This window comes from Aotus nancymaae, unplaced genomic scaffold, assembly GCF_030222135.1.
Source record: "Aotus nancymaae isolate 86718 unplaced genomic scaffold, 86718_ANA_hifiasm-v0.15.2.pri h1tg000014l, whole genome shotgun sequence".
In the NCBI taxonomy this organism is placed as follows: domain Eukaryota; kingdom Metazoa; phylum Chordata; class Mammalia; order Primates; family Aotidae; genus Aotus; species Aotus nancymaae.
The window spans coordinates 5179416-5304623 of NW_026988425.1; the positions used below are offsets into that span (position 1 = coordinate 5179416).

Sequence of the window (125208 nt, forward strand, 5' to 3'; positions counted from 1 at the left end):
GGAACCGACCCAAAAAATGCACCAGCAAAATGACCTCTGCAGAGGAAGGAGAGGGCTCTTGTAGGAGAGGGATGGGGTGGCTAGACTTTGGCAGGGAGCACAAGCATGGATTTGGGGATGATCAGGGTAAAGCTCAGGTCATGGGGTGCTGCCCATCCCCTCACAGAGGCAGGGAAAAGCCCCTGCAAGGCTTGTCTAGCCTGCATTCTCCCCACCCTTGCTAAGAAGCCCTGTTCCTTGGCCTGGCTTGTTCAAACACACTCAGAGTTCAAACTGGACAGGTCTAGGTGGGGTCCAATAACTTGCTTGTCTAACATCTTCCCTGGGTGATGCTAACACTGCCAGTCCAAGGACCCCACTTTGAGAACCACTGATGTCATCCCTTAGGCCTGCTGTGTGGTAATTCCAGGGACCTTGTAAGCTCTAGATGCTACAATGATGAAGTGAAATAATGGATGCAAAGGGAGTGGCTGGTGTGTCACGAGGAGCTCAAGGATTTTCAAATATATGTTGATCATATTATTGTTCACTCAAAAACGAGGATCATGGAAGTCTTTGGGTCTAAGACACTGGATTTTTAAGAAATTCTTCTTACATTTGGGGCTTTAGTTCTTAGCTGTGGTTTTCTTCCAATTGATGTCAGCTAATATTGAGCAGTACCACATCTTCCAAATCACTCTTTACAGCCCCCATGGTGTTTAAAGTATCTTTGTTCCCAACATCCTGGAGTACTTAGCTAACCCTTTTCCAGATCAAATAAAATCCCTGGTGTTCTTGTTTATTTACAGCTTTTGGAGGTGGCATGAGAGCTGAGGCTTATTGTTGGCACACGGTGGGTGTTTTTCACCCTGTGCTACCTAGAGGTTAATTGAAATGAACACCCTGGAATAGAGAAAGTAACCAAATACGAGGAAGGAAGAAAAATATGCAGCCTCAGGTCCAGCTCGTTGCTCCACTGATTAATACAAACGGCAAAATCCCAGAAACTGAGAGCATCCAGGCCCCAGAGCCACATAAGCCATCAGCCAGAACTCGGGACTTACTAGTCCTGTATTTCATCCTTTGGGGATATCTCGTGTCACACTTTTTATTATTGTTAACGTTTTATTTTGGAAATAATTTTAATCAACATTTAAGAAAAAGTTAGAAAAATGGAACAAGAACAACTGTACTCCCTTGACTCAGAACCAAGTGTTGTTGCCTGCTTGTCCACCGGCTTTTTCATTTATTCTCTGTCTCTGAGTGTGTGTGTGTGGTTTTTGTAATGTAGGTATGGTATGTATGTGTATATATATTATATTACAAAACCACACACACACATAAGTCGCTTTAAGGCATGCCACTCTCCTGCTCTTCACCAAAATCTACCTGTCCCCTGAATAGACCATGCATTCGAGGATGCTGAAGCATTTGTGTTTGCTAAGCATTCACGATGGTTCTCGTCCGAACCATTCTGTGTCGTGAAAGCTGCGGAATGAGGCGTTTTAAGTTCGGCGCACCCTCCTCATAGACCAGCCGTAGGTGGCACTTGACTGCAAGCAAGAGCTGCCCCTTCTCCCCTGTCTACTTGATGGACATTGACATTGACATTGACTCACTGACTCATTTGCAACAATCATTGTCATCCTTGATTTTTTTGGAATGCCATTTGTCCTGGGCTTGGCTAGTGGGAGCGCCTTCTGGTGCTCCGTGTCCTCGTGTGACGTGCTCCTGTCATTTTTTATTTTAAGCATTCTCAATAAGATGTTCCAAACTGACAAAGATTCGCTCCTTGACTAAACTCTACTCAGGCCCTTTTGAGAGCTTTTTCAACAAGACCTTGACTTTGGGATTCTGGGTTTGTCTCCGTGTTGTCCAATTTTAGCAGGAATCTTTTTAAGTCAGTTTAGCCCATGTGACCATTCTCTATCTCTGGTCATGCTACATATCTAATCAGGTTTCTCATTCCCCACCATCCCCCAGGAGGTGTCAGATCACCCTGGCCGCCCCCAGCAAGCATCTTGCCAGGTTGGTTTAGCTAGACTCTCCCCTGGCCTCCAATGTTTCCCTTCACTAATATTCAGTCCACGAATGCCCACCCTGCCCCTTGGCCATAAATTCTCACTTTTTCTTGTATTCAGAATTGAGGCCAGTTCTATACTGGAGTCTCTTTTACCCTATTGCCATAGTTTTTCTGAATAAATCTGTTTTTACCATTTTTAAAACTGCCATCTATGGTTTCTCTTTGACAAAACTCATCTACTTTCCCCATCCTCTCTCTGGGTTCTGTCTTTTTTTATGCCTAAAACAAGGCAACTGACATCTATCTATCTATCCATCTGGTTTACTTTAATGCTGTAAAGAGAGTGTTCTTTACTACATACCTGGGGTTCTGAATGGAAGTCTACTGGTCAAATAGGACTCCTTGGTAGCAAGAGGCAGAAAATCTGACTTGAATAAACCTGAGTAAAACGTCGATTAATTGGTCAAAAGAAGCCAAGGGAGAGTCGAACAATTAACCCTGGGAGGGGAAGGATGAATCTGGCCCCAGGGACTGCTGACAACCAGGATGCAGATGGTGCCAGGCAGTCTCAGTTTCAGAGCCTCATCTTTGCTTCTTCCTGTGGGCAGCTGCAGCCCTGAGCTGTGTCCCTCGATAGCAGGACATGGCATGACATGCCTGGCTTACTTTGCTCAGTTTTCACAATCAGGGAATTCCTATTCAAAACCACTGGGGAAGAAACAGAATTTTCTGGCTTGGATGAGGTTTCCAGCCCTGGATTAATCAAGAGGGCCATGGATGCAAGCTCATAAGAGAGGACGGATCTGGTCAAATGGAAGCAAGAGAGGAGGAGGGCCGGGGAGCAGGGAGCAGACAATCTCAAAATGGAGGGAAGAGAGGAGGAGGGCCGGGGAGCAGGGAGCAGACAATCTCGAAATGGAGGGAAGAGAGGAGGAGGGCCGGGGAGCAGGGAGCAGACAATCTCGAAATGGAAGGAAGAGAGGAGGAGGGCCGGGGAGCAGGGAGCAGACAATCTCGAAATGGAGGGAAGAGAGGAGGAGGGCCGGGGAGCAGGGAGCAGGCAATCTTGAAATGGAAGGAAGAGAGGAGGAGGGCTGGGGAGCACTGAGCAGACAATCTCGAAATGGAGGGAAGAGAGGAGGAGGGCTGGGGAGCAGGGAGCAGACAATCTCGAAATGGAGGGAAGAGAGGAGGAGGGCCGGGGAGCAGGGAGCAGACAATCTCGAAATGGAGGGAAGAGAGGAGGAGGGCCGGGGAGCAGGGAGCAGACAATCTTGTGCCTGTTTGTCACAAGCAGGAGGTGGTTGACTCCCGCTCACTATTCTCAGATGTTACAAGGGAGCTATTTTTCTTCTTCTAAGTGTTGCTAGAAGGTAATGTTTCCAATAACTACAAAACCGTACGATGTTCCTGACAAAGTTACATGGGTAATGGCAGTGAAGTAAAGAGAATGTCAACCAACCCCACCTCCTCGTCTCACATTTACTTGTCTGTGCTGTGGCATTATGTGTATTATGTAAATAGTGAAAAAGCCATCGGGAGAGAGAGGCCCTTGGAGATCAGTCCTAACTGTCTGTGACCTTGGGCACCTGGCCCAACCTCTTGGACATGTGTCAGCGGTGGTGAATCCCCACGGGTCAGCACCAACCTCAGTTCTTGCCTCCTCAGAAAAAAAGAATTCAGCTGAGAAGACATAAGGCAGAAGGAGAGACAGAGACCGAGGCACGTTTTAGAGCAGGAGTGGAAGATCATTAAAAAGCTTTAGAGCAGGAATAAAAGGAAGTAAAGTACACTTGGAAGAGAGCCGAGTGGGCGACACGGGAGATCAAGGGTACTGCTTGACATGTGACTTCGGGTTTATATGTTGGCATGCTTCCGGGTTCTTGCATCCCTTCTCCGTGATTCTTTGCTTGGGGGAGGCTGTCCGCATGCACAGTGGCCTGCCAGCACTTGGGAGGGCCACAGCTGCAGCGTGTTTACAAAGTGGAGTTGTGCACCTGCTCACTCTGAGGCATTCTTCCTTTACCAGCTGAATGTTCCTAGAAGGTCATCTAGCAGTTAAATTCCTCCACGTTGCCTCTTAATGCGCATGCTTCAGTCCACTCGCCCAACTCCTGAGATCTTTTCGGGAAACTGCTGCTCACCAGCTTCAGGTGTTTTCTGTCTATTGAGAGACTGTCTTTCCCTGGTGCCAGCTGCGACCAGTTATTATTTCAGAGAGACAATGTAACAACTGCCTGCCCATCACCTGATGGTGGCCTGACATTCCTGGGGGAAGGAAGGGGTCTCTCCTGCCCTGCTCATGTCCACCGGACTACTTACTGTAACACTTAGGCTAGCTTGAAATTCCCTTTCTGCTCTAACATCCCTTGATTGCGTGGTCTGTATTCAAGCAGACTCATTATTATGCCAGCTTTGGCCTTGCCTTTGCATACAACTCAGCGAACTCATGACTGTTGGTGACCACAGATGGACAGAGAACCCAGTCATGGGCCAGCCTCCTTCCCTCCCTATTACCTAATTCCCAACTCCCTTCTGGCAGCCTTTGACATTCTTTTGGTTTGGACCCCATCTGTGGGTCCTGTTTCACCCATCAAATTCCAAATTAGGTTCATCTATTACCATAACAACAAGTGGACAGCATGAGGCTGCTGGCCTCTTCTACCTCCAAGTGACAGCCCCTGAGCTCATCATCCAGGGACAGCCTCACTGCACAAAGCCACCCATGTTCGCAGACCTCATCGTCACCGCCACGGTGGTCAGAACAGCAGCCACTTCCACCACTAACTGGGAGGAGCTCCATGAGGCCAGGGCCTCCACCAGGATTACAGAAGAGACACTTGCAAGTGGGTGCTGAGTTATAGTCAGGGTTAGGTGACTTGTGTTTTGACTTTATTATGAATGTGTCATGTTTCTAGGAGTATGAACATGCTTGGAAAACGGAGTTGAGATTAAACTATTGGTTCCACCACGAGGGATGGGATTAGTGGTTCCTGGGCCCTGCCAGCAATGCAGCTGTATAGACAAGCCACAGTGACCTAATATGCCCGAGTATGAGCTGGCCCCTCCAGCTGTGACGGGGGAGTTCTAGCTGGAGGGTGTGAGACAGATTTGAGTGAAGTGGGAAATTCTGTGAGTGTCTGTGGATGCGAGAGCAGGAAGGGGATGCTGTATTAAAGAGAAAGAAATATACCCACGATTACAGAGGGAGACCGTGTGGGCAGGTGCTGAGTATTCCTGAGCTCAGGAAAGAGGAAAAAGGCAAAGGAGAAGACAGCGGCGTCAAACCAATGAAGAAGAAGGCAATGCCACGGCAGAAGCAAAGCCAGCAGGAAAGGGGACGGCCCAGTCTCGTCCAAAGGAAGTGAGTCATGTTCCATTTGCAGAAAAGTGGCTAATAAAAAACGTTGGTAAAATCAGTAAGTTTTAAAATATTTGGTGATTTTCAAAAAAGGATTAGGGAGATGTGGAGTCCTCATTTGGAGCAGTTTTTCCCTGGTGCTGAGTGTGGACAAGCTCACATCTTCCCCCACATGGTTCCTTGAGACTTAATGAGGAGTCATTCTAGTACATATTTCTTCGACTCACCGAGTTAATTTCCAGCACATTATTCCAGTGGTAGTTAAATCATTCATTGACAGTCTAATTTCGCTCTCTTCTCTCCCTCGTCTCCTTCCCTCCTGCCATTCTGTCTTTTGGATAGATTTATGAGTGCACAACAACTGGAAGTCAAGAACTTTCAACAACTCTTTGGTTTATTTTAACCCCCCTTTTTCTATCTATTTTTAGATAGTTAAAAAATCAATAAAGCATTATCAAAAGTATGTTTTTCCAGGCCGTTTGAGCTTAAAAACGAAAGACAATATCCCAAGGCAAGGATGCAACTAAATTTCTTAGACAATAAATTCAAACACTCATATTTCATGTTTTTCTTTATATCAAAACTAAACTGAATATTTAAACTAGAACAATAGAGCATGTAGATTCAATTACTTAGCTATCACACACTTTAAGAACACAAACATATAAGTGACTCAATCAAAAGTGGGTATTTTTAAAAAATAGAGAACAAATTATAATTTCTGAATGGCTCAAATTAACCATTTAGAAAGTCCAAAATTCATTCCAAAAGCTGGAAATCAACTCCTGTAAAATTAGCAGATTTTACACAAACGGACTAATCCAGCAGATAATATGCGATCTGTGTGTACTCCTGTGAGTTCAGCTTCCCTCAGTGTCTTTGTGTCAATATTGTATCCACAGCATTGTTGATCAACATACGTAAAGGTCCCGGTGATTTTGACTGGATGCGTGGCTGTCTGTCCCCTTTCCCTGCACATCCTGTGTGAGTCCCTCTCTATATAGAAAGAGGAAGTCTATACATATATGTGTGTGTGTGTGTGTGTGTGTGTGTGTGTGTGTGTGTAGAGAGAGAGAGAGAGAGAGAAAGAGAGAGAGATGGCAAGGGTAATTTGGAAGGGCACAGAGTCTATTGCCCCCGGGTCCTGAGAGCGTACTGGAGGGAAACGGGTGGATTTCAGCAAGCTTTCTTGCTGTGTTGGCTGCTCTTGGGGAAAGTCTGCAGGCCCAGCCAGAGCTGCAGCAAGAGGATGGCAGGGCATACATGCTGGGCAGCAGAGCTGCAGGACGTGGAGGGGTGTGTGTTCCAGGGGAGCTCCATGAGCCCCAGCACCAGCAATCTGAGCAGGCGTGTGAGCCAGCGTGCAGTCCTGCCCACAGGAAGTAGGGCAGTGTGTGGAAATACCAGACGTAGAACTGGTAGTGGAAGGGGTGACTGAAGCAGATGCCAATGGAGTTACAGGTGAAGAGGGTAGAAACGATCTGGCCGTGTGTGAGGGGCTGGGGTAGAACCTTCCTTTTGGAGGGATTCTTCAGCAGTGACAACATGCATTCCCCCATCCTGCACCACCAGTGGAGGGTAAACAGCAAGAGCAGGGTGAGGTGGGCGGCCAGCAGGGCCTGGTGGAAGGCAGGTGCAGGCAGAAAGCCTCCAGGAGAAAGCCCCAGTTCACTGTCCGGCAGAACAGAAACTGGCAGCCAAGGTCAAAGGAGCAGGACAGGTAGCCATGAGCTTCTTCAGCAGGAATGGCAGCCCCAGCGCCACCTGAAGGCCAACACATTTGCCCTGCTTAGGGAGGGCACCACGGAAGCCAAACTGTGTGAGGAGAAGAAACAGTAACCCAGGGGTGAATAGCAGCACTTTCATCTTCACAGAGACTGCCAGGTCCAAACAGCAGCAGCCCCAGCCCCAGTGCTGGGCCGGCAGAAGGCTGATACTGAGGCCACTGAGTCATAGAAGAGCCACAGCACAAAGGTACAGTGAACCCGGTAAGAGGCGTGGCACATGAAAAGTAAGATGAAGGGAGGTACCTTGCAGGTCTGGTGGTAGATCAAGAAGACAAGCAGCAAGGTGGCCAGGTAGAGCACAGCAAAGATGTTCCGGGCATGTGAATGTCAGTGCCTCGGCCAGGGGCATAGAACAGCCCCATAAAGACGGACACAAAACCAACTGGGTACACAAGTGGTCCACTGTCATCCCGCAGCTGGGTAGAGTCATAGGTACCACTGATGATGACTTCCACCTGGGCCATGCATGCCTTCTGGTTGATCTGTGTGTCTTTCACTAATTTTCAGACTTCTTAATAGGAGTCATTTAGGTACCTGTGGAGGAACTGACACAGGATGTACAGGGAAAGGAAAAAGACAGCTGCACATCCTGGTGAGCCAGGTATGAGAAAACATGGGCAGGACTGGGCACTGTGGCTCACGCCTATGATCCCAGCATTCTGGGGGGCTGAAACAGATGGATCACCACCTGGAGACCAGTCTGGGCAACATGGTGAAACTCTATCTCTACTAAAAGAATACAAAAATTAACCAGGTGTGGTGGTGGGCACCTGTAGTCTCAACTACTTGGGAGGCAGAGGAAGGATAATTGCTTGAACCTGGGAGGTGGAGGTTGTAGTGAGCCAAGATGTGCCCCTGCACTCAGTGAGCCAAGATAGCACCACTGCACTCCAGCCTGGGTGACAGCACGAGACTCTGTCTCAAACAAACAAACAAAAAAAGAAACATGGGCAGATGGGATCATACAGTACAGATTTGACTCAAAAGCAACTTGTTCCAGAGGGTCAAATTGATCTATGCACCCTTCTACAGCACTCGAATGGTAAGAATGTCACCAGACTAATCTCAGAGTAAAAATCAAAGCCCAAAAAGACTGCTCCAAAAGGAGACTCATCTTCCAGAACTTCCAGGTCAATTACACATCTTAAGATCACCAAAGGAGGAATATCACTAAGGGGAACATTTTCTTCAGGACATGCTAAACTATGACAGTACTCAGATCAGGAAAGTAAATTAACTTATTGGGACCGACTTTAAATTATTTCCGTTGCCTGAAGGAACACTGTATTCAGGTTCATCACTGTCTCACCCCAGGCTTCTGCTAAAGCCCTAGTGTCTCCATTAATTTACAAACAGACTTAAAAAGCAAGTTAATTCTCATTTCACACTGAAGTAAATCAGCTTTTACTTTGAGCTTCCGTAATAACAAAGTAAGTCTTTGATATGGTTTGGCCATGTCCCCACCCAAATCTCATCCTGAATTGTAGCTCCTGCAATCCCCACATGTCATGAGAGGGGCCCAGGAGGAGGTAATTGGGTTTTTCCCATGCTGTTCTCGTGATAATGAATAAGTCTCATGAGATCTGGTGGTTTTATAAAGGGCAGTTCCCCTGCACACACTCTCTTGTCTGTTGCCACGTAAGACGTGCCTTTGCTTCTTCTCAGCCTTTGACCATGAGTGTGACGCCGCCCCAGCCATGTGAAACTGTGAGTTCATTAAACCTCTTTTTCTTTATGACTTATGCTGTCTTGGGTATTTCTTCACGGCAGTATGAAAATGGACTAAGACAGCCTTAATGGAAATGTTACTTTGAGTATAAAAATTACAGAGCCAGAGCAAGTCTTTCAAAAGCAAGCAATCTTGGATTCTGTCTACAAGTTGCGATTAACCCAGCTGGGACAAGAAAGAATATGTGTTTTCAAATGGCCACCGGTCTGGTGCAATAAGTAGTATTTTCAAAAGTAACGGATATGGGAGTAGAGCAGTAGCATTTAGTCCACTTACTTTATTCACACACTTAGTGTGGACTCTAAATGTGCCCTGAATGCAGGTGCCTGAGGTGCCAGTCTTCTGAGATGCACTGCTCCTGAGAAAGGGGCCAGGGGTAGCGGGTGCTTAGGGCCAGCAGGGGCTTTCAGCCGTGACAGGGCTCAACAGTCATCCCTGTCTTCCTAATGCACAGTCTGTAGAGGCTGCTTCCCCTGTGGAGCTGTCCCAACCACCCTCCAGTACAGTCACAAGCACAGGCGGGAAGAAGCCCAACAGATTTGGGAGATGCAGGAGAAAGGTATGGAGGAAAATCATGGACTACTTCCACTTCAGCGAAACTTCTTTGAGCATCTGAGCATCTTTTGTCACTGCATTTTTGTTTCCTTTTAAATTTGGTGTGGGTACATAAATCTGCTTCCATGAAGACTGAGTTGAGCTTCTTCCAGAACTTGAATTTCACGCTAGGAATGCTGGGCTAAGGAACACCTGTGATGCTGTGGATGTCCTGGGCAGAAGGTCAGGCCGCACTCAAATGTAGAACCTTGTATCTCCTGGCCACCAGATGTGCCAACTTTGAAATGAAGTAAAAACCAATCATCTCTTCAGTCCATTTTAGGTGTAAAAGGAAAACAAAATCTTTGGACCCCAAACTCATTATGCCGAGGAGAAAGTTAAGCTTGGTTACTAAGTCATGCAAAAGAAGAAAAAAGAAAGAAGAAAACTTGCCTTCCTTTTTGTTCCCACACAGATGGCTGCAATGACAGAAGGCCACGTGTCTCCCCAGGTGGCCTCCCTCCCAAATCGCTCACATGGAAATTTTTTATGGACCTTCAAATATTTCAGAATACATATCCCCTCTATAACCCATAACCCTAAAGCAGAGTTTTATGGAAACTCACCCAACTGTGGAAAGTAGCAGCTTGTCTTCACAGGCACGGGACAAAGACCAGACTAGAATCCTCCCTCCCTCCGCCCACCCTGAAGCAAATGTGTATTTGACTTCTTCCTCTACTCTACGTTTGCCTCATCCTGTATAAAATGCAGGTTTACTGAGTGCAGATTTACAAATGCATAATTAGCTGTTTTGCTACCCCCTCTTTTCACATGTAAAACGTGGATTCAGTGAGTGCTGATCAAAGCCTCACCAGAATGTAACACTCACCTCACCGTCTACCTTTCTCCCCTTCTTTTCCTCCTTCCCTTGCTACTCACTCTGTGCCCTTTAAATATTGCTGTCCTCAAAACCTTCTTTGGAAAAAGCCCCTACCACGGATCCTATTGTGACTCCTGTCTCTTTCTCCTGGACACATCCTCAGCCTTGGCAAAACAAACCTCTAAATTGATTCAGATCTGACTCAGATAATTTTTGGTTTAAATAGTCCTCTCAGTAAAGGTAATAAATTGTTTTCCTGGTTAAATGTGCAAAAAACAGGACAATCCAAGGCTTTTCACTGGACACAAGTGGGGAAAATCCAGAGCGCCAGGCTGAGGTCGGTGTGATGTGGAGGTACTGGGAGTTGATCACAAACCACTGCTTTCTCCTGAGCAACCCGGAAGTTCAGAAGGAGTTTTTGCAAGATAGACACAGATTCTTACCTACATGTACTTGAGCTGTCTTCTCTAGTTTAGCTGCCTGATAACTTGCCTTATAGGTGAACTTTTACAAAGTAAAAAGGCAGGCTTAAGGAAACAAAAAGATAAAACCTCTTGTTCAGAGTGAGATCCAATCTGAAACCGAATTCTATTCCATTGCCATTACTAATTCAAAGAGCCACTGCAGTCTAAGGCTGAAACATCTCCAGTCCTCTGTTTCTATCCCTTACTCTCTCACACCAAGGTTCGGTGTCTTAAAAAGGAAGCCAAATTCAACAGGGACAGATATTTTAGAAGAAAAACTCATTTTATTTAAAACTTCATTTTATTAAACTCAAGGTATTTGTCTCTAGTTGATCTGATGACTCAAAGGTTTCATGTTGACCTCCTCTGAGGGCTTTGGAAAGCCTCACATGCCCACAGAGGATGCAGCTGATAAAACAGAGACGGCCAGAGACGGCCACTTATCCCAGCATCAATGGGTGCTTTCAGTTGATTCAGATGTAATTGAAATGCCCCATCTGCATTGAGTTCGCCAGTGCAGGAAAACACAGAAAAGACGTGTCGGCCTTGCCCCAGGTTATAAACAATGTCGGGTTTTTCATGAATTACATCTTATGACTGTTTCTAAATTTGAGAAAATAAATTGTCTAGCTACCAATGTGTACAGATATCATTTCATCTTCATTCAGTATCCACTCAGCAGACAGAAGTTAAAAACCGATGTTGCAAATGAACAGAAGAGATGAAATGAACAGATCACCAGACTCCACGCAGAAGAGAAGACGTTCCTGCCAGGACATAGCCCACGCTGTCCCCACCCCATCCCCTCACTGCAGCAAAAGTGTGCTTTAAAACAGCACATTTCCCTGGCGGCTGTGTATTTGTAATCACCAGAAGAAATACGTCCCCCACAATAAGCTCAAAACCATCAGGTACGTATAGAATGATTAGGTGCAGATGTTGACTCTTGTACAAATATTGTAATATGGACTCAATTATTAAACTTTTTGTCAGACTTAATCACATAAGTGCTTGAAGAACATATATGCCCCATAGTGTGATATCAGTGTAACCGGAGTCATTCTATTAAAATGTTTAATGTGAAATAAGGCAAAACTTTTAGACACACACACACAGACAGACAGACACATACACAATACACACACACACACCCCGTGCTAATATCCATATCTTTAATTATTACAATTAATTAGTAGAGTAGGTTTTACTCAGAAGAGCTTAGTTGCCAGATTTGTTTGTGGTAGAGCATTTCCCCTGCATGGAACTAGAAATATCATTGTAAATGTGGTGATTAACAGCATTTCTATCTGCAGCTCAGAAAGTGTTGACACAGATGTTTGGCTAATCATTCATAGCAAATAGCTATTCCCATAAAGGCTAAGATTAGTCTGAATTGGCATGTGCTTCTTTCTTCTGTGAGTCTCATTTGATTATGGATGATGTTTTGTTAGAGTGTATCCATGCAACCTCATAAATGATGTAAAACCCAAGAAAAACACAGACTCTGTGCCAAAAGCGAATTAAATACACATCAGAAAAATGTGAGCTTGATTCAGGTTCAGGTACCATGAAACTTGCCTTGGTCTATTGTTGTTGAAACCTTCAGGAAAACTATAAAAAGCAAGCCTGACATTAATATCAATTTAAAGTTGGCGTGGCTGCCAACAGTCATTCTGCATGAAGCTCAGCTGGTTGCATCGTCTCCAGCTCGACATATGGTGGCAGCAATTGCAGCCTCCAAAAGCTGTGAAAAATGGCCCATGAGGACTGGGCAAGGAAAAGCCGTCTTATCTGCATAGATGTGCTGCCACTGTCAGCGTTTTTCTAGCGATGAGCACAGACACGTCAGGGAGCTGGACATGGAGGTAGTTGTTCCTCCCAATTGCGCTCTGGGTGAGCAGTTTCAGAGTCTCTTATCGGTGCCACACTCCCCTCCTCCTCCCATCAACTGACCCCAAGAGGTCATTCAGCCTGCCACCTCTCTTCTCTGCTTTCCCACCCCCTCCTCACACAGATTCCGGGAATTCCAGGTAGAAGTACCCATATGGTTACTTCTGGAGCATCCCAAGGAATCTGGAAGTCCTCTATCTTATTTCTCTATGCTCCACAGTCCCAGGAATGGGACTTAGGAGAACAAAGGCAGTACCAAATCACAGTCGAGAGCACCGGGTCCTCCAAGCCATAAAGCACCTGTTCACTCGTGACTTGAAACACCCTGTATTCCTACGGTATGTGCCTGCTACCGGGAAGGGTTCTACCAGGTGCTGGGACAAAGACCAGGCTGTGAAATGGTTGCATAAACTTCACTTGCCTGCCTGCCTGCCCACTAGAGAACTGAAACATGGACACCTGAAAAGCAAAGTCGCAAAGGGAAAGCAGGTAGATGGTGTGGAGCGTTGAAGCTCTTGCGTATCAGGGGGGCTGATAACCATTTACCCTGGCAAGAAAATAACTGACCTCAGGGGAATGGGAGAGAATGCCGCGTTAGCTTCCCCCAGGGGAGGAGGCTAAGCCATGATCACCGTGAGTGCGCAGAGCACCCACGTTTGTGGATGAACCCCATTTTAAAGCTGAAACCACTACTTACTACAGGAGTGTCTCAGCTTTTACAGAAAGCTGAGACTCTGACTGCCCTCTTGAGAGCTTTTATTTGTGTGAAAATATAGCATCCCCTCCAAAATTCATATTGAAACTTAATCTCCATTGTGGTGGAAGTAGAAGGTGGGGCCTTTGGGGAAGTGATTAAGAGGGCTCCACCCTCATGAATGGATTAGTGCCTCATGAAAGGGCTGAAGGCAATGAGCTTAGGCCCTTTTTGCCTTTCTGTCCCCTCTATCAACTGAAGACAGAGCGTTTATCTCCTCCTGAGGATGCAGCAACAAAGCCCATCTTGGAAGCAGAGACTGGACCCTGACCAGACCCCAAACCTTGATCTTGCATTTCCCAGTCCCTGGAACAGTGACAAAATAAATTTCTGTTCTGTGTATTAACCACACAGACTAAGCACCTCACACAATCTTACTCCATCTCTGTCTCCCAAATGCAAGTTAAGCTGCTGCTATGCCACGTAACTTAGCCCGGTATTCCCCGCACTTTTCGTTTATGTGCTTCTATGTATGTCAATCTCACCAAGGAACAAAAGTGGCATGCTCTTTCATTTTAAACAAAATCTGTAGGGAAGAGAGAAGAATGCAAGCGAACACACAAGCACTCAGAGCTTTTCATCTCGTGCTGAAGGCTTTTTACATTTGTATTTATTTTCAGGACACTTAATAGGGTCAGCTTCTAATCTTCTACTTTCTTCATTACCTGATAACTCCTGGTCTTCCTTGAAGACTTGGCTTAGAAGTCAGCAACTGCAGGGCCCCTTTGGCCTCTGGACATCCTTAGCCCCCATTCATACATCTACTAGGGACTAATTAGATGGTGTTGACTCATCTTTCCTCTCCCAGTGGACTGAAGTTCTTAAGAGAGGATGACAATGCCTTTAGCAACATTTTATGACCGCTCTGTGCAGTGGAACTGGTGGCGATGATAAAAACGTTGTACATCTGTACTGCCCGGTAGGCAGCCACCGGCCACACGTGACTACGGAGCACTTGAAATGTGGACGATGTGACTAAGGAACTGAGTCTTTTTTCATTATATTTCATGTTAATTAATTCAAATGTCTACCTCAATCGCTGCACGTGGCTGATGGCCCCCGTATGGGACAGTGCAGCTCCTGAGGTTCCTGTGCTGCTTGGAATAGGGTACCCAATAAAATAAACCGAACTTAGGAGCTAAAACCAATCTTAGTTCTTAAGTGGTTAAACTTTCTGAAATATCAGGGACGTTACACGCCTCCTTCTTTATTCATTTGCCAAATATTTGACAAATTGCCCAGTGCCAACCTGGTGGGACTGCTGTGTCAATGGACTCCCGTTCCATGAAGCTAGGGCCTCTCTCCAGAAGTGCATGTGAACAGAGACCTGTGTCTTGTGTGGGAAGAGCTGGAGGGAGGGTGCGTACTCCAAGCAGAAGCCCAGTTCCTGAAAATGGACCTAAGCAGGACGTGCCTGGCATGCTTGGTAAGTAAAAAGGGGAAGGCAGCAGTGGGAACAGGCAGTCTCCAGACAATGCAGGACCCTACAGGTGTTAGAACATCTGCATTTTGTTTGTTTGTTTGTTTGTTTTTTCATTTTTATTTATTTATTTTTTTCATTGCATTTTAGGTTTTGGGACATCTGCATTCTATTTTAAGCATAGTGGGAAGCCACTGGAGGGCTTCGAGGAGGAGCACAACGTGATGCTCCTGAGGTTTCAAACCCTCTCCTCTGGCACCTGGGAGAACAGTAGACGTGGGTGGTGGGCAGGAAGGAAAGCAGGAAGGCAGGAGAGGGCCCATCCCAGTGGTCTGGGGGCAGAATTGGCCTGGCCAGAAGGAGGCAGGCGGAGGGACAGAGCGATGGCTGTGGCCCTTTGAATCGCCCCAGAGCTCTATTTCCCATGGACTGAACCCTTAGATATAGTTGTTGAGAAGAACTGGGATGGCCCCCAGATTTTCTTAAATTTTATTTCTCTCAATGGATTCTCAACAATGAGATAAATTTAGATTCCCTGTTAAGCAAGCCGCCATGGTAACTGTGCAAGTGTGATGTTTTAAATTACTCTTTTATTATCTTGCTTTTCCCTGCCAACTTCTAATTCTTTCTCACCACTCTCTGGTTGTTTCTGATCTGTATCCCTTCCTCCTCACAGGACAGTCATTAAACGGCTCCAATCTCCATTAAATGGTGGAAAGAATGAATGGGTTTGGCCTTAAACACTCCTGAATAGACAGTTGGGAAGTGTTCGAAAATTAAAAGCAGGCAGCTTAATGATATTAATATGGTCTGTTTGACAAAATGAGCCTCAGTCTCTTGTTTCTGGGCTCAACTTTGTTCATGACCTCAGAGCTCAGAGGGAACAGCTGGGAAGGGGAGGCGGTTGGCGACTGGGCCCCCCAGCAGAGGAATCCATGCAGTGGGGCTCTTCTCCAGCCCCCGGAGTAGCTTTGCTCACCTCACATGGAAATAGGAAATCCAGCTTCCTCCATTCAGGACAGCCGAGGGTTCCCGCAGAGAGGAGGCTGGTGGAGGCTGAGCAGATGGTTCCCTCAGCATCTCTCCAGCACCTCTTTCCCAGTGCTTCTGGAATATGGAGCGCTGCAGCCATCCCACCTTAGGCAGCCTGTTAGCGCCGCCAATGTTTTTACTTGCTGGGATCTCATTGAAAACTTTACACACAGAAGAACTTTTACAATTTTGCCATCAAGAATTCAGAAAATGGGGTCAGCTATAGCCTGGGGAATACAATGGCTTGGTGCAAGGATGTGATATTCATCCCCAAATGTCTCAGTGTGAAGATTTGGGGTTGGTAATTTCTTTTGATTTATTATTGAGAGCAAACAAAAGGTGAGTTATATTAACATCCTCTCAAGAACAGCAGTGCCATGATTGCGCGTCATGTAATTGCCCCAAATATATGGAGCACCATGTAAACCATAGACAACAGGGAAGCCAAAGGGACTCTTTTAAAACCATGCATAAAATGGCAACTGTCTGACAACCATGCCGACTCTTTTGATCTCTAGAACAGGAGGCAGGCAGAAGGGAATGCATTTTGTCAGACCTGCTTTTCCAGGCTGTCCTCATCGGCAACTTCAGGTGGATTCTACTCACACTAAAACAAATCTGTTCAGACTCATGATTTCCCCAATCGCACATGGATCACCCTAGTAGCACAGGAAAGACCTAAAGCAAGTGCATCCTGATGCCCCTAATGAAAACGAAGTGAGGGAGGGAAGCAAAGCTCTAAGATAACCCTGAAATCCCCCCCGGCCCCATATACGCAAATAGTCACCCAGTTATTAAATTAGTAACTAATCTCAGTTCTGCTGTGAAGAGATCTTGCAAATCAAATTGAAGTCTTGAAGATGAATCCAATAAGTTGACTTCAAGGTACAGAGATTATTCTGGGTGCACCTGACCTCATCAGGTGATGTGGCTCTTCCTGAAGAAAGATATTTGAGGGAGACAGGGATTCAACATGAGGGAGATTCTCTACTGCTGGTTTGAAGACGGAGGGGCGCATGCAGTAAGGAATGTGGGCAGTGTCTAAGAGCTGGAGTTCTCAGCCCTACAGCTAGGAGGAACTGAATTCCTCCACCAACCTGCATAAGGCAAAAACAGACTCTTCCCAGAGCATCCAGAAATGAAAAATGCCCAGCCAGCACCCAAATTCACTACACAAAACCCTTAGCAGAAGATCCAGCCTCGCTTCACCCTGCCTTCTGACCTATAAGATCTATGAGCTAATAAACGGCTATTGGTTTCAGTAATTAAGTTTGTGGCAAGTTTTACATAGCAAAGGAAAACTACAAAATATGTTTGGGAACCAACAGAAAGATTACTAAGCAAATGCCAAGGCCACACAGCATCCAGCGTCTCAGCCTCGGGTTCCTCAGCATGCTGGAGTGGCAATGCCTGTCTGCCATGCCTCATTAGGAAGGGGTGAGGACTGCGGAGAAAATGCTTAGAACGCTCTCATAAAAATAGCAGTTGTCACCAAAGAATAAATCCTATTCTTCTTGTCAAAGAGTGTAAATAATTACAGTTGTTCTCATTTTCACTGTGGGAGACATTTCATTTTTTTCACAATGTTGTTTGAAAAAATAATTGTATGAGGAAAATAGCCTTTCCCAGGCAGCAGTGCTTGGAAGGCAAGCATTCATTGAGATGTTGGTAGTTGTCTCTTGAAGAAGGGTACCAAGGTCTAATAATCATCACATTCTGGGAGAGTCACAGGATGTCAGAGATTGAAGGCCCTGAGAGGTCCTGCAGCAGAGGAACTTGCTAGGTGTTATCTAACTTGGCACTTTTTCCCTCACTGACCAGAAAGCACTCTCCTCCAGCCGCTCGGCTGAATCTCGTGGGACTAGAGTGGTCCGTAAAACCCAATTCGGGGAGCTGGTTGAGAAACTAATAAAAACATGCGAAGGAACTAAGATCTGCTGACTCCGTAGCAAGCGATCTTGTCCTTCCATCGCGTGGGGCTGTGAGAGACCCTGCACCTCATCTAGTGCCCAGGGCTCTCTGCCAGCTTTCAGACACCCCCCACCACCCGCTTTGTCCTTGGGCCTCAAGATTCCAAGCACTCTGGGAAAAGGAAAATGAGCTCTAGTAACAATACTTAAGGTGAGTGGCGCTGACCTTCAATACACAGGGAAATGCATACCCGCGACATGTTCACTAAGAAGTTAAAGGCATTTTTAATGGGAAAGTATTTGGCTAGATAAGAGAATGAAAAAATCACTGTCCTCAAAAGAAAAACACACCTTTTAACTTATCCAAATCCTATAAAAATAAACACTCTATCTACTTGCAAATAAAAGATGTGACATTTAAAACAAGACCCGCTCTGCCAGGTAAAGAAGTATAATATAAATCATCAGGAATTTATATTGTGTGGCCTTGGGCCAAGACAACAGGCAGATCAAGGGAACAGAATAGATGGTCCAGAAACAGCCTCTCACACACGGGGATTCTCACATGAGCACGTGACCAACAGGCAGATCAAGGGAACAGAATAGATGGTCCAGAAACAGCCTCTCACACACGGGGAGTCTCACATGAGCACGTGACCAACAGGCAGATCAAGGGAACAGAATGGACAGTCCAGAAACAGCCTCTCACACACGGGGATTCTCACATGAGCACGTGACCTAGAAAGGTGGATTACTCAGTAACAAAGTTAAGAAAACTTGCTAATTCTTTGGTTAAAAAAAAAAGTTAATAACAAACTCTCATCTTATTTTAAAATAAATTTCAAATGGAAAACAAATTTAAGTAAAATGTCTACATATACTTTAAAAAAAAAAGCATTCATAAAGATTTAATCCCAGGGTTAAGAAGGAACTTTTCTACATAATTCCAGAAGTGAAAGCACACAAAAAAATTGATGGATTTGACTACATATCAATTCCTATATTAAAGAAAAACGTAAATGAAAAGGCAAAGAGAAATGGAGAACAATATTTGCAACATTTATGAAAGACAAATGGCCAGTGTTACACAGATCTAAATGAATGAGAGAAAGTTGAATTCCCTGAAAGGAAAGTGGATGGAGTACATAAACAGGCAAAGTAAATTAAAACACAAATGGCCAATAAATATGTGAAAATATGTTTGACCTCACTGGTAATGAAATAAATGGAAACAAAATAATGAGTTATCTGTCCAGTAGGGTATAAAAAAATGAGTAATAATCCTTCCTGTTGGATTGGTTATGGGAAGGAACTGAGTCAGTTGAAGGGAGGGTAAATTTTAAAATTTCAGGAAGGCAATGTAAGAAAACAAAATCAAAACTTGGAAATGGGCACAAGGATGGCTCTGTCTTCCCACGTTCTCATTGGGGGTGACTGCTTTTGCTTTGACGCTATTTTCAGCTGATTAGAATCTACCGCAGCCATGAGAGGTCCCTGGATTCTCACACACACAACACTGAGAGCAGCGCGCATGGATCTTGTCTGGTGTTGATGCGAAGGAACGCCGCCTCCTAGACTTGGAAAGGACTGCAGCGCAAGCATCAGGGTGTCCTCGTATGACCGAATGACCTTCTCCAGGGCTTTTGCGACCTCTTTCTGCACTCTGCCCCCACCCTGCTGCAGCCTCACTGCCCTGCCACCTGTCCCACTACATTAGAGAAATACATCTTTGACATTTGTTCTGTATATGTTTGTCTGAGAGTCATGTTTTTAACTTTTTAGAAATGATACGTCAACAGAAATTTGGCAAATATTTATCAAAGTTCTCAAATGAATACCTCTTCTCTGTTACAGTAATGTCGCTTCTAGGAATTTTCCCTCTGAATAGAATTGGATAGAAGTGGAGAGACAGGAGAGACATCAGCAAGGAAGTTCAGGTGGCTTTGTCTTACGATGATAGTTCAAAAAAAAATGTCACTGGTTCTCAATCTAGGGTGATTTTGTCTTCCAGAGGACATTTGGCAATGTCTAGTGACAGTGTTGATTGTCACAGCTGAGGGGAAGGGATGTTTCTGGCATCCAGTGGGCAGAGACCAGGATGTGAAGCCACATCCTATAGTGGCCAGGACAGGGTCCCCCAAAAAGCATGGCTGACCCCGACTGCCTGCCCATAGTACTGAGGCTGGGAAACTCTCACTTAATGTACCACCAGAGGGATTAGGAGGAATAAATTAAAGTGGAATGTTTCTCAACCATTTTATGATATCTTTTTAAAAACTTTGATATTGTTAGTGTATATTTATGTTTAGGACTTATTGATAAGTAAAAACAATTATAAAATTACATTTGTGGTGTTCATATAATCATAAAAAATTAATACATTAAAATTTCATATGTAAAGAATATTATATCTTTCATGTTTTCTATAGAATGAACATATTTTTGTATGTATGTATATATAGAGAAGGAGAAAGCGAAAGTAGCATATAAAAAAACATACATCTTATTACATATTACAGTATTTATTTTTCTACACACTTCTCCATTCTTGTATATACAGGCACTTTCTTACATCCTGCACGGGTGCCTGAGGTTCCACCACAAGAGTCTTGCCTTTAAGTGAAGAGGTCGTTAAAGCTGTTTCTGTAAAGCCTTTATCTTGGAGACAGGGCGTTAACTCTTTATGCATTGGTTATGAAATGGCCGATTGGATTGACTGGCATGCCTGTCACTCAGCACCGCCCTGGGACCAGACAGCTTTGGTGACCAAGCTGGAGAGGGGCTCCTGAGCTGGACTGACCCTGAGAAGACTCCACCTCCGAGCAGCACAGGGAGGAGATGAGGCCCGGCTGCTTTCCCTGGGGCCAGGCCTCATGTCAAATTGCAGAAACAGCCAGAGTACAGAGCCATGGAGAGGCGGGGAGAGGGCAGGCTTGCCCATTCCGGCTTCCACCTCGGCCTCTGACCCTCATCTGTGGAATCCGAGCGGTGAACCAGAAGCCTCTGGAGTTTCTCAGTGCTATGATCCAGTGAATTCCTCCTCTGTCCCCGCGATTTCGCAATGAATGGATGCTTCCCATTCTCACCAAGTGCCTGCTGAAGCTGTTTCCTCAGCCCAATAACTTTCTTCTGTTACTTTCAAATGATCACAGGCTCCCAGGAGAAAGTTTAAGTAAACCTCTCTTCAAGTGCTGTGTCCCAAAAGTCCCAAAGAACTCTCTACCTATAAAGGGCTCTCAGGACCTGGGATGTGTGACCTCGAAAATCCAGGGATCAGCCAGTGCTGCGCCCTGGGGAGAAGGAGGCCTGGGTTGCTGGCTCTGAGCTGCATCCCCTCATCTAGGTCTGTGCTGTTCCTTCACTTGATAACACAGTTTTCCCTTATTCCCTAAGGCTCAACAGATCTTCTGTCACTCTCCATCACTGTATCCTGGGAGTCGGACGTTTGCCTGGTTTGTTAGTGCACGTGAATGCCTACCCAAAATTGCTATGTGATTTTCAAAATGCTGAATTCTGTAGATTCTTTGAAACTGGTGACTTTCACTCTTTCAATTTCCATTTCCATTGGGTTGAACTCTGAAGCATGATTGGGAGAGAAAAGAACACCTTTGTAAATAACAAAAAACAAAACAACAGAAACCTTCACAATGTCTTTAGCTTCACACACTTGTGTAAGGTTGGGGCCAATGTTCTCCACCCTGGCACTATTGGCGTTTTAGGCCGGACAGTTCTTTGTGGTCAGAGACCGTCATTCTTGTTGTAGGATATTTAGCAATGTCCCTAGGCTATACCTACAGGATGCCTGTAGCACTGCCCTTAACCCCCACTACAGTGTGAAAAGTCAAACATTAAAAAAAGTCGTATCTAGAGCAACACAGGGATCCATGTGCCCAGCTGAGCAGTGGCCTTCACTCTGAAGATGCAGGAGCTGCCCAGAAGCTCATCTCTCTTCTGTGGACACGGATGCCTCCTCTTGGTGGCCTGCTACGTGTGATTGGTCCCAAACTATACTTCTGAAGAGTCATCAGTCCCACTGGGCAGTAGACCATGGGTGAAGGAAGCTGGGATGGTCTGTAAAACCCTGGTCCAGTACATACATGCAAGCGTTACAAGTGATCATCTTTGTGGTAGAAGTCATGACAATTAGGAGTGATACTATGTTCTTCTTTGTATTCATTCATGTAACCTACATTGTCTATGTTTATTCCTTTAGTACTTTTTTAAAAGCTCAAGAAATGTAAGAAATGAGAGAGATGTTTCACATACTCTTGGGTGATGTAGCAAACACACCCTAAGCTCACCCCTCCCCAGTGATCTATGTTTTGGATGATCCACTGCCCTGAACACAAAGGGGCTGTGGCATAATTCTAGACAACAGAACGCAGCAAATGTGATGGTTACATCTGATGCGAGATTCCGCCTTAGCAAGTGGAGCAAGAGAGACTCCCTCTTGCTGACTTGTGTAAGAAGGCTGCCGTCCTGTAAGAAGGACGTGATAGGCCACGTGGCAGGAACTGTGGCAGACCCTGGATGCTGAGAGTGGTTCCCAGCTGATACAGTTTCACCAAATCTCCACCCAAATCTCATCTTGAATTGTAGCTCCCATATTTCCCACGTGTTGTGGGAGATAATTGAATCATGGGGTCAGTTTCCCCACACTGTTCTCACAGTAGTGAATAAGTCTCATGAGATCTGATGGTTTTATAATTTCCCTTTTACTTGGCTCTCATTCTCTCTTGCTTGCTGCCATGTAAGAAGTGTCTTTTGCCTTCCACCACGATGGCGAGGACTCCCCAGCCATGGGGAACTGTCAGTCCATTAAACCTCTTTTTTAAAAAAATAAATTACCCAGTCTCAGATATGTCTTTATCAGTAATGTGAAAATGAACTAATACACCAGCTGACCATCCCCCCGAAAAAAAGAAACTTCAGTTCTACAACTGCCAACAATCTGAGAGAGCCTCTGCCAGGACCACAGCCCTGACTGACCCCTGAATGTAGCCTGGTGAGACCCAGAGCCGAGGCCACAGTTGAGCTGCGCCTGAACTTCTGACTTACTGAGAGTGGAGGTAACTGATGTGTGATGTTTCAAGTCACTAGGTTGTGGTCATTTATGATGCAGCCGAAGATAACAAACACAGACAGCTTCCCTCTCCTTTGAGAACACATCAGCCAAATGCCTTTCCTAAGTATTGCAGCCACCTTTGTGCTAAGAGAGTGTGAACCCTTGACTATCCAGTCAAAAGCTGCTGCTTTTTCACCAACCATAGCACCAGCCTCACTCCATTTCTCTGACCTTCCAGGACAGTTGTTAAGACAGTCAATCGCACAATTACCCCCATTTCCAGATAGCACTCTGAGCATGGCCTGTGCATTTTTCAGGGTTCTCTAAGGAGACAGATCTAATAGGATAGATGTATATATGAAGGGGAGATTATTAGGAGAATCAGCTCACATGATCGCAAGGTGAAGTCTCACAATAGGCCATCTGCAAACTGAGGAGCCAGGAAGCCAGTCTGAGTCCCAAAACTTCAAAAGTAGGAAGGCAGGCTGGGCGCAGTGGCTCAAGCCTGTAATCCCAGAACTTTGGGAGGCCGAGGCGGGTGGATCACAAGGTCAAGAGATCGAGACCATCCTGGTCAACATGGTGAAACCCCATCTCTACTAAAAATTAGCTGGGCGTGGTGGCGCGTGCCTGTAATCCCAGCTACTCAGGAGGCTGAGGCAGGAGAATTGCCTGAACCCAGGAGGCGGAGGTTGCAGTGAGCCGAGATCGCGCCATTGCACTCCAGCCTGGGTAACAAGAGCGAAACTCCGTCTCAAAAAAAAAAAAAAAAGTAGGAAGGCAGACAGTGCTGCCTTCAGTCTGTGGCCAAAGGCCTGGGAGCCCCTGGCAAACCACTGGTGTAAGTCCAAGAATCCAAAAGCTGAAGACTTTGGAGTCTGATGTTCAAGGGCCGGAAGCATCCAGCACAGGAGAGAGATGATGGCTGGAAGACTCAGCTAGTCAGCTCATTCCAACTTCTTCTGCCTGCTTTATTCTAGCTGCTTTGGCAGCTGATTAGATGGTGCCCACCAATATTGAGGGTGGGCCTGCCTTTCCCAATCCACTGTTTGAAATGTTAATCTCCTTTGGCAACACTCTCACGTACACACCCAGGAACAATCCTTTGCTTCCTTCAATCCAATCAAGTTGACAGTCAATATTAACCATCACAACATGTTTCCTTGACCCTCCCCAAGATCACCTTGTATAAGCCAAATCCTCCAAGTCTTTCCCAAGGCCCTCTCACTGCTGCTGAGCTGCTGCTGGGCCCCAATGGTGCAAAGCCTTCCTTCTTGTGATGAGCCAGCCAACGGCCTCAACTTTGCTGGGTTACAGGCATGTTCCTGGTGGCCTCTGGATGACATCATTAACAAGATTACAAACAAGATCATGTTGATGCATTCCAGTTTCTGCATAAAATTTGAAAAATCATTTATTTAAAAATTACCCACACCAAAGATTTCACAAAATAAAATCAAAATCCAGGGCTTATTAGTAGGTAGCTCATACGTGTACCTGCTTCATGCCCGCTGTTGTCATTGATGTCTGGAATGAAGTAATGAATTAGAAAGTCTTCAAACACAGAAGAATGGTTTGATAAACTATATTTACACAGTGTATATGCCACATATAACATAATTACTGTGTACTAAAAGATAAGAAATTATAATTGTGCATTTTAGAAAGATTTGGTCAAAAGAGGAGGAGGGATAAGGACTTTATCATGATTGTCAATTTCCCAAGCATTTCTGTAAATTAGGAGCTTACTGTACTAACTAGAAATGGTGGATGGGTTTTTAACTTCAATTCCACACATCATGTCCCATCTAAATGCTCTGAGGTGGTAACAGCAAACTGTGTCTCAGATCTTCTGCAAGCCGAAGTGCTTTGGGGTGATTGCATATTCCAATAACGCCCCCTGGAGGCCAGCCTGGCCAGGGCCAGTGGACACTCGTCCCCATGGCAGCAAGTCTGTGCCTCATCTCAGCTGTCAGAGTTTGGTTTTCCACCGTGATCCAGCTGCTAATCTGTCCCTACCATGTGCCCCTCACCCGCTACCAGTCAGTGACTCCTAGCTCATGCAGTTTCCGGTGTTCACCTCTTGCTGTCCCCTGCCTGGCCCTATATATAAGTTTGTGTCCATGCTGCATTCAGTGCATGAAATGCTGAGAGCTGTCCCCAGCTGACAGCCACCAAAGATTCACTGATAGAAGACAAAGGGGATGCAGGGAAGAAATCTGTTACACCCGCGAGACAGAACTGCCCTTTTACATCAGTGCATGGTGGGGAAGCGGGGAAGGCAGGGACATCCCAGCTGTACTGCGGAAAGACCACATTTTGAAAGGTGGTTTCAAACCACGTGTTCAGTCAGATGTAGAAAATGCCAGCTGTTCCTACAGGGATTACGGTCATGGGAATCTTCTCTTACTCTGCAAAGGAGAAATGGATCTCCTTACAACAGAATTATAAAAACCTGCCTTGGGGACTATCTTTCCTTAGTTAAATATCATAAGAAATATGGGCAAAGCACTCTAGCCTGGCATAATTTGGCTCTTCAGAAAATCTATCAGAATTTTCCAAAAATTGAGAAAAAAGATATAGGATCAAAATGAGATTTTTATGAAATGCCTCACTAAAAAAGAGCTGGTAGAGAATTTTCCTGAAATAAAGTAGAAAATATCAACAGAAAAAAAAAATATTGCAAAAAAAGCCCATATCTGTGTGCATCCTCAGACATTATTTGTAACTATTAAGACATTTGAGACACAAGTGAGGAACCAGGTATTACATAGAAGAGAACAGTAAGAACAGAAAATTCCAGCTACATCACTGGAACTGACCCAGCGTCATCTAACAAATAGCCACTGTCCACATGCTGATGGCTGATCGAGACTCAGATCCCACCCCCCGGAGTCTCACTGATGTGTGGGGCAAAGGTGCGTACCGTCCTTAAGGCTGGCTTAGAACAGCCACGCTACATTCACCATGTGGACATCCTTAGGCATGTTCTAAAACTCTGAAAATATAAATTAGGCAGCATTTAAGATGAACTTGCTGGCTGTCTATAAGATATGTGAGGGAACCTTCATGTGAATTGTTTTGAAAATTCAATATGGCCAGTCACGGTTGCTCATGCCTGCAATCCCAGCACTTTGGGAGGCCAAGGCAGGAGGATGGCTTGAGGCCAGGAGTTCAAGACCAGCCTGGGCAACATGACAAGACCTTGTCTCTACAAAAAAACACAAAAATTAGCTGGTGCGGTGGTTTGCACCTGTGGTCTCTGCTAATCAGGAGGCTGAGGGGGGAGGATCTCTTGAGCCCAGGAGGTCAAGGGTGGAGTGAGCCATGATTGCTCATTTGCACTTCAGCCTGGGTGACAGAGCAAGACCTTGTCTAAAAATAATAATAATAAATAAAAAAGAAAAGAAATGAAAATTCGATCTGGCTTCCCCAAGGTCATGTCTTCCATTTTTTTTCTAGTGGGTTTTCATGGGGTCATCAGAAGAATGATGAAGATAAAAACACGTGAGCTCCCTCTTAGGCGTTTTGGAGCCTACAATGGTTAACTTCATATGTCAACTTGGCTGGGCTATGGTGCCCAGTTGTTTGATCAAACACGAGTCTAAATGCTGCTGTGAAGCTATTTTTAAAATTGGATTCATAAATTAATGTGGGTAGGCCATCCAATTAGCTGAAGGCCTCAAAAGCCAAAACTGACATGTTCCAAAGAGGAAAAAATTCTTTCTTGAGACTGTACCACAGAAACTTGCCAAGGTGCCACCCTGCTGCCCTGTGGAATTCGGGCTCAAGGCTGCAAGATCAACTCTTACCTGAATTTCCAGATTTCCTGCCTTCCCTGCAGGGAATTTAGGGCTCACTAGCTCCTCCAGTCACTTGAACCAATTCCAATCAATACATAAGTAAACAAACAAACAAATCCATCTCTCTCTTTATCAATCTATCTGTCTCCAATTGGCTCTGTTTTTCTGGAGAACCCTGAATAACACAGGGGCTGCAGGTCGTTTCCTGTCTAAGGGTAGAATATCTGAGTGCCTGCGCTGCTCCACTGTCTCTGCTAAGTGGCCATTGTTAACTTTCCCTTCCTCACTTCCTTTGACCCCTTCCACTCAGTACAAACCCAGGCTATTTATTCCATCTTTGGGTCGCTTATCAAGGGAAGATGAATTGTGTAAGACTAGGACAAAATGAAGAAGATAATTCTACTGCTGTTAATGCTACATAGTTTATTTCAAAGACAAACAGAAGCAACTTTTGGACTCTGTATTGTTTAGAATCGCCTCTTCAATTGCTTTCTTTCACTAACAAGGCATTTTAAGGGATGATTCTTTGGCATGGTAGAGAAAGCTGTGCACCACTCATTGACCTGACAGTCAGAGAATAGTCATGGAGGCCCTGTGGGGTACTAGGCACTGTGCCAACCACTGTCTCTCAGAGTTGAGACAGACACCCTGCCTATATGCAGCCTCATAGACATAATATAATACTTAGTATTAGAGATGTGAGACCTATAACAACAATTGTCAGTATTTATTGTCTGCTTATGATATCTTGGATACTGATAGAAGTGCTTTATGTAAGTTAACTCATTTAGCCTTTGTAAAAACCCCAGGTGATAGGTCCTGTGTCTATAATGCACTTTAAAGTTGTAAAAAAAAAAAAAAAAAGAGTTCACTTGTTTCCAATTGCTGCTGTAACAAATTGCCACAAACCTGATGGCTTGAAACAACACAAATGTTTTGGGTGTGACTTACAGTTCTGAAGGTCAGAAGTCTGAAGTCAGCCCATTCCAGTGTCTGAAGTCAAGGTGTGGGCTGGCTCCTTCCGGAGGCTAGAGAGGAAAACACATTTCTTTGCCTCTTCAGCGTCTGTTGGCCACCTGCATTCCTTGGCTTTTGGCCCCTTCCTTGACCTTCAAAGTGCATCACTCCAGGCTCTGCTTCTATCTGCACATTGCCTTTCCTCTCTATCAAACCTCCCTCTGCTTTCTCTTATAAGAATGCTTGTGATTACATTTAGGGCTCCTCTGGGTAATCAGGAACAATTTCTCCACCCCAGGATCTCTAAGCCCAATTATATCTGCAAAGTCCCTTTTGCCAAATGAGGTAGAAGGGGTTGGCGGTAGGTAACTCTGGAGCCATTATTCAGACCACCACCTGCAGACACAGCAACAGGGCTTACCCCAGATGATGGTGCTGGTCAGTGTTGGCATCTAGAGCCACGGCGGACACTTTTAACCACCTTGCATGGTCCTCAAAGAGAGCTGCACTCAACAGTGAGCGCAGGACACCAAGGCAACTACAATGACCTGGCCACGATGGCACTTCTGCTACAAAATGCTGCTCCCCGAAAGTCCTCCCAGAGCAGGCTGGTGAGAAAGCAAAAATGAGCTTGTCACTTACCACAGTCAGGGGAGCACCACCTGGATTACCTTAGGTTCGTCTCGGAAAGTGTGGGACAAAGGAGGGACATTTATGAGGTTTTCAGTGTGTAGCTTAAGGCAGGTTTTCCAAAGGGGAGGGTGGTTAGGATTGGTTAGAGTTCATGGTATACTCATTTAGGAGGGATGTGTGCCTCTCCTAAGGTATAACAGAGAACATCTAATGTTCTTTACTATAAACTGAGTAGCCGAATGTCAATTTTAATTGATTTTGGAGAAGTCATTGAAATTAACAGAAATGTTGTTTGTTAGTTTAATCTTCCTGGGCAAGAGTTAGCTGCAGTAGCAATGTCAGGTTGGTTAAGACAGTGGAAGAATAAATGGACATTAGTGTAGACAGTAAACTAATGTGGGTGTAGACGTTTAGATTCTCAACACTCAGCCCATCAAAAATCCCCAGGTGAGTTGAGTCAGAGGAAAGAAGCTCATGTCACAGTGTGAGACTTTTGCCTCTGGGAGGCCCCCACTTCATAGAAAACCCAGAAGTCACCCCAAGAAATTGAGAGAACAGTGGTGAGGTGGGAGAGGAGACCCTGGGTGACCTACAGAGCAGGCAGCCGTCAGACAGGACATCTTCTTCATGCGACTTCCAAAAGCCACACCCAGAGTGACTTCCAAGGGTGCGTTCAAAAGGAAATGAAGAAGAGAGAAGAATTCCCTAAGGGACAGCGGCATGTGCCGCAAGGGGGCAGCTGCCGAGTTCTGATCTGCACACCCACTGGCCATGTGGGAGGGTGCTGTTACACCGCAAGAAAGAGCATGCCAGCTACTGCCCGCTGCAGTGAATCTGCAAAGCGGGCACAATGTGAACCTTTAAAAAAAATTGGAAAAAAACAAGAAGGCCATTTTGTTAACCACATAGACCTACTTCCAGTGAAAGTTCAGTCTGCAGCAAAGCGGGGGAACAGAAATTAATGGTACTAAGATGTTGACTGTGTCTTGTGTCTTCATATTTTAATTTCTTTCACTTACTGGGCACCAGTTTTTCAGCCAGATACATTATATATGCAATTACTTCAACACAAGGGAAAGTCTTGTTGTTCTCATTTTACAATGAGTGAATAAAGACCCCCTTCAAAGGTTATTTGGCCACAGCTACACAGTAAGAGGCTGTGTCCTCAGAGTCTCCGTCTTTGCATCACGCCACCCCCAGTATTTCTAGAAGACAAGCCCCTTAGCTTCTGCTCCACTTCCTGTTACACCGTGCTGCGTCTGCACAATATGTATATATAAATCTACACACTGGCATAAATCATCCTCTGCAGTCTGTGTCCATCCCTAGAAAGCTCTCTTCCTTGGAAGTCCAAATTGTTATATGAATCCTTTCCCTGCCCTTCCCTGACTTCCCACAAAACTCAATATATTCTTGCTGCCCAAATTCCTTCCCTGCAACTTCAAGACCCCGAAACCCACTTTTACATAATCTTTCCTTATTATTCCCTAGACAACCTTCCCTGCAGCCATATGCTAATACATAGCTCCCTTCATTAAGCCAATATTTTTATGCCAGGTGCCTTTGCCAAAATTGTTCCCTCTTCCCTGGGAATGCACTAACTCTAATGGCTCTGTTCTTGGCAAAATCCTGTCTTAGCCTCCAGCTCAGAATTCAAGGCCCACCTCCTCTGTGAAGTATGCCTGGATGTCTGGTGAAAAGTCCTGCCCTACCCTGCTAACCCTGGTTGTGCCTCTGTCACTGTGCGCAGTGAAGAGTACCTTGCACAGGGCTCACCTGGCCAGTACGTGAACACTGTGAAGACAGGGAGTACATCTTCACCATCTCTAGCTCCCCAGAGCAGTGCCTGGCCTGGAGCAGATGTTTAGCTTGTTTAATAAATTAGAATCGAGTAGGAATGTGTTGATTTCTAACATGAACTCTTAGTTTTCTGGGAAGATGTTTAGATGAGGAAATCATGTACTTTATTCCTAGAACATATGGGAGTTTCATCAAACCTAGTGGGATATAGGAGTTCCCCCTAAAAAAAAATAGCAAAGATTTTGGATAAGTGAATTGAAAACATAAACTCTGGCAGAAACAAGGATTTCTTTTTCTTCTTTTCTAAATTAGTACCACTTGGTTCAAGAACAAGAGGTCACCTTTGTCAAGTTTAAAATTTATTAGATTTCCTTTGCTTCTCTCGAATTTTAAATCTGTGACTTAAACATACTTCATGAGGAAAGTTACACTGTTCTCTTCATGTTGCTGTTTATCAGAGAAAAGAGATGCTTTACAAACAACGCTGCACTTCACAGGATTCCTCATCAATGAGTCAATAGACTTACTCCCATTTAGGGAGCAGGAAATCTCAGATACAAGTGAAAAAAACATTTTATGCACAGAAGACACGCATAACTGAGCTGATGTTAGAACACACGGTATTTACCATCACCCTCCAGGGCTGATTGCATGAGCTGTTTCCCCATCCATGATTCCCAAATGTCCATTTCAGTTGAATAATCATGAATTAAACCCTGCTTTATGAATCAATTTATAATATGCATTGTGGATGACACAGTGATAATCTGTGGTTCTCAGGATTTATGACCTACACATTAAAGTATGCAGAACAGCTGAAGAGATAACAAACCAAAAAAAACATAAAAACAAACAAAAACTTCCAAGAGATCGCACAAAGCAGCGTGAGACTGAGTGCATGACCCAGTGCTTTCCTAAATCCTGTAGGAGTTCACAGGACAGAGTGATTATTCTGAGCTAGATAACTTAGGGACAAATTATGGGAAATGTGGGCTTTGAGGAGGAAGTCAAATGTGGCAGGATTTGACCAGATGAAGGTAGCCAGTCAGCACTCTCCATGAGAGAGATGTTTAAAATGAGGACACTGCATGACCAGGGGGCTGAGAGTTGGTGTAACGTAGCAATCAGTAATGAAACTTCAAAGACGTGCGGGAAGCAGAGAGGGAGGATATCAACCCATACTATGGTGTTGGGGGCTTTGTCTTGTAGGTTACCTTAGTGACTGGCTTTTCAAAATAAGAAAATGACATGCTTATTTTTGTTTTGTTGTTTTGCTTTTCTTGAGACAGGGTCTTACTCTGTTGCCCAAGCAGGAATACAGTGGCACGATCATAGCTCACTGCAGCTTCAAACTCCTGGGCTCAAGCGATCCTCCTGCCTCAGCTTCCCAAGTAGCTGGGACTAGAGGTGTGTGCTACCATGCCCAGCTGATTTTTTTTGTAGAGATTAGGTCTCACTATATTGTCCAGGCTGGTCTCAAACTTCTGGGATCAAACAATCTTCCTGCCTTAGCTTCTCAAAGCACTGGGATTACAGACGTGAGTGTCTGTGTCCAGTTCTTTTTTTCTTTTTTTAAAAGAAAACGAATGTGTCAAAGCTCTAAAAGATGGTGGAATGAGATGAGTGAAGCCACACCATAGATCAGTAGGTGATACTGGGTATACCCGTGTGGTAATGGAGCCTGCCTGCGCTAGGAGTGAGGCAGTGTGGATGAGAAGAAAGAGGAATTTAGAGAAGGCATGGAGGAAACAGGGAGCAGAGAGTTGACAGAGAGAATGAGCCATCATTGATAGAAAGGAGGAAGATAAGCTAAGAAACCAGCTTGGGAAAAATCAAGAGTTCATATGTGGTTTTGTGTCTTCTTCCAAAGCAGTGGAAGAAAGTATCCAAGCCGTACTCAGGCTAACAAGCAAGGAGCAGGAATCACCAGCGATCACAAACATACAGGGACTTAATGCCGAGAATCAAATGCTTCCAGTAGGGTAAAAAAGCTGGAGAAGGGATCTGTGCCCCTGGCTCCAGGCATAACTCTGGAAGGCCTTTCTGAAAAGCTGTGCTTAAGGAAGAAGTTAGAATGAGTGCCACCCACCTAAAGTGCCACAGAAACCTATTTAGGCAACTCAGCATCTCCACACCATTCTATGCTGAAACTGCTGCCATACTGAATGACAACAAATGATCCTGCCCAACACGATGGATTTATTCCCCAGACAAATGAAAAGCAGCCCATCTTCTCTGCAGAAGAAGAGCTATCCAGGGTCTTGTCTATCAGCACCTTCATCACTGGAGATGTTCTTGTCAGTCACAATCATAACCTCTGCAAACAAAAGACTATATTAAGGCATCAATCACTGCCCACACCTCTATCAAACTAAAAGAGAAAAGGGAAAAAGAAAAAAGGAACTTGGCTAATACAACTTTCCTGGAACGAGAAAGAAATTTTAGTTACTATAGTCTTCCTTTCTACCAGTGATCAAAAAACTTATTTCTATAAGGGATCATAATTATAATTATTTACAATAAACTTCTTTTTGTCTATTCAAAAAAACACTTTGGCTATTTTCTTGGTAAATAAAATCTTCATTCTTCACGGGTTTGATCCCTCTGGGTCCTGTTTATATTGGATCGTTATAGTCTTGCATTAACTTTTGCCACTGGTTTGGCAGTACTGATGTCGCTGATGATAACCTGGGGTTTCGCATTCCTGATCTGGGAACTGATGCCTTTAATCAAGGAAAGTATAAAGTTAGAGGAACAGGAACTCAACATTTGTGAGTGGCTCATTAAGGGTAATAACAAAGGGAGGTGGGGCACGGTGGCTCACGCCTGCAATCCCAGCACTTTGGGAGGCTGAGGCAGGCAGATCACCTGAGGTTGCGAGTTCAAGACCAGCCTGACCAACATGGAGAAACTCTGTCTCTACTAAAAATACAAAATTAGCTGGGTGCGGTGGCGCATGCTTGTAATCCCACCTACTTGGGAGGCTGGGGCAGGAGAACTGCTTGAACTAGGGAGGCAGAGGTTGCAGCGAGTCCAGATCATGCAATTGAACTCCAGTCTAGACAACAAAAGTGAAACTCTGTCTGAAAAAACAAGGAGTTGTGTATTCTCACTTCCAGGAGTCAGGGGCTCATATATTTTGGCCATTGGGAAAATAGCCTCACACCTTGGTCATCCTTTTAAAGTGCATACTGCATTCTATAGGACATCACCCAGTCTCAAGTGATGCCACTGACAGATGTTATCTGTGTATGCAAGAGGTCACTCTCCCACTGTTTAAGGCCAGCTGCACATGTGTGTTAGATAGGAAGACTGCAGAATGCCATAGGAATAAGGTCATTGCTTCACTTCTCTTGCTATAAAATGAGTTATTAGGTCAGAAACAAAGTTTATGTGATACCATAATCGTATTAATGCATTATTTTTGATGGTAGTATTGGCAGAAGCATTTCATACCCAAAATGTCTATTCCAGAGAGGACAAATAACTACTGTTTTTTTTTTTTTCCACAATAAAATGGGTCTTATGTAATGAACCTTCCCCTGCATGTCTATCTGCCCCCAACAGAATGACTTCATATATGACAGTCAACATCATCCACTCTTAACAGGAGGCACATACAGCAGGGATGGGCCAAGGCAGCCTTAATGAGGGAAAGCCCATGTTGTTGAACTCATCTTTAATCTTCATCCCTGACACCAGGGCCGTCTTATTCCTGAGCTCATTGGGAAAACACAGATGGCATAAGAAAAGGCTGGCTGACATTCCCAGGCTGGTCATCTCCACCCCTTGGTTCCTGAAACACTTATCTGAAATTGATGCCCTTTGGTGAAGATTCATAAAGAACACAAACATCTTAGACTCTGTGCTCATACCTCTTCTGCAGACCTCTTTGTCACCAATTCTCCAGGTTTATTTCTTTCAGGTCCTCAAGTATCCAACCTGCCATCGACTTCCTGTGAATCAGTTATAAGCTGTACCTCCGGACATGTTTCCTTCCAAGAAAAAATGAGACATGACACATTCTGCTTGATTTCTTCCCTTGGGAGAAATTCCCTTTACTACTCTTCTGTTGGAGCAAACCTGTGAAGAGCTGCAGAAATCTCTCATGAGCTGTTACCAGCACACCATGCAGAACCTTCTGTAAGTTAGCATCCACATTTGTTTCCCTCAGACAATCAAGGGAGGCCACAGTTGAGGGCTGGCTACAAGAGAGACACCTGTGTGCGGCCTTGGTGGGGATGCTGAGAGATGAGTCTCTGGATCACGCTTACGCTCGGCCTCACATATGCCACTTTCATTCCACCCAGTGCTGTTATAAAAGTCAAACTGTGTGACTCATGATTCAGATCTTAGGATTATTTGATGTCCCATAGTTAGGCATCTGGTCTCCACCAGGACCTAGGAAAAACAAAGAGCCATTTCAGAAAAATAAAAAATGTTGTAGTTATTTTCCAAAAAAGCGTTACTAGGTGATACGGTTTGGATTTGTGTCCCCCGGCCAAATCTCATGTCAAATGGTAATCTGCAGTGCTGGAGGAGGGGCCTGGTGGCAGGTGACTGGATCACCGGGGCAGATTACCCCCTTGCTGTTCTCCTGAGAGTGAGTTCTCACAAGATCTGGTTGTTTAAGAGTGTGCAGCGCCTCCTCCTTCTCTAGCCACGTAAGGTGTGCCTGCTTCCCCTCTGCCTTCTGCCATGATTTTAAGTCTCCTGAGGCCTCCCTAGCCATGCTTCCTGTACGGCCTGTGGAACCATGAGTCAATTATAAATTATCCAGGCTCAGGTTGTTCTTTATAGCAGTGCAAGAATGGACTAAGAAAGGATTGCAAGTGGCTTGCAATAGTTTCCATGAAGCATCTGGTCCTTCCTAATTCATCAGCTAGGATACCAGATAGCAGGTCTCTGCCCTCTCTTGCTTCAAGCTCTCCTTAAAGCTGTATTTTCAAGGTACTCAATAAGAGGATCAGAGCACCGTACCCTCCAAAATCAAATTTAAAAAAAAAAGCCTGACCAAATAAAAAAGGAGCACTGAGCTTCATTTCAATATCAAATGGAATGAAAGTTTAATGCTTACTTTTTAGTTATAGGGCGTCAAATAACAATTGTCTTTCGCTCCCCACCGCTGGGTTACATCTGGACGAGCAGAAGCTTCACAGGCGTGGGGGCCCTTACACGTTTTCACTGGACTTATCTCCTCTGCTCCATATTACATGTGATTGACAGGACATTTCTGGCTTGCCAAGTTCAGTAAGTGTGATGCCATCAAGAACTTGAACCAATATAGTGCCCTGTAGAATGGCGAGATAATCAAGTTCCCTAGGGCTAAACTGTGACAGAGAGTAGGAATGCTGGGATCTAGCAAAAGTGAAAGAGTCCTGAGTATCTGATACATTTTGCCCAAACTAATGTTCCTTTTACCCTGGCTTAATATCTTTGTAATATATTCCAAGACATATTACCAGCTTCTTCAGTAATTCAATATGAATAAATGAAAATTATGTAATTAAACATAAACAAATTGTAACATTATAATAGCTTTGATGAGTAATTCTTCTCTTCCTGAGTCAGATTCTATACTGTGCCTCTAACGTATGCAAGGATTCGATTGTAACTATATAGGTGCAGAGGTAATGGGAGAGGTAGAAATTGGCATGAAAAGAACTGTCCTTTCTTTAAAGCTGTATCAGGTGATGACAGGATTGGCCTCATCAAAGGAGGGGCCTCTGTTAGCAAGAGGAGCTCTGAAGCCCTCTTTCCTTGCCTCTTATTCTCACTCTTAACCAATTTCCTGTATTTGCTAAAGAAGACCTGGTGAAGTTCTGAATCAACTTACACTGTAATTCAGTCATTTGTATGATTGGCCTCCATTTGGGACTTTTGGCTACATCAGGCCTGCAGCTACAAGAGATGAGCATTTGTTTAGGACTTAGAGATTTGTCATTGGACATACCTTGAACTGAGTATGTAAACTCTCAAGCCGACATTTTCTTTCTTTGAACTGTTCAGTTTGGTCACAAGCAGCCGGCTCCCCACCCTCCTCAGAGTCCTCATTCTCACTATGATGTTGCTGCAGTCACTGGGTCCTCCGTCTGCCTTCAACAGGCTTTGTATTCCCAGGGTCTGCGGGAGATAATTTAAGCAGCTGTTTCCTAGTGTGTCAAAAGTCCAATTTCTCATTTACTAGTGGTAATTAGGTCCTTATTGCCCTCAAATCCAACCAAGGCTGATAAGCAGTTCTAGGGTGTTGCTCCTAGGGACTGTTGCATACAACTACTTTTGCTACTAAATTCCATATTAGCAAGCATTAAATTGCAAGAAATAAAAACAGGCACAAAAAGACAACTACTGTATGATCTCACTTATATGTGGAATCTTAAGAAGTTGATCTCATAGAAACAAAGTAGAGAGGCAGTCACCAGAGTGGGGGCTGGAGAGATGGGGGAATGGTACATGTTGGGAGCTAAACGACGTGTACATATGGGCATAGAGAGTGGAACGGTAGACATGGAGACTGGGAAGGGTGGGAAGGTGGGAGGGGTGAGGGATAAGAAATTACTTAATGAGTATAATGTACATTACTCCAGTAACGCTTACAGTAAAAGCCCAGCCTGGGTCACCACTACACAATATATCCATGTAACAAATTTGCTCGTATACCCCTAAATTTATACAAATGTTTTAAACAAGACACAAAGTTTCAATTTAACTGGAGGAGTAAGTTTTGGTGATCTATTGCACTGCATGTTGACCACAGTTAATCATAATGTATTGCATATTTCAAAACTGCTAAGAGGATAGATTTGTAACATTCTCTCTCTACCCACACAAAATGTAAGTTAGTGAGGTGATGGATATATTAATTTGCTTGGTTTAATTTTTCTACAATGTATCAATTTTTAAGCCCACCCTAACCATTTTAAGTAGAGAGGACTTTAAAATGGAGTGTCCACAATGTTGCTGTACACTGGATTGGAAAACTAGTTCCAGACTTGGCCTTCAGAAGGGACTCTGGAACACTGCAGGCCCATGCAGGCCAAAGGCTGCTACCTCTGCTGAGTGAGGAAGGCATGGAGTCAGGATCAGAGCGTGCACCCGGTGCCTGGAAGTCCTCCTTTCCCACGGAAACAAGAAAGCACCAGCCATCACTGCTGCGAAGGGTCTTGATGCCTGCAAGACAAACAATATGGGGGTGGCAAGGCAAGTTCTCCTATACAGCCAGAGCAGCAGGGGTGGGTCTTGCCCTTGCTTCTCCCTTCCACAGCTTTTGTGAGTACATCTAATTGTCAGGCTCTAACTCACATCCAAAACTCTAGCTATGAACATGCAGGGTTAGCTGTCTAGACCCTCCGATCCACAAAAGACCCACGAGAAGGAAGATTAAGGATGCTGTTGCCAACCGCCTCTGTCTTCCACATTAAGACATGTTTAAGATCAGAGATAATAACCTTAGTCTAATGCAATCAGTTTCCTTGACTGTGATTCATCACGTGTCATTTGTTTGCAACTTGTGTAACACTGGAGAAGTTTGCTCTTTTCTTTTCTAATTATTTTTCTCCAATTTGATTTCATTTCCATTACTTAAGTTTTAGTGTCCTGTGATAGCTACTTAATCTGAACAACTAATCTTCAGCTGGGGAATTAACTAAATGAGTGCTGAGCAAGCATTTTTGCTCACTTCTTTAAAATAGCTACTCTCGTAGGGTCAAGCGTTTTGCTTTTTATATGATATTCACAGACAGCTCTTTAAATAAATATCCAGATATAAACTATATATGTATATATATACATATATACACGAGACAGCATCTTGCTCTGTTTCTCAGGCTGCAGTTCAGTGGTGCAATCACAGCTTCCTGCAGCCTCAACTTCCTGGGCTCTAGTGATCCTCTTGCCTCAGCCTCCTGAGTAGTTGGGACTGCAGACACACACCACCACAGCCAGCTAAATAGAGACGAGGTAATGCTGTGTTAGCCCGGACTTAAAGCAGCAATTTTTCCAGTGATATTTTATCACTAGGTTTGTTAAGGCTTCTGCAGTTTTCTTTTATGGCTTCAACTGAGCAGGCACACTTTGCTCCTAACTCTCAGTTACTAGACTCAGAAGTGCCTGAACCTTTGTGGCTTAGCTGGGTTATACTTTCATCCAGATATCAGCTGTTTAACACATTCATTCATTCACTCAGCTCACTGATTCAGTAATCATTTCTTGTTAACAGATGTGTAGGAAACATGGTCTGGGCATTGGGGACATGGCAGTGAGTGGGTTCTGCCCCCTGGGACAGATGTCAGGGCACAAGGACTGGAGAGATGATGTACACAATGAGAGGTGCTGGCAGTTGCACACACGCTGACTACGGCTGGTTGATCCCCTGACAGGCTGGGAGGGGTGTGGGAGTGGAGAGGAGTGGGGCAGCCTCCTCGGTTTTCAGCCCTAGCAAGTGGGGGAACGGGGCACATGCAGGGAGCGTGCTGCAGGGAGATGCTCCTCACAGGACCCGGGAGAGAACCGACTGCCTGGGATGGCCATGGCCATGATGATGGTGGCAGGACAGGCAGACAGCCATCTTACCAACAAGACTCATACTGCTTAGATGTGGGGAGGAGACAAAGGAAAAAAAAAAAGGAAGGACCAAGAATGATACCAAAATAAAACAAAAAAGTTTAATATTCAAAACACTATCAAGGACATTTCCCAGAGAAACTGGAATAGAATGGACCTTGAAGAACTGGCTGGATTTACTGTCTGGGATGGCAAGGGGGTGTCACCTGCACACCAAGCCCAATCTTACAAAGGGGCTGCCTGGAGCCATGCACTGTGAAGAATAAGAGCTGGGCACACACAACAACCGAGGAATTGACTGGGAGGCGGGTGAGAAGGAGGGGGAGGGGAGAGGGAGGGGAGGGGGAGGGGAGAGGGAGGGGAGGGGGAGGGTGGGTGTGGATGCACATGCCTCAGGAGGGGAGCACTGAGCAGAAAGTGATCATAAAGTCACTTCCTCTACTTCTTGTTTTTTTTTTTTTTTTTTTTTTTTCTGAGACGGAGTTTCGCTCTTGTTACCCAGGCTGGAGTGCAATGGCGCGATCTCGGCTCACTGCAACCTCCGCCTCCTGGGTTCAGGCAATTCTGCCTCAGCCTCCTGAGTAGCTGGGATTACAGGCATGCACCACCATGCTCAGCTAATTTTTTGTATTTTTAGTAGAGACAGGGTTTCACCATGTTGACCAGGATGGTCTCGATCTTTTGACCTCGTGATCCACCCGCCTCGGCCTCCCAAAGTGCTGGGATTACAGGCGTGAGCCACCGCGCCTGGCCCCATTTCTTGGTTTTTAAATCATTGTTGTCTGTGGGCTTTGTCCTCTGTGCTCTCTCTTACCCCAGATGAAGTCTTGGGCATGCCCCCAACCTTCTCAGTCACTCTGAGACAACACAAAGTGCAGTGCGATGTGCTGTCACCTATTTCCCGACTGCAACTAGCTTCTCCCACAGACGCGAGCAAGACGAGTGTGGGTGGGTAGGAGTGCGGCATGACAGGCTTTTTCTTTGCTCCAACATTTTCCTTATTCACCAGCTAGTGAATAAGGTCTCCACCTCCAAGCTTGGGGTGGGAGAAGAAGGCATCAAAAGAAAAAGATGCAGTCTTTCACGGCTCATTCAGTTGTAACCTGGGTTCACCAAGCGCTCGAGTCCAAAGTCAAAGAACAGGCTGGTGGGGTGAGCTTCTCTCCGGCAGGGAGCTCCTCGGGACGGTCCAGCATCTTCCACACATGACTGGGGCAGGGTTCAGCTCCAAGACCCACATTACACCCAAATTATTTTAAGAGAGAAAAGGTAAAAACAAAACACTAAAATATCACAGAAGGAGCCACTGCGACAAGCAGCTGACACCCTTGGGCTGGAGAGAACAAAGGAAAGGAGAGGGAGGAAGCAAAACTCAGAACCCTGGAGGAGCTGCCGCCCACAGCTCACACACAGACATCTGAGGAGGGACATTCTGGGCTGATGCTGGGGTCACTGCTCTTGGAGCCGGGGCCCTGTGGAGCCGGGAACCCAACTTTGCTGGTATCTCTGAGGGGCTCTGCGTGTGTCAGAGAAACTGCAGACCAGATTCGTATGCTGCTCTGCTTGTAAACTGCCACTGCCAGGGTGCAAAACCAGGGACAGCAGGATGCTGGCAGGACCAGGAGTCAGATAGGAAAGAGTGGGAGGCACAGCCCCTCTCCCACTTCTCATCTTCTGCTCGTCTTGGGTGCATCTGTTGGCACAGCTGAATAGGACTCCGACAGCAGAGACGACGTGTGACTCCCAGTCCCCACATCACAAGGCAGAGGATAAAAGGGAATGTGTGGGGTTGAGAGACAGTAGCTTAACCACCAGCTCAGCATCTTGGGATTCATCCCTCTTCCAGTCAACAGGAAGTGACAAAGAGCATGGGAAGGCCCTAGGGGCGATGCCCCTTCTGCTGACGTTTGGCTGGTAGAACGTAATCACATGTCAGATTACGGGAGGCTGGGAAACCCTTGGACGCCTAGACAAAATGGAACCAAGTACTGGTGAGCGGCTGCCACTGTCTGCCACTGGTGCTGTGTGGATACAACTCAAAGTGAGGACTTTCCAACTGCGGACATCCAGCTACAGTCCTTTCGATGGGGGATGGAAGAGCACAGTGTTATTCCTGGCTGCTCACTTCCACTCTGCTTCAGACCTGCTTTCCTCCCAGCTCCCACTGAGATGCCCAGCATATCCAGTGTGCAGAGACCCTGCTTCATCCCAGTGCTAGTGAGCATGAGGCTCAGTCACCTCCAACCCATCTCCTGGAGCTGTCCCGTGGTTCCCCTGGAACCACTCTAGTGCACGTAGTGTCTGACCCTGAGTACTTCACTTCATGGTGCACTGCTTTCAACAAAAGCTCTGGAAAATAGCATGATTGAGAGGTAACTTGATTTATTAACATATACGTCCACTGAAATGGCTAATAGATGTAGTCTAGAAACCAAGGAGACCCCTCACCGACCTCAGGTGAAAGAGAAGTCTGTCCCTCCCTTTCCTATCGCTCCTCAGAGGTAGGTGGGGCATGCCCTTGCTGCCTGTCTAAGAGAATCCCCTCCTCAACAGGTGTCACCTCTGCGCACCTGCCTTCTTCCTCCTCCAGTCTTGGAAGCAACAGGAAGTTTCTCACGTGACCAACTGTTACAGCTGCCAGGTGTTCACAAATCTGAACTGTTACAGCTGCCAGGCATTCACAAACTCACAAGGCAGAGTGGGCTCGTCCTCCTTTACAGAGGGCAACTGCAGCGTGGAAGTCATGCAAGTCCTTTCAAATGCTGCTTTATCTATTTTTTCTTTTCTCAATCAGCTTCCTCAGGTTGAAGAAAATTTTGCTTTAACAATCATATTAGTTTTGCATTCTATTTCAAACTGATGTCTTAAAACTAATTTTTTTTGTCTGGTTTCTAAGTAAAATCAGTGTTTCAGGAAGAAGCAACATGTTTACCCTCTGGCTCCAAATCACTTTGAGGGTAAGCGCTGAGGCTGTGAGCAAATTGCTGATATCTGGAGACAAGTTGAAAGCCCACCACCGCAACCTGAGAAAAACAAGCAAAGACAGCTTAGGACTAAGCATGGCGGAACGTGCCTGGGCGGACAGCTAGGTGGTTCCCACAAGATGCCTTCCATCCCAGGATACCTCAGAGGATGGCCTTTCCCCTCCGCAAGAGGGTTCGGTTATGTCCTGATACCGTTGGAAATTCTATTTGTGTGGAAAACACACAGGGAAAGACAGACATCTTGTGGGCATATCATAGCATTACATCACAGGTCTGGAAATTAATACCTAATAATCAGGTAATATCACTGAATAACATGTTAGTCACAAAGAATTCCATCAAACATCTCTCCAGCTTTTAAAAGAGAAAATGAACATATAGTTCATTTTTCTTATGGTTAAATGCATCAAATAACACATAGCCTTGAACTTCCAAAGAGCAGAGAGCTTTCCGTTTTGAGTTCTCCTTGGTTTCTAGACCACATCTATTAGCCATTTCAGTGGATGTATATGCTAATAAACCAAATCTACAGTTATTGCTCAATCATGCTAATTCCAGAGCTTTCATTTTAAGCAGTTACCAAGTATCTGAGAGGTAATGAGCGCGTGGGGCGAGAATTGAGACTTTTTTAGTTGGATCCTCTGAACAGCTGGCTGGATTCGACAGGCACAGGGAATCCCAAGACCAGAGTGGAATGCAGACATTCCTCTGGGTCTTAGGGTTTCTCTGGCAGAAAAACAGAAACTTTATCTTGGAAATTTGACAAGAAAAATGCTTGTATAGAAAAAGCAAACCGTCTTTTTCCTATGAGTAAGCTGAAGATATATTTATCTATTTTCCAAAATGGATATCACCATCAATAAATTATTAAAAACGACTTTCTGTCTAGTGAATCCTATTGAGTGGGTCCAATCCTTGTCACTTTTTACTTAAATTACAGTTGGTCCTCTGTTAAGCAAACACCAGCACACATATGTCATTTGCTTAAGAATTTAAAGACAGATGTGAGATTCCAAAGCCACACCATTTGCTGCAGGACAGATGTTTGCTTGTTTCCATCGTGAGGAAAGAACAGGTGTGGACCATCACGTGGGAAAGAGAAAAAATGTAATTTTGACCATTCCTCAATTAGTGGCCTACATAAATTCTCATTATGACCAATAGTCACTCCTGTTTTTGTACAGCCTGCACGCTAAGAATGACAAGTGGCACAGACATGTGTGACCTACAACGCCTAAAATATTTACCACGTGGCTCCTCAGAGTTTACCTATCCCTGCATTTCATAAACAAGACTTGTTTTCATGAAATGTTTTGAGAATTGGCTTTGAGAAAGGTAGGAGAAAATGGAATTTTATTAATATTTTTGAAGGGAAATATTTGTTGTTTCTTACCTTCAATTATTTGCAGCAAATCTGACTCCTTTTGACCTTCATTTAACATCTACTGTGCAGTATTTAACGGGAAGACTCATCTCTAAGATCTAAAAGTCACTATCGTCCAATTCAAAATGTGGTGTTATTAAAAAATTACTCAGTGCTAAGGGGCAAAAAAGGTGGGAGAGCCTTGGGGTTGCGGAGGTAAGCCACGGAACCCGGAAGAGCAGGTAGGATTTCCACACCTAGAGCTGGAAGGAAGTGAGTTTCAGGCGAGGGGAAAACAGTCGCAAGGGTGCACAGGCAGGGAGGCAGCAATGAGAATTCCAAGTTCCCCTAATGATAAAAGTGCATCCTACCTGTGGGTACGATGGTGTAGTGTCTCTCTCCAGTAATGTGCTTTGGAAAAACACTCATCTAAGTAATTTTAAATAAAAGGAAAGTTATTGTGAAGATGAATTTGTCTGGAGTCAGAGGCTAGCGCCGGAATGATCATGATCCCTACGCATCTCTCTCTCTAATACCTGCTGCCCCTTTCCCTAATGGGTCATAAGGTCCGTCTTCCACTGTGTAGCTGCATCCCTCTGTGGATCTGCTCACTTCCCTTTTCTCTTTTAACCTTACTGTTTTCTGCCTACCTGAGGCAGAAAGCTTTCCTTTTTCTGAGGAAAGCTGGGACTTCGATCAAGGGCACGTCCTCAGTTATGTACACGCCTGTCTTGCTTGGGTGTCAACGACAGGACACCTAGCTATTGCTGCATGGCGCTTCCTCCACTCCACAGCAGGTGGTGTCCCGAGTGTGTAAGAGAGGCAGGGGTGCGAAATTTGGAGAAGAAAACCCAGAGAAAAATGTAGACTGATTTTTTTTGGAAAGGGTGTTTTCAGTTGCAATTTCCATACGGAGGAGCTAGGAAATGGCTGGTAAGGTCTAGACATTAACACAAGCACTCTTTCTCTTGAATTTGGACTTTTTAACCAGACGATGGAGGCTGTGAGAGCCTTCTGAACAGGGTATTAATGGGGACAAGCTATGATTACTAAAAAGACGATTCTGGTGGTGGTAGATATGGTGACTGGAGATAAATACCTCGGTTCAAACGAGATCTGAATTTACTCACTAACTACGGCTACAACTAGTTTTTTTTCCTTTTTCTTTCCATTTTCTCCCTCTTCCAAGAGATACCAAAAACAGGATTTGGAGGTGGCAGGATAATAGCCAAATGGGTGGGCAGGGTGGCCAAGGATTCCACCAGGCTTTGGGCTTGGTGCCCACAGCTGGGCGTGGGAACCCGTCGCTCGGGAATCAGGGGCTGCCGCGGCGACCGGCGTGGACAGACGACCGAGGAGCGAGAGGTCGGAAGACAAGGGGACCGTCACAGGAGCAGGGGAGCCGCCACCCGAGACTAAGGCCGTGCAACCAGCGTCGAAGCGCACTGGGCGCGGCCTGAGAAAGCGCACGATCTCCGCCTGCCCCGCGGCGCGTCGGGAAACGTAGTCCTCCCTCTGCTGCTCCCTGGCCCGGGACGGGCTCCGGGACAGCGCCTGTGCCTCTAGTTGTAAATCACGCACTTTCCAGTCCTGGACTCTGGGTCCTTCCACTCCGGCGGGCGTCTAGAGCTTACGTCACGGGCGGGTCACCTCCCACATAGCAGTTGGCTTTAGGTGTTTATGGGAAGCCTGTCGTACAGCAAGCTGGAGATAAAGGATTGACCGCAAAAAGTGGAAGGAATGCACCTCCGATGCCTCTACTCCTCTTGGGTGCTCCTCTGCGGGCGGTTTCCCCGTCGCATAGCGCAGCTGCACTCCAGGTGTTGCTCAGGCATCTCTTTAGGCAGCCTGGCGCCTCGGGAAGGGGCGGGGCCAGCCAGGGCGGGGCGGGGCCCTGAGTAGACTGCGTCGCGTCCGGGGGCCGCGCCGGGTAGCGTTTCTCTTTAGTGCCTGAGGCAGCTCTGGCTCGGAGAGCCTTTCGCTAGCCCTACGGGGACCTCTGTGCACGGATGGACCCGCCCGGACCCGGCGGGAATCGGCCGGGCAGGCGGCGGCCCCGGCGGCATCAGCAGAGACAGGACAGGGCAGAGGCCGCGGGCCCCTGAGGCGTGCGTGCCCACCGGGCCCGGCAGCGGCACCATGATGCCGGGCGAGACCCACTCGGCGGCGCCCGGGACGGCGGCGGACCTGGCGCGATGTCAGGGCTGCGCCTCTCTGCAGCAGGTGCGGCACCTCCCGGGGCCGCGGGCGCGGGGGGCGACTCTTGCTTGGCCGTCAGGGATCGCGGGAATGTGGGGTCCGGCCGCGCGGGCTGCGCCTCAGTGCGCTGCTCTCCCTTCCCTACCGAAGCTTCTGGTTGCTCGTCTCCCCAGCTCCCTTTTTCCTACACTAGTTTTGGGGACGACTTCCTTTGCTTTATTTAGGCTTGAAACCCAGAGTTCATTGACCGGAATGCCCTGGTGTAATGGTGGGGGTGGAGTGAGCGAGTTCTGGAGGGCCCGCACCTTCCCTACCCGGCCTCGGAGCTCCCTAGGGCTGACCCTTAGGTCAGTGAGTGACAGGTCAAATGCTGAGGGCAGTTATCTCTCTGAGGGCAGGGCTTTGGTCTTCTAGCTCATCCTGAGTATTTGTTTGGAGGCAGAATCTTACGTGACATGTGTGTTGTCTGAGTCATTAGACTCCAAGGCTCTAGGGAGGCATTTCAGTTTGTGTCAGATGTGCCATTCAGAGGCTGATTTTTTCAAAAGCAAGCCAAGTAATTGGTCACGTCAATAGCATGTCAGTTGTTTGATAAAAGTACTTTATTTAAGGCATGTAGAGACTGGAAGTATCTAACAGCGGCCTAGGCTCTTCTCTATAGTGACAGAAGGGAGAATTGCTAGAGTATGGCTCCAGATCTTATGGAGTGGTACTTGGGAAATAGTCCCCCTCATTTCCTACGACTCTCCTAACTGCCTGGTGTTGGGGGTCTCTTTTAACTTCCTACTATCACGGTTTCAGTGATAAAACAACTCACCACCACTTCATCACCTACTCTGCTTAGCGTTCTAGGAACTACAGACATTGTGGTGAACAAAATAGGATCTGCTCTTAAAAGTAGGATGCAAGTGTGTGAATAAGGCTTTAGAAGATTTTAGGTGTTAGAAAATAAATGAGGATGTTGGAATATTGGTCTTATCTCTTAGCTAGGGTAGTCAGGTAGGGTACTTTTGAGTCAGTGAGTTTCAGATATTTGCATGAGAAGGATTGGGCTGTCAGAAGAGACATGGGAAGAGCTTTCTGGATAGAGGGATTAATAGGTGGAAAGGTTCCTGTGGTGAGAAGGAGCAGGGTGTCTCTGAGGAGCAGAACATAGTATGGTTGGCATGAGCATAGTGCAGAGGGAAGATGGTTGATGAGACCAGAAGGGAGCGCAGTCTAGGTAGGCCATGCAGGGAAACTTGATTTGCGTTTTAAGTGCAGTATCTGTGAACTGATTGCAAACATTTTAAGTGTTGAAGGGAGGGGAGGAAGGAAATGTGCTGCTTTTGTGAGTAGAAAGGGAACTAGTAATTCGTACGATCATTGGCTTCATTGAGCTGCGTTGTGTAGATGTAACGCGCCCCTCCCTCCACCCCAAGAACCTGAGTAGAGTTCTCCCGACTCTTTAATACATTGTATTTATTATTCGAGCCAGTTCATTCACTTAACAAATGCTTATTGATCATCTGCTGTGTTTTAGACACTGCACTTATGGCAGTGGGGAGCTAAAGACAAAAGTTCTTGACCTCTTGGAGCTTCTGTTCCAGGAGGGTGGCAGGATAAATGAAACATTTTGTGTTAGAGGGTAATAAAAACATTGTTGATGAATTGAACAGAGATGGGGAGGGAATGAATGGATGAGGACTAGGCCAGTGGCTGCTGGAATTTAAGTAGGGAATCCTGGAACGTTTATATTGGAGCAAAGGTGAGACAGTGAGCTCTGTTGAGACCTTGGAAGAAAAGCGTCCCATACAGTGAAAACATCAGATGTGAAGAACTGTAGCAGGAGCTGGCTTGGTGTGCTTGGGAAGAGCAAGAAGGCCAGTGAAGCTGGAGTGGAGTGAATCCTGGGAGTCAATGAAGTCAGGAAGGTAGGAGGAGGGCCTGATTGTGTGGGCTCCTATAGACCATTGTTCGGGTTTGGGCTTCTCTGATGGAAACGGTTAGTCTTTGGAGGCTTTTGCGCAGGAGAACTACTGATGTGAATTTTGCTTTTCAGTCATGGATCTGCTCTGGTTAAAATTAGCAACTGTATCTTCTGGTTGCTTAGGCCAGAAACTAGATGGCATCCTCTGTGCAGCTCTTTTTTCTCACAACCTGTATACAGTTGATCAGATTCTGCCACTCTCCCATCATTATTCACCCACTTTTCAACATTTCTACTGCTTCCACCATGGGGTGAACGACTCTAATCTATGGCCTAGAAATTGAATCTCCTTCCTTCCACCCTTGCCGCATTCCTGCTGTGGGTTTTCAAAACATCAGTAAGAGTAACCCTAGATCCAGGGGTCTGCAGACTTTTTCTGTAAGAGCAGAGTCACAAGTATTTAGGCTTTGGGGACTTGTTCATAGCTACTCAGCTCTGCCATTTTCATGTGAAAGCAGCCATAGACAATTCATTAAAGGAATGGGTATGCCTGTGTTCCATTAAAACATTATAGAAACTGGAGTAGGGCCTTAGTTTCCAGAGCTCTTCTTTAAGTCAGGACACTATTGCATTTGGATTTTCTGTGGCCTGGAATTGGATTACCTTTTTAGGTGAAAGTTATGAGTAGAGTGTGGAGGAATTCTGTAGTTGTGCAAAGTGAGGCTAGAAAAATAGGTTCCTGGCAGTTTATAGAGAACGTTGAATGGTAACCATCATAAATTCTTGTACTTATTTCTGACAGTGTTATGGGATGGTGAAGGTTTTTGCATAGATGCATTAGGATAGTGCTTGTAGTAGAAGTAACAGTTGGTGGTATACAGCATGGATTGGAGGGAGTGCGACTAGATATGGTAAATTTTACTAATACATAATCGTGATAATAAAAGCCTAAAGTAATTGAAGTTTCCTGGGAATGAGAATAAAGAAGAAAAAGGTTCTGAGTATGAGAGAGTGCAAAGAATGGGCGGGTCTCATCTCAGAAAATGGAAGGTCCAGAGGTTTAAAACTCGAATGACCATGAGAACTGTGGTAGATACAAGAGGAAGAAGAAATCAAGACCAAAGTTAGAATGACATCAGAACTAGGAGTTTTCAGCCATTTTCAAATTTAATGTTTGTGGAACACAGTGCTTCCAAGGTGCCCTAGTATTCCTCAAGGAAATAGCAGGCCATGTTAGATGTGCACTGTGTTCAATGTAAGAATTTTATTTGGGCTGGGTGTGGTGGCTAACACTTGTAATCCCAGCACTTTGAGGCCGAGGCAGTAGATAGTGAGGTCAGAAGTTCAAGGTCAGTTTGGCCAAGATGGTGAAACCTTGTCTCTATTAAAAATATGAATATTAGCCAGGCGTGGTGGCATCTGCCTGTAATCCCAGATAGTCAGAAGGCTGAGGCAGGAGAATTGCTTGAACCTGGGAGGTGGAGGTTTCAATGAGCCTAGATTGAGGTACTGCTGCACTCCAGCCTGGGCCACAGAGCAAGACTCCGTCTCAAAAAAAAAAAAAGTAATTTTATTTGGTGGAGGAGAGGTGTGGGGATAGGAAAATAAGGCATTGTGTTCTGTCACCTAAAGGAATCTTTGAAACTGTGGTGCCAATTCATGGACTACGTGCTGTCTTAGAGTCAGTGACGGAAAACCCACTAGCTGATTGATGTGTGCTGGTTGGTTTTCCAGTTGATGAAGGGGAACATGGAATGGTGAGGAAAGGAGAAACAGATAAAATGTGTTAGAGGGTTAAACAGGGAATGTGTTCCAGAGGAAATCAAGAGTTCCAGAGGGAATCAAGATCAGAAAGAATGAGAATTAAGGAAAAGCAATTCCTTTGGTCGATTGGTAGACAACCGCTTTTTGGAAGTAATTTTCTGCATGTATTATAACTACATCAGGTTCTGTATTTCAGTTAAACTTTTGTGTGAGATAGAAACTAAAGAGGTTAGATACTGAGAGAAGATATTCTGCACTATAGTTTTAACCCCTTGATCATGCAGAAAATTTACAAGCATAATATAGGAGTCAGTCTTTCAAATAATAGGCAACCATATTGGTGTTGTGACTTCATTCTGAGCTGTAATTTGAATGTTAGGCTGACTTGCCTCTATCTTGAATAGCGGTTTATTCGCACTGAAAATCTGCCTTTCATTTCTTAATCTTCCATGTCCTTTTTTCTTCAGTTGTTGAAGAGATACAGTACCTTTGCTGAGATCATTATTTGGTTCAGAAGTGTACAGATTGACTGCATTTTATGCATCTTTTGTTCGTAGTCTCACAAATTACTTTATATCTGTTTTGTCACTCTCATTGTTGACAGTAGTTTATCGCTGATCCATAGCCCAGTGCCCATGTGGGTTACAGAACTTTGGCAGTCAATGTGGGTCCTCACTCTAATCATACTATGTACGATTAAGCAAAGTCTTAAGTTGTGTGTTTTTAAGTTAAACTAGTCAAACTGACATAGTCACTTTATTCTGGTGAAGGAGAGACCCATATTTGCTGACTTCACTGCAGTACAAAACAATTGAATTCTCTTGGGGATCCAGAATGAGAGTTTGAAACACATGATTTTATCGTTCGTCTTATGTAACTAGATTAGATTCAGTGAGTTTGGTGTATGGTTGTCCTTGGGGCAGATTTGAGCCTGTCCATAAACTTGTGCTAGACTCCCAATGATAATTGTTGGTGGTTTGAGTTTCATCGTTTGGAACTTGAAACATTTTCTTCCACACATACTGATTTAGAAATGGTTCTATTACAAGGAATGCGCACAAAATTGTAATTCATTCATTTACCAAACACGTTTATTGAACACCAATATATATATGATGCCATGCTGTGTTTCAGAATACAATCATGAACAGAAGAGGTGTGGAGCTCATTCTAGTTGAGATTACAGTTAAGTAGAAAAGCAAGCATGGTATATGTATAATATAATAAATATTATGGTAAGGGACATATGACGTACTCTGTGAGCATATAGGAGGGACAGCTATATAGGGCTTGTGCCACCTCTGGGAAGGCTTCATAAAAGTGAATCTAAATTGAGGTCTGAAAGATGATTTGCAGTTAACTAAGAGAGAAAGGATGGAGGGAGAGTGTTGTAGACAGAGAACAAGTTGTGCCAAGGCTTGAAGGGGAGAAAGTAGTTGACGATAGATGAAGCACAGAGTAAAGGTGGGGATGACAGAGGTGGGGCTGGAGAGACTGGGGTTTGCTTTCCCAGCACCCAGAAGCCACCCTCTTGGTTTTGGTGGGTGGGTGTGGCTGGGGCACAGTTAGAGAGAGGTGGACATTCCCGCTTTGTCACCCTGTTCTGGTCTATGCTGTACCAGAGAACAGCTGAGAAGGCACACTTATCTCTGCTAGAGATCTGTGTAGGCTTTAATTTTAAATAAGAGCAGTTAATAAACAGCAAGCACACCAGGAATAGGAAATATGGTTTATCGGAGAGGAGTCATGCTGAAAAATTAGGCCAATTTCTCCCAGCAATCAATAAATGTGAGTAGAGTGATTTTTAAAAATAATTTATTTTGAAATAATTTCACACTTACAAGAAGGTTGCCAGAATAATGCAAATAACCCTGATGTTCTCAAATTCACAGATTGTTAATACATTACTGCATTTGCTTCATCATTGTGTGCTCACGTACACTTTGTCTGCCTTACATGCTCCAAGGTATATTTCCTCCAAATGTGAATATTTTCCAACATGATTAACCTATACCCCTCCAAATCAGGGTAGTAACATTGGTGCAACTGTAGACCTAGTCAGATTTTGCTTACTAGCCCGGGAGTGGCTTTTTCCTTTCTTAGTCAAAGTCATGTCGGGAATATGTGTTGTATTTTATTATCATGTCTCTTCAGCCTCCTTCATTTAGTCTTTGTCTTTCTTGTTTGTGAAAGTTTAAACAGCAGATCCTTGCATTCCTCAGCAAACGTTTTACAACTTCTGAAGACATTTTTGGTTGTCAGTGTAGGAAGTCCTCTTAAGAGCACACTCAGGTTTCAGTACTCTTAGCATATAGTTATACTCATGGGTGTGGTTTCTTACAGGGAAAGGATGCAGAGTGAAATCAGTAAAGGGAAAAGGCAGATGGGCAAACTCTGGGAAAATCAGGTTTCTGAGAGTGTTTCCCAGTGGAGTCACACAGGACATGCCTAATTGCTCCAGAATCAAGTTGTAACAGCACTTGTGAAGTGTTGTCTACTGGGGAATCTCATTAGGGACCTTGTACCCGAGTTTTTTATTGGGGACTAGTCATGTAGTTACCTCTGCCTAGCAAGCACCAAGATTCCAGACTCCCACAAGGAAAGCAGGTATTGAGCATAAACCACACATAGTGAGCCACTGTCATCGGTTTACGGAATGATGGGAAGGAACCCTCCAGAAATCTGAGTCCAAGGGCCCGCCTTGGAAACAGGTCTTGCTAAGGATCTTGTTCTCAGGCCTGCTGTGTTAATTGTTTGCTGCTCACACACCTTGGAGCTTGGGGAGTGCCACAGCAGCTGGTGGAGGCCAGGGATTCTGCTGAACATCCTATCTTCCTTCTAGCCCAAAACGTTAATAGTGCTGAAGTTAAGAAACTATCCTCTCTTATATATTTACTGATTTGTTCTAGCACACTACGTATCCCATTATCATCTGTATTTATTTGTTTGCTATATTATCTGTATACTTACTGCCTTAGCATAACCACTTTGCCGGCTACATTGGCCGAGTTTTCTGTCACATCCTCTCAGCCAATTAGTCTGCTAGCGTTCTTCTTGTCCTGTATACTCAGCCAGGCATGATTCTACTTCCCCAAGAAAGGAAGGCAGCAACATTCACAGTGGCAATTCAGGAGGGTATTGTGTAAAGTTAAAATTGTCTGCCATAGGGGAGAAGTAAATGGTGAACAAAATCTTGAGTAAGAGAGTGGACTGCTCTGGGAATTGTGTTTGTGAGTAAGTATAGCTTGAGAAAATCACCCAGAAGGCAAAGAAAAACAAAAGATGGTAGTTATCACAGAAAAGAAGAGAGAATTGAAAATAAACCTGAGCTTTCCAATAGACTGTATAATAGAAGTTCTAGAAGAAGAGAGGAGGAGTGCTAGGAGAAAGCGTTAATCAGGGAAACAACCCTTAGTGTCTCCTGGAGAGGAAGAACACCTTGAACCTCAATTCTTCCTTAGCAGTTGGACCTGTGCAGGAATGAATGTGGGTCAGAAGAGCCTACGTGTCCTTCACCCAGGCACACGCTGCTTATTTTCACAATTGTGAGGTTCATTATTTAGAGACCTTGGTTTCAACCAACGTAAATGACATTGGAACCTAATTGGAGGAAAGCAAAATGTTTTATTAGAATATTATAATATCTAACCACAGATAATACAGTATCTGACCAAATTTGAGCTGATATGCAGCAGGGCCTTAGGAAATAATGTTAGACGGAGACTAGAATCCTATTGGATAACTGAGAAATCTTTTGTTTTCTCATTATAATGCTGTTTTATGATCCTAAGTTTTTTAACCCAGTTTAATCTGAAAAGGCAGCTAGATAGGTGTATAAGATAGTCAGCAGCCCCCAGCCTCACTCATCCCTGCTTTCCAAGAGAGAACCATTTTTAATTGCTTGCACTAGGTGTTTTATAATGAACTTCCCTTTTGTTAAGTAGTAGACTCTCATTGCTGACTTTGGGAGGTGAGGATTCAGCTGTCTTACTGCCTCATACTCCACCATACCTAAGCATATCTCTTCTCTCTCTATCCATTCAGTATAGTTATAATTTCAGTTAGATCAGTATTTGAAGTTGACATTATTATGACTGTGTTATTTGAAGCAAGCAGTGGTGTTTTCTTTTCTGCATGGTTTCTTGTTTTCCTTGATAATGATTATATCTTTAATTCAACTTTTCATCCTGAAGATGTTAGTGAGTGCTTCCTCTATGCCAGGGACTGGATTGAACACTTTATATGGTGCATCCTATTTAATCCTGGTAGTATGCCAGTTATTTAAACTCTTTGTGCTTCAGTTTCTTCATCTGTAAACCTGGAAATAGTACCGAGGCAGTGGGGAGGTTAAATAAATGTGCCCAAGGTCACTCAGCAGAAAGTGGTGGTAGAATAGGAATGTGAATCGGGCTCTGTGAGTCTGGAGCCTAAGGTTTCTTTGGGGTCTCTGGCAAAATGCTTGACAGCTCATAATGACATCTTGAAGCATCATGGGAAAGATGAGCAAGGGTACCTAAGAACTTAAAAGAGAATGGGAGAAAAAAGAGGAAGAGTCACTTTGACTTTAGAAAAAAATAATAGTTTAAGTACATGACAAAACATAACTGCATTCACTTGCATGTCTCTTCCAGTTTGGTATAAATACTCAAATGCTTTCAGTCTTTCATTTTCTTCTCCCTTTGAGCTTTGGGGCCTACTCTCATCAGGTACACAGTGTCATTCTGCGGACTCTGTTCAACTTAATCTCCATTCTGAAGGAACATGTTTACATCTTTCAGTACCTCCCTGAGAAAGGATGTCTGGGAAGTAAGTCTGTGGAGACTTTGAAAATTTGAAAATATTTATCGTATTGAATTTTACCGTGGAATTACTTCCCTTCACGATTTCAAAGGCTTTCTAGGTCTCTTTGAAGTCTGAACCCATTCTGGCTCCAGATTCTTTGTGTATCAACTGATTCATTTTATTTTGCTCTTGGGATTCTTGTAGGATCTTTACTTTGTCTCCAGTGATCTGAAATTTTGTGTTCTTGTTTCATGGTTTGAATCATGTTGGAGTCTATATTCCAGGCCCTTTCAATGGGAAATTTCTAGGTTTGCTTCCAGGAACTTTTGAATGTCAGTATTTCTTTGGTAAGTCTCCATCTTTGCTTTATTCTTTATGTGGAACTCTTATTGTTGGGTATGTGGATCTCTTGAATTGATACCCTAATTGTTTGTTCATTTATCTATTTTTTCTTTCTCATGTCTGTGTTTTTATTTTCTGGGTCCTTTTTTTTTTTTCAACTTTATGGTCAGATACTTTGAGTCTTTCATTTCTGCTTTACTGTTTTTAATTTAGCGATTACAGCGTTACTGAAATATAATTTACATGTAAAATGCAGCCTTTTGTTGTATACAGTTCTGTGGTTTTAAGTATGTTCACAGAATTGTACAGCCATCACCAGTATATAGTCCTAAAACATTTTCATCCCCCACCTTCCCCAAAGAAAACCCTATACTAATTACCAGTTATTTTCTGTCTTTCCACTCTTCCTCCAGTCTCTGGCAACCACTACTTTTGGCTCTATTGTGGAAAATTCATATGAATGAACTCTAGAATTTTACGTGGACTTTTGTAACTCGCTTTTTAATGTTTCAGGGTTGGTCCATGTTGTAGTATGTATCATTCGTTCGTTTTCATCGTCAAATAATTCCTATTGTATGGATATATGACACTTTGTGAATCCATTCATCCTGTGATGGACATTTACTTTATATTCACTTTTTGTCTAGTGTGAATGGTGCTGCTATAAATATTAGTGTATATGTTTGCCATGGGCTGTGTTTTCTGTTCTCTTGGGTATATACCTAGGAATGGGACTGTTGGATCATTTGGTAACTCTATTAAACATTTTGAGGAACAGCCAAACTGTCTTCCATAGCAGCTGCACCATTTTATGTTTCCACCAGCAATGTGTGAGAAAAGCATCCAGTTTCTCCACATCATTACTAACACTTGTTATTATCTGTCTTTTAATTTTTAGCTATCCTAGTGTGCTCATTTTTAATTTTTATTTCACTTTTAATAGCTCTGAATATTCCTTGTAAAAATAACTTGTTTCACAAATCAAACATTATTTATCTCATATTAATAAACATTTTTAAAGATTTCTTTTCAGTGTTTGTTTACTTCAGGTTGCTTTTGCTTGGTTGAGTCTCTTTCATATAGCAGGTCTGTCTCATGTTTGGAAATCCTTGCAAAGAGTGAGTGGTGGATACACTGAGAATGTGGGGCTTTTGGACCCTGAGTGTCATCGCAGGATAGTCTGGTTGGGCCATTTATTGATTGAAGAATATCTAATGTCGTTACCTTTAGATCTTATCTCTAAGAAGGTATTTCCATTCTTCTTCTTGGAAGACAGAAGGACTACACTGTTTGGAAGCTTAATGGAGAAAAACAGGCAGCCAGTCCTAGACCACTGCGCTTAGGTTTATTTAATCCCTGTGCTTTTGACATAGTAAATACACCTGCCCCAATGGTCCATGGTATTGCAGAGACCTTCAAAAACCAAACCTCCTTCTGCTGGATGGGAGAGGAGTGATTTCTTTGAGGCATGGTAGAGGGCTGGGGATTGAGATTAAATGATTATGAGAGGGCCAGGTGCAGTGGCTCATAATGCCTGTAATCCCATCCCAGCACTTTGGGAGGCCGAGGCAGGTGGATCACAAGGTCAGGAGTTTGAGACCAACCTGATAAACATGGTGAAACCCCGTCTCTACTAAAAATACAAAAATTAGCCGGGTGTGGTGACATGTGCCTGTATTCCCAGCTACTCGGGAAGCTGAGGCTGGAGAATTGCTTGAACCCTGGAGGCGGAAGTTGCAGTGAGCTGAGATAGCGCCACTGCACCCCCGCCTGAGTGATAGAGTGAGACTCTGTCTCAAAAGAAAAAAAAATGCCTACGAGAAAGTTTACAACTAGTGCTTGTTTAAGTTTCAGCCACCTTTACCTTCTCAAAAGAGCCCATGTTACTGATTCTCAAGCTTGTTGAAGTTTTGCAGTATAAATGGAGTTGGTTCTTTTCCCCACTGCTGGCTTTCTTGGGTACTAAATCAGCACCCTTGAGTCTGCTTTCCAGTTGCCATTGGTCTTTTATCCTCTTGTCATCCTTGTTGGTTTTGCCTTTTGAAAAAAAAAATTTTTTTTTTGACTGTAATTTTAGCTGGTTTTAGGGAGGGAATAAAACAGATGCGTGAATACATCCTCTCTGCCCAGAAATCTGGATTATGGCCCGCTCTAGTCTGGTATGACCTCATCTTAACCTCTTCATATCTGTAAAGACCCTATTTCTAAATAAGGTCATTCTGAAATACTGTGAGTTAGGACTTCAGCGTGTCTTTTGTGGGGCACGTCATCATTTAACATTTAACAGATGGTGACCCAACAATTCTGTACCTAGCAAAGTATTACTCATGCATGAGAGGTGTTCCTGGTTTACTGCCTCCTTATGCTTTTTAGCAAGGGAAAGGCATCCTACTAATTTTAGTGCAAAAACGGTATAGGCATATCACTTATAAACATAGATTAAAAAAAAAAAGCCTAAGTAGGATATTGGGGAATTGAATGCATAGTGTGTTTAAATAGTGTTTACATAGTATTTGGTTACTTTTATCCCCAGGAATGTAAGCCTGCTTTATCATTAGAAAATCTATAAATAAACGGAGAAAAATACATATTCAAAAATAGATGCAGAGTTTTATTTGATTAAGTTTGGTACCTGTACATGAAAATCTTTTAGCGAACTTTGTAGGCATGGTTAAAAGATATCAACCAATAACCTGGAGCAGAGCAAATTTAATTAATTAATTCCAACTTAAGACAAAGATACTTGTTATTACTCCTACTATTCAGTACTGTGCTGAAGCCTTAGTCATTTCAGGAAAGAAGGCAAATGAAGTGTAAGCATGAGTAAAGGAAAGATAAAATTATCAGCAAATGTTAAAACTATTCACATAGCACATCTAAGAGAATCTGCAGATAAATTATTCACTGCTGGATTAACTTTGCAAATATTTAGATCTTTTGTGTGTATGTTTATAAGTGACATTGTTGTAAAATGAGCAAGTCTTGCTGTAGTCAACAAACAAAAATTAGTAATATTTCTGCATATCCATAATAACCAATTAGGAAATGTAGTATAGCAAAAACAACAATGTAGGGATAGTGCTCATGCTAGTGATAAAAACAAATTAACCTTGGGTGTAAAAGCTAACCAGGATGTAGAAAACATCCTTCAGGAATGCATAGAGGGAAAACAAGAAATTATCACTGTATTTTGATTTTATATATGCTGCCAAAATGCTCTTCATATACTACCCATGAATTTATTTTCCTTACATCCTTAATATGTTTATTTCAGTCTAGCCTAGTGGATGAAAAGTAAATTTTTGTTATTTTAGTTTGCATTTTCCTGATATGAAAAAGGTAGAATACCTTTTTTTAAAAGCCTGTTGTCTATTCTGGATTCTTAATCTGTGAATTGACAGTTTATATCCTTTACCTTTTTCAGTGTAAACCTCTTAATACATAAGTCTGGTCCAGCAGTACCAGTATTTAGACTTTATTCTCAGGAAAAATAGAATTGTCTGACAAAGGAATAGGCAGGGAAATTCATGGCATGCTGTCTGTAAGGACTGGAAAAGGACCTAAATGTCCCTCAACAGCAATTTGATAGATTGAGTACATCAAAAAATATATTTGTATATGTGGTGGCCGTTCTGAAAGTTGAAAGTTAACAACATATTAAGAGTGATTTTTGACAGATGGTGAGACTACAAGAGAACTTACACATTTGACTTTATATATTTTAATATGTAGATGTTTTAACATATATAACATAACTGAGAAGAAAGGCAGATATCATAAAGGGAAATATTACTGTAACTATCAAAATAATTTGGATTAACTAGCAAAAGACATTTTTGGGATAATCAGTGAGAATTGAACATAGTTTGGATAATATCAAATTATTACATGTGTTGGGTATGAAAGACTATTATGGTTATGTTTAAAAGTAAGCCCTTATTTCTGAAGTATTTAGTGATGGAAAAAGGAGACGTTAAAGGAAAGAAGTCAGTTAATGAAAAGAAAAATTAGCTCATTTAAAAATACTAGGAACATTATAACAGTATAACTAGGGATGTTTTTCCTTTCAGGTTGATAGCAATAATTTAGAGCCAAATTTGTGGTTGGTCCCTAAAGTGTAATATAGATCTGTGTATATACACACATACACACACACGCACACACACACACAGAGGTGTGTGTATATATATTTTGTTTTATTTTATTTTATTTTTTGAGACTGAGTCTCATTCTGTTACCTAGGCTGGAGTGCAGTGGTGAGATCTCAGCTCACTGCTATCTCCGCCTCTTGGGTTCAGGTGATTCTCCTGCCTCAGCCTCCTGAGTAGCTAGGATTTCAGGCACCCACCACCACACCTGGCTAATTTTTGTATTTTCAGTAGAAACAAGGGTTCACCAAGTTGGCCAGGCTGGTCTCGAACTCCTGACCTCAGGTGATCCACCTGCCTCGGCCTCCTAAAGTGCTGCGATTACAGGCATGAGCCACTACGCCCAGCCTAGATTCTTATATATGTTTCCATTTAATCTTAGTCTATTTTAATATTTCTATTCACCTCCTCCATGGTTTTGTTGTTGTTGTTGTTGTTGTTTTTTTATAATTTATGTGTCTTTTTGGGTAGTCTTTAGTCCTCTGAGAAACAATGCAGGGTAAAGATTGATTAATAGTCAATTTTTACTGTGATTGACAGCGAACTAAAAATAGTTAAATATGCATTGAACTCCGTGACTAATTGCACACAGTAAAAGCATATTTACAACTAACCACTTTGCTGTTAAAGGAGTACTGTCATTCAGATAAAGAAACAGGTTTAGAGAGAGGCTGTGTGGGCTCAGATTGTGCTCATACAAAATATAAATAATACATTTACGTATTTCTATATTTATGTAATTATTAAAATGCTTAGATTTGATAAATTAATGCTACAGAAATGAATTACACTTAAAATAATTGCATGTGATCAAAGCAAACAGCTGACTGGCTTTTTTTCTTTCAGAATTTGAATGAATATGTTGAGGCATTAATTACCTTGAAACAAAAGATTATCAATACAGAGTAAGTATATTTTCAAGTTTGGCAGAACTTAGTAAAACCTGACAAACTGGCTGAAGCAGGCTTAGGCCCCAGGGCTGGAATGAACATTAGAGTTTCTCCTTTGGAGGCTTACATGGTGCTGATAACAAAACTCCCCAGGAGCTTTGGGACTTGAACGTTTGTTAGAGGTTCACAAGCCTTTAAAACAAAGCTCATGGGTTAGTAGGAAGTTATTTTTACTGAACTGGACTTTTTAGAAAAGCTATTTTCTATCTTCAAAACTTTAGCTTTACTGCTGGACCTCAAACCTCCCAACAGTATTTTATAGTCATGGTGTGAGGTTTACTGTTTTTTTTTTTTTTTTTTTTTTTTAGCTTTGTAATAGTCTCATGAATGTATGAGCCAAGATATTACTCAGATCAGAAGGACTCTAAATAAAAGGCTTGTATGTCAATGTGATACTTTTGGGAAATTTAAGGTGATACAGTCATTAATTTAGCATACATTTTTTTCAGGAAATATAGGAAGTCTAGAGGGTACCTTGCATGGTTTGAAACATAATTTTAACATAGTGTATTTTGTAAATTAAAAAGTAACCTAATTTTTCTTTTCTTTGTTGCAGTAATTTGTTAACAGAGTATCAGAAGAAATGTGATGATATCCTTTTACTGGCATTTCTGGTGAATTTTGGAATTGTGTATAATTCCTGAAAGAGTTGGGGGAATTGTTTATCATAGTTGCCTTTTGGAAGATAGTACTTACAGGCTTAAGTAGGGAGTGTGTCTCACAAGCACAGTGCACGTGTTTAATGATGGGTTTTAAAATGGGGAGATTATTTTTCTTGTTGATTCTGATTATCTTAAGGTCTCATAAGCTTTTTAGGGATGCGTTTCTCTAATTTGTACTGATGATGTAACTTTTTTTAGGTTTAAGAATAGTGTGAAACTGAATGTGATACTGTCTGAATGTTATTTTTTGAATCTACAAGAATTACAGTATGGGAAATTTAAAATGCTGGGCAACTGACTTTTATTATTTTTGTGATTTATAGGGAAATGTCTCTGTGTGTGTGTGTGTGTGTGTGTGTGTGTGTGTGTGTGTATAAAACTCCAAAATCATTTAGAAATAGTGTAACTGTGTATTCATGAACGCTCTTGAGCTGTCACTAGACAGTTCTTGGCCTTACACTCACCATTTGTTTGATAGCCATTTAATGAACTCAGTTGTGGAGTTACTGTCTGGTCAGGTATTTTTTTAGCAGTGGGAAAAAGATGTGTGTAATTTTTCCTTTCATGCCTTGCAGTGATAACACCTTGATTTAAATCTCCCCTGTAAAAACATAATTTCTCTCATAAAAATAAACATATGCATACCTTTAGGGAGTCCCTGAAATTTAGCTTCATGTTCGATGTCAGGACAGATTCAGCTGTTCAGCTTTGGCAATAACTTGAGGCCTACTTGAATATTATTTCTGGCATACCTGAACTTACATGTCATCACCAGTTATTTATTTGTGTTGGTACCATTTGTACTAGTTCATTCTCATGCTGCTATATAGGACTGCCCTAGACTGGGTAATTTATGAAGGAAAGAGGTTTAATTGACTGAGTTCCGCATGGCCGGGGAGACCCCAGGAAACTTATAGTCATGGTGGAAGGGGAAGCAAACATGTCCTTCTTCACTTGGTGACAGGAGAGAGAAGTGCAGAGTGAATTGGGGAAAAACCCCTGATAAAACCATCACTACCAGGAGGTTCTACCCCAGCACGTGGGGATTACAACTCGGATTACAATTCAAGATGAGATTTTGGGTAGGGACACAACCAGACCATATCACCATCATTTCTAATTTGTGTGAAAAGAGTAGTAAAGTTAAGAGATGTCCTTTAGATTTATTTTTAGCATCTGAATTTTTACATTCAAAAATAAAGGTCATTGGAAATCTTCTCACGTGCTTTATTTGTTAAAACCATCAGTCTGTTTAGCTATGTATGCACATTGTTGCAGGAATGATTACCTTCAGTTGTTAGCAAAAGGTGTATTGTCTTTAATTAGTTAAAGGTGTATGGAAACAATTATTACAACTTTTAGACAGACAAATAGGGAAATAGGTGGGCAGTTCCAGTATTAGAGTATGTGTTCATTATATCATTCTTGGAGAAAATATGCAAACTTTTTGAGGTAACTTATACATGTAACCTAGCAGAGAAATAACTTTTACTTTTCTAAAGTTTGGCCAGAAACATTTTTCAACAAAAATTACCAGAATTCTTTTTTAATGGATAAAACTTTTGATTATTCCTGGATTTCAGAAGTTCCATTCTCTGATATGATATTTGGCTTTATTGTCAACTACAGATAAATACATGACTTTAAAATAATAAGTTTCACATTTGTTCCAAATATGCATTTGTTGTACGTCAAATATGCAGTAGTTTTTCCTGCAACTTGAAGTGCCAGTGTCACAGATTTAACATGGCTTTTAAAAATATAATTTGGTTCCTTTTGCTACTAAAGTAGCAATGCATTTTCCCATTTTTCAAGATGGGAAAGTTATTTCTTCAACAACTACACTATGATAATTCAGTATTTCACCTCTTTTTTCTGTAATCCTGACCACTTTATTATCACTTCTTTGGCAAGGAGTATATTTTATTTCATCAGGTATTTTTTGAACTTTTCTTTTTTGCAAAGACTACTGTAAGATGAATAAAATATAGTTCTTGGTCTTCGGAAGCCTTCAGAAGCTTACATTCTAACAGAGGAGGATGCAGATGTGTTTTTATGAACATACATGTGCTATATTGTGATATAAATACAGGAATTCCTAGGAGATGAAACATAAAGGAATTGTTTTTTGCTATCTTAGAATATTTTACTGGCAGTATGAAATGGTAAAATAAGTTTATCAAATTATATAAATTGTAAAAAATGAGAGCTTATGTAGATTTTATGATCTATTTTCTAATTACAAAGGATGATTATATATGGTTTTCGTAAGTACATAACTCTTGTTTGCTGGAATTATTCTCTGCACTATTTGAAAAATGAAGGACAGGTTGTTTGAGGATTCTGCCATATAGAGAAATCAACGTATTTTCTATTAGTTGCATATTGCTTTGTCTTTATTCTTTTAATTCTAATCATACATTTATTCACCGAACTCTTTTAGAGGAACAGATGTTTTGACTTTAGGTAAATGTTGTTAGGATCAATGGAAATAACTCAGTAAAAAGACTCACTGCTGTGTTAGAGATTGCATATTGAATATCGTTTTCAAACATTTGTGATCTTGCCTGTATATATATTGAATATAAATTATTAAAGATAATTATAAAGTGAGTTTTATCTCCAGACAAGTTTCAGAAGATAAAATTCTCAGAGTTTTCTTTAATAAGTTTTACAGCTGCAGTTTGCAAGAAGGTGAGCCAACCTGTTCCCATAGTTGATGATACCACTTATTTGAGTAGTTGATCTGAGATAGACATTTATTAGAGCAGACTTTTAAGCAGCTTGGAGCAAAATGTACATAGGATTGACCCATAATATAGAATGCTGCTTTGATGCACAGAGTAAAAGAGGAATTACTGTTAAATTCTTCAAATGAATTTGTTACTAAGGTCTTAAATTCAACCTGGGTTGCACTTTTCAGTAGCTTTTACTGACTGCATTGTCATCGAAATGAACAAATTAACTGTTGTTTACATGGTTCACACTATTTAACTTGGTTGTTTATCTTCTGTTACTTTAAACAATTTAAAATAGGCCTACATAAAATTTTGGCAATGTTTCATTTTCTGATTGGCTTCATCACCCAGAAGAAGGTGAAACATGGTTATAAACTAAGCCATAGAATTGCCTATCACTTAAGTTGAATAAATGTGTATGAACTTAGGGCTGAAGATTGAAACAGCCAGATTATCAGCCAGGCTGTTTGAGTGATTTTACTGTAAAGTATTCTTCAGCAAATTAAGAATCTACTGTACTTGTTTCTCACAGGGCTTTTTGGTAGACTTTTTTTTTTTTTTTTTTTGAGAAGGAGTTTCGCTCTTGTTACCCAGGCTGGAGTGCAATGGCGCGATCTCGGCTCACCGCAACCTCCGCCTCCTGGGTTCAGGCAATTCTCCTGCCTCAGCCTCCTGAGTAGCTGGGATTACAGGCACGTGCCACCATGCCTAGCTAATTTTTTGTATTTTTAGTAGAGACGGAGTTTCACCATGTTGACCAGGATGGTCTCGGTCTCTTGACCTCGTGATCCACCCGCCTTGGCCTCCCAAAGTGCTGGGATTACAGGCGTGAGCCACCGCGCCCGGCCCTTTGGTAGACTTTTATCAGAAATAGATTACTAGGCTGGGCACAGTAGCTCTTGCCCGTAATCCCACCACTTTGGGAGGCCAAATAATAATCATAGTAGTAATAGTACTATTTAATAGTAAAATTTTTATACTGTTAAAAAAATTTTTTTAATTAGCTAGGTGTGGTGGCACACAAATAGTAAATAGTGCTACTTAATAGTAAATTTTTTTTACCATTAAAACTTTTTTTTTTTATTAGCCAGGTGTGGTGACACACACCTGTAGTCCCAGCTACTTGGGAGGCTGAGGCAGAAAGATTACTTGAGCCTGGGAGATTGAGGCTGCAGTGAGCTATGGTGGTGCCAGTATCCTCCAGCTGCTATATTCCAGCCCAGGCGACAGACTGAGGCCCTGATTAACAAAATATAAAAAAGAAAAGAAAAAAAAAAGCACTATGCCTAGGAAATAAAGGCAATGTGGAGACCATGTTAGTGTGGAGAACAATGCATTTAAAAAGATTTTTTTCATTCTTTTTTTGTTCCAAGTTAGAAATGAAATCTGAAATTATGAGTACATATATTTAATAATTCATTATATATACTTTTCTATAATAATGTTAATTCATTGTCTTTAGAGAGAACAGTAATCTGCATCACCAAGTAGAAGAGATGCTTCAAAAAATTTCTCCTCTGCAGAAGTGTCAGGAAGAACTGGGATCTTTAAAAGCAGAGCTAGAAGAGAAAAAGGTACCAACAATAATTTTCCATAAAGGTTTATGGTCAGTAAATTAGGATCAGCTTATTCAGTATAATTGGCACAAGGGGGCTTTTGATGTGTTTGAAAAAGAAATAAAGGGGAGTCAAGACTCTCAGTATATTCCTATCTTTAGAGAACATCAAACTAACTGCTTGGTAACTTAGTCATTTCAGTGATTATTAGCTCTGCAATACTGTGTTAGTTGCTTATGTTTTTTGAGAGGGTCAGCAGAGGAAACTTCTAGCTGTGAATTAGTGTGGTTTTATGTGTTCTGCATTAATTGATTACTTTTTTTTTTTTTTTGCTTAAATGTAAAATAACATGCAAAAATATAAACTTTTAAGGTAAAGGAATCGCGCATAAGAGAGAGGGAGCAGGAGAGAATTTTATTTCTTCAGTGGTTCTAGTCTAGCCCTGGAGAGCCCAGTGGTGAAGGCTGTGTGCAGGGCTCCTGCTCTGGTATACGTTAAGAAGTCCTTTAAAGAACCTGCTCTCATCATTCATAAACTAGTCGGTATTTTAAGCAATGTTCATATACTTTACCTCTGTAACCCTAACAGCTTTGTTTGGTCCCTTTTTTTCTCTTTTTGGCAATCATGTCTAGTCTCTTGTGGTTTCTCATTGTCTGTGAGAGCTACACAAAAAATGAGTCTTTCAATAATGCTTTTATAAGTAAGTGTTTAGGTTGGGGTTATTTATTTTACTCAAGGGGGTGTGTTTGATCTTTCTGGGTGATACTATTAAGCTGAGATGAAGCATTGGAAGAAGATGCCCACTTCAGGTATGAAAATCTGATACATATGTCCTTTCATGGAAGCTCTTCTTTTCAAAGTCAAGTTGCAGTAAAACAGTTTGTTTAAAAATGCTGTAAACTTGCTTTCCTATATAAATTGTTTACTCCCTACGTAAATCTTAGAATTCATAGCTTTTACAGATAAAAACATTTAAAGTCCATAGATTTAAGTGGTTTGCACAAGACAAATAGCAGCCACCCTGGAATGATTCTCACTTCTTAACCTCTTCTCTTTAGGCTCTTCTCACAGTAGTGTTTGTGCCTCTCAGTCTTCCTCAAATTGTGCTATTTTAGTAGTGACATGTAGCTGTCTGAGGGCTTATGTGCTTTAGTAATACATATTCAGTTTCCTCTTTATATAGAGATTCTTGCTATATGTGTAACTATGCTGTCAAACTGATAACAATCACAGGGTTCAATGATCTCTATGCTGGTTATATAATCTTTTCAGCCATATTTGAGAAGAAGCATGAAGAAGAGTCAGACCTTAATGATAACCCCAATCAGTCATTCAGTCACTGTCTTTGGAAGAATAAGTCAGCCTGTCAAACCCTCAGATTCCTCATTTTTAAAAAAGAATAATGAAACTGTTGAGATTAAAGAAATCTCTCAGAGATGTTGAGATTAAAGAAATGTACACATATTATACCCTGCTAGAACCCTCAGTAACAGTGTATTTCCCATTGTATAGTAGCTGTCAGGGTGTATATATCAGTATATATCAGTGTCTACACATTTTCCCTAGTTATTAAGTATAATGATTTGTTTTATATTTTTCCCTAGCAATACCAATAGCTAATATTTATTATGCTCTAATATTTCTTCAGGATATACTGAATTTCAATTAGTTGAGACAAAAATATTAGCTGTTTGATATTTAAACCAATTATGAAGATATAGAATTGCAATAAAATTAGTACATTGTTTTTAAGTTTTATAGCTTTTGTTTGATTGTAAGCCATATTTCATCTACTAAGAATCTGGTTACCGCTATTAAAATATTCAGTGAATTGTACTTTGGTTTTCTGCGTAATATCTGCTCATTTGGTTAATAGTTTATCAAGGTTCAAAGCAAGTTATGACCAATGGTCAATGACTTTCATTTTGACAATATTTGTTTTTTTTTTTTCTTATAAGAGTTCTTTAAAGTTGTATCAGGATACTCATCAGGAATATGCTCGTGTAAAGGAAGAATGCTTGAAGAGTGATGCTCAGTAAGTAGTTACTAAATTACTATAGAAATAGAGTTTTCATTTTTGAAAATGCATAATTCTTAAGTAAATAGTGTTTCCTTTTTACAGTCTTTGGATTTCTTGGTCATAATTAGCTGCATGGTCTTGAACTAGTCAGTCACTCAACCTTGGTTTCCACATCTGTAAACTGGAAATTATATCTACTTTGAAGGGTCATAAGGAACATTAAATAAATTGTCACATGTTAAAGGGCTGCACAAAGAAAGAACTCCATAAAGGTGTTTGTCTGTGTATATATATGTGTGCACATGTGTCTGTGTGTGTTGGAACATGGTTTCTGATCCCTTGCTTTGTAGCAGTGCTTTAACTGATAGCATGTGGAATGGGTGTCTTTGTTACTATTCATTAAAAGCGTTGTTCAGAAGCATCCCATTGATTGTTCGAGTTTCATACCATAGTCACGTTATTCACAAAATAAACATGAGCTATACATACAACAGTTGAATGTAGATGTAATGAAGCAGTGACTCCGTTACCTACCTTCTCAGACTCTCAGAAATCCGTCTTAAAACAAGTGCAGCTCTCCAGCCACCGCTTCCCGTACAGGCGTGCTGTGACACCATGCATGCCCCTGAAAAGTGACCTTAACTCATTAGACTCTGGACTGACCTTTAGAGACCATCTAGATACTTCAGCTAGATGATACCACTGCAGTTCAGGAAAGGTTCCATGTGTACTCATGGCAGAGATTCGATAGGCCCATGGCATGTGTTTCAAGTGGAAAGGACAGAATTTTTTAATCCACTGTAAAGATATTTCACACTAATTAGTATATTATTCTCCCTTAGGATACAGTTCAGACTGAAAATTTCTTTGTTATACAAATATTAGTAATTTAAAAAATATGTGCCACAAAATATAAGAGCGTATTTTTTTCCTATTCCACCCTCTCTTGCCATTTAACTTATACAATTTCATTCTTAGGAAGAAGAAACTGGAAGCTAAGGTGAAGAAGCTTCAAGGTAAGCGGCACTATCGTGACCTGAAGTTTTTGGTCATTATAGAAATCACTGGTAACTGTATGAGGAGGTACTTCTTGGTCAAATAGTTGAATCTTTGTGGTTTTTGATGGTACATCCATGGGTGACTGCATCAAGGGGTTTGTTAGAAGTGTGAATACTACACTCCTTTCAGTTACCAAATGATAACATAAAGATGGAATGTGACAAATCTCTGAAATGTTACTGCATTCAAAATATAGCAGCCCATACTTTTGCTATTAAAAAGCAGTAATTAATAAAAGAATTTAATTTGGAAAGTTAAATCTCATAGGGCTTTCTCATTTTTTCTTAACGAAATAAGTGGCTGGCAGAAAGCGTTGCTACTTTTAATACCAAGAAACTAATGTATTTAGATAGTTATAACATACTTAAAGAGAGATCTCTATGAAATTTTTTACATTAGGGATTGTCCAGTTTGTACCTGATCCTCCCCCATGCCCTATCCTCTTGGTAGGGGCTTCTAGACTACAGTAAGTAGGTACAAGTGCAGAGGGACCGATGTGAGAATCTTAGTCCTCTCATTTTAGCTAATAACCCTTCAGGAATTGGTTGAACTCAAGATCTTTTTATTTGCTTTTTCCTCCCTTCATTGTGTGCTTGGGACACAGACCTAATACCAAGTAGAGACAAAGGGGCTCTGTCCCATCCATCCTGCACAGATCCATCCAGTCTTTCTGTCATTCCAGCCTGGATTGCAGCGGGCATCTTAACCTGCTGTGGGTTTCTGACCGATTGTCTTGCTGGAGTTCTACTTCAGAAATGGTTTATATTCATTTAGAGTGTGAAGTAAGAATTTGAATTTAGTTGCATCAGGGGGGCACATAGAATAATAGTTGCTGAAAATATTTCTAGTCACTGATTTATCAAGATTGAGCCACATTTTTTGGACTTTTAAACTTTATAAATATTTTGGTAACAGTTGTTCCTCTGATTTGATTATTGCACGAACATTGACGGTATGGCAGTAAAAATGATATTACTGTGTTCTTTCTAAGTATTGGTGTCTCTTGTTGGAACGTGGAGATGAGTGTCTACTGTATTTAAACAAATGTTTTTTAAAAACAAATTTAAACTTTTTATTTATTTTATTTTATTTTATTTTTTGAGACAGGGTCTCACTCTGTCACCCAGGCTGGACAGGTGGTGCCATCACCCAAGTGGTATGATCTCGGCTCACTGCAACACCTACCTTCTTGGTTTAAGAGGTTCTCCCACCTCAGCCTCCTGAGCAGCTGGGACGGCAGGCACGTGCCACCAAGCCTGGCTAATCTTTTTGCATTTTTTGGTACAGATGGGCTTTTACCATGTTGGTCAGGCTGGTCTCGAACTCCTGACCTCAAGTGATCTGCCCTCCTCAGCTTCCCAAAGCACTGGCATTGCAGGTATGAGCCACTGCACCTAGCCACATTTTTTATTTAAAAAAAAAAATTCTTTTTTTTTGAGACGAAGTCTCACTATATCACCCAGACTGGAATGCAGTGGCGTGATCTCTGCTCACTGCAGCCTCTGCCTCCTGGGTTCAAGTGATTCTCCTGCCTCAGCTTCCAGAGTAGCTGGGACTACTTGGCGTGTGCCACCATGCCCAGCTAATTTTTTTATATTTTTAGTAGAGATGGGGTTTCACCATGTTGGCCAGGTTGTTCTTGAACTGCTAACCTCAAGTGATCCACCTGCCTCAGCCTCCCAAAGTGCTGGGATTACAGGCATGAGTCACTGTGCCTGGCCCACTTCTTTTAATTTTTAAAGACAGGGTTTCACTGTGTTGTCTAGGCTAGAGTGCAGTGGTAAAGTCATAGCTCACTGTAACTCTGCCTTCAGGCGATCCTCCAACCTCAGCCTGTGGAGTACATGGGACTATACGTGTGTGCTACCACACCTGGCTAATTTTTAAATTTTTCTGTAGAGATAAGGTTGTGCAGGCTGGTCTTGAACTCCTTGGCTTGAGTGATTCTCCTGCCTTGGCCTCCCAAAGTGCTGATACTACAGATGTGAGCCGGTGTGCCCAGCCAAGGAATTTTTTTTTTTTTTTTTTTTTTTGAGACAGGGTCTCACTCTGTCACCCAGAGGCTAGAGTGGAATGGTGCAGTCATGGCATACTGCAGCCTCAACCTCCCAGACATAGGTGATTCTCCCACCTCCCGAGTAGCTGGGAACTACAGGTTTGTGCACTACGCCATGCTAATTTTTTGTAGAGACAGAGTTTCACCATGTTGCCCAGTCTGGGCTTGTACTCCTGTGCTCAGGCGATCTGCTCAGCTTCCCAAAGTGCTGGGCTCACAGTCATAAGCCACTGCAAGGAAATGTTTTTAAAGAAATCTGAAGTGCCAGTGAGACTATATATGTAGCTTTTAGAACAGAGTTTCTGTGAAGCAAAAATGTCGCCTTTATTTTTCATGTATCAAAAGTATTTTTTCCCGTAAAAAAAATTTATCAGTGTGTCTTAATAAAGATTACTGAGTAAAGAAATACCCAGGCTTGTTAGAGGAGTCAGGAGAGGATTGTTACTGAGGTGTTTCATGGGATTTGACTTAGTAATTGTATATGAGCATATTTATATAAAGTCAATACTGGTCAGATTCTTAATACTATGTCTGAACCATTTGAGGATTCAGAACCAAAAATCAGAATGAAGGATTTGCTGAAGGTCTAGAGAACTGTGAAAATACCTAAAACTAGATCTCTAATAAAGGTCCTAGGGATTATGTTTAGCTAACTTGTTGAAGAGAATTCCAGGGAGGAATAACCATATCAGTAATAAGCATTGAGAAGATTGCCTCTCCCTTCCGCATAAAGGCACTATATTCTGAGATAAAATCGCGTTTCTAAAATTTCTAAGACTTTAAAGCTTGTGATTGAAATGGGGAGGCAACTCCCTTTTATGCCTTGGATTCTTCCCTAACTAGGGATTGGGAGTGCTGTGCCTAGTTTGGAAAGGATTCTTAAGGCCTGTGCTAATTCTTTGGTTTAATAAATGACAGTTGAAGAAAAAAGTGTATTGCAGTCAGCCCTGACGATAAAATATGGAAGGAACAATGGCTTTTTACAAAATTTATTTCAGAGTTTTAAGAAATGAGAAAAACTTGTAATAGATAAGATTTGAGCATTTCATTAACCACAGTAGTAAAGTTAGTAAATCATTTTTCTCTCTCTATTGCTTCTTTGGACTTAAATAAAGAGGCTGCTGTCAAGCAAACTCAGGACTTCAAGCAACTGAGAAATGAAAAGAAAATACTTGAAAAGGAATTTAAGAAGACACAGGTACTAGATGGAAGCAGCACACACACACCTTAACTATGTGGCCCCAGTGCTCCTGGCCTGTCTCTGTGTTGTAACTCATGAAGGAGTCAGGCATGAGGCCACCTGGCAGATACAGGTGCCTGTTAAGTTGCACCTGTTTTACATTTGGTCTAGAATGGCTGCACTTCTTATCCAGCATAAACACTATTAGTGTTTTGTTTTCACAGGAAAGGCTTGATGAATTTTCTAAACAGAAAAATGAAAAGGGTGAGTAGTCAGTTAATGCTTACATAAATTTCTTTTTGATATGTAGTATTTTATTGACAATTTTTTTCCCATGCTTTTAGAGCTGAGACATATTGGAACACAAATTTCAAGTGATTCATATGGAAGCATAGATAAAAGTGAGTATATTGCAACTTTTGTTTTAATGTTGTGTATTACTCTTAGTGATTTGGGAGGCTGTGTTTCGCTCTTACATACAATTGTGAAAGTTCCAGGGCTTAATAGATGTTTCGTTTTAGTAGAAGTCATATATCGTTGTGTCTTCCTTAGGTCCATATATAATCAGCTTATTGTCTTATAAAGTAATACAGTGAATAAAAGAGTCAAAAAACAATATTGTTTGGGATAGGAAAACTAGTTGGAAATATAATATCTGCTCTTTTCCATTAATGAATATAGATTTTCTCTCTGGATTATAATTTATCAAATTAATTTATTAAATTTCCTAGGTATCAAGTATATTAAAAAATTTTAAAGTCAGTCAGGAAAACTGTAAAGTTAAAGCCCTATAGTATATTTTCAGAAGACAGAAAAATTTAGGGAAGGCCCACAATTGAAAACAAAAGTGGTGACCATGGAACAAGGGAATGTAATACAGATGTGGACACACGCTGCCTTACTGGGCGCCACATCCCATAGGTGAGAAACACAACTCTAGAAGGTGAGAAATGAGAATTTTCACTTTAATCCTTCCATTTGTTGTGGCTCTTTGTTATTTACTTCCCTTTTTTGTGTTTTTATTCTTCCTTTTTAAAATGGAAATGTGAATTTGATTTTCTGCTCTCACAAGTTTTTTATGGGGATGCATTTAAAATGTTTAGTAAATAATTGTATTTCATCTTACTAATATGTTATTTTTTTCTCCAAGTGAAAATGATTAAAAACATTTACATTGTATGCAAGTATATGGTGTCTCTTTGAGAACTCACCTTTACCTTTTTTTTTTTAATTTTTTTTTAAATTCAGAGCACAAGTTCATGTTTTCCTTGGTGTAAGGATTTAACAGTTCCTGCGTTTCACTGCTGGGGCATTGATTGTTCACTTCCCACTATCACTAACATAGGATTCCATATTCTTTTGACTATATTCTTCCTTCTCTTGTGTATGGAAAGTGACACTTTAAGTAATAGTATTGCTGAGAAAAATAGAAGACTTGACAACATTTTGCTTTCCCATTCATTAGTCAGCTATTGAATGGAATTATCTTCGTTTTTGGACTGACAGATTTGTTTTACTATTCAGCTATTCCCAAGTCTTACTATTCAAAGCAGGACACTTCTGTCCTCTTTCTATAGTTGCTCTCTATACCAACATTCTGTTGTATTTTTTTCAAATAACTTATTACTCTCTCAAGTAAAATTGTCTTATGTTTTGTTTCTATCTGCCCTCTTATTCAGGGCAGGGATATTGTCTGTCGTACATTTTACTTTTTCCAAATACATAAATAAAGTTTTTAGGAATCTGCTAATTATTTAGCTATGGACCTTGATGGGTTTATCCTTAATTCTTAAGTGTATTGTTAACACTAATACTTATGGAGGAGATTTGCAAAGTAGGCACCAGAGTATTAGGTTGACTTCAGTTTATAAAAAAAGGCTGTCTGAGTGCCACTTTGCCTTTTCTTTCAAATTCCAACAAAAATGACCAGAAACAAACAAATAAAAAAAAACAACAACAACTCCTGGCTAGTTACAAAGATTACCGTCAGTAGAAGAAATGAGAAAGATGCACAGCAGATAGTATCAATTGGTGATGAAACCCACAATTGCAGAGAAAATAGCAGCTCTCACAAAGTAAGTTTTCATTGCAAAAGTTGCGAGTTTCCCCATGTCAGAGATGGCAGGGAGTGGGAGAAAGAACAGGACATTAGCATTTTGCCAGGTAATTGATTAAAGGTTGAAAGGAATGCCAACCTTCTGGTTTCAAAAACTGTTTCTGGCCTTTGCTCATAAACTGTGGCCCAGTTTAGTTTTGTAAAGTTTTAGCTGTGACATGCGAGTGCCTCATACTGGGTGTTGGTATCAGAAAATTGGGTAATTATGGCCACTTTAAGGGCTAGCCCCTCCTGTTCCCAGAAAATAAGATGTTTATATACTCCATCTAAACCTTGACAACTACATCCACTTTCCACTGCTTCCCTTGCAAGGCAGGACCCCACAGATTTATGAAATGAGAATCCACATTTATTGCTAAAGGAATAACACTAAAAATGTAGGCTGAAGAAATATACTTTGTCTACCAAAGATGTTCTGCCTAAACTCTCATCTAAAACTTAGAGAAAAAGAAGTGACAAAAAAAAAAAGAAAAGAAAAACAATAGATGCAAGAAGACTGAGAGAAGCAGTCTTTAATCATGAATGAGAAGGAAATGCTGAAAACTGATTTCATTGCCTTTAGAGAAGGTCTATGAACATGTCCATAGGCTGCCGCTATGAAATTGAACCTGCTGGAGATCTTGAAAATCAAAAATCCAATTGCATAAATTAAATAAACCCAGTAGAAAAGCGGAAATACTGGATGGACAAATAAAAGATCAATTAAGTTGATTCTAGAGATTGAATCCTAGGTGGCTGAGAACATGGTACAAATGGACAAACAAAGGTATTAGAGAAAATAACAAGATTTGAAGGATAGAACCAGGTGTCTCAATATTGCATCTCTTAGGACTTCTTAGAGGGCAGAACAGAATCATAAGCAGAGAAGGTGTTCGAGACATGACAGAAGGAGCTTTCCTGAACAGAAAACAAATGTAGTATTCATGCTCATAGGGGCCACCAGGTGTTGAGCATGATTTTTGTATACAATCTCCATCTCTGACACTTTGATAGGAAATATATCTAAAATCAAATGAAACAGAAAGACTGAATATTATAGGGATGGATAAAAATATTCCAAGCTATACTGACATTAAAGCAGTCATGTAAATCAAAAAATAATAAATGCTTAGAAATGAGTTTACATGATTAAAACGTTGATTAAAAGTATAGTTCACTAAAAAGATACTGCTAGTATCTAAGAGTGTGAAAGGATGTCAAGCAATACTCTTGGAAATCTGGGGGGACTGGCCACATTTTCATCACGAGAGACTTCAATATGTTTTTCAGAAAGTAAAAGCAGACAAAGGATGGAATTGGAATCACAGTTCCAAGATGGATAATTTATATACAACTCTTTGTAAACCATACATCTGAATTATGTTAAAATACTTTTCAAACATGTATAAAAGTTGACAAGTAGACACTTAGGAAACTACAATTTAATATGAGCTATTAATAAAAATTTCCCTCCCCCTGCAAAAACAAAACTTGCAAAACGTACCTGGTAACTAAACCCACATAAACACAAAAAATCCTCTCTTGGGTAACAGAGAAAATAAGAAACTGTTTTGGAAGTAAACAGCAGGGCAATATTTATTGCCCTTGAGATGTAGCCAATTCCTTGACTACTCAGAGGAATATGTTATGGCCTTAAGTGATATGTTGTCACTTTAGAAAATAAGAAACACAGAAAATGAAGTGTTTAACTGAAGGAAAAAATTGATGAAGATGCAAACTTAATGAAATAGGAAACACAGCAATTGATTTAGGACAATTAAATCTGATAGATGGTTGTTTGCAATGCTGCTGAAACCAAAAAAAACTCCTTGGTAAACTCTTTGGTTAAACAAACAAACAAAAAAAAAGGAAAATACCCAATAGCACCAGGATTGACAAAACTATAAAACTGCAGTAGAGAAATTTTTTGATTCACAAGTTCATATTCAGATGTGAAAATGTAGATGGAACGGTCCATTTTCTAGGAAAACACGCTCAAATTGACTCAGAACAGTTGCAGCAAACCTGAATAGAAAATAACCAGGAAGAAATTTTTAAGAACAGTTAAAGGTCTAACACCGTAATAAATCCAAATAGTTTATAGATGGTGAGCTTTGTAAAACCTTCAGTGAAAAATGAGTGTCTCTATTATTAGTTATTTTGTTTCAGAACTTACTAAGGAATGTTTCTATTTTATTCTCTTAGCCTAGCAAAATGCTGTACCAAAGCCAAATAGCATGTGCACATATTCTCCAGACTCAGGACTCTTGTGTTATGAATATAGCTGCAAAAATACTGAACAAAATTTTAAGAAATTAAATCCATGAATAATTTAAAATACAAACAAATTATGCTTGAAGATTTATGTCAGGAATACTACAGCTGGGTCAGTGAATATTGTGATCATCTCAATTCAGCACCTATTTCCAATTTTAAAAAATTGATGAGGTGATAGAAAAAAAAAATTGTAAATTGAGAAAGGTGAAACATTTAAACTATAGTTATTACTGTCAAAGACAAGGGAAGCATACTTTTTTTTTTTTTTTTTTTTTTTTGTACTGGAGGCCTGAATCAGTGCAACGGAATAAGCACAGAAGAGTAGGAGCTGTAAATACTAATAAGGAAAAGTTGAAATTGTCATTATTTCAGATGATGTTACTAATGTAGAGAATCCAAAAGACTCAGCTAGAGATGGAATTAGGCGTAATAAGAGCTTGGTAAAGTGCTGGCATATATAATGAACATATACATTGTACCGTTATTAACCTGTTAGAAAATAAATAGAATAAGAACAACTCATTCTTAAATGACACCTGAACCAGCAGATGTCTAAGAAAAGACCTGAAAGCAGTATACAGTATTTCTGAGGAAAACTAAAACATTCCTTAAAAGCATCAAGGAAGACCTGAGTACATGAACAACTCATTCTTAAATGACACCTGAACCAGCAGATGTCTAAGAAAAGACCTGAAAGCAGTATACAGTATTTCTGAGGAAAACTAAAACATTCCTTAAAAGCATCAAGGAAGACCTGAGTACATAAACATTATGTTCCTGGATGAGAAGATTCAAAGTATAAAGGTGTAAAATTTCCCCAAATGTATTTGTAAATGTACAGTAACACTCAAAATCCCATAGAGGTTTTCTATGGAAGAGGACAAGCAGATGGTTTATAGGGAAGAATATATGTTCGGAACAATACAATTTTTAAAAAGGAAAAAACTGAGCAAGGATTATGTCTAACAGATATTCAGTAGCCTATCCTGATTAAAGAAGTGTGGTATTGGTACAGAAACTGACAAAGCAATGAAGTAGAAAAGAAATTTCATAAACAGATAAGTCCTTAAATATTCATACTTGCCTTGGATTTGATAAAGGAAGAGTTTTAAAGGATTAGGGAAAGGTATGCAATTCACTTTAAGGAGGTGTTATCTTCACAATTAAGTATGAAGTTAAGGCTGAAGATTTTTTTTCTGCTTTGTTAGGCGTAGAGAGCTCTTATTTATTTTTTGGTGTCAGATTAGTAGTAATGAGTGCTCAATTAGAAAAGACATAGCTCTGGATGATAGCCTCCATAAAAATGGAAAAGTAACTTTTTTTCTTTTTTTTTAAGGTTCCTTGTTTGCTGCTTTGGGTATACGTAATAAGCAGGGATCCTGGTCAGGTCATTTAAGCAAAGGGGATTACAGTGTTTGGAAGCAGGCTTTTGGGTAGGTTATATCGCAACATAGATAAGCTACACGATCACAGAATTTTTGAACTGAAAAATGGACATGGCTCACACACAGTGGCAATCAGAAGGTCGCTTGGCTCAGGAGAGTTGGCAGTGCCCAGCCTTTCACACTTGTCTGTGAATTGGCCTCCACAGTTGGCCTGTACCCTTTCTGTGGACTTCATCTTTTGGAGTGATCCAGTCTGCCAGCTTAAGTAAAGCTAATCTCTTATAAAATCTGTGATTCCCTGAGGCATTTTGGTTTTTAAAAGTTGGTCTTTTAAGCTTCTCTTGAACTGGATTAAAGGTTTCACTAATTTTAGTAAATGCTTAAGGTTAATTAAAAAACTTAAGTTCAAGGAAACTCTAATAGAACTTTTGAGGTGGCCTGAAAGTTACATAATACTTAAGCTATTTTTAGTTGAATTTTAATTAGTATGGGTTGTCTTTTTATGCACATTTCACCACAAGCTATTCCTAGTTATATTTTCATAAATATTTTTTTTCTTTAGAAGGTTTTGAAATTTGTATTAATGTAAAAAAGCTTTAAAACCATAGTATAATATTCTTAATGTTACATTTATTTCATTAGGGCTGCCTTAGTTGCAGCATCCCTTGGCCTTTCAATTTGAATTAGTGGTTCTTAATTATTTTAGAAATTTACGTCTCTTTGAAAATGTATAAAAATTCCAAAGGTTTTACTTTCCTTATAAAAGTATGTGCTTCTCTGTCTGCTGGTGTGTGTGATGATCGGTTCCTATTCATATGTTCATACACACACATTTTGCTTCCCATCCAGTCTCCCCTCAAGTCCATTGATGGATTATGTGTAATCCTTGAACTCCCCAGGTTAATTACAGCATGGTCAAGTCTAATGACTTCTCTGGTAACCTCTTATAACTGAGGGATGCTTCTTTACTCCTTGTAGAATACATAGAGCCCAGATCTCTTATCGGTTATTAACTGTGTTTCCTTCCCCATCTCCAAGCACTCACTGGTGAAAACGTGTGGGCCAAAGATTCATTTGTCCCATGCATACATAAAGGGATAAAAAAACCTTTAACAACAAGTACACATGGTCTTTTGAATCCCCTCTCTCTGCCACTAAATTTTTATTTTAAAAGCAAACAAATGTATCTTCAGCCTTCAATTTTTAGCTAATGTATTGCAGACCTTTTTATCAATAACTGACCCTATTGTGCACAGTGGTTGAGTTTGGCGAAGATGTTTGTTACGTAATTTCCTTAGTCCTTAATAAACCCTGATTTCACAGAAGTATTTTTTGGCCTTGTGTAGGGTGAACCAAATGACTTGACTTTAATGCTTTACTCTGTTTCACAGGAAAAGTAAAACTGCTTCTGAAGGAACTCTGGCTCTGTGTAAACACAACACACAGACTACCTGGTGAAGGCAGCAGATGTGTCCCAGGTGAGAGAGAAGCTTACAGAAACAGATTGCATACGTGAAAGTAGAGAGGTTTACCGTAGTCATTGCAGCTGTGAAAGAATGAAATAAACTAGAATCAGTACTTTATACAAAACTCATTTCCCTTCAGTGTGACTTCTAATCCCAGTAAATTCAGCTTTCGTCAGAGAACCTTAAGAAAAACTAAAAGGTCAAGTAGCAGAGGCACACCAGGCAGGTGGAGAGGGGAGACTTGAAGGATGCACGGTTTTTTCAGAATCATTTCATGAATTTGATCAATCCATCAGCACTTTAGCTTCGTTTATTTTTAATGTAATTTGTCAGTTTCTTTGGTTGAACATCTTGATTCAAAGATGAATATCATGGAGGCATTCTAGCACATTCACAGTGATAGTCGATTTAGCTACCCCAAGTGGAGAGGGAGAAGACAGCTGTCTTGTATAAGATTAAAGTGCTTCTTATTTAGCTTTTTGTCCTTTTACTAATTTCTTATGATTAACTGCTGTAAATTCACAGGTCATTGAGGTTCTAAATCTATAGAGTCCTGCACCTTATTTTCCTCTCATGCTTCTGAAGGCAAAGTTCCCTTGAAAAAACATTAAGGGACAAGTTACTGATTCTTACTTAATGGTGGACCCAGAACTTGTTGAGTATACAGATGCATATTTGATGGAGTTCCTTTAAGTCAATGTCTCCCTCAGTTTACCTACCAGGTCCCCATTGGTAGAAACCACATGGTGCCCACAACTCCTAAATTAGTCCCCCTCAGTTTTTATCAATTCATCTGTTTAGTAGAAGCAACCTGGGGATGCTTTTTGGCATTCTGTATCCATCAGCATTCTATTTTAAGCATTTGATTTTGTATTGTCAAGCTGTTATTAAAAGATCTATTCTTCATTTCATAAACTGATGTTTTTATTTAAAAACATACTTTTGAGGGGTAAATATATTACGTTAACTTTTCCAAAGTAGAAGGAAGAACATGGCATCTTTGGAATCTTATTATACCAGAAGACATATTCTTTTGTTTTAATTTTTATCTTCATATGAGGACGGTTACAAAAATAGTTCTGAGAATCCCCATGGATCCCTTAGCCGGTTGCATGATTTTTAACATTTCCAGTTACCAGTGATCAAAACCGGAACATTGGGTTCAACCCTATTAACTACACTGAATTTCACAGTTTTCCCTGGGTATCCTCCTTTCCCTCCGGGATGCAGGCCCAGAACCCATGATGCTTTTAGTAGTCATCTTGCTTTCTCCTCCTCCAGTCCAAAAGTTCGTTTTTTAGTCTCTCATGTCTTTTACACTTTGGGAGAGTATTATTTTGTAGAATAATTTTGTAAAAAGTACATTGTTTTGGCTTGTCTGACGTTTTCTCACGTTAGATTGAGGTTGTATATGTCAAGAACGCCACAGGGGTGATGTTTCTCTTTGCTCAGGGAATTGTTCTGGGGATAGGTGATGTGGATATGTATTATCACTGGCTCTAACCTTGATCACTTGGTTAAGGTGGTATCTGCAGGTTTCTCTATTGTAAAGTTACTCTTTTTTCCTAATGAATCAACTCGAGAAAGAGTCCTTAACATTATGCAAATGTTCTGTTTTTTTTCACATTGTCACCTGCTGATTTTAGCATCCAGCAGTGGATCTTGCCTGCTTGCTATAATTACTGCTTTTGTGTTTGCCCAAGAGTAATTTTTTATTTGTCTCATTCCATCTGCATTTTTTAATTGGAATTCTTATGTAAGGAAGAGCTGTTCCTTCTCCACCATTTATTAACTTACTTGTTTACATCAGTATAGTCTCATAGATATTTATTTTATTTCGTAAATCATAAATTGGTGCTATCCTTTTAGCTTTGGTGGGAGCTTCTTCAGATTGGCTCCTGTGCCCTTCATAAATACTCCATCCTTTTTTGAGTTGTTTACTTCTGGTACCACAAGATATTTCAGTCTCAACTTGGATTTTCCCTCCCCAGCCCTATAATCAACTGCTTATCCAAGGAGCCCTGGATCCACTGTAAAACTTATTTTTAAAGCTTGCAAATATAATAAAAGGTTATGGAATCAAATGTTTTTGTTAATAGTTAGTACCACTGAAGTTCACTAAAATCAAGACCCTAAAAGGATTAGCTTTTTACAGAAACTTTTCTGTTGCATTATCATACTGAGTATTCATAGACCTCATCAGATCGCTCAGAGAGCATTGTATAGATATGGCTTTATCTGTACAATGGGTAGGCTTGATATTAGTTGATTTCAAATCACTCTATAGACAGAAAGTAGTGTTCTATATCAACCTGTAGACACAAAGTTGATTCTCTGACAGTTGTGCTGGTTGTATGGAAAGATTCATTCAGAGACCAAGCAAGCTAGCAAGGTTCGTTTTCATGGCCGTGGATGCCTTTCTAGCTGTGTCATCCATCCACCCACTGGTCCATCTCACCTGTCTGTCTCACTTTTCTTACTGCAAGGCTAGCATACTTGTATAACATCTATTGATCTTCTAGGGTAATGTTTAGAAAGTGATGGGTTGCCTTTTAAAAAGCATTTCTGCTTACTTGGACTTAATATTTCAAGCATTTTGAACTGCTATAATAAGGATTTTTTTTTTTTTAAGTTTTCTTGATATTGTAAATACCTGATACTTACTTTTGTTCCCCAACACAGAAAAACCTGCCAAAGCAATCACCAGCTCCAGAGTGCCTGGGGAAGATGGCACGCTACCTCCAGCACAAGGCAGCCCTCTCAGGACCTCAAATGTGCAGACATGCCTCACGAAACTGTCCATGGAGATAAAGGAGGACTTTTCATGTCAAAATGTGGAAAAAGAGAGCTCTAGTGGAACAAATTGTAGTTCTGATCATATTTTTAATGAGAATGGAAATCTTGAGGTTTTAGTACAAAGTCATCATGACGGTGGCAGCACTGACTTTGTTGAACATGATCTTTTTTTTGATGAAGATCTTCAAGCTGCAATTGACTTCTTCAAACTTCCTCCTCCTCTTCTGTCTCCAGTGCCCTCACCCCCTCTGATGTCTTCACACCTGGATTCCATACCTTCATTTGCACCTGTGAGTTTTGCTCTCTGAATTTGAATTACTAAGTGGGTATGTTGTCTATCCTAATATATCATTTATGCTCAAAGGATATTAGTAATACTCATGCAAAGATTATTCATTTTAGCCAATTTTTTTAGGGGGTAACATGAGGATTTTAAACAACATGGCACTACCCTTTGGATCAACATATATAGTTTGAATTTTTTCACTTTGTATTGTGGTTGCATTTTAGTTAGTCTTTATTCACAACCAAATTACAAGTTTCCTGTAGGAAGACTGTGTCTTAATTGTTTTTAATCTCTTGTATGGAATGACTGAATAAAACACATATTTGCACATATTTGTATGCATGGAGTTATATAGTGATAGGAAAAAGTCTGTGTGTATAGTACACACGCCCCTTAACCTAACTTAGCCGAGTTCTCTACCTTTATTTGATGAATTCATCTTTTCGTGTGTTTGCTAAATGGTTTATAGTAGTTTCTTAGGATGTTAGTCTTTATGAAGCAGATGTATATCCTTTTTGTCTTAAGGAGCAGATATATGTTTTGCTCTCAGAATCAATTTCTTCCTTTACGAAAACACCACGTGTGCCTCTTATGTTCCAGGCACCAGGCTAGACACTGGGAGTGTAGAGGTGACAAAAGGTGCCATTGCTTCTCAGTGGGGTTCATTGTGTGGAGTTCGGAGCAGTAAGGGAGCAAACAGTAGCATTGCTGTGTAGAGCCCTGCAGTGGTGGAAAACACACTGCTCGAGAGGATAAAGAAAAGCAGCTTAGTCCTGAATGGAGGCCAGGCTGGGGTGGGAGGCAGGCAGGTAGGCAGGCAGGCAGGATTCTTCTGAAAATTCAGCCCCCACACTGAGTTTTAAGGAGTGAGTGGGGGTGCTTCAGGTTGAGAAGCTGTTCACATGGCAGTGTAGAAGCAAGGGTGAACTCTGTGTGGGGCAGATTCATGCAGATGATACTGTGAAAGGCCATGTACATGCTCCCAAGGAGTTCCCACTTTATCCTGAAGGGGGAAATCTTTGATGAATCCAAAGACATGGACTGAAAGATAGGTTTTTATTTGAAAGTTTCATTTCAGTATGAGTGAGTAGGGAGTGGAAAGCTAGTCAGAAAATAGACAAGACCATAGACATGGTAGCAGCTTAATAAGCAGCTCACTTAATTCTTGATACCTGAACCTAAGTTGTGGCATTGGGGTTAACGAGGTAGGGACTGGTTTGAAAAGCGTTATGAGGTCAAATGATCAGTATTCGGTGACATTTTGAATATGGTAGTTAGGGGAGATGGAGGAGTCATATTGAAACATAGTAAATGTAAGAAGAGACCCTGTTTGGGAGAATAATGTATAGAATGTTAGATATGAGCCATGCATATACACAGGCAAGGTGCTGGAGGGAGGCTGTGGTGGGCACAGGCGTTCTGGACATGCCAGCATTTGAGTGCATCAGAAGTCATGCAGTTCTGATGTTATCCAGTAAGAGTGTATAGGAGGAGAAAAAAGATAGGGTTCCAGTCAAGACCCTGGGGAACTGTCCCTACGTAAGTGGAGAGTAGAAAAAGTGAGGAGGCCAGGCGCCGTGTCTCACGCCTGTAATCCCAGCACTTTGGGAGGCCGAGGCGGGCGGATCACAAGGTCAGGAGTTCGAGACCAGCCTGACCAACATGGTAAAACCCTGTCTCTACTAAAAATACAAAAATTAGCTGGGCATGGTGGCATGCGCATGTAATCCCAGCTACTCAAGAGGCTGAGGTTGAAGAATCGCTTGAACCCAGGAGGCTGAAGTTGCAGTAAGCTGAGGTCCCGCCATTGTACTCCAGCCTGGGCAACACAGCGAGACTCCGTCTCAAAAAAAAAAAAAAAGAAAAAGAGTGAGTAAAGGAGACTGAAAACAAGGGCAGAATAGCAGAGGAAAGCCAGGAGATGATGGTACTCTGGAGTTCAAAAGAGGAAAGAATTCTTTCAGTAGGAGCAAGTTAATGTTAGCAGCTGTTAATCTTCACCAGTCCACCGTTCTCTAACAGAATAGAGACAAGATGTTGATACTGTCAGCACATGCCAAGTGGGCCACATGCTCTAGGCACTTAACTCAGGAGGGGACAAGTTGGGGGTCAGGAAAAATTTCTGGAGCAGAGGTGGCTGGAGAATGGGCTGGTAGAAAGAGAGCTTTGTAAGGGTAGCACAGGTGTGTGTTGATGACATCAGTCAGGCTGCAGCACTCTGTGAGGACATGTTGGGGAGGAGACAGGTGGCGGGAGAGACCCACAAGACAACAACCCTCCTCCTCTGCACAAGGCTGTACCAGGCACAAGTCAGACACCAGAGGGAGAGGAAATAGAGAGCTGTGAAGCCAGAAGCTAGCAACCTGTGTCAGACGGTTTGTTATGAGATGATGGGGAAGTAACAGTTTGCAAGTAGGAATATTTGAAAGTTAAGAGAACAAACCTAACCCTGTGTAGAGTGGGGTGTGACACTTGGAAGCATGTCTGTTATTGGAGGAGGTGTCTCTGTGGGGTGCTGGGCACCCATAGGGAGAGAGCAGAACAGTGTTGGACCAGAGCTGGAGAACTCCCTACCCACCACAGAGATTCCAGGCCCTAGCATGCCCTTGCTCAAATGTGATTTTAAAGGTTCTTCGGGAAGCAGCATGTGCTTTAAAAAAATAATGCATTTAAATGATAGTCATATTAATCTATTGAATTAGTTTTTGACAAGTATAATTCGTATTTTTAAAGGAAACCTACTTTGGAGAGTATACAGATTCCAGTGATAATGACTCGGTCCAGCTTAGAAATTCTGCTGAGTCTGTTTCCGAAGATGATACAGCTGAATCACAGAATTATTTTGGCTCATTGAGAAAAAGTAAAGGAAGTGGTACATCGGAGGAAAAGCCCAAATCACATGAAGCTATCCAAGCTCTAAATACATGGGAAGTAAATAAAGTGACAACTGCTGGACTCGAAACTTTCACAGCAACACTGAGTGAATCTTCTGCCACACACTCCTTAGCTGGTGAAAAACACTGGACCACAGCATCTCGATCCATGAGTGATAGAAAAAGAGACATTTTACATGAGACAAAAAGACAAGTGGAGGTTAGGGAGATGGATAAGTCAGTGCAAACTGAGAGAACCATTCATAAACTCACTCGAGGTTTGTGCATTGAGAGATTGTCTGCCAGTCCAGCACAAGAGAAGGAAGCTGCCACTTGGAAGTCAGAGTTGTATTTGTCTCCCCTTGGCAAGAGGCCATTAAATGAACTCATGGAATCTGAAGGAAAAACCCTATTGTCTAAAATGATAGGATCGCCCAAATCAGAGTTTACTAAGTGGACACGAATTAATGAAATCACTTCTGAACCAGACTGTGTCACAGTTTCTGGCCATTTTCACAGACTGTCTAGAGAATTGGAAAAGGAAAAAGAAGATACACAAGGGTTCACTTCAGGAGAATCGCCTGAATCAGAAGATGACGATTCAGGCGATGCAATGGATGTAGCAGGGCTTGGTGTTGAAACCAGTTTTTCTTCCTCTTCTACCTTGGTAGCACTGTCTATTGGCAGTAATCCCCAGTCGTCTTCTGGGTTAGACTGTGGTAATGATACAGATATTACTACTAAAGTATTCTCTACTGAATCGCATCATTCAGAACATAAATTACAAACTAAAACTTTAAACACGTTACATCTGCAGTCTGAGCCACCAAAGCGTTCTATAGGAGGAAACAATTTGGAGAATAGCATGCATGCATTGAGCTCTGAATTGGGAGCATCTAATTTTAATGATCAGAAGAGCAACGGGATAGAATATACAAAAGTCGTAAAAGGCTTGACCAAAATACATTCACTTCCTCGGTCAGTATTTATGAAAGCCACAAAAGATGGGCAATGCGAAAGTCAGGATCCAAGAATAGAGGTCACACGAAATAAGCCAGATTTCACATCATTAATAGGTTCTCAGGCTGCCTTGATAAAAAGTGGTTTGGGTTTTGTTAAAAGTACTTCATGGCACCATAGTGATTTATTAAGGAAAGGAGGCGAAGAAAGTCTGAGAGCTAAATCAGAACATGAACAAAAGACTAGCCATCAGTTACAAAAGGCAGTGCCATCCCTACAAAATAGAGGACCAACACCCAAGCCTAACCTTCTTAGAGAAAATAACAGTCCTGTAGATTCGAAGACCACTGCATCAGTGTTGCCTAATCAAGTGTCAGTTATCACAAAACAGACAAGACCTGAAAAGGTTCAGAGTGCTAAATTGGAACACTTGAGGCCACATAGGAATGAGCCTACCTTAGTAACAGAAAATAATGGCAACAAAACTGATCATATGTCAACTCTAGCAAAATGTGATGGGGAAAGAGATGATACAACTCAAAACATCAGGGAGGTGGCTGCTGTAAAAAGCGTTTCACCAGAAGTTTCTGCCTCTCGGAGAAAACTAGATTTCAGTTCTCCAGGTGGTTCTTCACCAGTAGAAAATTCGGATTGTTCCACAAATAGCAGATTATCTTTCTCTTCTGAAGACATCCTTGTCCAAAACCAAGACATTGTGAGAGAAGCTGCAGTGCAAGAAGACGGGCAGAAGCAGAGGCAGCCTCCTCAGGCCACAGATCTGGACTCGAGTGGGACAGATAGCAGTGAGGTGCTTCCAGCCACAGAAGTGACCGTGTCAGGAGGCTTTTCTGTTGAAGAAACGACCTGTGGAGACACAGGGAGATCTGGTGGTGATGCTCTGGCTGTTGCAAATGGTACTGCTAGCACACCACAAAATGCTAATGGACTTTGGAAATTGAAATCTACAACTCCTGTTGGTGCTTTGCCTGAATGTTTTAGCACCACAGACACCACTTTATCTCCAGCATTTTGCAGAAAAGCTGGAGAGACACAGGATACCTCCCAAAGTAGCCCTCCTGCTACCTTACCTTGTTACACAGGCATTCGAGAGCAGGGAGATGACACTGAGGCAGAGGATAGTGAGGCATTTAGCTGCAGTGAGGGGAGCGAACAGCAAGATGCTCTTGACGACTCACAGAAAAATTTAGCAGATACAGAAGCCGGTGTAGCTGAGGTGAGGCCTTCTTTAGAGGTAGGTTGTTTGACGTCAGCTTTGCAAGATTTTAACATAAGTACATTTTCTGAGCTAGACAGACTTTCCACATCAGAGGTTGTGATGTTTCTTGAGAGCTGTCAATTAGGGGATTATAGTTCAGGGGACTCTGTTTCTGAATGTTCTAGTAAAGGAACCCTAAGTAAAGAAATGAACAAAGAATTAAAGCCAAGTGAAATGTCAGGAGAAAAATACAGAAAGCAACCCTGTGAAGAAGAAATACTTGGAACCTGTGAAGAGTGGATTGAATCAGAGGAAGATGATTATTCATTAAAAAATACAAGTCAGCTCACTCAGTGTTCTTTGGAAACTCTGTCTGAGGTTCTCACCAAGATTAGGCAAGAACTTCAGACAAATTCTGAAGATGGCAGTGGTAAAGATAGTGGCAGTTTATTGCTCTTAAATATAAATAACAACATGACCACTGAGAATTTAAAAGAGAAAGGCCCATCTCGGGAAATGACTAGCTCTTCAATACATGGTTCAGAACCACCCCCACAAATAGCTGCCGTGGACACTGAGGGCAGCTCTCCCATCAGCGGTGGGCCTCACGATGAAAACATTCAGAGCGGACCAGAGGCTAACTCAGATGCAGGCAGGCAAACCAATGGTGGGGAAGAAGTCCTAGCAGAACCTGTAGATCCATCAGCCTTGTGCTCTGACTCCGTAACAGAGCCATTGATGGAGCAAAGTTCTAATTGTGAGGCCGAAGCAACATTTCAGTGTCAGATAGCCACAGTGACCTCAGAAGTTATAAATGTACTTATAAATAAGGATCAGAATCTAGTCATTGAAAAGGGGGACAACTGGACAATCATCAGTGGCGTAGCTGTTATGCCACATGTGGACCAGGTCACACTGTGTGACACTCCTGGAGACATCCCTGTTTCTCAAGATCAAGGAGAGCTGGAAGCTGGTTGTATCCCAGTGACTTCTGCTGAGAAATCCCCAGAGGCCAGTCACACTGGCCCTGCATTTCAGGAGGCTCCATGTGACAATAATCTTTCATGTCCTCAAGAGGATGTTTCAAGCAGTGGTCAGAGCACCAACTTTGATAAAAGTCGTTTGCGAAATAGACCTGTTAAGCCTAGTATATGGATCAGTTCTCAAATATATGATCAAAACTTTGAGACTCAGATTGTTGCATCTGATCACACATATTATAACTCAAAACTAGAGCCATCTGGCAAAAGTAAGAATCGATCAAAGGTTTCAAACAAAGATCAATCAAACAAACCAGTAAAAACTTCAGCATCAAGCAGAGTTGAAACTCATCAGAGTGAAGTTGCTCAGTCATTTTCAGGGGAAAAAAGTTGTACAAAAACTCAAAGAAGCCAAACTCAGACCATTTTAGCAAATGCTGACACGTCCACTCCTACAGATTGCTCTCCTGACACGCTGAGTAAAATACGGCAAGAGGTGGGGCCTCCTTTGCCGCCTCTTCTTGCTCCTCTGATAGCTACACCTCCAAGGACTTCACAGCCACTCTCTCCTCTGATATCGAGTTCTAGTCCTTCCTCACCAACTTCTCCTGTTGGCCAGATTTCTCCCTTATGTGAAACCCCAGGGCCTCCTGTCATGTCTCCATGGCCGGAGGACCCCAGACGTGCTTCTCCTCCAGATCCGTCTCCATCTCCGTCCACTGTATCAGCCAGTGAGAGGGTAGTGTCGTCTCCTCTGCAGTTCTGTGCAGCCACACCAAAGCATGCACTTCCTGTGCCTGGCAGACTACCACCCTGTGCACCTGGCCATGCTGCTGTGGGAGGGCCCCAGGAGAATTCTGTGAAAATTCTTGACACCATGTACCCAGAGTTATCTGCCAGGGCCCGGACCCTCAACATCCTCAGAGGGAATATTCAACTCACACGAGGTCCACCTGCTGACTGTAAGAACTTACCAGGACCTGCCAGTGCTATGATAGGATTCAAAACGATCACTTCAGCAGCAACTGCTTTTGTCAAAACTGGGAGCAGCTCTGGTGGTGACTGTAACCAAGACAAGTCAAGAGATTTGGGGACTCATCAGGATTCAAGTGGGAAAAGAACACTGTCAGCGTCTACACTGAGAAGTGCTAAAAGACTGCGCCTGGACACTGGGTCCCCAGAACCAGAAGCCAGGGGAGTCACTGCAGAAGGAATCCACAAGAACCTCCCAAGGAGCCTTCCTCCAACTGAAGTTGCAACAACAGATGAGGAAAGAAGTTCTAGTTCAGCCATCAGTGCAGTTTCACGGTTGCCTTTAAGCCCAAAAGAAACTGTGGAGTCCCATGATAAAGCCATAGCTAATGCGCTGAAGAAAATTGCAGAGTTTTCTTTTGATCTGTTACCTGTCATTCGTAGTCATGTATATGTGGGAAATATCTCCAAAAAGCCCGTGATGAGAGATCAAGAGAAAGAAGTTGTTTATGAATTTAGTACAACAAAAAAGGTATGTGGCTTCCCTTTTCTAAGTGCATTATGGATTACACGTCCTCCAAGACAGATGCTGTCTACTGCCAGCAAAATGTGTAGATGACCAAAGAGAAGTTTTATTTCGAGGATGAGAGTTATCCCTGTAAACATTTCTAGCCAGCATCTTACAAATGTTCTTTTCTAAGTGCATTAGGGATTATGTGTCCTCAAAGACAGATGCTGTCTACTGCCAGCAAAATGTGTAGATGGCCATGAACAAAAGTTTTATTTCAAGGATGAGAGTTATCCCTGTAAACTTTATTTCTAGCCAGCATTTTACAAATTTAAAATATGAAAAGACACTGCAGATTTGATCTTTTCTATTCATCAAGTTACTTAAATTTTTAAAAAGTATTTATCAGGACTAAAATTGCATGTATCCACTTGATCCTGGCATGTTTAGAGGCTTAAAGTTATTTTCTTCAAAGCCTCAAATTATCACATACTTTTTCTTTTCCTTGAGTGTTTTTGAGAGTCTTCCAGAAAGACTCTTCAGTAGTGAATATTACAGATCAAACAGGAAGAAACGCTTAGTGTCAAGACCGGGAAAAAAGGGATGGTTTAAATTTACATATGTAGTTTATTAGGACTTTTATAGTGCTATATCGTTGATGACTTCTGATGCCAAAAGGATCACACTTAGTCCTTATCTGCATATGCTTGGAGTCGTTTCAGCATACATATATTTTTAGATTGCTTACTTGCAGAAAGCATAAAGAGCTCTGTAAGTCACTTTGAAAGGAAATGAATGCATGTATCATATTATCATTTAATGCTCCCCTTAGGATGAAAATGTTACTTAATACTTCAGAATTTAAACCAGTATAAATTAGAGTTTAGAAAACCAGAATGAGAGTAGAATTATATACTGTATTTAATATATTTACATATGCAGATTATATAGAGCAAAATCCAAGAAATTATTATTTATTTGACTGGTGGTAGTGGCAGTTGGCAGCTAGGTTTTTTGAGACTTGCATTCTGGCATCTGCAGCATTATCAACCATAGGAAACAGACTGGTATGGGGATTTTTTTCAATGCCCCCACTTCGATTCTCATGACTTACCATGCTAGGCAAGTCCTTACCAATTATTACTGTGCTCTACCTTCTGGTGTAGTGCAAGTTTTATTTTTTCAGTAGATACTTAAGTTTTGTAACTTTTAGCTAATCTTTGGTAGGCTAAAGATAAATATGAGTGTACATTGCCTTTTTATTTTATTTTTTTTTAATCCAGCATTTAGCAGAGTGCTTGCTTCACTCTATTCTCTCAGAACTAAAAATTCAGAAGGTATCTATGGACCGTAATTACATTCATGCCCTCTGCAGAGTGTATGTGGGTATTTGTCGACAACTTGGAGACTTGGAAAGAGCTCGCTTGTTTTGCTACAGCCTACTTAAGGAAGGTATGCTTAGATTGTGACAATTTTGTCTTGAAAATATGATTGCCTTTTTTACCTTATTATACTGGAGTCTATATTTTCAGCTCTGTGATTACTGCGTGTCTTTTAAAATAATGTTATGTTTTGTCCATTGAATAGCTTTGGCTATACCCAGCTGCACCTGGTCTTCAGTAGGGCTTACTTATATCAACACATATATTTCTACTTGTAAATAAATGATTATCTCTCATTACTATTTGTTTTATGCCCTGTGCAGCTGCTTTAGAATTAGATATAGTTGCCCTAAAATAGGGAATACTTTTAAGGTAAGTGACAAACCAAACTGCTAGGTAGAAGGGGCAGCAACTTTAAGATGAATTTGTCAGCTGGTGAGAAGAAGTAGATCAGAGAAAGCTGAAAGGAGATGGTGACATGAGGGTTGTCCTGTGATTATCTTTTCTCTTTACTGTTTCTTCTGTTTCTACTAGTGGATCAGATTGGGAATCATTTTTCTCTGTATCAAATCATCAGTATTTTCCAATCATGTGATATACAAATGAAACGTAATATATCAGTCTTATCTCAGTGGTAAATATTTATAATCTTTGACTACCATGTTTATGAGACTTGTAAAGCAGGATGATTGAGTATATCCATTCATTTTAGTGTTTCGAATGAAGCTGCTATGTGTTTCAGTTGCCCACTTCATTTCTTTGTTTATTCTTTCAGTCATTTATTTATTGAATGAATCATTATCGAGTGAATGTTAGGATTTCTGTGGTGATCAGAATCAGATGGAGGTACAATTGTCCATGGGGCTGATAGGCCATAGTCACATCACAGAAACACATATGAAGTTCAGCAGTTGGTTGGTGGTAGGACAGAAAGGGGTGTGGGCTCAGTCAAGACCACGTTGTATTTCTTGTTCTTCCTCAACCACAGCAAGCCCATTCTTAGCTCAGGCTTTTGTGCTGACAGCTTTCTTGCTGTTTCCTTCGACTCTTGTGTTTCACTCCACGAATTTCACATACCTTCCTAGTCATCCTGGATCCCTTATTTTTATTTGCCTTCATGGCACTTATCACTTCTTAAAAGAGTATTTTGTTTGCGGTCTCTCTGCTCCTCTAGCTTGTATACTCTATAAGTAGAGAATTTATTTGTCTTGTTTCTACTCTGAAATGTCACCAGATAAACATAGGATTCAAAAACTAACGGATCAAGTTTAGTGCAGTGAGTTTATGCTTTGAGCTCCCTGTTCTTAGATGTGTCAATGGCAGATAAAGCAGAACAGAGAAAATTAAAAAGAAAGCAGAAAAGTGAAAACTAAAAAGATGTGATTGTACATCAAATGGTTAAACATTGGAAAGCTCTTTGACAATTTCTTATGAAATTAAAACATTTATTTCCACTCATACACACTTATGCAACAGAAACACAGAGATGGATCATTTCATAGACTGGCACACAGATATAACATCTTCATTCATAGGAGCCCATAACTGGAAACAAATGTCCATCAGCCAGTGAATGGAAAACATTTTGATGTATTAAGCAATTAAATACTACTTGGCTATACAAAGGAATAGACTGCTAATGTATGCAACAACATGGATGAATCTCAAAACCAGCATGCTGAGTAGGGAAGGCAGACAGAAGAGAGTACATACTACACAAATCCATTAATACATACTTGAGAAAAGGCAAACTAACGTATAGTGACAGTAGATCAGGGCTTCTCTGTAACTGGGGTGAGGTGATTCACTGCAGAGCACGAGAGCGAGAGAACTTTTGGGATGATGGTATTGACTGTTGTGGTTTCTTGAATTTATTCATTTGTCAAAATTCATCCAACTTTATACTTTAAAAGAGTATATTTTATTGTCTGTAGACTACACTTTAGTTAATTTTTAAAAAAGAGATAAAGCCAGATGTAGGAGAAAGTATTTACAACAAAAGAATTGTCATCCAGAATTTATTTAAAAAATTTCTTCAGATCAGAGGCTTTATGTGCTCAATGAGTAAATGTAATGCATACTGACCTATGTAATGTAATGCAAATTTATGTAATGTATAAAAATAGCCTGTAATGACACATAACAAATGGGAGGATTCTGAGACTGAGGAAGTTGGAGAATGGATTTTTGAAGTGACTGTGGCCGGAGCCTCATCTGGGCTACCCACTGACAGTTTCCTCCATTGCAGGATGCCTTGCAAGGCACCAGTGAAATTAATACAATTTATTCTTAATCTGTAATTTATTCACTTGATTATACATAAAAGGTTTATTGAATTATTTTATTTCTCATAGATTTTCCAGAGTCTGAAAAATTGACTTTGTTTATTGCAAACATGTGGCATGATATATTTCTCTCTCAATCGGTGATTAATAAAGCAATGCAGTTAGTTGCCAGGCAGCGTGCTAAAGGAGAGGTTCTGAACTGCTTGAGAGCTTTTCTTAACTGGGAAAAGGTGAGCTTTATTTTTATTTCTTACAGTACCATACTTTAAGATATTACATAAATGTTACTGTGTTATGTATTTAGTTTGCATTAGTTCATAAGCATTTTCTTCTTTTTAGATCTTTTAAAATTTAATCAGTTTACCCTAAGCTTACCCATTTTGTTCATTAAGTATGCAGAAGACATTCAAGGAAGAATTATAGACCAAAGGACTGTGTTAATTAACAGTTTGTTTTATACACTAATTTGTGACTGATGAAATCCACCCATAGGTCTATATGTTTAAAAGTCTCAGATAAGCTACAAAATTATTTGGTTCTACAACAGATACTTAGGTGAAAAAATATATCTTGGTTCTTTCCTATTAGGATTTTTTAAAATGTGCTTTATTTTTTTTTTCCAGTTGATGGAATTTGTTTTTGTGCTATCTACTTTGTTCCCATGTTATATTTTATATGATTTTTAGTTACTGATATGTTAAAGTAAGTGTCTAGATGAGTGTTCTTTCATCATTTTATTCCATTCATTAAGTTGATCTAATGAGAATCTAACTACCAGTAGCAAACTTCAAGAAGAGATACTGAAGCCAGTCATACTGATTTTTAAATTTTATTTTCTGTTTTTAATGAGCATGTATTTCCTCTTCCAAAAATTCTCCTTGGCTTGTGTGTGGAGCAGAATTTTATATGCTATTTTGCTTTTTTGGCTACTTTTGATGTTAGTATGTATTAGGATTTTATTTTTTATAAGATGTAAAGGAAAGAGCTTTTGGTGGTCAAAAGTTAGCTAAATATTAGAAAGCAAATTTGCAATGATCTCTTCATCAGTCTATCTAGACACAACAGAATACAATCATCGTGAGGTATTGTCCTCAATTCTAGTCAGTCATTTTGTGTTAGGAGAGACATCCTGACTCCTACCAGTGGACACCAGCAACCACATATATATCTATCTGTTCCAGAGGGTTACCAGCCTCCAGAATGTTACCTGCTTCTGGAAGTTTACTTGCCTCCAGAGAGTTACCTGCTTTGAGGGTTACTGACTTCAGAGGTTTACCTCTTCCCAGAGAGTTACCTGTCTCTGGAGGGTTATCTGTTCCCAGAGAGTTACCTGTCTCCAGAGTACTACCTGCCTCCAGAGAGTTAACTGTTTCCAGAGGGTCACCTGTCCTCCAGAGAGTTACCTGTTCCCAGAGGGTTATCTGCCTCCGGAGGGTTACCTGTTCACAGAGAGTTACTTGCCTCCGGAATATTACCTGCCTCTAGAGGTGAGGGTTACCTGCCTCTGGGCAGTCACCTGTTCCCAGAGAGTTACCTGTGTCTGAAGAGTTACTTGCCTCTGGAGGGTTACCCACCTTCAGAATGTTACCTGCCCAGGCTGCTCATGCTCTCACTTGGTCTTTCCGCTTGCACACTAGAGCCCATCTCCTTTTACTTGTTCAGAATTAAGCAGGATATGGTTAAAAAGACATTCCTTATGAGGAACATATCATTTTAGCAAATGTATTTGCTAAGTATCATATCAAATAAAAATACAAAGTCAAAGCTTTAAGAAAGGTGAGAAATACTTGGGAAATAAAACTATTATAGTGTAAGATTTCCAAATGCTCTCTTACAGAATTAAAAATCTGGTAAACAAAAATGAGGATATAGTACAATTCAATAATATAAAAAGTAAATGTGTGTGAAGAGTATATATTTTTCTTATATCAATGACATTACACAAATCGATGATTTGGCCACATGAAAACATTAATTTCTAAAAAGTAAAGATTTCACACTCAAAACTCTCTCATAATAATTCAGTAAAATTTAACAGAAAAAAATTTCAAAATACATTTACTTCAAAATTGAGATACACATTCTTAGACAATCTGGGAACAAATAAAATACGAAAAGTAATATTCAAAGTCTTAAAAGTCAATGAAAAGGTAAACTCAGTATCAAAGATCTCTAGGATTTTTGGAAAACATGTACTCATTAAAGTATCTTAAATGCCTTAGTTGTTTAGCAAAAAATAAATGAAGTTGGCTGCTACTCATCTCTAACATTAGAAATGTTGAGGGAAGCAGAGAAAAAGAATAAAGTTTAAGAGATAGTAATAATGAAGTGGAAAAGAAACAGAAACACATAGAAGGTAAAAATACTCCTTTAAAAAATGCTCACAACATAGATAGCTTACAGTGCAGATCAGTGAAAACAGAGAGAAGCAAAAATAGTGAAGATGTGAAATGGGAAAGAATATAGGATACAGAATGAAAAGACTCCTACCTGCAATCCTATAGCAACAGATTTGGAAACTTAGGGTGATTTCCTGGCAAAATAAAAATGATCAAAATTGGCTTTAGGGGTAGGATACTTGAAAAGACTGGTTGAAAGGTGATTAAAACTTTACAAAGACATGTGTAGATTTCTCCTGAGTTTTATCTAATCTTTAAAGAACCAAGTAACTATAATCTATTTTAGGCATGATGAAAAATTGAAAGCCCTCTGTTTGTTTCTAATGATAAAACCCAATTAAAAATGCTGTAAGAAAGAAAAAAAAGCCAGTTTTTAGTGAGTCTTTTAGATACAAAAAGTGTCACTAAACAGAAGATTTCAGTAATGTATTCAAACAATAATACTTTATAACTTAATAGAGTTTATCTTGATAAAACAAGGAGAATTCAGAATCAGAAAATCAATATAATTATTAAAGAAGAAACCCCCATGGATTATTCCTAGACTAGGAAATAGAAGGAAACTTACTAAATATAATGCTGTTAGTTAACAAGAAATCAGTGGTATTATCGTCAATGTAAATTACGAAATTATTTCAGTTTTTTAAATCAGGAATTAGGGGATTCCTGCTGTAACCATGGTGGGAAGTATTTCCTGAGTTGGGTTCTTCAAGGTGTTGCTTCCTCCAAGTTTTTCTGCCAGAGTTGATAAAATCTTTTAAGAGTGCTCTATATGTAGAAGTGAATTTTAAAGTTGTAAATTTATAAACCTTTTAAAAAAAAGCCTTTAAATTTATGAGTCTTGTTTCATTTATAAATCAGTTAATTGTTAACAAAGTAAGAATGTGTTCACTTTGGCCATTGATAAATGTTAGTTAACTCATATTAACAGATTAACATTTCCTAAATAATCTTATTTACAAATTTCAGCAATTTAATTATCTTAAGACTTTAAACGTATTCATAAACTTAAGATATATTCTTCAAAAACACCTCAAAGTAGGCTTTCAAATCTAATAAGCAAAATCTTCCTAAGCACTTCAGCAACTCTTGAATGTGAAAAGTCAAATTGAGAATGTAGAATATGAGTTGTAATAAATATTCAAATAATGTTTACAAACCTAATTACATTCTCTTAAAACACATCTAATTACAATCATGATTCTAATACCAAATACTTCACATTACAGCCACACTTGAAACTTAGGAGATTCTCAGCACTTTTATGGAGCATATATATTCTATACATGTAAATTATCCCATGTTCACAATTACTGCAAAATGTATTATAAAATAGATACTCAGAAAAGTAAATATATGGATTTGATTTATTTCATGTCAGAATTTATTTCTGCATCTTTTCAGGTTGCAAAGTCACTGATTTTTCAAAATGGGAAATATTTATCATTCTGGCTGAGTTTTGGTTATCAGGTATATTACTTTGAACCATGATTTTGTAATGGATTTTCTCATAGAAACCTTGAGACCTAGAACCTTTTAGGATATATATGCCCAAGCTACAGGTTTACTTGTTGAGCCCTTCTAATAATAAAGCAAATATCCAAACCCAAACCTTTTCTTGTATTAAATATATTGAGTATTATATGTGTATTATTTTTATAATGAAACTCTCATATAGTGCTGGTGGAAATGTTAAATAGCATGACCACTTTGCAAAATAGTTGAGCAGCTTCTTATAAAGTTAAACCTTTTCTTAGCAAAAGACCAGGAGTTCCACTCTTAGGTATTTTCAAGAGAAGTGAAATTTACATCCTCACAAAGGCTTGTACATGAATATTTGTAGCAGCATTAACAACAATCAAAAGTGGTAAATTGATAAACAGTAATGTATTTGTAGAATTGGTTACTACTCAGCAGTAAAAAAAAAGTGTTTAAACTACTCTTTCATGCAACACTATGGATAAATATTACAACATATTATACACAGGTGTGAAAGAAGCCAAATATAAGAATTCATTACTGTCTGATTCAGTTTTATGAATTTCTTGAAAAGGCAGACTGATCCTTGATGTCAGGAAAATAATAGAATTTAATTTTTAAAGGATTATTTTTATAATTATAACTAGCTTTCTAACTTTAATTCTCTGATTTGAATTGATGAAACTGTGCTTTCCTATCTGGATTACAGGTAAGATCTTTTCTATCTGATTGGATTCTGCATCCTGCCTAGATAGCTTTTTAATCTGGTTCATCCAACTACTGTTCTGTAATCTTTCTATGACTAAGATAAACATGGTTCCTTATTCAGACTATTTTAAAAAGTTAAGATTAAATGATTAGTCACTGAATGCTTATTATAGTCTTTTAGATAACTAAGGTAAGATGCATTATATTTGAAACTCCAGATTTTATTTTATTTCTTTTTTTATTTGCTAGAATGCCCCGGTAGATGTTGGCTTCATGGTTTCTAAGCTGCTTTTGACCATACAGTTATGTCCAAAAACAGAATTTCAGTCCAGTGAAAAATTTGGTGAAGACCTAAGCGATAACACTTGGGAATACATATTTGCCATTGATCTGCTCTGCTGCCATCAGAAATGGATCTGGACACATGATAACATTATAAGGTTAGTAATTTACCGACTTAAATAAAGATCCGTTATTTGAATTGTAAGGTTGAATTGTTGAATGCCGAATTGTGGTTTGAATCATTTTTGTTGTATAAACATGTAAGGCAGATGAAACATTAACAAGTGACACTTTTTATTTTATAAGAGTTAATGAAACTACACTTAAGATACTTTCATCACTATCACATTATCTTGCTTTAATTTTCTTTAGTACTGGTCACTACTTTTTGCTCTATTCTGCTCTTATCATCTCTCTCTCTCCAAAAGAAATGACTCTGGGTGGGTGTAGGGTGGCCTTGTTTGACTCACGGTGTATCCCCAGCATGGGAAACGGTGCCTATACAAGGGAAGCACTTGGCGAATGTATGTTTAATGAAATTAATGATCATTAGCATAATATACAGATACTGACAAAAATTAAAGGGAAGAGAAATATTCAAAATTATAAATTAGCAGCTCCTCCCACCTGGGAGAAAATTAAGCTCTCAGGCATTCATTATATGTAGTAAATTGACTTTTCTCTGTGCATCTATAATTCTGGCGCTAGCTTTGTATCATCTCTGGGAGAATGGAGAAAATTGTCACTCAAATAATTTTTCTATAGGTCTTAATTTTCTTGTGGAACCCTGGCTGAGAAAGGCTGGTTTAAGGGAGTTGGTGACATTAAAAAGGATTCATCAAAGATTTGAAATCCATATCCTTGAGCTACTTGAAGCTGTAGAAGTTACCTTGTCCATGGATCCATGTGTGTACAAGGATGTCTGTTACTCTTATTCATCATCTTGACACTAAGAGAAGATTAGGCAACTGAATGTCAGACAGGAAGGAATCAAATCATGGCACACCTCTGTGAGATAATAGCTATATATCTCATAGCTGTGAATGGTTTACTATGTATTGAAATGGAAAAGTATTTCCCAGTCTGTTACTAAATAAGAAAATGACAGAACAGTCTGTTTAGTGCCAGTCTGTATAATGTGTCAGGGTGCTCTTTGGGCCTCAGCTTTCTGAATCCTAATGGGAACGCAAGAGGCAGGGGCCCTGCTAGCCCCAGTTATGCATGAAGAGACCAAGACTGATGCCCATCAGAGATGATTGGTCCATGATCCCTGCACTGGTGGTGAAGACAGCATCAAACATGAGGATCTCCACCTGAGTGATGGCAGACCCTGCTCCTTTCTTCAGCACTGGTGGCTCTCTCCAGGTTGTTTATATCCATAGAGATGGGGGAGAATCTAGAAAGCCAGAATTAGAAGAATAATAATGATTTGAGACTGGATTTGGAGTGCTTTTAATTACCTTTTCTCTTTTGTCTACATTCAGCTTTTCTAGTGATACTTTATGAATGCCATGAAAGTAGATACATTTTTGAAAAAACAGAAGACAAAGAGGACATGGCACTGTTTTCAGTCAGTGGAGAGTTTCTTTTATCCATCTAAAGTGTTATTTGATTACTGAAATTACAGTTTTCCTCTGGCTTAGCTCTTTTTACATGCACAGCTTTATTTGTTGGTGATCCTGCCAGTTAACTGGGCTTCTAGAATTCAGGGGCTTCTTTTGTGCCTAGAGAGTCCAAGTGAAATCTCAGACTCTACCACTTCCTCGTTCTGGGGCACTGGGGATGCTGTTCAGCTTCTTTGTGCAAAGCCTCATTAAGAAGAGTTAGAACAAAGATGCAAACACTGAATTTGCAGCCATGTTTCAGCTAGCATGGACACACCTGTGCTATTGGAGAAGATGTGAGTGTCCAGTAACTGTTCTCACTTGAACTTACAATGTTACATCCTCAGCGGTTATTCTTTTTCACTAATTGCTTAAGGACCATTTATAAGATAAGTTATTAATATTGTTTTGAGTGGTGATAAGCACACATCTTTTCATCTTGTTATTTTATAGTAAGGAGCTGTGGCCTGTAATGGATAAGTGGATTAAATACAGAAAAGGACACGCGAACATTGCATATACTCCTGATATTATTATAGCCTCAATACTGAGGCTGATTGGTGAGTTGTCTGTTTTTTGTTTGTTTGTTTTTTCTTATTATTGATATCTTGGTTGTAAAGTGGGGAGTAATTATATAATAACATGTTAACTTTGAAAATTTTCCATAATGACTGATTTCACAACCATCAATGTATAATTTATAATTAAACAATCTTTATAAATTATTGTTTTATCCATTTTTTTCAGAGATTAAGATTTTTCACATCAGTATATTTTAGTTATAATTGACCTTTTCTTAGATACTACTAATAATATACATAAACATTAGGATATGTAAGTTGTTATAAATTATACTGTAGTTTCATTTGGTTTCTAAAAGGATTAAGTCTTTTTGCGTTGCTATAAAAAACTGAGATGGGATAATTTATAAAGAGGTTTTATTGGCTCACAGTTCTGCAGAGTTTATAGGAAGTACAGTGCTGGCATCTGCTTGGCTTCTGGGGAAGCCTCAGGGAGCTGTCAATCATGGTGGAAGGTGATAGGAGAACAGACACATCACATGTGGAAAGCAGAAGCGACCGACAGGTGGTGGGGAGGTGTCATACACTTTTAAATGATCAGATCCCCTGTGAACTCAGAGCAAGAGCTTGCTCACCACAGGGATGGCCCAAGCCATTCACCATTCATGAGGGATCTGCTCCCATGATCCAGACACCTCTCACTAGGCCCCACCTCCAGCACTGATGATTACAATTCAACATAATATTTGGACAGGGACGGATATGCAAACTATATCCAGGATATCTTCACAGTACCTACCCCAGATTTTTCTTACTTGCCCAAAAGGGTCACCTAAGTGAATTACAGAAGTTAAATGATTGTTTAAAAATATTTTAAATGAGACATGGATTCTTCTTAATCTCATATTTAAAGAGGACCTCAGTGGCCATTTGGTTCTCCTTCCTTATTTCCTATGTATCATTAATTTTTACTTTTACTTATCTCCTATGAATCTTTAGTTTTTATTTTTATTTATTTTTTGTCTTGTCTTCAATGAGCTGCTGTCCAGGCTCTGCAGGATTATCAGTGATGAGATCTGTTAATTAGAAAGCTCTCTTAGACACAAAAAACCCTTCAAAAAATCATTGAATCTAGGAGCTGGTTTTTTGAAAAGATTAACAAAATAGATAGACCACTAGCCAGACTAATAAAGAAGAAAAGAGAGTAGAGTCAAATAGACATAATAAAAAATGATAAGGGGGATGTCACCACTGATTCCACAGAAATACAAACTGCCATCAGAGAATACTATAAATACCTCTTTGCAAATAGAAAATCTAGAATAAATGGATAAATTCCTGGACACATACATCCTCCCAAGACTAAACCAGGAAGAAGTCGAATTCCTGAATAGACCAAAAACAAGTTCTGAAATTGAGTAATTAATAGCCTACAAACCAAAAACAGCCCAAGACCAGATGACTTCACCGCCGAATTTTACCAGTGGTACAAAAAGTAACTGTTACCATTCCTTCAGAAACTATTCCAAACAATAGAAAAAGAAGGAATCCTCCCTAACTCATTTTATGAGGCCAGCATCATTCTGATACCAAAACCTGGCAGAGACACAACAAAAAAAGAAAATTTCAGACCAATATCTCCAATGAACATAGATGCAGAAATCCTCGATAAACTACTAGCTAACCGAATCCAGCAGCACATCAAAAAGCTCATCCACCACAATCAAGTCGGCTGCATCCCTGGGATGCAAGGCTCGTTCAACATACTCAAATCAGCAAATGTAATCCATCATATAAACAGAACCAATGACAAAAACCACGTGATTATCTCAATAGATGCCAAAAAGGCCTTCAAGAAAATTCAACATCCCTTCATTCTAAAAACGCTCAATAAACTAGGTATTGATGGAACGTATCTCAACATAATAGCTATTTATGACAAACCCATAGCCAATAGCATACAGAGTGGGCAAAAGTTGGAAGTGTTCCCTTTGAAAACCAGCGTAAGACAAAGATGCCCTCTCTCACCACTCGTATTCAACATGGTATTGGAAGTTCTGGCCAGGGCCATCAGGCAAGAGAAAGAAAGAAAGGGTATTCAGATAGGAAGAGAGGAAGTCAAATTGTCTCTTGTTTGCAGATGACATGATTATATATTTAGAAAACCCTGTAGTCTCAGACCAGAAACTCCTTACACTGATAAGCACCTTCAGCAAAGTCTCAGAATACAAAATCAGTGTTCAAAAACCACAGGCATTCCTATACACCAATAATAGACAAGCACAGAATCAAATCATGAGTGAATTCCCATTCGCATTTGCTACAAAGAGAATAAAATACCTAGGAATACAGCTTATAAGGAATGTGAAGGACCTCTTCAAGGAGAACTACAAACCACTGCTCAAGGAAATAAGAGAGGACACAAACAAATGGAAAAACTTTCCATGATCATGGACAGGAAGAATCAATATTGTGAAAATGGCCATACCGCCAAAAGTAATTTATAAATTCAATGGTATTTCCGTCAAGCTACCATTGACTTTCTTTGCAGAATTAGAGAAAACTACTTTAAATTTCATATGGTACGAAAAAAGAGCTCGTTTAGCCAAGACACTCCCAAGCAAAAAGAACAAAGCTAGAAGTATCACACTACTTGACTTCAAACTATTACTACAAGGCTACAGTAACCAAAACAGCATGGTACTGGTACCAAAACAGATATATAGACCAATGAACAGAACAGAGACCTCAGAAATAACACCACACATCTACAACCATCTGATCTTCAACAAAGCTGACAAAAACAAGAAATGGGGAAAGGATTCCCTATTTAATAAATGGTGCTGGGAAAACCGGGAGAAAATATGACTTGTTATCTTTTTCAAATCAAGTCTATCCTTTGAATCTTTAGAATTCTGCCTATTGAAAGCCAAGTAATTTGACTCTTTAATCTATATTATTTAGAGTAATACATGCATACTTACATAATTAAGAGTGATATGTAACAATTATAGAGAATAAGAATAATTTATAATTAACAATAATATATAATTGACAATATCATGTAATAAAATGCTAATATATAAACATATAAAAGCCGTTCAGAGGATGGATAATTAGAAAGCCTAATGTCGAAATAAGAGCAAAGTCAGGAAGAGTAAGCCCTTCTCAGGTCTTCTGATGAACTTGTGTGAATGAGCAAGATGGGTGTGGGGAGGCTGGAGCGCAGCCCAACGGGCTTCCATGTGTGCACAGGTGCGCCAGTGCAGGAAAGCGGCAGTGGAGCCTGGTCCTGCCTTTTTGGTGCCGTGGCACTGCATGGAGGAGGTGGGACTCAGAGCCAAGCAGTTGCCGGGTGACAAGGTTAGGCCTGGCAAATTTCTACGAATGACATTAACATCCCCACCCCCAACATACACACACACATACACACACACACTCACCCACCCACCCATCTGGATTGGGAGTTTGAATTGTTCCTAAGAGAAACTTAGTGAACTTTCTTGCCGTTTCTGAACCGGACCTTGATTGAAAAATTGAGTAAAAAATCAAGTTGGTAGGCTGTGATTTAATAATATTAACTTAAGTCACATAGTAATCTTCATAAAATAAAGGAATTGTCTTTATTAATTCAAAATTTACACATCCTATTAATGAGATTTTTACTCCATGGAAAATAAAACAAGCTTTATGTCAGTGAGACTTGTGATATGTAATGTTGGATTCAGGTTGTGAGCATTGCTGTTAGCAAATGATCACAGGGTTAGTACATGGGGTTTACTCCAACGTACCTTAATGATAAACTATTAAAGAGCATTTTGTGGAATGCTCAAATTGCTCTAGAGTCACAGAAATGAGGAGGATAGAAACTCATCACACTGCAGTGCTCATTTCTTGGCAGAGTTGAGGTCTAAAAAGGTTTAGCCTTTTGTCTAAGGCCATCCAGTGGAAAGGTAGCAAAGTTGGGACAGAAATTTGCCTACCACTGGATTCAGCGCTATGTAAAGCTGTAGAATACCATCTTTCTTCCCCAAGGAGCTTATAAAATCCTGAATAATTTGCCCCTACTGGTATTAACTGGAACCTAGAGCTAGAAAAACACTGTGTCACATGTTAGGTTTCTACAGATCAGACTGAATTAGCCATTATTCAGTGATTTCTGTCTATTCTCTTAGCAATTCTGTCGGCTTTCCTTTGGAATTGTGTCAGCTCACCATTCCTTTGCAAACTTGCATCCAAAATCTTAAGTGAAAACCCTGCTGTCTTTATCTTCTAATTAGTGTTTATTAGAAGGATCTGCCCTGTAGACTTACTTTCTGTGCAGGCCCTCAGCTCTCCTCAGGCTCCCTTAACAGTGCTGAAGATTGCATTGTTGTGGACATGGAGATTAACTCCACATTTCTTATTTGTATTATAATATGGCTGAATGGCCCTGGGCCTCCTTACACACCTTCTGTGGGGAGCTCTTTCTCCATCATTTAGCCACTCTGTCATTGTCAGGTTATCATATATTGAGTCTTTTTCACCAAATCATCTACCCTAGACTCATGATTTCCTCTTATTTTACTCCTGATGATAGCTCCATTAATTTAAATCGCTTTTAAAACTGAATTTCATTAAGCGCTTTTAATTGAAAGAAAGGGAGTCATTATAACATGGTTATATATTTCCTGGGAACACATGCACATCGCACGATTGAATAATGTCATAGCTGTGTTAGATGCACATCCCTTTCTCTGCTATTAGTCATACATTTAATGTCCATGGTAGATTGTTTCAGAGGACAGATCCAGTGGTATGCTGTTAGCAGTTTAATGTCATTGCAAAGAGATATTTGAAAGTGGTCAGTAACCTGAAATTTCTGATTTCTGAAGTAAAGGACTTTTCAATGTCCTAGGCTCCCTAGAAATTACTCACATATTTACAATGTCGTCTTAAATTGGGAGTTATCCTGATATTCTTTGATCAGTAGTTATTTACTGAGCATCTGCTATGTATCACAATATTCAGGTGGCATGCACCTAGCACTAAGCTAGTTCCTATAGAGGATACAGAGTAATGCAAGTTATTTAAGTGCTCCATGCTTCAATTTCTCCACATTTAAAATGGAGATGAAACTCATCTGCTGGATTCCCATATAGACCTGTGGGACATTTGTAGTATTGAGAGATAATGTGAACACAGAACACTGAGCATACAATATGATATTGTTGTAAAAGCACATCCAAGATATGTTCTGCAATCCTCCTCCTACTTAAGAGTCAAAAGAAGATGAGGATTTGCCTGGATGGAGGAAACAGGATTCCACTTTGAAGCAAGTTCTCATCCATAGGAGAGCCCCTGGAATAAGGGACAGCTCCAAGTGTGGGGAATGATGGGAATGATGCCATCCTGCCTGCTTGAGCCTTTAGTGAATTTGGCTGCCGTGTGATCTCGATCTTTGGATCTTTGGTCCTCATACCTGTTAGTTATTATTGAGAACCCTCAAAGGACTTTCATTACTCCAGGTTATATCTTTCTATATTTATTATATCAGTAATTAAAAACTGAAAGTTATTCATTTTAAACGAACAGTAATGAACTCATAAATGACATTTTTAATGAAAGGTACCTATATTCCCAAAACAAACAAAAAATGATGGGAATGGCATTGGCTCGTTGCAGATCTTGGTACTGTGGTTTGATTCAAGATGGCCGATTTTTCCTGATCTGTTCTACATTCGGTCTCCTATGTGTTTTGATATACATGAGACTGAATATATGAAGAAAAACCATTCTCATACAAACATGTAGTTGATGAAGGGCAGACTCTTTTAATAACCTTTTCAAATAATGGATATTCTTTTTGGATACTGTAATAAAACTCAGCAAGTAATAATTTCTTAAAGGTTACTTGAAGTGTGAAATCTGAAATTCTGTCAGTGAGCTTTTTGTACCTTGTTACACTCAAATCCATTGATCTAGCTTAAATGTTGAAGGGATCCTTTTGCCCACTTATGATTTCGTAACTCACATTATTCACTTGGAAAATAATTGATTCATATAGATCTTCCAAATGCCAACAATACCCCAAAACACATTAATATCACCAGTCTCGTCACAGAAAAGTCTTAAATATTGTAAAGCTGTCAAGTTCAGGGTAACTGATGAAAATTGTTCCAAACTTTTAATTTTGCTTAAAAGCTCAAATGTTGTCATTGACCACGAGGATAAATTTTGTTTTAAGTTACAGGCTCACTTCCTTTATTGTTGAAAAAAATCTGCCTTGTTCCAGTTAGCCATAATTTGGCAATTCTTTCAATCAGAAATGGTGTCCTACAAAAAAAGTGCCTAATTTCACTCACAGCACAAACAACTGCATAAGTGCATTTCTTCACAACAACCAGTGCACACTCGGTGTATAGGGGAGTGCTTCCTGTGCCGTCTACAGCATGTGACAGAGTTCTGTGCTTAGGGGTCCAGGTTTAGTGAGAGTAATCATGACTAAGAGAAATTGGCTTTTTAACTGTGAGCACCTGGCAGTGGAGAATAACTCTGATTATCAAGATGCCATTGTCTTGACTTGCACTAAGAGTCCTGTAGTTTGATCTCCTGTGGCTTTTGCACCATCAGACCACATCTCAGCACTGGGAGGAAGGCACATAACTTCTTAGCATTGTTGTGAAGTAGTTTGACTTAGAGGACTCTAAGGTTTCTGCAGACTGCACTTGAGAATTACTGTTCTATAGTGTAATAGTAGTTACCAAAGTGTCAGGCTAAAAATATGTATTTTAGTGGGGCTTATCTTTGAGCTGTTAACAGAAGTCAGGTGTTTCACATTGGCCCTAGTGAAACCATTCTTTCTTCTAAATTCTATTTATTCCATTATAACTTAGATAGCAACACAGTATATCATCTGTATAGGTGAATGCAAGAAGAAATGATTAGGCATTTTGACCACCTCCTGTAAGAGAAATGAAACTTTAAATTCTTATGAAAAGTTAATCAACATTTCACTGGACGGTTTACCTTTTGTTGTTTTGTTTCCCCTAGGTCGTTTAGGCCAGTTGGGTTTGAAAGAAGGATTTCCATCTGCTGTGAAAAATATTAGTTCGGTTATTGGTATGTTTATACAGCATGCTCACGATGAAGGTAAACTTATGTTTATTAAAATTACTTTCAAGTAACTTGTGTTTCTCATAGCTAAACTTTTCTTGGGGTCCTTACAGTGTGCTGTGCTCTGTGCGTCTCTTGCTGCCTCATAGATTAGGGAGTATTGGCAAAACATTTCAGCATTAATATTGGAATGTGTGTGTGTATTTTGTGGTGGTGTTTATTTACTTAAATGACAGTCATTTGCCCTGTTAGGCACTGCTTCCCTAAGGAAAAAGGAACTCTCTTTTCTTGGGGCTAACATTCTGCCTCTAAAACTCTTTACTGTGTGATCTCTGGCAAGTGACTTAACCTGGGCTCTCTTCGAGGCCTCCTGGATGGTGCTGTGTCTTGACGGAATGAAATCAGTGATGTACAGTGAGATGCCAGGTATCATAGAGTACTGAGCATCTGGAGAGAGCTTGGAAACCTGGAAACCTTGTAAGCAAGGCTTCGTGGTGGGGATTTCTGTTATTATTTACATATTGCACAGCATGTAAGTTTATGTCTTATTCTTTTGTGGGAAAAGCTTAACTCAAAGTAACTCTGACAAGGGATGAATCTAGTTTCTATTTTGAATATTGTATAATCAAGGAATAATACAGTTAAGTAACATTCCATCAGAAATACACAAAGTGACATTTTAAAATGTGTAACACCCAAGATTATCTTAACATGGCAGGTTATTTGTCTTCAGCTTTCAGTGGGAGACTGTATATTGAGCTTAATGAGAACAGTGCTTCTTATTGAGCTGCTTTCTCTGAAATAACCTTCTTTACCTTTAGGACAGCTGCTGAAGTGATGCACATTTCTTCCATATGACAGTGTACTTCTTTACAGCTGAGGTTGTATATTGACATAAAAGAAAGTAGCCAGAATAATGGCTGATGGGTTGTCTTGCCAATAGATGCAGGCTTACTCTGATCCTGGGGTGAGTGTGACCTAGAAACTGTGGTAATCCTCATCCCCATGAGGGAGGAGGAGGAGCTGATGTTGGGTACTGCTTTGATTAGACCCTGTGCATGGCACTGCCCCACAGCGTGATAAGAACCCCAAGACAGCCATCTGACTGGATGGCATTGTCTTTCTTATATACGGGAGGAAACTAAAGCTCAGAGAGAAGAGTGATTTGCTGAAGGTGAGGCTAGGGAGTGCCATTCCAGCTGTTTGCCCAGGCCTGTCCCTCTTCAGAGCCCTAGCTCTTTAAACAGTGCCACATGCTCTTATTTAGTAAAATTCTCTCTAACCTCTTGTATTTCTCTTACTGTTAAACTTTTTTATTTGTTTGAGTCTTGGCCTTACTATTTACCATACTCTGTGCTTTCTCATTGCTTATAGTTTACGGGGGGAAGTAATTTTAAGAGGTGCAGTTCTGCCAGCATTTTCAGCATTAATGTTTGAATGTGCGGGCTTTTGTGTTGTTTGAAATGGTGCTAGTTTGTTTTGTTGGAGAAAACTGATATGCACATTGAGTGTATTTTATTTGAAATGCTTGGGACCAGAAGTACAGACTTCAGATTTTCTTAGATTTTGGAATATTTCCTTTATATTTACTAGTTGAGTGCCCTAATCATAAAATCAAAATCCTTCAGTATTTCCTTTGTGGGTCTTGTTGGTGCTCCAAAAGTTTCAGCTTTGGAGCATTTTGGATTTTAGATTTTTGGAGTAGGAATACACAACCTATATGTAGTTAATAAACTTTAACTTCTAAATTGTTTAATGTAAATTATTTAAGTAAGTTAAATTTTAACTAAATTAAATTTTAATAACTTTGAAATAAACTTACCTTAAAAGAGAACTGTGATAATATACTGTAATGTATAACCTAGCTATAATCTAGAATCGTATACTATACTATAGTTTGTGAAAGTATGGTATAATACAAAAACAATTTTCCATTATATCTCATTTTATTATACTTTTCATTTCCAAAGTCTATTTATAAATACTTCCTTGGCTATCTCATAGAGTCATATGTTTAATGAATATTTGAGGATCACAGTTTATTAAAACTTAAATATGGGAGTGTCATCCTTCCAGAACTGCTTTGGGCAGCTCAGAGGTGGCCATGGGTGATTGGGAACCGTGAGGCCCTCTCCCTTTTACAAACACACCAGCAGGAAGCTATGGACAGCTGCTGCCAGGCTTTTTTTTTTTTTTTTCTTTTTTATTTGTAGACAGGTCTTAAATCAATTTTTTGATTGTGGGTTTTAAAAAAAATTTTTCATTGCTGGCAGAAAGTATTCTGTATTTGAATAGTATTTCAGTAGGTTATATCACTAAAATTTTGAATAGCAGATATTTTCTTGTTTTATGACTGATTTGACATTTCTTTTCAGATATACCGTGGGGTATACAGTTAGCAGCCGTGTACGCTCTTTGTGACTTGAGTCCCAGCAATCCGGCAGAAATTTCCAAGATCCTGGAAGCCTGGCGGAGAGAGGCCTCCAAAAGTGTTCCGTCTGCGATTGTCAGTTGCCTGGAGGAAGTCAGTGCCCTGAGCACAGAGGGGCTTGGCTGACCCGGGTTGCCACTGAGGCTTGAGAAGTGCCTTGACACATTTTGAACACAAATAGTTTGATCAGATTTGAGAAAACAAGGGAGGTTTAAAAAAGAAAGACATAAAATAGATAAAACAGACCAGAGGCTCTCCTTATTGTTCGGTAAGAGGCAGGAGAAACAAGCAGTCCCATAGTCATTTTCCCTAAATCTCATACATTTCACTTACGGCTGTTGTGATTATGTGACATATGGGTTATATTATTGTGTCTTGGTCAAACAACAAAAACTTGAACTTAGCCCTTTTTTTGCTGCAGAAAGTGTCCTTTTAGTGGCTTTTTAAAATTGAGTGGCATTTTGTAATGAATTTACCAATATAAAAACATGATTCAGTTCCTGAGCTATTGTTGGACTTGTGCTCCAATGAGTGACTAGGAAAAAATAAATTGGCAAAAACTTAGAGTTTTCTGCTATCTTAGCTGGAAATGAGCTGCAAAAGTTGTTCTCAAGATGTAGTGCGTAAGTGATCAGAGCAAAAAACATGGAGATCCCTTAGCAGAAACCCACTTTAATGCATTTTCTTCATATCCCTAAAGTTCCTTAAAAATATGTGACAATGTATCAGGAAGAGGAGAACTGAAGAGCAGAAGTTCCCTTGCAGATTTTTATATCAGTGACATGTAAATGAGCAATTCACAGATGAGCGCAGGAGAGCTCTGTGCCGTGTACATATGGACCGTGCTATGATGTGTCTCACATTTGATGATATTCCACTTTCGGAATTTTAGTATTTGTATATAGAAACTGGGTTTAATAACTCACCATGGTTTTGATTTGTCTTATATTCATTATTTCTTAAAACTCTTGTATGTGTTTTTTATAATAAAAAATAAAAGTAAGCCATAGATGTTACTGTTGTGATGATTAGAGTGACACTGGGCATTACTTGTGCTCCACCGAAGGTGAAGAAGACACTCTAGCCAAAGATAGAAGAAGATGATCATTCCTAAGGAGACTTGCTTCCTGGTGATACAAACATCGCATTGCCGCTACTTACCCGGCTTTGAGGATTTATGGAGATGCTCTTTAGTGATACCAGATGCCAGGTAATTGAGTGCTCACAGGTACCCACGATCTGATTTTTTGTTTAATTACAATTGCTGCCCTTTAACAATTGCATTTGGCAGCAATTTTGTTACTCCTTCCTTAAGTAATTACAACGGGCATAACTGAAATCTTTAAATCACTCGGTCGCCCTTTTGGAAGCTTTGTGTTGATAGAGGCATTCTTACTACCAATATATTGAGCATATTCTCTCTGCCAGGTGCCTTGCTGGGAGGACCCAGTCACATGGCATTTGGGTAGAGGAGAATCCTAAACAAGTAATCACCCAGTAAATACAACAATCATAAATAGGGGAAATGGCAACAAAGCAAACATGGAGATTTGCATATAGAGTAGCGGAGTAGACACCTCTTTCCATGTGTTGGTCAAGGTGAGTCTTTGAGGAGGTAACATTATAAGGACCTGAATGGAGGGACCCAGTCTTGAAAGCAGGCAGGAGGAATGTCCCTGCCGGACTGGGGAGTGCAGCCCTGCAAGGCAACAGTCCTGTGAGTGCTGAGATCAGATTAAGAAAGAAACTGCGAGCCACTCAGGACAGCTAAGAGCACTTTCATGCTGAATGGCAGTCGAGGCTCCAGGGAGATTTGAGCAGAGGTGTCACATACGATAGTTCCCCAGGGCTGTTCTGAGGAAAGGGGATGTGAGAAGGGCAAGAAGTGAATTGGAGAGACCTGTTTGGAGGCGACTGCAGCAGGTGGAGCTGGGAGCTGAATGATGGTGGTGAGGGTGCAGATGATTAAGAGCAGATGGATTTCACATCTATCGGGGTAAAATTGATGCTGTGTTCGTGAAGTGGCGGGGAAGAATCAAGGAAGACTCCCAGGGTACTAAGTTGAGCACCTGAGGTTGGGGACAGGTGCACAGGTTTAGGAATTACAGGTGGTAGGAATCGCGACTCTCGAGCTTTCCCTTTGGAACATGGGAACCATGAGGCCTCCAAGTGGAGATGGCGGGGATCCTTCACAGGAAAAAAATCTATAGAAGGGATGTGAGAGAGCTTTGGAAGTTGATAGCGTATGGAGACTACTTAAAGCTCTGTGTGTTTTTCTGTGTTCACCTAGGGAGAAAAATAACTTCCCCTCAGTACCTCCTATAATTTGAAGGGCCGTGGGAGAGGAAGAAGACGAAAGGCAGGGCAGGAGGTGGTGTGGGAGTAACCTTGGCGATCATTCGCCATCCAGGCACTTGGCTACCTATGCGTCCGGAAACTGCAAGGTTAGGTGAAGTGAGTGTCGCTGGGTGACAGTGACCTTGGTGAGCATCTCCCACATAGTGATGGGCTTGGAATGTTGCACAGTGAGTGGGAAGTATGGAAGAGAGAAGAGCAGGGTGTGGTCGGCTGAGTTTGTGGAAATTGTGCTCAGTGAGTGGATTTGTCAGGTGGTTCAAACATGGTGACCTCAGCAGGCGTATGTGTTTTTATTAGCGGAGAAGAGGTGCACTGCTGTTGATTAGCGCCAGTGCTGACTCTTGCTTGCAATACTTGTTCCTTGAGTTTACTTGGCAGCATCCACTCCATAGTAACTGATGATAAATAGGCTTGACGTTGCCCATGGTACTGTTAACCCCAGAGAGTGCAAAGGTTTTAAGCTGTTATTAATTTCTGGTACACAAGCAGAACATTGTTGTAAGGTTTTATTACTTGAACCAAAAAAAGAAAACTATAAACAGAAATAAATGAACACCTCAGCCTGGAGTTGGGTGAGGCTTTCGACCACACTGGTGCTTGGTGGCTCAAGCTGGTTCCCCTGCAGCTTGATAAGCCTTTCAGTGCAGAGCTAAGCATCAGTGAAGAGGATAAGGATGGTCCACGGAATGTGGACAGAGCTCAAGATGATTACCTACTTCGGAGTGTCATTTTCCACAGAGCAAGTACTTGGTTGCATTGTTTAATTTGTTTTTTAAGATAGGATTGACAGTATCCCTAAGCAAGTTTAATTTTTAAGGAACATGAAATAGAAATAAATTCATACCTCGGCCTGGAAAGAACTGCACTGTAGCCATTAGAGGGCGCTGTAGACTCACCCGTGAACAAGCCATCCAGAAGGGAGGGAACCTTCGTAACTGGAGAGGCCGTCTGGGTGCAGAATTTTGCGCTCTGAGAGCCTTTCTATCAGGGAAACATTTCCATTCATGTTTGTTCCTTGTACTTCCTAGGTACATTATCAAGAAGTATATGGGGAAAATATGTGGATAGAATAACATGTAAAATTCATGATTTGTTTTAAGAGCATATTTCAAAAAAAAATTAAAAAGCAAATACTTAAGTGCTTTGACCAAAAAACAGCACAAATAACAAAACAAAACCAAAAAAAAAAAAAAGAAGAAGAAGTGTCAGGTGAGTAACTGGTGGTGGCAGTGAAGTGAATGGGCAGGTTGTGTCGCTGTCACCCGATGAACTGGTGTCAAAGAAGCTTGTCAATCAAGTCACCCTGCCCACATTGAATGTTACTTTTTTCAAACATTCCTGACACATTATCTTGTGTAGAACCATATTACAAAGAATTTGTAGTATGAATAGAGATCATACCATGAATCTAATCAACTGGCTTCACTAAGACTAAGAATGCAACAATGTTTCAAGGGGGGGGGGTGCTTTAAAAATTTAGAAGAAAGTTGAAAAAGTCAGATCTATAAACTTGTAAATGCTTTCCTCTCTTGATTCCATCTACCTGATGCTTTCTCAAAGAAATTCAGAGTGTATAATTGTGAAACAAACAAGTTCATTTTCTTGCCCCTCTAAGGGAAATTTTGAGGAATTAAAGAGCACTCACTGTATTGCAGTCAATTTGTTTAGCACAGTTAAGTTCTGATAATAGAGGCAAAAACGGAACTGTGAGTGAAGAGCCATAAAACAGATAGAATTCAGTTTTATGAAAATGAATGCTTTTGTTTGCTTTTATGAACTTTGTGTTTTTGCAAAGGACGTTAGTAGCTTGGAATGCCCTGGCTCAGGCCACCACGCCTCCCAAAAGCGCACAGATGCGCCTCATCAGGGTGTCAAAGTACCAGCATTCATATTGGGCCCAGCCCTCACCAGGCATCCTCTAATTGCACCTTCCACAGGGCCTGTCTGCAGTGGGGAGAAGAGTGGGGAGGCTATATCGCACCTGGGTTCTTAGGAGTGGAGATTCTAGAGCTTCACCCATAACCCCTGAGTTTGAAACTCTGGGGGTGCCTCCAGGTGACATGGATGCCCCCAGCAGTTGAGGGAGACACGGCCTGGTAAGTACCCTGAGCATTGCAGCCTGCTCTGTTCTGCCCTTGAGGCCTGCCCCCGCCCCGCCCCCAGTGGCCTCTGCCTTCTCAGCTGCTTTCTGTCTAGAGGGTCACAGCTCTGGTGTCTAGATGGCTTTCCCCACTGTCCCACCTCTTGATCCATTTTCATGGAAATTTGGAAAGAGAAGGTAAGCTGTTTACTGCCTTCCACCACAAACTGAATCCAATCCCTAACGGGTTTTTAAAAATTTTCCCATAATATTTAAGAATATTACTTTCCCCTTAATAGTCATCAATTGCTGCTGAGATAATCTCACCCTAAATTACGAATACACAACTGAAATGCAAGCTCATAAGGGAAGGCTAAGAGCTGAGAATGTATGCCCTGAACTATTACACCTTCCACAGCCAGAAACTCACCGTCCTAGGTATTGTTTCTCTGTGTTTATTTTTGTTATATCTATTTTAGTAGTTTCACTTGTAATGCAATATGTACTATTCTTTAATCATCTCCTGTTACCTGTGTATTATTGTGTGCATGTAGCAAATTAAACACTGAAACGGGTCGACACTGGAACGTCCTCTCCCTGTGGCCCAGGCCCTTTTCTCCCAGGACTGCACTGACTGGCCAGTCTTTGACTGCCCCCGCTGAGATGCCTGGGCAGGTGGAGGTCTCAGGGCTGGGGACCCCGCATTCGTAGCCCCGCCCCAGCGGTCCCGCCCCTAGCCTGAGGCCCTGAGGCCCGGCGGCCCCGCCTGCGTCTCTGCAGCGCCCCCCGCAGCCCCGCCTCCGCCTCTGCAGCGCCCCCCGCAGCCCCGCCTCCGCCTCTGCAGCTTCGCCCCAAGCCCCGCCTTCGCCGCTTCAGCCCTGCCCCGCCGCCCCGCCTCCGCCTCTGCAGCCCCGCCCCTCCGCCCCACCTCCGCCACCGCCGCACCGCGTCTGCCTATGCAATCCTGTATTCGGAGGCTCCACCCCGCAGCCTCAGGCCCCGCCCCACAGCCCCGCCCGCCCGTGCCTAACTGGAACCTCGAGGCGCAGCACTCCTAGCGCGTTGGTCCCTTGCAGTCGCGCGGAGGTGGATAAAATTTGCAGTGCCTCCTTCTGCCCTCCCAGCTGCTTCTTCCTGCCAGTGCATACTCGGGCCTTGTGCGTGCGCTTCCACTGGGGAAGCTGTCCCCTGGGATGGAAGGGTCGGGGCCCCCGTGGGCTTCAGGTTACTTGGAGAAACTCGTGACCCTGGGAAGCGAAGCTGCTGGGAAGGCCGCGGGGTGGCTCCCTGGCTCGGGATTTAGGATTCCGGATGCAGGCTTCCTCTAGGGACTCGCCTCCTCGCTCGCCGCGGGGGACCGGGCGCTGTCCGTGCTGAGGTCCCTGTGCCCCGGCTCTCCCACGGCGGCTGTGCTGGAACCCCACATTTGCTGGATTCGTGTGCCAGGATCCCCGAGTCCAAGCCAACATCAGCGAGATTCTTAAAACTGTCCTTGAAAAAAATGTAGCAAAACCTTAAATGAAGTAAACATGTTGATTTTTGAATAATCACATTTATAATGTTGCAACAGTTTTGTAAGAAAGTAACATCTAGAAATGTTTCCAGGGTTGGAGTTCAGATGCTAAAGCATGTTTGTGATGAGGTAACCTAGGTCTCCGTGTCTTCGCATCCTGCTGTGCCCTACCCCATACTGAAGAGGGTTGCAGAGTGACTATGTGCAACGGCCAAACCGCACATGCCCAGTGCTCTGCCTGCCCCAAAGCACCTCTCCCAACTGCTGAGGAACCTGCTCCCACCCTGACCACTCTCAGATAATCCAAGACTCACTCTATTTTAATGGAAAACCACAGTCAGGTTTGCAAATGTTTGGACAACCCAGACCTGAGGACCTCCAGAAAGGAGAGCCTCGCGCACCCACTGCGCAGGAAGGGTTGGCTGTGCACGTGAAAGTGTGCTGCGGTGGGAGGAAAGCCCTTTCTGCCCTGTATCCCTATATTATTTAGACCACTATTTTTCCTTTTGTGGAAAAAAAAGTCTCTGGAGGAAGATGATAGAGTCCTTTATTAAAAGGCATTTAGCCTACCGGAATGTCTTCTGCTAAATGAGGTCCTCTGTCAGCCTTACAGCTGCCCCAGACCTAAGAAAGGTGGATGGGAAAGGCTAAAGGATCGTGAGCCACCCCAGCCATTCCAGAACGCTCCTGTTAGTCATTCAGAAGCTGTTCATAATTTTTAACTCAGGCTTCTGCTTTCAAATCACCCCTGGGATCCTGGGAAGAAGGTCATATGGTCTCCCAGGCGGGAAGAACCTACAAATTGTAGGATGTGTACTTACTCAAGTGCCTTGTTAGTGCAGAAGCCCATCTGTAAATGCAGAATTGAGCTCACAGTGCTGCGGCAGTGGCGATGCTCTTTAGAGCAGTGTCACTGGCTTCCAGGAGACATGTGTTCGCCAAGGAGGAGAAAACCAAACAGGACCCTCTGTCCCTGCCTTAAAATGCAGAAGTGCTTTATGAAACACAATGAGCCTCTCCTGCAGGTCATTCTCCAGAATGCCAATTATATACGTATTCTTCCTGCTTGAGACATGGGAAAGTGTTGTGTTGTCCTGGAGAGCCATCTGCATGTGGTTGCTGCTCCTTCATGGAAGGAGGAAAATTGTCACTTACGGTATAAGCAGAGTGTTCTCACAAGTTTCGTTCTGAATTTCTGTAACTGAGCGCCATCCTTCATTTGCGTGTTTGTTAAATCTTCAGTGGAGCAGAAAATAGAATTTTTAAAGCACTCTCCCCTGACCTTTTCTATTTTGTGTATTTTAAGGGACAGAAATTCAACCCCTATCACATTGGCAATCATCCGAAATAATATTTTAAATGCACCTTTGTGTTTGTTAAACTTGCTTAGTGATGAGAAAGTAAGTTTTCTGGATTTTGATGCAATTTCAAAATGCAGGATGTTAATTTCTATATATTTTTCTTCTTTTTTTTCTTAGCATATTAATTTCTTAATAGATGCACTGGCATTGGAAAAACTAAAGTAAGATGAAATATAATTCTAGGAACTCTAAGCTTACTTTGCTTTTTTCTGACTTTCTTTAGCTCTATACACCTATTTTTTAATGCACTTAAAGAAAAAGGCATGGAATTGTGAATGGTTTGTTTTTTATTCACAGGTTGAGCTTTATTTTGTCTTTCACCTGACAATTCTTTCCATTAAATTCCACAATATGGCTGAGCGAGCAGAGAGAAAGGACTCAAGGGAGACAGAAATATTAAAATCAAAAAACAAAACAAACAAACAAAAAAAACATGCTATGCCTGGCTCCCCAAGTTAATTTTTTGGTTACAATTATTACTAATCCCCTACAAGCGTTTTTGTTGGGAAATAATGTTGATTCAGTTCCCCGGCTGTGCGCCACATGGGAGGCCTGCAGCTACCTGTTCTTCCCAGCAGGGGGAGCTCTGCACTTTTGTCATGAACCCTGGCTCTCAGAAGGGTTCTTTCATACGGAAGCCCTCCTTCTGCACACCAAGCACAGGCTTAGGAAAGAAAAGAAATAAAAGGTGTATTTCAAATCCGCCCAATGTCATCCTTTTTCAAACATGTTCCTCGTGTATATTTTAAAGGGGCCATTTCCACAGAAGCAAAGGCTGCATCAGCCAGTGACGGCAACACTTCTAGTGCTTGGGAGGGGACTTCCAGTAAGAGCTTTACAGACACCATTGAGAAATTAGACACTCCCTTAAAAATAATCACAACATCACTTACCTGGAATTGTTGTGGCCGAAAGGGCTAGGAATACTTGCGTGTCTCTCCGATTGAGGTGGAAAGGGGAGCACCTACATTTTTTCCTGACTTCATGGGGCTCCTTGCACCCCTGGTGCCTGTCTTTTGACTTGGTGAAGCAATGGTGAAACAAGACAAGTGTACCATAAATCATATTTTTATAAGAGTCACCCCCAAATTTTTGATAGGGCTTAAAAGTTTTTTTCTATAGAAAATACAGTGCCGCCGATAAATGCCCATTCTGATAAGGAGAATTTGACCTCACAAGACATTTCTGCCCAAAAGACATTTCTTGGGCCGGGTGTGGTGGCTCACTCCTGTAATCTCAGCACTTTGGGAGGCTGAGGCAGGTGGATCACCTGAGGTCAGGAGTTTGAGACCAGCCCGACCAACATGGTGAAACTCCGTCTCTACTAAAAATACAAAAAATTAGCCAGGCATGGTGGTGCATGCCTGTAATCTCGGCTACTCAGGAGGCTGAGGCAAGAGAATTGCTTCAACCTAGGAGGCAGAGTTTGCAGTGAGCCAAAATCACACCACTGCACTCCAACCTGGGCAACAGAGCAAGACTCTGTCTCAAAACAAAACAAAACAAAACAGAAAAAAGACATTTCTTTGCATTAACAAAACCGCACTCCATTTTGTTATTCTGGCAAGGTCTCAGTGGTTTGTTAGTTCATAGAATTAGCCATCTTTCACTATTGGGATGGAATAATTTTGATTACTTTCTTTTGCCTTTATCTTTTATTTTTGTTTCTGTTTTATGGAGGCATGGAATAGGCAGGGATTTACATGACATTTTCCAGTTTAAACATAAACATTATAGTATGATTTGTTAATTATTGAAGTAATGCCATGTCACTAATTTTAACTAATTAGGCATTAAAAAAATCTTTGCTTGATAAAGAGTTTTTCAGAATCAACTAGCTTAGCTTTTCTTTTAGACCAAGGACTATTTTATCTCTGTCTTCCTTAGAACATGCTTGAAAATCAGGTATTATTATCATTATATTTGCTTCTAAAGCTGAGGTACAGGCAGGCTAAGTGACCTTAACGTCAATGAAAATATGGACTTGTAAAAAGCACTGAGTAGATTCTCTAAACCTGTGTGCTGATTCCGATATCCTCATGAAGTATCCAATGGCCTAAGATAAAATGTGTTTTTATCTCCCAGACCCTGTGGTCTCACCATCTTCAACTGGGGAAAGTAACAACAAACTGTGGCAGAAAGATCAGACTTGGCTTCTAGCCAGTTCTACCATCTTTTGGAAGAAGAAAGATGCTGGTTACCTTGGGCCGGTAGAGAAGGACCTGGAAATTGACCACAAGAGGCAGATTTGTGTGGGGAAACCAAAGCACTGAATGTTTTCGGTTGCTTGTGGACCTGGGCACTAGGCACAGTGCTCAGAGCAGCCATCCCAATGCAGATTTCACCATGCACAGACCGTGGCCTGACAGCCATGCTGCAAGAGCTGGTGAGTGGCAGACAGAAGCTGCAAACTAGATCTTTCTGCCTGTTCTCTGGAACCTGCCTTTTCGCCGGCTCCTTGCACCTGCTCAATGCCATATTGTATGCATCCACACAGGAGGTTCTTGTTCTGCAAGAAAAAAGAACAAAACATAGTAAGAATATCAAGACTACATCCCCCCTATTAAATCGATTTTACACCAGATAACTTCACAACCTTTTTATATAATTCCAGATTTGATTAGACACTTCCCTTCTCAGTTCTGAAGCCTCCACAGATTCAGTCAACCAAAACATTTTCTCACAAAATCCACGAAGAATAGTTAACACAATTTCTAGTGGTCATGGAAATATATATGTATATTTCTACCTATTGATTCATTTAAAATTAGAAATCATTGCTAAGCATTTTAAGAAAATTATTAGGACCAGTTTGAAATTTAATTTGGGTAGAAAAGTCAGTTGGCAGGAATGATGTATTTACTTTTAAATTTAGTCATATCCACATTCACGTCAACATTTACAGTGACCAAAATAGAGACTAATATAAAAATAATTTTAACAGAATATATATATGTCTGTGTGTATATATATATATGTGTGTGTGTGTGTGTGTATATATATATATATATATTTTTTTTTTTTTTTTTTTCTTTGAGACAGAGTCTCACTCTGTTGCCCAGGCTGGAGTGCACTGGTGCAATCTCAGCTCACTGTAACCTCTGCCTCCCAGGTTCAAGCGATTCTCCTGCCTTAGCCTCCCGAGTAGCTGAGACTACAGGTGCCTGCCACCATGCCTGGCTAATTTTTGTATTTTTTAGTAGAAATGGGGTTTCACCATATTGTCAGGCTGGTCTTGAACTCCAGACCTCATGATCTGCCTGCCTCAGTCTCCCAAAGTGCTTGGATTACAGGCATGTACTAACGTATTTTTAATGCACAGTCGAGCTGGTAGAAAATACAGGAATCTCTTCAAAGTGAAATGGGACAAAAAAGCTTAACTCCACAGGAGAAAGGAGCACTGAAGCCATTTGCCCTAGATTTGAACAGGGTGGGGTGTAGATCCGTCTCTGGTGGGAAGCAGATGGAAGGTTATAGGCCACAAAGAAGGGCAATGGAGACAGGGTCTGGGGCCATAACTAGGGGATATCATATAAGTGACCACCCCATCCCCAAAAGCCAAGACTCACATAGGGAGATATCTTGGGAGGAAGTGAAAAAAAATGCCCCAAAGAGGAAGAAGGTAGGGGTACTAACCTACGTTCATTCTAACCGTGGGTGGATCGAAGAGAAAAACACACACACGATCAACACTATCTCCCAGAATTTCTGCACTCATGAGTTTGGCAGGAATATACACCACTGGTGGGCTCAGTTCCCCCAAACTTGTTTTCAGGGATGCCAGGTTAGAAGTACGACCAAGGACCTGCAAAGGCAGTTGCAAATCCTCATGAGAGGAAAGTTATCTATCCTTAAAAGATCCCCACACGTGAAGTTCCAAGGATCATGAATTCATGCTCATACCCACAAAATCCCAAGCAGCTTAGAAATCAAAGGACAGATAAAATATCATGAGAGAATTTCCAGGAACAGCAAACTGTGCTTAGAATCAGACTTACAGCATTTGTGTGTATTTTTTTAATCACATTTAGAATGTCTAAAATATGTGTGTTTAATATGTTTAAAGAAATAAGAGAGGAATGTAAAAGTATGACAAACGGACAAAAATTTACCAAATCTGAACAAAAGCAAAGTGGAGCTTTTAACAACAATAACATATACACCCACACACACACACATACACACACACATACACACACACATACACACATTTCAAAGTATAAAGCCGGGAAGCAAGGTTAAAGGCAGATTAGTTACAAATGATGAGATAATTTATGTAAGATTTCTCTGAAAATACCCAGCAAACAGCACAGGGAGACACAGTGACAGACAATAGAAAGTAAGAGGCATGGAAGATTTCTCTTATGTTTAGAATGTAGAAGATAACAAGACACTGTTGTTTTAACACAATAACCCAAGCAAGATGTAAGAAGTCGCAAAATCATAGTCTTTCTAAACTAACCAGATAACTGAAGCTAAAAAAGAAAAAAAAATGCGTGAATTAAATTCTATAAAATAGCAGAGAAGACAGACATTCCTTAGAACATCCTTAAAAATCAGATATTATTATCATTATATTTGCTTCTAAAGCTGAGGTACAGGCAGGCTAAGTGACCTTAACATCAATGAAAATATGGACTTGTAAAAAGCACTCAGTAGATTATCTAAACCTGCCTGCTGATTCCGATCTCCTCATGAAGTATCCAATGGCCTAAATTCTCTTCTTTTTCTGAGAATAGAAGAGATTCTCATTCTTGGTATAGACACAAGAGAGAAAGAAATCTGCCATAGATGGGGATGAGGATGAATTAGGATGAACTTTAGTAAACGTGCAATGGCCTATATGACTGACAGATTCGAATTCTGAGGCTCCTCAATAAGAGAGTGTGTCTCCCCGACAGGCTTTCCTCAAATGCTCAGAACAGTGTGTGTGATGGTTAAGGTTAGGTGTCAGCTGCACTGGATTGAAGGAGGCGTAGATGGCTGGTAAGGTATTATTTCTGGATATGTCTGTGAGGGTGTTGCCAGAGGAGACTGATATTTGCGTCAGTGGACTCGGAGAGGAAGCCCCTCCCTTACTGTGGGTGGGCACCAATCAATTGGCTGCCAGCATGGCTGGAACCAAAAAGGAGGAAGAAGGTGGGATGAGCTGACTTGCTAGGTGTTCTGATTTCCTTCTTTTTTCCCGGGCTGGATGCTTCCTTCCACTCCTCCTGCCCTTGGACGTCAGGCTCCAGGTTCTTCAGCCTTTGGACTCTGGGACTTGCACAGTGGTTTGGCGGAGACTCTCAGACCTTCATCCACAGACTGAAGGCTGCACTGTTGGCTTTCCTTGTTTTAAGGCTTTAGGACTTGGGCTGAGCTACTACCAGCTTCTTTCTTCCCCAGCTTGCAGACAGCCTATTGTGGGACTTCGCTTTGTGATCCTGTGAGCCAATTCTCCCTAAAAAAACCCCTCCCTTTTATATGTACGTATATGCTATTGGTTCTGTCCCTCTGGAGAACCCTGACTAATACAGTATGCCAGAGCCTGCGATGGAGATGATTCCCTTGAAGCCCAAGGCAACTTCTCCCAGACCAAGGCAACACCTACTAAAGGAAGGGAGAAGCAGAGCATGAGAACTGAGATAAATCAGCCTGAGGCACTGTCCATTTCCGGTCCCCAAGAGCCGGGCATAAATAAGTGACCAGAGAGAATCCTCCTCTCTTAACAAGCAAAAACAAAAAAAACCTCAGGCTTTCAACTGACAATAGCTACAGTGGGGCAGGAAAGATGAAAGAAACTCCTCTAGGGCATTCCAGACAAAGCAGGATCTCCATGTGGATCAAAAGCCTGGGCTGGACTGGAGAGGTTTGTACATCCTCCAACAATGTACAAACCACCATTTCAGTTGTAAATCAAAGAGAGATCTCATGATTGGAAAAAACTGGTGATTTGGGTGACATGAAAAAATTGGGGGAATTTTGCTAGTGCTCAGAAATCCACATACTGCAGAATGGAAAATCTGGAGCCCACTTTCAAAATATTTGAAGCTAGTAGTGAACTGAAGCAAACTTAACTTGTCAAATAGCTCAGACACAGTTTAACTTTAAAATACATCTATTCAGTGACATGAAACCAGTTCCTGACACAAGAAGGGAAATTGTGTGCACTTCGGGCTCTGCTGTTCTGATGTCTTATGATAAAGAATGGAGTAGTTAATAGCTAGACAGACAGATGGGCCAGATGTTGAAATTATTTGATAGGGGCTTTAAAATTTGATAGGGGCTAAATAATATTTGGAAAACGTGTACAGCATGTAGGAAGAGACGGCGAATACGACCAGAGATATGGAAGCTATGAAAGAGAATGGAGTGGAAGTGCTACATGTGAGAAATACAGTATCAGAAATAAGTACTTCATTGGGTTTCATAATAGAGTGACTTAGCAGAGAAAATAATCAGTGAACTTGAGGACAAGTTATTAGAAAGTATTCAAGCTTAAAGACAAAGTAAAAAAATGGCAAATGAAACAATAACAACAACAAAAAAACAGAATAGGTGATGATGTCTTTCTTTATGAGACAATATCAAATGACCCAAAATACATATAATTAGGATCCAAGAAGGAGAAGAGAGAATGAAGAAGAAGAAATAGTTAATAAGATATTTGCTGAGAATGGTCTAAAATTGATGAAAGACATAAACCCACAAATTTAAAACAATGAGAAAAAACCAATCAAGAGAAATGCAAAGTACCTAAGCACATCACAGCTAATTGCCAACCACCAAAACTAAAGGGCAGATTTTTAAAATGTGCCAGATAAAAGATGCACATTGTGTACAGGAGAACAAAGATAAGTGCAGTCACTGACTTCTCACCAGACTTAATAGTGGCCAGCAACAACAGACAGATTTCCTCAAAGTACTGAAGGGATACATGAAAGCATGCATGCACACACACACATGTGTACAAATAACTACCAGCCTAGAATTCCACATCCTGCAGAACTAGCCCTCAGAAATGAAGATAAGCCAATCACAAAATATTAAATACTGTATCATTTCATTTTTGAAATGACAAAATTGTAGAAAGAGAAGACAGATTTGTGGTTACCAGGGGTCATGGATGGATGTAGGGAGGAGACAGTTGAGTGCTTCTAAAAAAGAGCAACGTGAGAGATCCTTGAGGTGATGGAACGGTTCTATGCCTTGACTACATCAATGCCTATACTTCATTATGATATTGTACTATAATTTTTTCAGATGTCATTATTGGAGGAGACCCAGTAAAAAATATATGGGAGCTCTTTGCATTTCTTACAATTGTATGTGAATCTACTATTATCTCAAAAAGATTAATTTTAAAATGAATGGAAGACACATAAATTTTCAAGAGATAAAAGCTAAGAGAACTCTCCATCAGACTTTCTCTTCAAGAAATACTACAATTAGCTAGGTGCAGTGACTCATGCCTGCAATCTCAGCACTTTGGGTGGCCAAGGCAGGCAGATCCCTTGAGGTCAGGGATTCAAGATCAGCCAGGCCAATATGGTGAAACGGTGTCTTCCCAAAAAATACCAAAATTAGCTGGGCGTGGTGGCGTGTAGCGGTAGTCCCAGCTACTCAGGAGGCTGAGGCACAAGAATCACTTGAACCCAGGAGGTGGAGGTTGTAGTGAGTCACGATGACACCACTACATTCCAGCCTGTTTGGCAGAGGGAGACCCCATGTCAAAAGAAAAACAAAGAAATACTACAATAATTGCCTCAGGCTGAAGAAAAATTACAACAGATTTAACCTTGAATCTGTAAGAAGCAATGAAGAGCACCAAAAAGGGTACATATTTGTATAAATATAAAAAACCTTATAAATACGTGTACGAGGGAGAGAAAGAAGAGTATGCTTATTCTTTAAACTGTGCATATATAGCCATGAATGGTAAATTTCATAATTTAAGAAAAGGAAAGAGAGAAAAATATCAAGGGAGGCAATACCATCTGGAGAATGTCTGTCACATGTGGCGCCACACACGGGGGATGAAAATAGACTTCTATTTTGACAGCAAAGAAACCGACAGTGATAAATACATGTGCTTAGTAAGTCAAAGTAGTCCCATGTAGAGGAAGTGGAAAAGCAGGAGGAGGAGGTGAATTACATGAGTTCCTCTGACTTCTCAGGTGTACTAAAGACAGTTTTCAAAACCTGTGTTAGTAGCCAAAGGGAAGCAAGTGTATATCGCTACGCTATTGCCGATGACCCCTGAACAGCATGGGTTTGAGCCATGCAGACTTTATTTGGCCTCTGCCACCCCTGAGAGGCAACAGAGACAACCAGAACAACTTCTCTTCCTCCTCCTCCTCCTCCTCCTCCTCCTCCTCCTCCTCCTCTCCAGCATACTCAGCAAAAGACAGCCAGGAGGAAGAGCTTTGCGATGATCTGCCTCCACTTAATGAGTAGTGAATACGTTTTCTCTTCCTTGTGAGTTTCTTAATAATATTTTCGTTTTTCTAGGTTAGTTTATTGTACCAATTCAGTATATAATACACACAATATAGAAAATGTGTATTAATTAGCTGTGTTATAGGTAAGGCTTTCAGTCAACAGGCTATTAGTAGCTAAATTTGGAGGGAGTCAAACAATTATGGACTGTGTAGAGGGTGGGTGCCCTTAACCCCATATCTTTCAAGGCTCAACTGTAATTCATATTTTGTAATTCATATTTTAAAATATGCCTTATGTGAGATCCATTTGAAAGAAAGAACTTGATCACTAATATACTGAATACAAAATCAATTTGAGATGAATTATGGACCCAAATAATAAAAGCTAAACCAATCAGGAAACTCCTAGCAGAAAACGCAGAAGACTATATCTGTGATCTTGGGGCAAGGAAAGATTTTTTAGGAGATAAAAAACATGCTGATAAAATTTAAAAGATGATTAATTATACTTGATCAAGATAAAAATAAAAGGCTGGCCTGGCACAGTGGCTCATGCCTGTAATCTTAGCACTTTGGGAGGCAAAGGTGGTTGGATTGCAAAAATACAAAATTTAGCCAGGTATGTGGGTCGCAACTGTACTCTCAGCTACTTGGGGGATTGAGGTGGGAGGACTGGTTGAGCCCAGAATGCAGAGGTTGCAGTAAGCTGAGATCGTGCCACTGAACTCCAGCATGGGTGACAGAACGAGACCTTGTCCAAAGAAACCAAATCTCCATCACAAAACATTATCAACAAAATAAAAAGGTAGGTCACAGACTGTGAGAATGGATTCATAAGAAAGAGGATTTGTATCAAAGTACATGAAGAACTTCTGAAACTAAATAATAATAAGACAACACGATTTAAAAAGAGAAAAAGGCAAACAGCCTGTTCACAAAAGAAGACGTAAAAGTGGTGAATAAGCACGTGAAAACCTGCTTAACTTAAACCTCAAGAAAATACACGTTAGACACTGGAGGCGCTCTGACCGCATGCTGCCCTAGAGGACCTGCGATGCACAAGGCCGGCCGCAGCCGGTGCTGGGAGGAAAGTGGAGCCTTGGCTGCTGCTGGCAGGGACAGACAGCGGCACAGCTGCTTTGGCAAACTGTCCTCTCCTAAAATAACATACGTCTATC

General features: G+C 41.2%; 1 protein-coding gene and 1 pseudogene across 2 annotated transcripts; one reads left to right on the plus strand and one right to left on the minus strand.

Moving 5' to 3' along the window:
• Positions 1-6539: 6539 nt before the first annotated feature.
• LOC105732965 (dol-P-Man:Man(5)GlcNAc(2)-PP-Dol alpha-1,3-mannosyltransferase-like) lies at positions 6540-45071 on the minus strand (annotated as a pseudogene).
• Positions 44832-109306, plus strand: ICE1 (interactor of little elongation complex ELL subunit 1). 2 transcript variants are annotated; one of them, XM_012475262.3, is made up of 19 exons: positions 44832-45153; positions 58921-58979; positions 59581-59615; positions 62362-62380; positions 63887-63998; positions 65939-66015; positions 66979-67016; positions 70231-70313; positions 70520-70559; positions 70640-70696; positions 77444-77530; positions 80201-80604; positions 83334-88133; positions 89393-89561; positions 91846-92006; positions 96612-96802; positions 98702-98808; positions 105802-105900; positions 108240-109306. In XM_012475262.3, the coding sequence occupies exons 1-19, from the start codon at positions 45070-45072 to the stop codon at positions 108419-108421; spliced, it is 6804 nt and encodes a 2267-aa protein (XP_012330685.2). In that variant the 5' UTR covers positions 44832-45069; the 3' UTR covers positions 108422-109306. The 2 variants fall into 2 exon arrangements, with proteins under 2 accessions (XP_012330685.2, XP_012330686.2); XM_012475263.3 differs by lacking the exon at positions 44832-45153 and adding an exon at positions 47018-47042.
• The last annotated feature ends 15902 nt before the right edge of the window (positions 109307-125208 follow it).

Bases quoted from the DNA above. Each gene is read 5' to 3' on its own strand.
- ICE1 (XM_012475262.3), top strand. From the start codon at position 45,070: ATGATGCCGGGCGAGACCCACTCGGCGGCGCCCGGGACGGCGGCGGAC. The intron at 66,016-66,978 runs GTAAGTAGTTAC...TTTCATTCTTAG, and splicing joins TGCTTGAAGAGTGATGCTCA to GAAGAAGAAACTGGAAGCTA. The intron at 96,803-98,701 runs GTTAGTAATTTA...GTTATTTTATAG, and splicing joins ACACATGATAACATTATAAG to TAAGGAGCTGTGGCCTGTAA.